The 143243-nt window shown below is 47.9% G+C and overlaps 5 protein-coding genes, 1 long non-coding RNA gene and 1 other non-coding gene across 9 annotated transcripts in view; 3 read left to right on the top strand and 4 right to left on the bottom strand.

Moving 5' to 3' along the window:
* The first annotated feature begins 3721 nt into the window (after positions 1–3721).
* LOC144132998 (protein-cysteine N-palmitoyltransferase HHAT-like) lies at positions 3722–43539 on the top strand. Of its 3 annotated transcripts, XM_077665780.1 has the most exons (12): positions 3722–3918; positions 8797–8879; positions 11937–12016; positions 20711–20821; positions 23264–23458; positions 24817–25056; positions 31489–31604; positions 34859–35065; positions 37539–37574; positions 38486–38687; positions 39833–39974; positions 42890–43538. In XM_077665780.1, the coding sequence occupies exons 1-12, from the start codon at positions 3860–3862 to the stop codon at positions 43069–43071; spliced, it is 1653 nt and encodes a 550-aa protein (XP_077521906.1). In that variant the 5' UTR covers positions 3722–3859; the 3' UTR covers positions 43072–43538. The 3 variants fall into 3 exon arrangements, with proteins under 3 accessions (XP_077521906.1, XP_077521908.1, XP_077521907.1); XM_077665782.1 differs by lacking the exon at positions 23264–23458 and having other exon boundaries at positions 42890–43539; XM_077665781.1 differs by lacking the exon at positions 11937–12016 and having other exon boundaries at positions 3723–3918; positions 8797–8875; positions 42890–43537.
* A 21278-nt stretch (positions 43540–64817) lies between these two features.
* On the top strand, positions 64818–67807 carry LOC144135241 (uncharacterized). Its single transcript, XM_077667975.1, has 2 exons — positions 64818–65204; positions 67523–67807. The coding sequence occupies exons 1-2, from the start codon at positions 64992–64994 to the stop codon at positions 67679–67681; spliced, it is 372 nt and encodes a 123-aa protein (XP_077524101.1). The 5' UTR covers positions 64818–64991; the 3' UTR covers positions 67682–67807.
* A 2384-nt stretch (positions 67808–70191) lies between these two features.
* On the bottom strand, positions 70192–84827 carry LOC144132997 (peptidoglycan-recognition protein SC2-like). The gene is made up of 4 exons (XM_077665779.1): positions 84720–84827; positions 82304–82501; positions 80081–80286; positions 70192–70368 (listed from the first exon to the last, which is right to left on the bottom strand). The coding sequence occupies exons 1-4, from the start codon at positions 84787–84789 to the stop codon at positions 70237–70239; spliced, it is 606 nt and encodes a 201-aa protein (XP_077521905.1). The 5' UTR covers positions 84790–84827; the 3' UTR covers positions 70192–70236.
* LOC144135623 (U2 spliceosomal RNA) lies at positions 78859–79045 on the top strand. Its single transcript, XR_013315549.1, has one exon. It is a non-coding gene; the product is annotated as a U2 spliceosomal RNA (small nuclear RNA).
* Positions 84828–99097: 14270 nt separating the features above from the next.
* Positions 99098–120632, bottom strand: LOC144134320 (neprilysin-2-like). The gene is made up of 9 exons (XM_077667258.1): positions 120525–120632; positions 118887–119066; positions 114776–114935; positions 112502–112600; positions 110858–111169; positions 107871–108068; positions 106768–106997; positions 105383–105526; positions 99098–99663 (listed from the first exon to the last, which is right to left on the bottom strand). The coding sequence occupies exons 1-9, from the start codon at positions 120630–120632 to the stop codon at positions 99310–99312; spliced, it is 1785 nt and encodes a 594-aa protein (XP_077523384.1). The 3' UTR covers positions 99098–99309.
* A 3135-nt stretch (positions 120633–123767) lies between these two features.
* LOC144135240 (uncharacterized) lies at positions 123768–129540 on the bottom strand. Its single transcript, XR_013315413.1, has 3 exons — positions 129476–129540; positions 127155–127337; positions 123768–124149 (listed from the first exon to the last, which is right to left on the bottom strand). It is a non-coding gene; the product is annotated as an uncharacterized LOC144135240 (long non-coding RNA).
* A 7055-nt stretch (positions 129541–136595) lies between these two features.
* The window catches only part of LOC144134319 (neprilysin-1-like), a 22119-nt gene continuing 15471 nt past the window's right edge, over positions 136596–143243 (bottom strand). Inside the window, exons 12-13 of the mRNA XM_077667257.1 lie at positions 142339–142482; positions 136596–136946 (exon numbers count right to left, since the gene is read on the bottom strand). Coding sequence (XP_077523383.1) covers positions 136596–136946; positions 142339–142482 — 495 coding nt within the window. The remainder of the gene's footprint in view (positions 136947–142338; positions 142483–143243) is intronic.

Genomic DNA, 143243 nt, shown 5'->3' with positions numbered 1-143243 from the left:
AGTGAAGAGATGGCTGGGATTTACTCTGCACCTGCGATATCTGTAGCTCAAACCAGCGTCGTTGCTTCGATCCCCAGGTGGTCAAAATTATTCCGGAGCCCTCCACTACGGCACCTCTCTCTTCCTTTCTTCTTTCACTCCCTCCTTTACCCTTCCCTTACGGCGCGGTTCAGGTGTCCAACGATATATGAGATAGATACTGCGCCATTTCCTTTCCCCCCCAAAACCAATTATTATATCGTTGCTTCGGCGTGCGCAGTTTTGCGCCGCGCGTCTCTTTCCATCATTAATTAGTGATGCGTCATCGTTTTTGGTTTCGTTATTTTATACTTTACTAAATAGCTCATTTTATACTAACCGAAGAGTCTGTAGCGATTGTAAGGCTATGACTTGCGCTGCAACACAAGCGCGGCGACTACGGCAGCTCGGCGCAGCTGGAGCGTACGTAGTGACGTCATGGTGGTCACGTGATGCGGTTCGGTGGCGGCGGCCCCGCTCTCACCCTCCTCTCCCGCTCCTCGGTTCAAGGCCGTATGAAACACGCTGAGGAAGCTACGGAAAGGAGTAGCAAAGCTTTCGCTGTAAAACTTTTTAAAGCCGTCCACAGTGTGCATGCAAGCACCTCAACGCAGCCAACAGCGCGCAGCGGACGACGCGGGGCAGGTATGTTATTGTGACGTCAGCGATAAGAGGTTGCCAGACCAGGCAGCATAAAAATATCTAGCGCACAATATAAACTGAACTTCGGTGAATTGCAATTTAACGTCTTGGGAATTAAAAGCAATGAGCAGGGTATGCGCGAAAATATGTCGTGGCTCCTTTAAGGCGGAACTTAGGAGTTCCCTCCATTTTTTTTTGTTCTGAGAACCGTGGTTTTTTATATCCGTACTGATAAAAAATATTGTTTCCATAAAGCGAGTTACTTCACGGGTTTCAGCGCGGGCTCTGAACTGGAGTCTCGGTTAACTAGCTATGCACATTATTTCGTTAGAGACCGTTTCGCAAGGCTGAGCCGCAGACATGCCGCGCAACCTCGCGCAGAAGCCGAAGTCACATACAGCGCACGCGCAGGTCTCGCGTGGATGGTCGGTTTTTGATTGATAAATTTTTTTTCATTAGCAATTAAAGTAGGGATGATGGTGAATCAGAAGGCCGGGGGCCCATGAGCTCCGGCTGCCTCCGTGACCCCGGGCTACAACCGCCGCTTGAACGGCAGGGCTAGAGCAGTGATAATAATAATAATAATAATTGTTTTTTTGGGGAAAGGAAATAGCGCAGTATCTGTCTCATATATATCGTTGGACACCTGAACCGCGCCCTAAGAGAAGGGACAAAGGAGGGAGTGAAAGAAGAAAGGAAGAAAGAGGTGCCGTAGTGGAGGGCTCCGGAATAATTTCGACCACCCTGGATCTGTGCCTCCCACTCCTCCATAGTGTGGATATACCAGCGTGCGGTTGATATTTGCGTACGTGTCCACGTAATGTGGGTTAGGGTTGCGGGTTCGTTGCGACGCTTGCACGCATTGGAGTAGCGGTGGAGATAGATATGGGCGGGCGGAGTGGTGTGTTGGCATGTGTTGGTCTGCAGGCGGCGCCATGGCATGCTCCTGGGTATTGGACAGCGCCTTGCGATCCCGCCGTGTACGTTCGGTGGACTAGTCGGTAGGCTTGTGTTATTCCGTGATAGTTGGTGAGCGTATCCTTGTGGGCACCTTCGGCATGCCCTTCTGCCCTGTTGGCCAGTTCTTTTCGCTTGTTCATATTGCGATGAAAATCAGGGGACATCATCCGGTTTCTGTTCTATGGCACCTTTTAGACGGTATATGTAGGTGGCACTTCTTCAGTCATACTTCGCAGCTTAGAAGTGTGTGCCGCAGCCATCGAAAGGAGCGTCTGCCTCGCGTGAACAGCTGAAGCTCAATGCGCTCGTCGCTCATTCCGAAACACTTGGCTAATAGAATATGAATTAGGATGCCTCGCTCTCTACCTATATAGTCTCCTTTACAGATCTATTCAACTTGGTTACACTATACCCGGAGAGAAAAGGAAGCTCCTAACCCATCCTTAGGAATCCGAACGCGATAGCGTTAAAGTAACTTCATTAGCTCTCCTTCGCTACACCACAAGCATCATTGCGCTAGGCACGCATCCGCCTTGGAGTTTATTTTACACATGAAAGACAGAGAGAAAACTGTATTGCCGGAAAATAAGGGTTCCTGGATTCTTAGCAGAAGGGCCAGGTGGACAAACTGACGGCCGACACGACTGAGAAACACCCATTCACCGCTCCTCTGCCCCGAAGACACGCAGCGCACCCTGTCACATGACGCGCCAACCACAAAGCAGTGGAAAATTTCCACACGCTTTGACTGTTGCACGACAGGCACCGCGCCAACCGCTTCATCCGTGAGCGGCGTCTCCCTCTCATTGGTTGATTGGGGCGTCACGTCATAACCTCTGTCGACCAATCCTTAATTGGTGTGACACGCGCACGGCTTTTCCTCCCAACGTCCGCTCTAACGCTGTCGCGTTAAAAAGTATAATACCTTTTCGACTCATCGGTGGTGGTGAAGCATCAAGGGGACCTAGTCACCAGTATATCACAGAGCGGCTGCAGAGTATCCGAGGGGGAAGAAGCTGCTGTTGCGCTAGCAGTAGCTGAAGGATACCGCAGAAATAAATCGCTCACAATAATCACTGACTCCAAAGAAGCATGCATGCACTACACTAATGGTAGGATTAGCAAGGGAGCGCTACGCATCATCCTCCAGGCGGGACCGCCGAACAAAGAAATTCAGCACAAAATTTTCTGGGTGCCGGGGCACACCGGGGTGACTGGGAATCAGAGGGCCGACGATCTAGCTCGCGAGCTTACCAACCGAGCAGATACATCAAGTGACCCTGAGCCCACCACAACGATGGAACCATCGTACGCGGAAATCCTAAATCACTACAGAGGATAGCGTATCCTCCACCACACCAGCTATTAACGCAATATGAGGCAGTCGGTTGGCGTAGACTGCAAACAGGAAGCTTTCATAACTTACACATACTTCACAAAATGTTTCCGAACCAGTACGCGGACACATGCAAGTGGTGTGGAGCCACCCCCACTTTATACCATATTACATGGGAGAGTAAAAACATTTACTCATTCCATAAACTTAAAGAGCCCAATGCGGAACAGTGGGAGAGCCTGCTCACCAGCAGCGTGCTGGCGGTCCAAAAAGGACTGGTCCAGCATGCGTATGAGGTAGCAAGACTCAGTGGGGCCCTGGAATAAGGGCACCACCTCTGGAAGACTCGGAACTTCAACATGAAGACACCCGGGTCCCGCTGAATCGACCAATTTTTGGCGCCAATGAAGTTTCTCTCTCCCTCTTTCGACTCATCGCGTGACGGTGCCCGGGAACGTGGTTGCCAAGCTCTCAACATCTGGCATTTGTCTCGGCATGTCTACGCCAGAGACGCCGAAGAAGCGCTACGTTTTCCGTAGTCCATCACGGATCCGACTGATTGTTTCTTTGCAGACACATGATCTCGCTTTCTGACCTTTACGACAGGGGAAGATCGCTGCCCGCGCTTTAAATGCCTTGGACGCTCTTTAAAGCGAAAAAAAAAAAAGAAATGAAATCAACTGCACGATCACACATTATACCGCTAATGTTCGCCTTCTTAAGATCACGGTCGTGTGAACAGCTGTGTTCATTCGCTCTTTTTGTGCTGCGAAACGATAAACTCTCTCGACGGCTAGAGCCTGCAGACGGCACAGCGGTGGGTTTCGCTAGACACAGCCTGGACATTTAGCCAGTCGCTGCGTGTGATTCCGGAGTGCTCACCCATATTCAAAGTTTTGCTCGATGGCTGCGGAACAAAGCTCTACGAGTATCGATAAAGAGGACCACTCTTCAAAACAAAGGTACTGAGTTATTTGAGTAGCACTGGTGTCGTCTGCTGCCTCGATTCTCCGCCAGCTGTATCCTTGTTAACATCCTTACTAAGGTAATGGAAACGGGTTTCGTGCCAGCCGGAATTCACTAGGTAACAGCTGCTACATGCTCTTTCTTGTATAACTGCCTTTGGAAAAACATGGTCGCGTTTCTTTTTCGTGCTCGTCGGCTTCGGTGCAGAAGTTTATCTGAATGAAACAACATAATTGAATGAGTTAGGAAACCTTGGAAGTGTCGCCAGGCCACTATGCAACGGTACTGTTTGCACATCATTATCAATTTTGCTGCTGTCATAAAGTCTCCATTGTTTTGCCTTTTAAGAGCGTTAGCTCTTACTCACCACGTTTCTCGATTTCTTGTGGTCTGCTAGCTACCACCTCCCTTCGGCGTGAAATTTTCTAAGTTCGAAGAATTCGAGATGGCGGCCCCCAAAGTAAATCGGTATAGCAACCCAGTTGGTGATTGATTGGTGGCATCATTAGAATATCAAATTGGTGATTGATTGATGACGTCACTGATATATCCAATTGGGGATTGATTGGTGACGCCACTTATAAATTCAAGATATCAAATTCGTATTTACGTTGGTGTACCTCACTTTAATCTCATTCATATCAATTCTAGTAAACCAAACCGATAACGCTCGCCGCCGCGGTGGCTGAGTGGTTATGGCGCTCGGCTGCTGGCCCCGAAAGACGCGGGTTCGATCCCGGCCGCGGCGGTCGAATTTCGATGGAGGCGAAATTCCAGAGGCCCGTGTACTGTGCGATGTCAGTGCACGTTAAAAGACCCCAGGTGGTCGAAATTTCTGGAGCCCTTCACTACGGCGTCCCTCATAGCCTGAGTTGCTTTGGGATGTTAAACCCCATAAACCAAACCGATAACGCTCGTTACTTCGACGTCTTCCAGACGGTGGCGGCAACTGTTTTTTCTCCTTATAGTTTATTCGCCTTTATTGTTTTGCGGTGTCAGAAACTTCTTTTTATTCTTGGTCATTCTTCAGCACACTGAAGTGTTACATCTCTGTTGTGTCTTGCTTGTTTGTAACCTTTGCTGCTATATATATATACGAAGAAAGCCAACAGTCATCGAAACCAAGGAACACAGGGGAATGTTTCCATTTTTTTTTCTTGTAGTGTTGACCAATGCTAATTTAATGGTGTAAATATATTGTCGCTGAAAGATAATTGGTTAGAATATATATACATACTTTTTGCACTTGTCTCCTTTAGTAATTGCATTATATTACACCAGCTACATGACCTCGATTCTCTCCAATATGTAGTGTCCATGTGCTTCTCAGGTTGAAATAAATTGGTATGAAAAAGAAAAAAAAACGCCTCCCTAGCATACCTGTCTCCGGGAGGAATGATATCTGGTTTGGGTGTTCCCACAAGCCAGACACGTAAAAATACTAACCTTAAAACAATTTGTCTGCTAACCTTATGAAAAGGTAAATATGGTGTAAATAATTAAGAAAAGGGAGCATGGAGGGGAGGCATGGAACTAATGAGGTATACATAGAAATGTTCTGCGTTGTTTAAGATGATTCTAAGAAGAGAAAATAAGGAGGAAATATTTTAAAGGCTGCCAAATGGTGAATAATAATAATAATTGGTTTTGAGGGGAAAGGAAATGGCACAGTATCTGTCTCATATATCGTTGGACACCTGAACCGCGCAGTAAGGGAAGAGATAAAGGAGGGAGTGAAAGAAGAAAGGAAGAAAGAAGTGCCGTAGTGGAGGGCTCCGGAATAATTTCGACCACCTGGGGATCTTAAACGTGCACTGACATCGCACAGCACACGGGCGCCTTAGCGTTTTGCCTCCATAAAAACGCAGCCGCCGCGGTCGGGTTCGAACCCGGGAACTCCGGATCAGTAGCCGAGCGCCCTAAGCACTGAACCACCGCGGCGGGTCCAAATGGTGTGTAAACGCCTTGTTGGAAAAAAATGAAAATTGGTTTTTGAGGAAAGGAAGTGACGCAGTAACTGTCTCACTTATCTCAGTGGACACCTGAACCGCGCCGTAAGCGAAGGGATAAAGGGGGAGTGAAAGACGAAAGGAAGGAAGAGGTGGCATAGTGGAGGTCTCCGGGGTAACTTCGACCACCTGGAAATCTTTAACGTGCACTGACATCGCACGCGTTTTGCGTTTCGCCTCCATCGAAACGGCCTCGCGGTCGGGTTCGAACCCGGTTACCCCGGCTCACTAGATGAGCGCCTTAACCACTGAGCCACCGCGGCGGGTGTCTTGTTGGAAGCATTTTCTACACAAAGATACAAGCCTTCCTGAGGTTCTTCTTGGGAGATATGCTTTAACTAAGGAAATCATCGTCGCCATCATGATAATTTGTTCCACCTTTAAAGGCCCATAGGCCGTCACATTAGGGGGACAACGTAAAGCATAGGAGTTTTCTCACGGACATCACCCGACGTTACACAGATTTGGGCACGCAAATATAACAATATTTTGAGAAAAACGACAACTAGAAACGCTCAAGAAGGTCGTTGACCGCAGACAGTGAAACAGTGACAAGCGAACGGATAAAATGCAAACAGGATAATCAAAAACATTAAAGGGGGAAGTGACCGCAGAACGAAAATTTTTGGAATTAGTTGTATGTTAAACTGAGTCAGGGAGTTTGTTACATAATGGAATAGTTAGAAGTGCTGGGGAAGAAAACAAAGGTGTACGCGCAAATGGAAGGAAAACTTTGAAAGAGTGGTCGGTTCTAGCAGAGATATGGCTACGACTGAAAACAAAGACGGGTTCCTTGAATGAGGCATATTGTAAAATACTTTGCGAAAAAAAAATTGCATTGGTATATTAAATCTCTCAAACAGGTCAGGAAGAGAGAAGCTTCTCTTGAGGCGAGACACTCTAAATGTCCGGCTAGGATTCGATAGAGTGTAACGGGCTGTTTTATTCTGTAGAGACTGGAGGCGGTTAGTCAGAGTTTGGAACGGTGGTTCCAAATTGAAGACGCATATTCTAATTTACACCTAACGAGGGCTTGTCACACGATGAGTTTAGCGTTTTTGCTATAGTCGGATACAGCTTAATTAAGTTGTATCCGACTATAGTCTGCAGACTTAAGTCTGCAGTGAAGCTCCGCCCACATTCAGGACCGCCACACAGAATTCCTCCACGACAAAAAGTTGTCCATTGTTAAAACTTTTATTCTTACCTAAACAAGAATCTAATCACAAGCAAAAAATGATAAGCTCCAGAATTTTCATACCTGGCTTGTTCGATAATGTCAAGCGTTAAAAAGCTGATTTCGTTTACTGTTGTGATTAAATAGCGGGGCAATATACAGGACGCCGCGGACCGCGGCGCGGTGTCAACGACTGCTGTTTTTTTAAAGTTGTATCCTACTATAGAAGACCACAAAGGCCATCAGCGAAGACACGAGGAGCGTCTGCAACCGACGATAATGCATTGTCGATATCCACGTATGGAACTTAGGTGCACACCGAGAAACTTATGATGAGACACTCTCTTTAGGTACTCACCGACGAGAGTATAGATGCATGCAGACGCTTTGCGAGTAGAAAAGATCGTGCGCATACTCTTATACGTATTAATGTCGATCAGCGAATCACAGCGCCATAACGATAACTTATCGAGGTTATCTTGAATAGCCTTGCAGTCCGATGCACTTTGCGCTGTATTGCATAAGACGCAATCGTTCACAAAAAGACATTGTTGAGGACAATCGGAAGGGTAAGTTATTCATGTAAACAAACAGTAGTAGGACATACGCTCAGGGTAGCGTTCCCAGAGTCCTGTTTGTAGCTAGGAACACTATAGCTACAAACAGGATTCCGGGAACGCTCCCCTGCGCGTATGTCCTACTACAGTTTGCTTGTTCCTATAGCTACAAACCGGACTCCGGGAACGCTCCCCTGCGCGTATGTCCTACTACTGCTTGCTTGTTCCTAGCTACAAACAGGACTCCGGGAACGCTCCCTTGCGCGTATGTCCTACTACTGTTTGTTTACATGAATGACTTACTCTTCCAATTGTCCTGAACAGTGTCTTTTCGTGAACGATTGCGTCTTATACAAGACAGTCTTATACAGTTGCGTCTTATATAAGGCAGGGGAGCGTTCCCGGAGTCCTGTTTGTAGCTAGGAACACACCCGCCGCGGTGGCTCAGTGGTTAGGGCGCTCGACTACTGATCCGGAGTTCCCGGGTTCGAACCCGACCGCGACGGCTGCGTTTTTATGGAGGCAGAACGCTAAGGCGCCCGTGTGCTGTGCGATGTCAGTGCACGTTAAAGATCCCCAGATGGTCGAAATTATTTCGGTGCCCTCCACTACGGCACCTCTCTCTTCCTTTCTTCTTTCACTCCCTCCTTTATCCCTTCCCCTATGGCGCGGTTCAGGTGCCCAACGATATATGAGACAGATACTGCGCCATTTCCTTTCCCCAGAAACCAATTATTATTATTATATTATTATTAGCTAGGAACGCGCCCCTTCGCGTATGCTAATGGCATTTGCCAAGGAGAAGGGAAGCCCGCTCCCTCGTTCCGCTTGCTCGCCTATCAGTCGCCCCTGAAGAAGGGACCGAGTTGGTCTCGAAACGTTGGGCTTAAAATAAATTATCGATTGGCGTGTGCATTTCTCAATTTTGTTATATAAAACCCAGCCAGCTGGACTTCCGCCGATGTTCTCGTTCAGATGAAAAGTTTAATACCAAAAATGCTGCATTAGTTTGGCGATGCACATAACATGCCACGAGCTCAGCTTCAAAGAAGCAGATGTGCTAGCCTATATCATATCTTAGCTTTTTTTCCTACGAAGTCCGGGTTGAACAAATGCTTTTTCTCCCTGCAGATGCTGCACCCGTGTATTTCACTGGCTCATGTGGATTGCTCTACTGTCATACGCGTTGGGCCGCTTCGTCACCGGCGAAGTTAGTAAGTCTGGCATATTTAAGCTGCTGCAAGAGAGCCTTCAGGTCTTCGAGCAGCTTTTGCCTGAACTGCAATGTCAGATGGTTATGAAGGGGAACCGCGTGCGGAACTTCCTGGCGCCAGAATAATAATAATAATAATAACAATTGTTTTTTTGGGGAAAGGAAATGGCGCAGTATCTGTCTCATATATCGTTGGACACCTGAACCGCGCCGTAAGGGAAGGGATAAAGGAGGGAGAGAAAGAAGAAAGGAAGAAGGAGGTGCCGTAGTGGAGGGCTCCGGAGTAATTTTGACCACCTGGGGATCTTTAATGTGCACTGACATCGCACAGCACACGGGCGCCTTAGCGTTTTTCCTCCATAAAAACGCAGCCGCCGCGGTCGGGTTCGAACCCGGGAACTCCGGATCAGTAGTCGAGCGCCCTAACCACTGAGCCACCGCGACGGGTCTCCTCGGGGTACAACTTCTCATTTAGATGTGGATGGGACCATAACCTTCAATGTCTCACAAGGTCAAACCGGACTGAGATGCTCTTTGGTATGGCCCAAACTATGGAAGTATGACCACGTGATAATCTATATGACCATTGGGCACCTGACCTTTGACCTTGACCTTGACATTTGATTTGAGACAGTGGGGACCATGCTTAACAGAGCTTTCGCTCGAATAACTAGGTTCAAGCCATGTTGAACCCCAGCCGTTTTTTCTTATCGGCGGAGTAATCAGTGATAAAAAATTGTACCTTAGCACGCCCGAGGAGCTTCCCTCTTCTCTCGTCATTACTACTAGTAGCTATGGAAGCCAGTGTCTGAGACTGAGCACTTAGAGGCAGTAGAGAGACTTAGCATAGGAAAGACGGAGCAACGTATGCCTGCTGTGCACGCGCAGTGCTCAGACCAGATCTTGCACCTGCCACTGCGCCTGCCACTGGCTTTTGATTAATCTAGTACACTATGCTAAATCTCTCCAATAACGATGCTCGTATGCCAGTGACTACGCTTGATGTTTTCAGTGCCGGGAGGAAAAGTCGGGCAGATAAGTGTGTCTATGGTCTATACTCCCCAGTAAGGAATGAAAAGAAGAAATTAAAGAAAGAGGGAAAGAGGTAGATTTAAGATGGCTGGTGATGATGGCACACGCTTGCACGCAAGTGCCGTAGGCAATTCTGAAGAGGTAAGGCAAGCAGCTACTCCCTATCCGACGATATGCGTCATGTGTGAATGACGCGTTATGCGTTATGTTATGCGTTACTTTATGCGTTATGTGTTAATTACGCGTAGCAAATTCGAGCCGCCATAGGAAGGAAGCTAACAGTCATCAAAACCAAAGAGCATAGGGGAATGTTTTATATAGTTTTTTATTAATTTGTAGTGTTGATCAGTGGGAAATTAGTAGTTTATTTTATCACTGAAACATAATTGGTAAGAAAGTAGAAGAAAAAACAACCATACGCCGCCGATGGGATTCGAACCAAGGAAGGGCCTCCGAGGATTGTAAATGACAATTACAAATGGCAGGCGTTAACACGCAGCGAGACTCCATATCTTCCGTTGCGCATAGAGTGCTGTTCGTCAGCACCATGTCCAACATTTTCGGCCAAAAAATTTGAAAATTGCAAAAACTAAGATATTATAGAAATATTGAAGAAAATGATCCATTTTTCTGATATGTAGCAAAATCTTTCTTTTATAAATTGTTTCCATCCATCGCATCGAACAGTTGAGACTGCCACAGAAAACCAATGGCGAACGCTTTTGCCGATAGCAAAAACGTTGATAGAAAAAAGAATGCAAGACTGCCATCGGGTGATCTGCGGATATATTGACTGTGATAGTGAAATCTTACGTGATATGAAAGAATTGCGTTCATAAACGGTTTCCCGCTCAAAAATGCTTTTGCCCAGAATTGTCTGGTATGATTAACGACTGGGCACTGGTTTATCATCCTCAACAAGTGCTTCACGCCTACTTAACGTCGCATGCCTCATAAGTGCAATTTCCGATATTAATGCTCTTTAACACTCTCGAACAGACTTTGTGACTTGCGATCTGCCAAATTTGATTCGCATTTAAAAAAAAACATACCAAATGACCATAAAAACCGAAAGGTTTCTCAGGGTAATTGGAAAGTGAATTGGTAATTAGGCTTGTGAATGTATATCAAATTTGACCATTTTTCGAAATTTTTGAATTCCAGCGGATTTCTACGTGCAACCAGAAAAAATAATTTGTCCATCCAGTAATACGAATTTTTTCTCATGTTGGTAGGTTGGGGCGATAAAAATTAAGGACAGGTTTCAGAGCCAAGTTCCTACTCCGTCTTGTCTCATAAATATCCTGACAGCTGCTCTTGTCGGAACACATTACTTTTTGAATGATGTTTGAGATTTTTTTGCCTAGAAAAAATTATAAAAAGATTCAGGTTCCTCAAAATGTAATGTTTCGTTCTGCGCTAATCCAAGCTTGCAATTCTGCAAAATGTGACGTTTTTCCTGATGCGATACCCGTTTTTTTTAATGAAGAAAAGTGTAGCGTTTCAGCAAAGTTAAGGTCTATTCCTTTGTGTCGACATATTTTCTCATCGCGTATAAAAATTTATTTGAAAACAAAAATTGTCATGGAATTTCGATTAATGTTTGGCCTCCAGTCTGATCGCACGCATCCCAAGCATTACAGCGCGTTATGGCAATTCCTATGGCAAGAAAGTTCTGGAAAAGGTTTTGCATGCATTAAAACACCAGGCATGCTTGCACCAAAAGCCATCGGGAATATGCTTTATTCGAACTCTTCAAAATATAGCAGATGACTTGTGTTGAAGGTTGGTATTGGCATGTGGGGTTTAACGTCCCGAGGGACACATGGGCTGTGAATGACGCAGTAGCTGAGGGCTCCGGAAAAGTTGACCGCCTAGAATGTGCGCTGATTTTCTCGAAGATTCGGAAGCACTGTTGTGAAGAACAATAAATAATTTTCTAGGTGCGTGACAGCGTACTTTGGTTAATTATTGTTTTTCCTTTGTACGGGAGCAAAGACATTGGAATCGCGCACGTCTCTTCCAGGTACAAGCCTTCCCAAACAGCTGCCTTACATGTTTAGCGTCGACGTGAGACGTAGTCCGTACGGCGTCGACAGGAAGTGGGTGAGATGCATTGTCTTGCTTTCGTTCCTGTTGGTACATTTTGCGTATTTCCAGTGATAAAGCTAATGGCACTTTCATGGCAAAGCTTGTATGGTTGGTGTTCTGCAATGGTGCCAGAGGTTAATAATTTTATATCATTATTTTACGATAGGCTGCGTAAAATTTTACATGCTTCACGCTCTGGCAAGAAGGACCACGGCTTCCCAACGAATCAATCAATCAATCAATCAATCAATCAATCAAGCAATCAATCAATCAATCAATCAATCAATCAATTTGTTTTATAATTTTAAGGACGCTTAAGCAGGACGCGACAGCGTGTTGCAGCATTGCCAAGGAATCCACGGAACGCCATCGTCCTTCGGTGCGACCCTTTACCCGGACAATTTAAGGAAAGGAAACATATTTTGGTGGACACCCGAACCGTGCTGTAAGGCAAGGAAAATGAAAATAAATTTTTTTAAGTAAAGGAAAGCACGCCTTTGTGACATACCTCGGTGGACACGCGAACCGGGCCGTAAGGAAATAATATTAAATAATAATATTTGGTTTTTGGGGAAAGGAAATGGTGCCGTATCTGTCTCATATATCGTTGGACACCTGAACCCGTTGGACACCGGAAAGTTAACCCGCCGCGGTGGCTCAGTGGTCAGGGCGCTCGGCTACTGATCCGGAGTTCCCGGGCTCGAACCCGACCGCGGCGGCTGCGTTTTTATGGAGGCAAAATGCTAAGGCGCCCGTGTGCTGTGCGATGTCAGTACACGTTAAAGATCCCCAGGTGGTCGAGTGAGTGAGTGAGTGAAAACATTTATTGATTTCCAAAGGGATTCGCGGATCGAAGGCTTCGTCGTCTTCGTGCTTGCGCCGGCGACTAGAGACTTCTTTCAGCAAGGGTGGGCCCCCATTCCAAGGCTCCACTGAGTCGTGCTGCACCGGTCGCGTGCTTTATAAAGGCCCTCTGGGCCGTGAGCTCGCTGCTGGTGAGACGGCTCTCCCATTGCTCCGCACTCGGGTGTTTGTGTTTGGGAAATGCCTCGTTACGTTCGCATTCCCATGTGATGTGGTAGAGTGTGGGTATGGCTCCGCACCACGGACAGGCGTCCCTGTATTGCGGTGGGTACATTTTGCTTAGTATATATAAATTGGGGAAGGAGTTCGTTTGCAATCTGCGCCAAGCAGTGGCCTCCTCCTTTGTCAGAGCTTTGTGTGGTGGCGGGTATCTAATCCTGACGCCTTTGCATAGGTTTAAAAGTTCTGTGTATCCCCCCTCGCAGGCGTGAAGATGAAGACCCGGGGCGTGTGACTGCCCGGCTCGGATTGCTTCCCCTCGAGCTAAGCTGTCTGCCCTTTCGTTCCCTTCTATTCCCGCGTGGCCTGGGATCCAAATTAAATTGTGTCTGAGTTTTTCCAACCCTGCAGGGGCTACCCCGCCGAGTATCCTAAGGGCCGTTTTGCTGACTCTGCCCTTTGTATAGTTTTTGCACGTTTCTTTCGAATCTCTTAGTATGTTGAGTGGGCGATTGGTTCTGTAGCCTTCTGCTGCCGCCAGCGCGACGGCAATTTCCTCGGCCTCCGCTGCGCCCGCGACTTTTGCTGCGGCGCTCGTTAGCATTCTTCCTTTGCTGTCTACGACTACCAGTGCGGCTGCGTGTTCTGACCCGCACGGGTAGACGGCAGCGTCCGTGTATACTGTCGAAATTATTTTGGAGCCCTCCACTACGGCACCTCTTCTTCCTTTCTTCTTTCACTCCCTTCTTTATCCCTTCCCTTACGGCGCGGTCCAGGTGTTCAACGATATATGAGACAGATACTGCGCCATTTCCTTTCCCATAAAACCAATTATTATTATTATTGCGAGAGCTATGTCAAGGGGGAGGTATGTCCTCTAGCCTACGAGATACTCTACAACGCCGTTACAGACTCCGAACCCACGCCTGGAAGCATCGTGTGGGCGCGGGCCCACCTGTGACTCTGTGGTAACGAAGCTGCGAATGCGGCTGCCCGAGCACTTATCCTCCGGGCACCTACGGGCCACGGCCTCCCCACGGCCTATAGCCGACCGCTTCTGCGGTTTCAAGAAATCGTCCACTATTACAAAGACAGACATCACCAGTTTCCTCCATCGGCAAAGGGGCTGCCGAAGGCAGACGAACGCATTCTGCGACAGCTATATATATACAGACGAACACATATCCTGGTGTCCCGCCATGGCTGCTGGCTATGACCCAAAAGTGAATCCTTTGTACCCACACTGTTACGAGCTCTGTTCTCTGCCCCACATGGTGTGGGCCTGTCAACACAGTCCCCACTTCTGTTCGCACCCTACCCCCACTGAAGAGGCTTGGGAGACCTTCCCCCTCGAGTGCTCGCCTGCGACGGCACAAGCTGCCATCGCGCGTCGGGATCTTGCGGCATCCCTCCCGGACTAGGGACGCGGACCAAGATGTCGGCATTCACCAACCGCGCCGGCTCATCCTCTCTGTTTCATTAGTAAAGGTTTGCTCTCTCTCTCTCTCAACCGCCGGGCACAGTAGAGTGTTAGTAAAGAGTCTAAGAAGTATTCTTAGGCAGATTTAGCGACTCGCCTTGCGAATCCAAACTCATCACCGCCTCGGCTCCTTCATTTGGACAACTTTACCCTTCTTTCATCAAGAAAGGAACTCCTCCGGCGCCGCACCAGTGCTGTCATTCCTCCGTGTGCGGTAACCCTCCCCCGCGGTTTTACCCGTGCAGAGGAGGTTGCGCTTAGGAGGATCCCGGTCGGGGTTGCCCTCACACCAGCCATCACTCGGAAGTGGCCTCAGTACCGAGAATTGTTTCCTCGGCCAGGGTGTCCAATATGTAAACACGAGGACATTGAGGCCGACATTCATCACTTACTGTGGGAATGCCCAGCTCTCAAGCCTACAAGGATCCGGCACCTGATGGTAGCAGGTCTTTCACCAAGCAACCCTTCTTCACACATTCCCTGGACGCAGGGACCGTACCATCGTTCTCTACTGGACTTCATCAAATGAGCTAACCTTTTTCCATTCATTTAATCTCTACTATATCATTCATCACACCTTCACCCATCACTGATGCCATGGGGAAATAAATTTCGCTTTAAAAAAAAGAATTTTTTCGCCCGCTTCCCCTAGCCCCTTAAGAAGAGGCGGGTACTGGCGGTGCGAATCCCGGTATTAAGCGGATATATCTTTGAATGTTAAAAGAGGACAGGTGTCCTGATCCAGATCGGTAGGGTCTGCGCTGGCGGCCGAGTTGGCGGCCTCGTTCCTTGGTAAGCCCGTGTCCTGGAGTCCAAATGAGAGCTCCTCTTCGAGGTATTCGTAAAACCGACAGGCCCCTCGCGAGGGCGATTGCTATCTCCTCCGCGTGGGTTGCGCGAGAGATCTTAAAAGTGAGGCCGTCCACCTGTCTCTCCTCCGCTACCGATAAGCCTCGTGTTCAACTGCCACTATTTCGCGCTTCGCATTTCATGTCGCATTTGGGCAAGAAATATTCGTGATTAGAACAAATTTTATTTACATATGTACACATGCCAAGGTTACCGGATACATTTGACATTCACAAGTTGACATGACGCTCAGCATGTAAGGCGAGCCAATTAGAGTGCCAAAACATCTTTGAATAACTAACAGGAATTTCTTGTGTGCGATTTAAAGCGGCGTGGCATGATTATTAACAGTGAGTGATACCGGAAAAATCTGACACGGAAAAAAAAAGGGGGGGGGGAATAAAGAAGAAGACCTTAGCGCCAGTTTGGTCTAAAGACCAGAACAAGACGTTCATTGTTAACAGAAATGAATGGGCATGACCACTGCCGGAGAAACTCTTCCTCTCCCAAGAAAAAGAGCTCCTCTGACAAGAAACTGATCAGCTGCCTTCTAAGACGGCCAAGTATTGGCCACACAGCTCGGCGTCGAAAGCCACCAGCGACCGCGGTGCATCGATTGCGCCATAAACTAAAAAGACCTGCAACAATTAACAGGCGAGCAAAACGGCCGCTGGGGAAGCGGCCGCGGGAGACAAAGCTCGAAATGCCCTGCCCACGGAATCCCGCATGAACGGCGCGCCAAAAGACACGTGCTACCATGCAGGTGACTGTAGCATGGCGATTAGATTCCGGAAGCGGGCAATTCGGACAGGTACTGGAGCGTAAAACGCCCCACCGCTCCAGCCGATCACAAGTAGGCAGCACTGCCCAACCAAGTTTCCACACAAAGTCACGTAGATGGTCTGGGAGAGGCGTCGATGTTATGCGCGCCCATTGAACGCGGCGCATCGGTGAGCGGCGAGCCGCCGGCACAACAGGCAACAACAGCGAGCCCATAATATTCACGACACGGTCTGTAAGGATGTTGACGTCAGGTGCTACAGCGCTTGCATGCCTGAAAAAGGCCACTGCCGTAGTATATATAGCGGTAGGCTTCTCTGATTGAGGACCATGATTAACTGGGGCCGAGGGATCCAAAAAGCGCAAGGAAGGGCCCAAAAAGTACCGCGCCAGGGTTCGCGCCGGAGACGCGTCCCCCAGCAGGATACGCAACATGCACTTCAATGCTAACAGTGAGGACGTGATGGTCAACGTTGGGAAGGCAAAACCACCTCTCTCACGTGGTTGTCCAAGAACAGCACGAGGCACAAGCTCGGTTCCGCCTGACCAAAAAAAAGAAAAAACTGTAGTCTGCACCCGCCTTATGACGCGCAGGGGTGGTTTAACAATGTGGCAAAGGTACCAAAAGGCACCCAGCACGACCGACTGAACCAGGTAGCGCCTCTCAAGCAGAGGAAGGTCAAAGGTCTGTGCCCTCTGCACGCGAGCTGTAATACCCTCTACGACCGAAGACCACATACCATCCCATACTCCAGCACAGTCGTAGGTCACTCCTAAAATGCGCATCTGCTCACACCACTGCAAAGGTATTGTACTCGTTATACGTCTCTGAGGTGACCCTACAAAAAAGTAATGACTCTTGGAATAATTAAGAGCAGCCCCCGACAAGGAGGCGTACTCTCGAAAAACGTTTAAAACTTCGAGCAGGCTGCGTTCATCAGCTAAGTATAGCGTGATGTCATCTGCATAAGCAGTGACGCGTACACTCTCACTGCCTGGCAATGCCAGACCGCTAATGAGAGAATGGTGATTGACTGCCAAAAGGAAAGGCTCTAATGCTAAGACAAACAAAAGAGGGGAGAGCGGACAACCTTGACGGACGCCGCGGCCAACATCAAATGCGGTACTTTCCCAGCCATCGAGGAACAGAGTGCTTGAAATATCTCTGTACATCTCTTCAATAAGTAGCACTAAAGAAGGTGGGAAACCGAAAGCATCCAGTGTACCGTAAATATACTCATGCTCTAGAAAGTCGAATGAAATATTCGTATGAGTTCGGGAGGGCTGACAACTGCCAATGGAGCCAATCTTTGCAGGCGGCATACAGGCCTTGCCACTTTTACGGGCGCTCAAAGAGGCACTGGCACTTTGAGCAAACGCATTCATATTTTTCTCACTTTCCTCAGTGCTTGAGCACAGCTGACTTGAAGTATGGGTGCATGTCAGATCCTGCGTTAGTCTTCAAGTTAGTCATTAAAAATAAAGAGATACGTAACGAAGTTTACAGGGTTACCGCATGCAATTTCATGCCTGTAAACTACGGAGAAGCAAGGGTTTAGTAAAATAGAAAAAGCGAGCGCATTGCGGGAAGAAGCTACTATCCTGACTCATTTCACTGAGTAGTAGTTTTAGTGAAAACTTTTATTATAATAATAATTAGTTTTTGGGGAAAGGAAATGACGCAGTATCTGTCTCATAAATCGTTGGACACCTGAACCGCACCGTAAGGGAATGGGTCAAGGAGGGAGTGAAAGATGAAAGGAAGAGCGAGGTGCCGTAGTGGAGGGCTCCCGAATAATTTCGACCACCTGTGGATCTTTAACGTGCACTGACATCGCACAGCACACGCGCGCCTTGGCGTTTTGCCTCCATAAAAACGCAGCCGCCGCGGTCGGGCTCGAACCCGGGAAGTCCTGATCAGTAGCCGAGCGCCCTGACCACTGAGCCACCGCGGCGGGTTAACTTTTATTAACGCGATAGCGTTAAGGAGCTCGTGTCGCAGAAAAGACGGTGTCGGCTATTTGGGCCATTGGCGTCGTACTACGAAATACGAAAATCTACAAATAAGTAAATGTTGTGGAGATACGGAGAATCGAACCAATATTTCAGAGTTCGAGGCGAGCACACATAGAACATGCTACGAAGGCTCTTTTTTCAATTACATAAAAATAGTGCCGAAAAGAAAAAAAAATTGGAGGACTCTTAAGCTTTGTCTTTAAGAGAGACGCGACAGAGTGTTGCAGCGCTGCCAAGGAGTCCACGGAATGCCAGCCAACGCCCGTTCGGCGCGACGCGTGGCCCGTTGGACAATTTAAGGAAAGGACGCCTGTCTCATATATCTCGGTGGACACCCGAACCGAGCCATAAGGGAAGGAAATGGAAATGAAAATTGGTTTTGAGGAAAGGAAATGACGCCAGTCTCACAATTCTCGTTGGACACCCGTACCGCGCCGTAAGGGAAGGAAAATCCCTTCGCTTACGATGCGGTTCAGGTGTCCACCGAGATGGACCATTTTTCGTTCACGGCCAAAGACGTGACGACACCGGCTTTTCTGCGACACGAGCTCCTTAACGCTGTAACGCGAGGAACCGCCAGGTATGAGTGACTACATTGAGGTAAGGTCAATAGGCACAATTTGAAATGCTGCTACTACTACTAATAGTATACTATTGCTACTGTGATATTGAAGATAAATATATCAGTTTCGCTGTTTCCTATCTCTCAACATTTAAGAACAATACTGAAATGTCGCCTCCAATTCGCAACCCAGTGTGAAACGCTCGAAGACATGAGTGAATTGACTTGTTTGAGCATGGTCGATTGGGAACTATACAGCACATCACGTATGTACAGGGCTGGTCAAAATTTCCCAAGCCACAGGGTCTGCTTTTCAGCGGCATATCCTGCCACTTACGATAACAATAACTTTATAAAGCTATCAAGGTTCTCAGCGGTGAGGACGATACTTTCCCTATTCTCTATAGAGATTTGGGGCTTCGGGGGTGTCGCACTGCCCGACTATAGCGCTCGAGAGCAGACCCTGTTGTCTGGGAACTTTTGACGGACCCTGTACGTACAGTCTTTGTAAAAAATATGCAGCCTAAGGAGTTTGCTTTCAAGCTTAGTAGTGGGACACTCAAGGACATCTGACAGTCCTACACACTAAACAATTTCTCACCCTTAAGAGTGTAAATCAGCTGTCCCCAGACGAACACCCATTTCCTATTGTTGGATGCTAAAAAAGGGGACAGAGATAAGCACCTTAAGGAAGGGTGCACTTAATGATAATTTAGAGGATGTAACGGTTGCACCCTCATTAAAGGGTACTATTTTTCCATAACACCTCTACGAATGCATGTTGGAAGAGTGCTCCACATTGATCCACCCCTGAAGCAAAAGCCTTGGACTGATGCGCGCCCTCTAAACTTTCATGCTGTGCACCCTTCCTGAAGGTTGCTGATCTCTGCACCCTTTTTAGAACCCAAAAGGGTGTTCGTCTGGGGACAGGGGATCTGCACCCTTAAGGGTGAGAATTTGTTTAGTGTGTAGGCTTGGGAGGGTTGAGGACCTAAGTTCCTCCCGCCTTCGTGAGATTAGGGTCCCGGAGTTTCCAACTCCGGGACCCCAACTCTCTCGTTGCCGAACACTTCTCCCCACGAAATTAAAGCTGCAAATATATTACGCTTTATTTTCATCTCATTTAAATTACTGTAGCCTTATTTGGCTTACCACAACAAAAACAAACATTGAAAAAATACTTGCACTACAAAAAAAGTCCATTCGCTATATTGCCAATGTTTCGTTCCTACACTGGACCCAAAAGCTATTTCCTTCATACAAAATGGTCAGAGCTAATAACATATATGATTTCCGTATTTTGCGTTCTTTCTTCTTCTCAACTACTGAGCAGAAGAATTTTTTGGTACAAACTGCAAGTCTTACGCCCAAAAAAAACAGTTATACCTACTCGTAGTACTGAATTATGGCATACTCCGCATTTCCGCACAATCTACAATTTCAGTCATTGCAGCACATCCTCCCACAAATACTAAATAAGCATCAATATGCCAAGATAATTTCATTTAAACAGCGTCAATAACCCTTTTCCAAACTATCAGTAGTCGCGTTTCTCATATATGTTTACTTCACTGACCTATTATTTCTCGTACCTGTATGCTATCTTGATTTCAGTTATGATTGTACAAATCAACATTTTTTTTCAAATATGTATGTATGATGTATTCTTGGGTTATTTCTGATAATATTTAGAAACTAAGCTTGTTTGTGTTTTGAATACTACTCAAAGTTAATATTGTATAGTATCTGCTATTCTAGATCTTTCCATTGTTTCTCTTAACTATTGTTAATAAGTATGTCGGCACTGTCTTGTAGAGGTTGTCTGGGCCATGTAAAGCTGTGATTTCACAGCTTTTAGCCCAGATACCCTTCCAAACTTCTGGCAAAATAAAATGAATTGAATTGAGTTTCCAAGAGCAGCCGCGCTGCAGAGCTCAGAAGCAGACCCCTTGTTATACATACTTTTGACAAAGACTGCGCGTCTATTACACGACCGCAGGACCTTTCGGACGAGGAGTGGAGAGAAGGCAGACTGTTCATGGTGAAGGCCTGGCCCTGGCTGCTTCTGCACTCCGTCATCGGCCGGCTACTCGGCCACGCTGCGCCTTCGGTGAGGCCTGTGCTCCCGTTGTGATGCCTGAACTGCGTCGCTATTGAAAAATGTGTACAGGTTTCAATAGGAGACAAATAGGATTATGGCACATTTCGTTTAACATTATAGGAAGAAGCTTTCAAAGCGATCCAGCCTTTCAGTGACTCCTTAGTGGAGGGCTCCGCATAACTACCATTACCCGTGGTTAATTACCGTGCACTTACATAACACAGTGCATGCAAGTCGTGGGTTCGAATCCGCCCACTACGGTAGCACTTCGATGGAGGAAAAATGTGAAAATTCCGTGTACTGTGCATTGTTAGTGCCCGTTAAGAACCCCAGGTGGTCGAAATTATCCGGAGCCCTCCACTACGGCGTCCCTCATAGACTGAGCCGCTTTGGGACGCCCATCCTATAAAGCCAAACCAAATGTGCCATAATCCTATTTGCTGACCCGTTCAAACCTATATACATTTTTCAGTAGGGGTTGCACCCTTCGCTTGAGCGGGCCCTCAGCCGCTGTCGTCAGATTTTCCCGTCCGTCGGACAACGTTCGGTATCGTTCGCGGCGTGCAGTGCAGTGTCATTCACAGCGTCATGAAATTGAAACGCTGCCATTGGCTGGCTTACGGGGTGATGGGGCACCCGGCAGAGATTGCGCAGTGTAGCTCAGAGCAAGTGTCGCTTAGGGGACTAGGAAAACGAGTTTGTTTTCGCCGGGATATACAGTTTCCAAGATGGCGGCCACTACTTCCGCAATGAAGCCGCGTCCCGGCCTCCTTCACCCCAAACTTCAAGAAGACACAGTGGCGCTGTTGTTGGCAGCGTCCTTACCAGAGCGTATCCGACAGCATGCCTACCAGCACATGTCGACATGCAGCCTTTCGCAGTAATAATAATTGTTTTTTTTTGGGGGAAGGAAATGGCGCAGTATCTCTCTCATACATCGTTGGACACCTGAACCGCGCCGTCTAGGAAGGGATAAAGGAGGGAGTGAAAGAAGAAAGGAAGAAGAGGTGCCGTAGTGGAAGGCTCCGGAATAATTTCGACCACCTGGGGATCTTTAACGTGCACTGACATCGCACAGCACACGGGCGCCTTAGCGTTTTTCCTACATAAAAACGCAGCCGCCGCGGTCGGGTTCGAACCCGGAAACTCCTGATCAGTAGTCGAGCGCCCTAACCACTGAGCCACCGCGGCGGGTGGATAATAATATAGTAATACCGATATAACGATACCGATCCTTTCGCAGTAGAATCTCGTTTTCATGACGCGGCTCGCAAGTGAAAGGTGAGGACGCGGAAAATTCAACAAGCCGAGGGTATTACGAATTCGGAAAATAACGCCGCAATACAATGCAGAAGCAAATCTGAAAGCACGAAACGCAAACAGCTAGCGCTGACCATCGGCATTAACGCCGCTGCAAGCGCAATTCGTTTGTCTCTGAGGTTTTTCTTCGTGTCCCCTCAACAACGTTAGCGAGCTCGATGGTGCAGGGGAAAGTCATGTTCAACACAGGAAATGTAGGTGTGGTCTCCCTAATGGACTGCCTGTGCTCTGTAATTGGACACGAGGGAAACGATTTAATAAGTTTAGCTCGTTCTCTTCCCCTTGTCACGCGCTTAGTCTGTTTCACCGTCTTTTCTTAAGCATGTGCTCTTTCACGTGCTCTGCAGCCCCTCGTGCGTTGAAACCAGCATGGGGATGCTTAATTTACTGGGACGCCACAGAAACCACGACATATGTGACTAACGATCACGAACGCACAGGAACGGGCGTCTTCATTGCGTCTTCAAACATCTCAAACGCTCCCACTACGTGTACCCATATAGACACCAACCCCCATGGCAAATACCATTCTCACGCACAGAGTACGGTCGGCAACGGGCAAGTTGTACTCTACCTAAACTAATAAACTACTTTGATCAGCTAGGTATTGATGTATTTACACAAAATAATCGGCGCCTTACAGAATTATTCTTGTAGGTAATATGCACCACATTTTACTAGACAAAAATGAATGAAATATTCAATTACAAGTGCAATCGTGTTTCTCTGTGTCTCTTGTGTACTGCATGCATCTGCCTTCCAAGATTTACATATTTGACAACCATGCGCTATTTCGTCACTGTTTTCTGTTCAACATATGTTATCACAAATGACAGATCTGAGTGGTATTTCTGTCTTTGTAACTCTTGATCAGCATCGATTACATGTTTTTTTTCTTTTGTTATCAGTGTGTGTGCATGCGCGTTTTTTTTACATGTAGTACTATAGCCTGTCGCTGCTCGAAGGGCGGACGGGGCTTTTGTCAAGCTGCGAAACTTGCAGCTTTTTCTCCACCGCCCTTTTTCACCACCTGTACACTTTTCTGGTGAAACAAATGTTCATTGATTGATTGATTGATTGATTGATTGATTGATTGTAATACCCTCCGAGACGTTTGCTACTAATTCGCAGCTGGTGCCCCACTACCACGCCGCCTACTCGTTACTGTTCGTGTCCCTCGAGTTGGGCTTGCCGAGCGCGGTATTTTTCGTCGTCGAACACGCCGTCTTCTTCGCACTGGCCTGGCTGAGACTGCCCGTGCTCAGTTACCTGGTCGCCTTCCTCATGGTGTCGCACTTCGACCTGTTCGGGTACGACTTATTCACAGTGAGTACATTGACCTCTGGTGCGCCATTTCCTACGGGGTGTGTATCAGTGACTTCCGGCGTACTAAGGAGTCGGTGTTTGCTTCTTACATGGGCATATATAAGCTCCGCAAGGAGTCGTTGAGCACAGCCCCTAAAATATACCCTCGCGCAGCAGGCACCGTAGCTGTACACGGGTACACGCGACAGTCACTTCCCTTACTAACACAACTGTAAAACAAGCTACCGTGGTTCAAGACGCTTGAGGGGACAGTATAAGAGGCCATTCATAGCATTTGTAACTAAGTACGACACTCATGTGCACAGGTTATGAAGTCGATTTAAGTGTAAAGCTTGCGCAGGCGGCGTTTTAGACAAGAAACACGCAAAACAGGGTGTCTCCTCTAGCTGTCTCTTTTACCGTCTGCAAGGTATATTGGACAAAACTTATAAATGGTTGCAGTTTTCGCCTTTTCATTAACTTGCACGTCTGTGCGAGGTTCGAAGCTGACCATTACGTGGCCTTCGGATGTAGTTCATGCAACAACTTCAAGTGGGCGGTCCCGGCGCGCAACTTCTTGCTCGTGTCGGTAGTGCGCTCCAGCTCAATCAATCAATCAATCAATCAATCAATCAATCAATCAATCAATCAATCAATCAATCAATCAATCAATCAATCAATCAATCAATCACTCAATCAGCCGCAAAAGCAGTTATAATGATCTGGCAAGAAGTGTGTACTCAGTGATGTGCTACTGTTGATTGATTGATCGATCGATCGATCAATCAATCAATCAACAAGTAAGTAAATAAATAAATAAACAAATGAACCAACGAATTGGTCAGTGTACCAATAAACCAACTACTCAATTTATATACCCACCAGTAAACCAATCAATCGATCGACCGATCGATCATTCAGTCAATAAATCAAGTAAATATACAAATCAACCAACCAATAGGTTAGTCTCAATCAATCAATCAATCAATCAATAAGTAAATAAACAAATCAACCAAGCAATTGGTCCATGTGCCAATAAACCAACTACTCAAACAATTTATATACCTACCAGTAAACCAAATAATCAATTGGTCGACCGATCGATCTCTCAGTCAATCAATCATTAAGCAAATAAACAAATCAATCAATCAATCAATCAATCAATCGATAGATCAATCAATCGATCAATCAATCAACAGTAGCACATCACTGAGTACACACTTCTTGCCAGATCATTATAACTGCTTTTGCGGCTGTTCGCAGCCCCAGCTCAGGTGCTTCAGTATTGATGGCAGATGCCGGGGCTAGCACAAATCTTTACCTTCCTTTTTACAATTAATTTAATAAAAAAAACCACTACCACCACCACCTGTTCACAGATCGTGTTGGAAAGGCACGGTCACAGCTCGTATTTCGTCACCGTGGTCGCCTTCTACTGGACGGTACTGCGCTGCCTCAGTTTCTGCATGGACTGCAACTCTCGGAGCGAGTACAAGATGGCCGCCAACAGGAGAGGGCGGCGACACCTGCCCAGCTACTGGAAGACGCTGTCCTACGCTGTCTACTTGCCTCCTCTGTTCCTGGGTCCGGTGCAGAACTACGACGACTTCCTCTCCTCGGTGCGACATTTTACCTCCTTGCGTAGCTGCACGATAACTGATCGCAAACTATATAAAAAATTACCGTCCTTGAAACTTGTCAGGATTCTTGAAAGTAAACGTCGTTCGATAAATGTTAAAGGCGGTTTTATAGTCTGGGGAATCTGCCAATGCAAATCGCTGAATAATTCTTTTAACCCTGAAAGGCAGGAGGGAACAGAAAGTCTAGAAACCTTGTCACCAGAAATGAAGCTGATATGTTATTTCAAAAGTCGCCCATGTCGACTGAAGCCTGCGCGTGGGAAGCACGGAACGACATCAGCGTATTCCAGGAGGGACTGGTATGCGATTTGGCGATTTGGCGCGGGGACACCCCCCTGCCAATCGAATGGAAAACGGCTTTGGTGACTTTTATTCCTAAAGCTGGCAAACCAATTGACACAGATAACCTCCGCCCCATCTCTCTCACCTCATGTGTGGGCAAACTAATGGAGACGATGGTGCGGGATCGGTTATCTACATATCTTGAACACAAACAAGTCTTTGCGAGCACCATGTTCGGATTCCGCCCACACAGATCCGCACAGGATGTCCTCCTGCAACTCAATCGGGAAGTCCTTGACCTCCTCGAATGCCCCCATAATGACCGGGTAGTACTCGCCCTGGATCTTAAAGGGGCATTTGACAATGTAACACATGAGATCATACTCACTAACCTAAGTCACACCGACTGTGGCCTCAACACATTCCAATACATAAGCCAATTTTTAATGGATCGTCAATCCTACATTCGAATTCAAGATAGAGACCATGGTCCTTACCTACTCGGCACGCGGGGAACCCCTCAAGGCGCGGTACTTTCCCCGCTGCTCTTTAATCTGGCCATGATGCACCTGCCGGCCCAGCTGGGTGGTGTCGCCGGCGTGCAGCACGCCCTGTACGCCGATGACATCACTCTGTGGGCCACACAGGGCAGCACAGGAGACATTGAAACCAGCCTGCAAACAGCGGCGACGATAGTAGACCGCTACGCCCGCCGCTGCGGTCTTCAATGTTCCCCTCAAAAATCGGAATTTGTGCACCTCCGCCCCTCACAGAAGTGCACAACTAAAATATCTCTCTCTCTTGAGAGCGGTCCCATACGCGAAAGTGATGAGATACGGGTACTCGGACTCTACATCCACAAACACAGGCGGCCAGACACTACATTGGCCAAACTCCGTAAGGTGGGGGACCAGGTGGGCCGCGTGGTCCGCCGGGTTTCCAACGAACGCGGAGGGTTACGAAGTAAGGATGCCTTGCGGCTGGCAAACGCCTTCGTAACTAGTCGAATTCTCTATTCGACTCCTTATCTCCACCTACGGAAACAAGAGGAGGACGCCCTTGAGGTCATCCTTCGCAAAATTGTTAAACGTGCCCTTGACCTCCCCATCACTACTTCAAACAGCCGGCTTATGGCTCTTGGGGTGGTGAACACTTTCCGGGAGCTCCGGGAGGCGCACCTTACAAACCAGTACACGCGCCTGTCGCTAACGGAGTCGGGTCGCCGCCTTCTTGCTCGACTCCATATCCAACACACCCCTCCAATGGAAGACAGGTTTCGCATCCCGGAACTGTGGAGACGTGCCCTCCACGTGCGGCCTCTTCCAGCAAACATGTCACACGAAGACCATAATGGTCGGCGCCTGGCACGAGCGGAAGCGCTAGCCCGATATTATGGCAACAAAACAGGTGTCTATACTACGTGGACGCCTCCGGCCCTCACCACGGGGGATGGTACACGGCCGCGGTAGTTCACAACAGCAACACAGTTAACGGCCTAACTTTCAGAGCCCGCAGTGTAACACAAGCAGAAGAGGTCGCGATTGCTCTCGCGGCCTCACATTCCAATTCAAAATACATAATCACCGACTCGCGAGGGGCCTGTCGGAACGTCGAACAAGGCTGCACTCCCTTCCTAGCCTATCGAATATACCAAAATTGCATACGGGATACGGACCCCGCACACCGTTACCTCATATGGGCCCCTGCTCATCAGGGGTTGGCAGGAAACGAGGCAGCAGACGCAGCCGCCCGCGCGCTCTCTCACCGGGCTGTTTTCTCCTCCCCATCCGATCAGGAACCCGATTTTAATCCGGTCTATACATTCAAAGATATTACAACATATTATCAAAATTGTCATCGCCTTTACCCTAGTCCATGTAAAGGCCTGAAGAAGGCGGATGAGCGGCTCCTTCTCCGCCTTCTCACCAATACATTGCTGTGCCCGGCAGCGCTAAAACATTTTGACCCCTCCTTTAGTGGCAGCTGCCCACATTGCAGTGCAGTGTCCTCTGACACCTATCACATGGTTTGGGCCTGCCCCTCCAACCCCGCTATTCCCCCCATCCCCAACCCAACCCGGGAGGACTGGGAGGCGACCCTGCTCGGCTGCCACGACTTACAGGCCCAACAAGCCTTAGTCGGGCGCGCCCGGGCGGCGGCAACCGCCACTAGGGTCTCATACTAGGGACCTCCACCTAGTGCTTGTACGGATCGGTCCCTTACGGGCTGATCCAAACATACCTCCTATTCATCCGCAATAAATGTTTTCACCACCCACGACATCAGCGGACAATGGCTGATGAAGTCTGGCTGTACTGCGTAACATGCTTCCTTCCTTTATGATGCCAAACAAAAGGAGTGACAGCCGCCTGTCCTTTTCAAAATCGCGCCATTGATTAAAAATGAAAATGAAAATTAGTTTTGGGGAAAGAAAATGGCGCAGTATCGGTCTCAGTTATCGGCGGACACCCCCACCGAGCCGTAAGGCAAGGGATAAAGGAGGGACTGAGGGAAGAAAGGAAGAAAGAGGAGCCGTAGTGGTGGTGGAAAACATTTATTTATGGCTATTTACAGGAGAGTTGGGACTGGCCTTAAGGGCCAGCCCCTTGAAAATTCTATAGGAGAGGTCCCTAGTCGGGGACCCCTGTGGCTTCTACGGCAGCTGGGGCGTATCGACGAGGGCTCTTTGGCTCTCTAACGTAGAGCAGCCGAGCAGGGCAGCATCCCAGCTCTCTCGGGTAGGCGAGGGGAATGGGGGTAAGCAGGGTTAGAGGGGCATGCCCACACCATGTGGTACACGTCCGAGAACGCGCATCTACAATGCGGGCATTCCTCGTTAAAATCCAGATTAAAATATTGCAGCATTGCCATGCACAGTATACCGTCTTGGTATATAAGCCAAGAAGCCAACGCTCCACGCGTGGAGGGCTCCGGAATAATATAGACCACCTGGGGATCTTTAACGTGCACTGACATCGCACAGCACACAGGCGCCCAAGCGTTTCGCCTCCATCGAAACGCAGCCGCCGCGGCCGGGTTCGAACCCGGGTGCTCCGGCTCAGAAGCCGAGCGCCCTAACCACTGAGCCACCACGGCGGGTCCATTGATTCCTGCGGTTTTCATTTTTGGTGTTTATTTAGAAAGCGTAAGATGAGATACATACAGGGGAATCATTGAAGGAAAGCACACCGGCCAGCAGCATGCTGGTTTGTTTTATGCACGTTTACTGGTCGAGCAGCCCCACCTGTCTCTAATAATAATAATTGTTTTTTGGGGAAAGGAAATGGCGCAGTATCTGTCTCATACATCGTTGGACACCTGGACCGCGTCGTAAGGAAAGGGATAAAGGAAGGATGGAACAGTACAGTTCCCCCGGGGGTCTTTAACGTGCAGTGACATCGCACAGCACACGGGCGCCTTTGCGTTTCGCCTCCTCCATAAAAACGCAACCGCCGCAGTCGAGCTCGAACCCGGGTACTCCGGATCATTAGTAGAGCGCCCTAACCACTGAGCCACCCCGGCGGGTCCACCTGTCTCTATGAAATTTCAACTACCCTCGCTTGCGGTGAATTGAAAATTGGTTTTTGAGGAAAGGAAATGGCGCAATAATTGTCTCACGTTTCGGTGGACACCCGAACCGCGCCGTAAGGAAAGAGAGGAAGGTGGGAATGAAAGAAGAAATAGAGAATAAAGCCCCGCCGCGGTGGTTCAGTGGTTAGAGCGCTCGACTACTGATCCGGTGTTCATAAAACGCAGCCGCCGCGGTCGGGTTCGAATCCGGAGTTCCCGGGTTCGAACCCGACCGCGACGGCTGCGTTTTTATGGAGGAAAAACGCTAAGGCGACCGTGTGCTGTGCGATGTCAGTGCACGTTAAACATCCCCAGGTGGTCGAAATTATTCCGGAGCCCTCAACTACGGCACCTCTTCTTCCTTTCTTCTTTCACTCCCTCCTTTATCCCTTCCCTTACGGCGCGGTTCAGGTGTCCAACGATATATGAGACAGATACTGAGCCATTTCCTTTCCCCCCAAAACCAATTATTATTATTATTAGATCCGGTGTTCCCGGGTTCGAACCCGATCGCGGCGGCTGCGTTTTTATGGAGGAAAAACGCTAAAGCGCCCGTGTGCTGTGCGATGTCAGTGCACGTTAAAGATCCACAGGTGGTCGAAATTATTCCGGAGCCCTCCACTACGGCACCTCTTCTTCCTGTCTTCTTTCACTCCCTCCTTTATCTCTTGCCTTACGGCGCGGTTCAGGTGTCCAACGATATAGAGACAGATACTGAGCCATTTCCTTTTCCCAAAAAACCAATTATTATTATTATTAATAGAGAATAAATGCCTTATAGTGGAGGCCTCTGGAATGATTTCGACCATATGGGGATCTTTTGGGTGGGGTGTTCGCCTCCATCGAAACGCGGCCGTTGCGGCTGGCTTCGAACCCAGGTACTCCGGATCAGTAGCCGAGCGCTCTAACCACTGGGCCACCACGGCGGATTGCTTACGGTGAACAGCTTCGTTTTCGGTGAGAGTGTTCCCTGCGATTGGAAGGCGGTACCCTATCGATATGGATAGAGTCCAGCTTCTGTTGATCCTCAGTGTCCGCTAGATCGGCTTAATGTTCGTTGCTTACAAGGTACTTACTAAGGTAATCGCTAATAGAGTTAGTGGACCCTTAGACTTCAATCAACCAAATGATCAGGCAGGCTTTCGTAAAGGATATTTAACAATAGTTCATATTCAAACTATCAGTCAAGTGGTAGAGAAATGCGCAGAATGTAACCAACCCCTATATATAGCCTTCATTGTATACGAGAAAGCATTTGACTCAGTGGAAACCTCGGCTGCAGTCATACAGGCATTGCAGAATCCGGGTGTAGAAGAGCCTTATGTCAAAATACTGGAAGATAGGAACTGCACAGCTACCATAGTCCTCCATAAAGTCAGCAATAAAATTCCAATAAGGAAGGCCGTCAGGCAAGGAGACACGATCTCGCCAATGCCATTAACCGCATGTTTACAGGAGGTATTCCAAGGCCTGAATTGGGATCAGTTGGGGATAAGAGTTAATGGAGAATACCTGAATAACCTGCGATTCGCTGATGACATTTTCTTGCTGAGTCACTCATGAGATGAACTGCAAATCATGATCAATGAGTTAGACAGGCAGAGCAGAACGGTGGGTTTGGTTTATTGGGGTTTTACGTCCGAAAGCGACTCAGGCTATGAGGGATGCCGTAGTGAAGGGCTCCGGAAATTTCGACCACCTGGGGTTCTTTAACGTGCACTGACATCGCACAGTACGCAGGCCTCTAGAATTTTGCCAGAAAACCAATGCAATGTTCAACAGACTAGCAAGGGAACTGCAGTTCGCAATTGGTAGCGAGGTGCTGGAAGTGGTAAAGAAGTACGTCTACTTAGGGCAGGTAGTGACAGCTGATCCGGATCATGAGAGGGAAATAACTAGAAGGACAAGAATGGGGTGGAGCGCATATGTCAAGTTCTCTCAGATCATGAATGGCAGTTTACCAGTACCCCTCAAAAGAAAAGTACACAACAGCTGTATCTTACCGTTACTCTCCTACGAGGCAGAAACTTGGAGACTAACGAAAAGGGTTCAGCTCAAGTTAAGGACAACGCAGCGAGCTATGGGAAGAAATATGATAGGTGTAACGTTAAGAGACCGGAAGCGGGAAGAGTGGGTGAATGAACAAACGCGGGTTAATGACATCTTAGTCAAAATCAAGATGAAGGAATGGGCTTGGGCAGGGCATGTACTGCGAAGGCAAGATAACCGATGATCCTTAAGGCTAACGGAGTGGATGCCAAGAGAAGACAAGGGTAGCGCGGTGGGCGGCAGGAAGTTAGGTGGGCGGATGAGATTAGGAAGTTTCCAGGGATAGGGTGGGCGCAGCTGGCAAAGGACAAGGTTAATTGGAGAGACATGTGAGAGGCCTTTGCCCTGCAGTGGGGGTAGTCAGGCCGATGAAGATGATGATGACATTTTTCTCTTTATATTCGTTGTTTAGCATTACACTATTTTTAGGGCTGCGAAGAGGTTAATGTAACTGTACTTTTCCATCAAGTTCGATGGCTACGCGCACCTTCCTGGCGTACCGATTCGCAGGCGGAGAAACCGAGGCCAGCGGTTACGTTGCGAGAGTTCGTGACGTGCGTCGCTGGACTTTTGCGGACCGCGGTTCACTTCCTTCTCATGGACCTGATGTGCCACTACTTCTACAGGTAAATCGCAGACAAGAAATGCGACGGATTTTCTTTTAGCTAGACAGACAGTCACCAAGTATTTTGGAACTGCAGTCTTTTGTAAAGACTGCATTTTATAGGCAAGGTCTAGCGCGAGTTCTGTTGGTATCACGCATGTTTTGGGGTCGCGAATGAGCCAGTTCTCTTGCGTGCAGGGCAGATGCCCAAGAAAACGCTGTTGGTGTATGGCAAGAATTTCGATGGTTATGAGAGGACAGACGTTTTTAAAGCGAAAGCTTTACTGGCCTAGCAGGAGCGGGCAAACTTGGCTCCGAGAAACCGGCCTTGCAACAGCCGGAGCTTGGCGTCCCAACCACGGGGACATGCCGCACCGCCGAGCCGCCGAACAACCGATCCTCCGCCGTGCGTCGAACCATATGACGTCATGCGCCACGTGACGCGCCACAACTGCGCCGGCGGAAGCAATGAAAAGCGCGGAGCCGGCGGCTCCCCGCTAGTGTTGCGACTGTGTATCGGGGGCGCCGGGCCGAGTCTGACGATCCCAAAGACATGGCTGGCCATGCTAGGTATATGGAAAAGGACAGGGAACGCCTGACCAAATAAAACCACAGCCAAACTAAGCTTTCGATTTGCAATTTGGTATGGCGCAGCTAAACCACAAACAATTTTTGTCGCCATTCAGGACACGCACTGCCGACAATTTCGAGTTGTATTGGCCAAGTTGCACCAACAACAATAATAATAATTGGTTTTTGGGGGAAAGGAAATGGCGCAGTATCTGTCTCATATATCGTTGGACAACTGAACCGCGCCGTGTATATATATATATATATATATATATATATATATATATATATATATATATATATATATATATATATATATATATATATATATATATAAAATCACCAAAAATTAAAGAAACATAACAGGATTTAATTCACGACGTTTCGGCTGGAGGACCAGCCTTTTTCGAAAAAGGTATATATATATATATATATATATATATATATATATATATATATATATATATATATATATATATATATAATTGGTTTTTTGGGAAGGAAATGGCGCAGTATCTGTCTCATATATCGTTGGACACCTGAACCGCGCCGTGAGGGAAGAGATAAAGGCGGGAGTGAAAGAAGAAAGGAAGAAGAGGTGCCGTAGTGGAGGGCTCCGGAATAATTTCGACCACCTGGGGATCTTTAACGTGCACTGACATCGCACAGCACACGGGCGCCTTAGCGTTTTTCCTCCATAAAAACGCAGCCGCCGCGGACGGGTTCGAACCCGGGAACTCCGGATCAGTAGTCGAGCGCCCTAACCACTGAGCCACCGCGGCGGGTAAACCGCGCCGTAAGGGAAGGGATAAAGGATGCAGTGGAAGAAGAAAGGAAGAAAGAGGTGCCGTAGTGGAGGGCTCCCGAATAATTTCGACCACCTGGGGATCTTTAACGTGCGCTGACATCGCACAGCACACGGGAGCCAACAAAGGAAGGAAAATTACGCTCCTGTTATTATGGCATTAAGTATAGCCGCTCATGGAGAGCTGCGCGGTGCTTTGTACAGCATAAACAGAAGCTGATGATGACCGTGTTATGAAGCAGCTGCAAGTGTGGGGCGCTTGAGCCCAGCCTGTTAAAGGCTTATGTGCAGCACATATTCAATACTCCGTGCGCGCAATGTTCCCATTTTTCGTTGGCCGGTGCCATAACGCCGTAGCCGAAGGCATCATTCTGGATTAGTTCGAGTTATCACACATCGCTTTTTTTTTTGATCGGAATGAAGAAAATGGGAACGAACTGTCGCTAACGCTTGCGTGAGCCAGTGGTGCTGTAAACTTGACACGGTCGCTGAATGCAGACACGATAAGCATCAATCGCTCTCAAAGCGCAATTAAAGAGCTGGAATAAGCTCTAGGCGTAAAGGACTGGATTTTTTTTGGCAAACAGACACTCACATCGCCTGAACTGTCGTTGGATCGCCACTTTCCAACGCGTCTGGCCGACCACAACGCAATCAGTTCAGATCACGAGAATGCAAGGTTTTAAAAGGGCTTTTGCACTTAGAAGTATAGTATATAGCATGGTACCTTCGCGGGGATTTATTTCTACGGATGAGTGCATTAGGGTAATAGATGTCAGAAGCACATAAGTGGCGCTGTGTGCCTCCGACGAATAATTTATTTGCAAAATAATTTTACGACACTTAAGCTCCGCCTTGATGCATGACTCGATAGCGTAGTGGGTTAAACGTTACAATGTGAGCAGTTTGACACCTTTGAACACAATTTTAATTTTTGTCCACTGTTTCAATTCATTATTTGAACAATTACACACTTTAAATGTTCCTAATTAGCATCATAAAGCATTCGGTTTTCATTTTGAGCATTTTGAGACCTTTGTACCTCGATTTTTCAACTTTTTAATTTTTTTGCTAGTTAAGTAATTACAATGATTTCATTAACTCGTCATAGCCTATCACACATCAATCAATCATCAATCATTAGAACCACAAATTACCATGATACGATTTTTTTACCCAGCCCCCGATTATTTCCGACAGGCGGTGCCGACTAGTTCTACGCCGACGGCTTTTCGACACTCGAAAGAGCTGTATACGTCACCGCGCAATACATTGTCGGTGCAGCTTGTGCATGTACTGCTATATATTTTCTGACTCAGTCAAGACAACCCTACTGAAAAACGTATATAGGTTTGAACGGGTCAGCAAATTGGATTATGGCACATTTGGTTTGGCTTTATAGGATGGACGTCCCAAAGCGGCTCAGTCTATGAGGGACGCCGTAGTGGAGGGCTCCGGATAATTTCGACCACCTGGGGTTCTTAACGGGCACTTACAATGCACAGTACATGGAATTTTGACATTTTTCCTCCATCGAAGTGCTACCATAGTGGGCGGGTTCGAACCCACGACTTGCATGCACTGTGTGATGTAAGTGCACGGTGATTAACCATGGGTAATGGTAGTTATACGGAGCCCTCCACTAAGGAGTCACTCAAAGGCTGAATCGCTTTGGAAGCTTCATCCTATAATGTTAAACGAAATGTGCCATAATCCTATTTGTTTCCTATTCAAACCTGTACATAGTTTTCAATAGGGAAACGCTAAGAATATGACAGGGCATCACGAGCATACGTTTGGAAATACCTTCGGAAAGAAGACTGGGGTGCCGCCGAGCCGTGCCTTCCACTGAACATTTCGGTCCGACGTTTTCATCCAGCTGGTTATTTTCTGCCACGCAGTTCAGCACTGAAGAAGGCGCCTTACTTGATCGCGAGACTCGACCTCACCAGCCTCGTGGGCTACGGGTTGGCGCTCAACATGCTGTTCTTCATGAAGTACCGCATCCAGTACGGCTTGTCTGGTGGCGTTGCCAGGATCGAGGGGCACCAGCTCCCGGCTCCTCCAAAATGCATCTTTAGGAGCCACCTCTGTTCACATTTCTGGAGGTCTGTTCTATCTATCTATCTATCTATCTATCTATCTATCTATCTATCTATCTATCTATCTATCTATCTATCTATCTATCTATCTATCTATCTATCTATCTACCTATCTATCTATCTATCTATCTATCTATCTATCTATCTATCTATCTATCTATCTATCTATCTATCTATCTATCTATCTATCTATCTATCTATCTATCTATCTATCTATCTATCTATCTATCTATCTATCTATCTATCTATCTATCTATCTATCTATCTATCTATCTATCTATCTATCTATCTATCTATCTATCTATCTATCTATCTATCTATCTATCTATCTATCTATCTATCTATCTATCTATCTATCTATCTATCTATCTATCTATCTATCTATCTATCTATCTATCTATCTATCTATCTGTCTGTCTATCTATCTATCTATCTATCTATCTATCTATCTATCTATCTATCTATCTATCTATCTATCTATCTATCTATCTATCTATCTATCTATATATATATATATATATATATATATATATATATATATATATATATATATATATATATATATATATATATATATATATATATATATATATATATATATATATATATATATATATATATATATATTTCTTGCTTGGTGTAGTGGTTCCAGTGCTACAAGGAAGTAGCCTGTTTAATAATAATTGGTTTTTTGGGAAAGGAAATGAATGGCGTCTCATATAGCGTTGGACACCTGAACCGCGCCGTAAGGGAAGGGATCAAGGAGGGAGTGAAAGAAAAAAGGAATAAAGAGGTGCCGCAGTGGAGGGCTCCGGAATAATTTCGACCACCTGGAGATCTTTAACGTGCACTGACATCGCACAGCACACGGGCGCCTTAGCGTTTTGCTTCCATAAAAACGCAGCCTCCGCGGTCGGGTTCGAACCCGGGAACTACGGATCAGTAGCCAAGTGCCCTAACCACTGAGCCACCGCGGCGGGTAAGTAGCCTGTTGTTCAACATTCTCTTGTCATCACAAGAAAAGGAAAATGGTGGTCGAAATTATTCCGGAGCCCTCCACTACGGCACCTCTTTCTTCCTGTCTTCTCTCAGTCCCTACTTTATCCGTTCCCTTACGGCGCAGTTCAGGTGTCCGCCGAGATGTGAGATAGATACTGCGCCATTTCCTTTCCCCAACAACCAATTTTCAATTTCTGGGGCTCGACGTGGCTTGAACCAAGTTATACGAGCGAAAGCTCATTTAAGCATGGCCTCTACTGTCTCAAATAAAATGTCAAGGTCAATGGTCAAGGTCAAAGGTCAAGGACAGACACTTAATGATCATGGTCATACGATCATGTGGTCATACTACCATAGCTTGGACCATACCACAACGCAGTTTAGTTCTGTTTGACCTTGTGAGGCATAGAAGGTCATTGTCGATGTGGTGCCCGCTGTCGCAAATCAAATGCCAAGGTCAAGGGTCTAGGTCAGGCACCCAGTAATCATAGTCATATGATCACGTGGTTATACTACCATGACTTGGGCCATACCACCGCGCAGTTAAGTTCGGTTTGACTTCGTGAGCCATTGAAGGTCATTGTCTCATCCAGTTATGAACTCAATGATTTTAAAGCATCGAAACTTGTTTAGTAGAATGAAACATGTTGACTTCGTTTACCGGTGTGATTGGTTAGCGGACTAAACGCTCCTGCACGCAGGATCTACGGGCCATGGGTTGTTGCTAACGGCTGTTTTGTTGAGATAGCATTAGGATCCTGATCGGAAAAAAATGTGTCGTCAGAAGCTAAATTCGCTGATTGGCTGGAGGGAAGTGATGTCGCCAGACCGGAGCATTCCTATTGGCTGGAGGTAATTGACGTTACCAGACAGGATGTGACGTCACTTCCGGTAAGGGCAATAGCAGCCACGAATGCTATCGCAGTGCCAACGTATAATAAAATTAGGTGGCCCAGTTAATTTTAAAAATCATCTATCTTATTATAGGAGTTGTTAACTTTGATGAGTGAGAGTAAGAAATGCTACGATGGCTGGAATATTTAATCTTGATTTCCGTAGTCAAATGTGTGGAGCTGAACTTCCAAGGCTGGGTAGATTTTGAAGCAATCAGAGCACTTGTTTAAAATAATAATTTAAGCAGATGCGCTGTGAATTTGGTATACTTTGCGTTTCTGTTTTTGAAACGCTTGAAGACTGCAACGCAATTCAGACAAAATCAACTTCAAAAAGGAAAATCTGTCCTTGTCTTGAGTTCTAATGCATCCACATTTGTTGACACCTCATGTGTTGTTGGTAATATTCTATTTTTATCCACCGTGCTTCAGTGCCATCAGAAATTTCCTTTCAAATAGTTTGCAAGAACAGAACAACTTAGATTGTAATCGGTTCTGCTTTTTCGGTTCTGCTAGTTTTCGGCAATTCTCGCCGCGATTGAAAACGAATTTTCGCAGCAATAACGCTGTTTCGTGCTCTTTTCCAGGTACTTCGACCACGGCCTTCATCTGTGGATTAAAAAGTATGGCTCCTCTTACTACGGATTTCAGGATAGTGCGAGCCAGGAAACACAACGTCAGTTATGATATCCAAACGGGCATAGGTGGGGCGTGTAAGGCGAAGGGAAGATAACCAATGGTCCTTTAAGCTAACGCAATAGATTCCAAGGCTAGACAAACATAGCAAGGCGTAGCAGTGAATCAGATGGACAGATGGGATTAGGAGGTTTGTGGGGATAAGGTGGCTGCAGTTGGCGCAAGACATGGTTAAATGGAGTTAAGTGGGAAATCTCTTTGTCCTGAAGTGGACTCAGTTAGGCTGTTTTTGGTTATCACGACTACTGACGTCACACTGCAGAGAACCTCGCAACCAATCCGTTTATCAGTTTTAAGGATGGCGTTACAAGTTAATAATAGATAGATAGATAAAGAGGAGAAGAGAAAGGCAGGGATGTTAACGAAGGTAATAATAATAAAAATAACAATAATAATTGGTTTTTGGGAAAAGAAATGGCGCAGTACCTGTCTCACATATCGGCAAACACCTGAACCGCGCCGTAAGGTAAGGGATAAAGTAGGGAGTGAAAGAAGAAAGGAAGAAAGAGGTGCCGTAGTGGTGGGCTCCGGAATAATTTCGACCGCCTGGGGATCTTTAACGTGCACTGACATCGCACAGCACACGGGCGCCTTAGCGTTTTGCCTCCATAAAAACGCAGCCGCCGCGGTCGGGTTCGAACGCGGGAACTCCGGATCAGTAGTCGAGCGCCCTAACCACTGAGCCATCGCGGCGGGTCTACAAGTTATTCGAGTCGCAATGTTTCGTGTAAAGATATTGTTGTTGAAGACAGCAAAATCTGTACTAGCTTTCAGTTCGTATTGTTTTCCATCGTTTTGCTACGGCATGAAACAGAACACGATCGTCTCTTGTCGGCAGGTACATCTACCTGCCCATAGCGGGGTCCAAGAGGAAGACCCACAGGAAGTTGCTGGCCGTCGCCGTGGCCTTCGCGAGCGTCTGGGTGTGGCACGGCATGACCCCCGCCGTCACCTTCTGGGCCTCGCTCAGCTTCTTGGGCATCGCTGTCGAGCTGGTGTTAGCGCAGATCAGGACGCTGGACTGCTGCAAGACATTCGAAGTACGCAAGTCACCGTTCGCCGTTGGGGAAGGAATTATCGTAACCCGATGGAACCCTTTGTAGTCGCTATGTTAAGTGTAGTATTATGACTGTAGTGGACTTAGGATGAAACGAAAAACCGGAGGTTAGTTAGGGTTACAGAGTGAATTCCAAGGAAAGGGAGACGTAGGACCGAGCGTGGCAAATAATCAGGTGATGAGACGAAATTAAGAGGTCTGCAGCCATAAGGTAGCCGCAACTTGACCAGGACAGCCCTACATGGGAGAGGCCTTTGTTTTGCAGTGGACGAACCTGGCTCGTGATAATGATGGTCATTATGCCCCATCGGAACCGTGTTCCTGTTCGTAAGCTTGAGCCGGTGGTGTCCCCCAATGAGACGTGACGTCCTTGATGGCGTTTCCATGCAAGGAATGCTCGTGCTTGTTGGGGAATTCGTTCGAGACGTCGGTCAACGCTTCCCGTACTGAGTATTTCTCTATCGTGATTGGCGGGCGGGTGCAAAATCGCCAGCCAATGACTAACCTTTTTTGCATGGAGTATCCTTCAAACTCTAGCTGTCACAAAGTCTGCTGGTTTTACTGGGGCGGAATAGTTATAACGTATTGCACAGTGCGTCGTAGCTATTGGAGTAACGAACTCGGGCCTCGATGTAGAAGCCGCGTTCTATTTGTTGCAGTTACTCGAAACGCCGCCAGTCGCGCGTCCTTGCTCTTGCTGAAAGAAGCACTGCTTTTACGCTGGCTTTGCTGCCACGTTTAAGTAGGAAGTACTTGGACCCTTCCGTTTCTGGCTTAGTTACTGTGATGCGGCAGTGACAAGGGAGAAATCGAATCGCGATACAGCGTTTCCCCTTTTGAACAGAGTAACAATCGCACTGTCTTTTTCTTTTTTTTTTCAGTGGCCAAGCCGTCCGCAGTCACGAAACGAAAACCACACCATATGTTATAGCGAGTGCTCTTGAAGAGTTGACCTGGATCCAGGTCAGCCTTGCAGGGCGGACGGAAAAGTTTTGCCGCGAAGAGCCGACGCGAAATTAGGTCCACGGAAATAGGCGCGATGCCTAAAATTGTTTCTACTTGTACATAAAAAAAAATAGTCGTCATAGGGATTAGGGATGAATCGAAGCCATTTGCTCCTCTTTGCAGTCAAAGCACATTGATCCTGGACAAAGACGGTTCATCAAGGCCGTCCTGGGATCTCCCCACTACCTGCTCACCATATTCGCCTGCATGTTCTACCTAGCCGACATGGAGATAACCACTATGTTCTTCAATAGGGTCATTCTCGGTAAGCTTTCATGCGCTTTAGTAAGTTTTGCAACCAGGTGTAGTGACTCGAAGGTACCAGGCACAGGAGCAGACAGGACGAATACAGAAGGAACACGGGCAAGGCGCTTACTGCAACTGTAGTTTATTGCATGAGCTCGACCAAGGGAAAAAAACAGCGAAACGAAACACACGCATGACAGTGCCGACAGCTGTGTCGATATCAAATCGCACTCCCAGCCAAATACGCAAGCTCTTTTTTTGTTAAAGATACCGAGGGGGTGCTCACACATACCTCACCTGCTGTTTTGATTAGAAAGGCTTCAACTATTTCTAATAATTGGTTTTTTGGGGAAAGGAAATGGCGCAGAATCTGTCTCATATATCGTTGGACACCTGAACCGCGCCGTAAGGGAAGGGGTAAAGGAGGGAGTGAAAGACGAAAGGAAGACAGAGGTGCCGTAGAGGAAAGCTCCGGAATAATTTCGTCCACCTGGGGATCTTTAACGTGCCCTGACATCGCACAGCACACGGGCGCCTTAGCGTTTTTCCTCCATAAAAACGCAGCCGCCGCGGTCGGGTTCGAACCCGGGAGCTCCGGATCAGTAGTCGATCGCCCTAACCACTGAGCCACCGCGGCGGGTCAACTATTTCTCTGATGTCCTTTTCTAGAGAAATAGTTGAAGCCTTCCTAATCAAAACAGCAGGTGAGGTATGTGTGAGCGCCCCCTTTGTATCTTTGACAAAAAAAGAGCTTGTGTATTTGGCCGAGAGTGCGATTTGATGTCGACACAGCTATCGTCACAGTCATGCGTGCGTTTCGCTTGGTCGTTTTTTTCCCCTTGCACCTTGTTATAAAAGTCGAGCTCGTGCAATAAACTACAGTTGCACTAAGCGCCTTGTCCATGTTCCTTCTTTGTTCGTACTGTCTACTCCTGCGCCTTGTATCTTCGAGTCATGCACCAACTCGCCCAGCAGTCGATTCTTCTGTAATGACTTGTGCAGCAGCATTACAAGTGCCCCCCCCCCCCCCCCCCTCCTTGTTATTGCTTGCCTTTTTGTTCATTGTTGCCGGGCCCTGTCAAGCTGTCAAAAGCCAGAAAACGCATGTGCGTTTTTATGAAAAATAAGGATAATTAACTTGAAATGAACATCCTTTGTAGTTTCACGAACAGTGGCTTGTCTCAGAATGGTAACAAAATTGAGCTCCAGTTCGGCAGGACACTTAAATGCATCTTCTTGCACCGAAGCTTACGTTTGTAGTCGACAGTGCATGACCAGGAGTTTCTCGTAAGAATGCCTACCTGCATTAACCTGAATTGAAAGAAAATAGTCCTTTGCAGAATGCCCTTTGAAGTGATGCTTTGCTTGTGGCGTTCGTATCCGAAGATAAAACGTATGGTGCGTGTGATCTTTATTCTGACAGTATTTACTCTCTCTCTCTCCGAGCAGGCTGCACAATACTACCGTTGCGTTGGTGAGGTCGAACCGTTTTTTAATGTAGCTAGTTGGCTATGCAGGCAAATCTATGTTGTTCTTAAAACAACGCAGGAAACACGCAACTCAGGAAAAATAAGTATAGCAAGAATTAAGCAGCGAGGCAGGAACGACAAAAGACGACTCCAAGTCCTTACCATACAGGGTGCTTCACCTAAGACTTTGTAAGATTTTTAAAAATAGGCTTTTTGAGTTAGAAGAGCGCTTTTTTCGGCGTAGCACTATCAGCGGCGTAATACATCAGAATACAGCTAACACGTGCTAATTAGCAGGCTGGTTAACTAAAACTGAACAGCCAGCTTTTCAATTAGTGCTGTTAGGTTCCTTAATTACCGAGAGGCGTGTAGCCCACCGTAAGTCATATCCCTATCTGTCTTCAAAATTTCGAAAACGCAGTTACCCTCTGCGCTGTGGCCCAACAAAGTTTGGTTACATTGCGCAAAAATACATGCGCTTTCGAGAAGCTTTCAGGCAAAGCAACCTCTCCAGTGCACGTAACTCGTCGAAATAGCCAACATTTGTTGGGCCACAGCACAGAGGGTAACCGCGTTTTCGAAATTCTATAAAATGATAGGGATATGACTTACGGTTAGCTACACGCCTTTCAATAGTTATGCAGCCTAACAGCAGTAGTTAAAAATTTAACTATTCATTATTATTTAAACAGCCTGCTAGTTCGCAAGTCTTAGCTGTATTCTGATGTACTACGCCGAGCTGACAGTGGTATACGAAAAAAAAAAATGCTCTTCTAACTAAAAAAGCCTATTTTTAAAAGCTGTGTGAAGTCTTAGGTGAAACACCCTGCATAGAAGAAGAAAGCCTTATTACTTGTATGCTGAAGAAGTTGGCGCGGAAAAACGAGGAAAAGTGTGGACAGACGAAAACGAGCGCTACTCATAAACTGAATGTTTATTCCAGACATATGCTCGAATAAATAAGGAAACCAACAAGAACAAATCAATAACGTCGTGGACATAACATGCTACACAGTGAATCCCAATGATTTGGTCAAGAACAAATACTCCCTATCAGGGTAACAGAATGGATTCCAAGGGAAGGGAGACGTGGGGCCCAGCATGGCAAAGAATCAGGTGCAGAGACGAAATGAGAAGTCTGCAGACATCCGTTATCCACAGCTTGATCAGGACAGGCGTATATTGGGGAGGCCTTTGTTATCGCACTTATCTCCACTGATGCGCTTATGGAAGGCTTACTTGTAGACGGTTGCTTTATGAGCGGCCCTGATATCCAAGACCTTTTCCCCGCATACTTTAGTCCTAATGCAGTTACGCGGGCTAGGAATATGGAGAGTTTGCGGCGTGTTCTTCAGTGGTAGGAATTGTGCGTTCGCCTTGATGCCATAGCGGGTGTGGTACTTGTTGAATTCCTTGCCCTTTCTCTCGCCAAAGTCGCCCTTGATTTCCTTCCTTGTCCGTATAGGGTTCCCTCTGCCGCTGGTACCCGTGCTGGTGGCCCTTTACTTCGGCGCCCACGTTTCGCAGGATGCCATGGACTGCGAGGCCTCAGGGGCTGCAAAAGAAGCAACTCCAGGCCGCACACTGCCGTTGTTTACTGAAGAAGCGGCCGAGCATTCCACGTTCCAGCCTTTGGAAGTGCTGTGATCTACTCGCCCTGTGCCTTTAAGGAACTGATGTCAGACGAACGTTGCACTCTGGTTTAAAAAGCAAGAGCCAGCATAAAAATGACTCGAAACAACACAGAAAAGTGCCAGCCACTATCCTGTGCCCCTCTTCGGTCTTGTGTCGCGCCTGCTTATGCTGGTTCTTTCTTCAAAAACATGTTCACTAACTGTATTCTCAAAAAAGTTCTCCAGCGCTACATTTTAACACGAGGACACAGTAAGAACTTAATCTTCTAGGTTTTCGTTTTTTTCCTGCAGTCATGAACGCACATTCGCTCAGTACCTTCATTATTCATAAATGTAACTTGCGTGTGCTGGTCGGAGTTCCCGGGTTCGAACCCGACCGCGGCTGCTGCGTTTTTATGGAGGCAAAACGCTAAGGCGCCCGTGTGCTGTGCGATGTCAGTGCACGTTAAAAATCCCCAGGTGGTCGAAATTATTCCGGAGCCCTCCACTACGGAACCCCTTTCTTCCTTTATTCTTTCTCTCCCTCCTTTATCCCTTCCCTTACTGTGCGGTTCAGGTGTCCAACTATATATGAGACAGATACTGCGCCATTTCCTTTCCCCCAAACCCAATTATTATTATTGAATAAAAATAGTTGGAGCCAGCACCCGTCCTGTCAAGTGCTTTCTGTGTCGTCGTCTTAAAATGTAGCGCTGGATTAATTTTTCAAGAATACAATGCATCACCGACTAGCCTCGCAAGGTGTTTTCTTATGTTTAATAACTAGCCTGTCATTTAGTCTCGTTGCGCTTTGGGGCCTTTGACCCTACGTAATAACGTCTTTGGGTGCTTTGTGTTTTGTTTCATCTTTGCCTTGAGCGCGCTTTAAACAAATGAAGTTGAAGGAAATTCAAAAATAACACAGGTTAGTACGGCGTCCGAAGTGTAGTAACGTGGTACCGGGCATCGGTAGAGTGCGGCTGTACGACTTACCTGGAATAGATGCCAGTGAAGTGTTCTCGAGGTGCTCTGCCCATAATGAACACTTTCAAATTTAAAGGCACACCTGCTAGCCTACTTTGATTTCTTGAATGCAGCTAACAAAACGACAGATATTACGCGGTGACTTCCAATTTGCTAGACGGCGCAGCATATCTGAAATAACCCGAATGGCGAAGAAAATACACAAACAAAAATATTCCTAGGGACATCTAATTTCATTATATGTGGTGGCAATGGGAAATTTAAACAGCAGCTGTTGATTCTTTTACCGGAAGCCGACGTCACTTCCAGTCTGGTGACGTCACTTACCTGCAGCCAATGAGAATGCTCCGGCCAGGTGACGTCACTTCCTTTCAACCAATGAGAATGCTCCAGTCTGGTGACGTCACTTCCCTCAAGCCAATGGAAATGCACCTGTCTGGTGACGTCACTTCCTTCAAGTCAATTGGAATGCACCTATCTGGCACGTCACTTCCCTTCAACCAATGGGGGAATTTTGTGTATGGAATTTTGTGTATGGAATGTATCGAATTTTGTCGCCACGGGGCTTCTAGTGTTATCGCATTACTATCAGGAATATTAAAAAATGACAAATAAGAACCTCCTTATCACATTACGCGGTTGTTTGGCTCGAGCGCGAAACTTTAGCCCCGGCAACGGTCTTAGACAATGCAGTGGAAGCGAAATGGAACAATGGATGCGCAATTAGATTTTGGTGCACGTTAAAGTACGATGGGTTATACATAAATCTGGAGCCCTTCCCTGTGGACTGGCTCGCAGGCCTTGCTTTGGCACGTACAAGTTAAATTATTTAGCACAAAATGTTGATTTCGGAAACGGTAAAAAAAAAACGCATGCACAGAGAGAAAAGCACAGACTCAGAACGGACGCCGGTAACCTATTATCGCTGTTGGTTAGAGCGTTTTCTCACTATTTTCCAAGATGAATACATACAAACTAGCCTCGCTTGCAACTTTATGCTCCACTTAGTTTGTCATTCTTTTTTGTCTTTTCTCTGCTGTTCTGCTCGTCCATGGAGCAAATATTTTGCGCTAACTGGCGCATAAATGATCGTAAAAATAAGGTAGATTTGCCATGACATCTTGCATCATTTAGTACTTGATTTTTTGGTGTCGTCGTTGATGTTCTAGCCATTTGTACAGCCTGTATAGATTGCTTAGTTACCTGTTTTTAGATGTGAGCACTCTATGACATCTAATCGCTTAGCTTTTGGCTGCAGTCAAGTCTAGGCATTAATGTGTTACAAATGAGCTAATCTGTTCATATTAAACCTTTATTATTTTCTTGCAAAATGCCATGATAATGTGCTAAAGAGTTAAAACTGTGTACACCCTTTGTCATACTAAAGACCCTAGCGGTTTGCTTCTAAGCTGTTTAGAGGGCTTGTCGTAGCCTCTGTGGAAATGGTTGGAAGTCCTACCTTTTGGAGTGGTCATCATCATCAGCCTGACTACGCCCACTGCAGGGCAAAGGCATCTCCCATGTCTCTCCAATTAATCCGGTCCTTTGCCAGCTGCGCCCACCGTATCCCCTCAAACTTCTTAATATCATCCACCCACCTAACCTTCTGCCGCCCCCTGCTACGCTTGCCATCTCTTGGAATCCACTCCGTTACCCTTCAGCACCAGCGGTCCGTAAGACGAACGAAAGGAGGCAAACTAGAGAGAGGGAAATCCCTATAATTACTTTCAGGGTGGATGCGGGAGAGGGAAGAGGGAGAAAGGGTAGGAGGCGACGAGTGCTGAAGGAGAAACCACGGCTGCCAATCAGAGTCGAGGGGTCACACAGAATCACACAGTGATTGATGGACTGGATCACGCCTACCGCTTGCATGGTCTGTACACGCAAGCGGCATTGGTTGCTCCGTCTGGGCGGGAGCACTAATGCTAACGCAGCCTCCACCGCATGAATAGCAGTGATCGCAGAGTAATTTTTTTTCTGCTTGCGTGCTCAACATGCCATTCTGTAAACATTCGTGTCTCTTTTGTAGCGATAGCTGTATTGCGGTAGCATTTCGAGCCTTCAGCGTGGCGGTGGCACGTGACCGGGGTGGGGCAGCCACGGCGTGGCTGCACGTCCACGTGGTTGATCACGGGACCAGCCACGTGGTGCGGAGCAGCTGCAGCTGCCGGCTGTGGGGCGCGCCGGCGAAACCGAGCTGCAACAGCTGTACGCATGCGCCGTGTCAAGTGGGACGAAGATGAAGAAGGAACGCCCAGAGAAACGGAGCGGCGAAAGACTGACTTTGCATTTCGACTGAGCAAGTTCCACTCGGCCAGCTGTAGCTGTCGCGTCACTCCAGGTTTAACCAGAGCTAAACCACCGCCATTTTTTTTATTATGGTTTTGTATTCACCTTAGAGCTCTGTCAGTCCGGCGCCGTAAAAGACGAAGAGTGTTGCTACCTGGACAAGATGCCGGCAGCAGCCTCTTTTTCTGCTCCCAAGCTAAAGTAACAGATCAAAATAAAGTATCTGATTTGACTAGAACACCATTTCTTTCGAAATTTTGTTTCTCGTTGCTTAAGCGCTTGGGAAAGTTAGTGCAGAAGACTGCGCATGAGTTTATCAAGGGCAATGTCTGTTATGCGGTGAGGTATAAAAAAATGTGGAGGTTAAGCCAGGCGCGTCACACCTTCGACGTACTGCGCTTTCATACTGATTGTTGCACCGTTGCATTGATTGAAGATAGTGTTGTACCCTGCCAAAGATTACCATGTGTGTTATCACTTTTTTACCCTGCGCCGCGTATCTTATGTAAACGGTTAGTGTGCACGTGTGCTATTGTATCTCTAGCCAATGGCATGCCTCGGTTGCACCCAGGATTCCTTTATAAGGCGAGGCCCCTGAATCGTTTTGCTGTTATGTTTGTGTTGCTGTCCGAATAAATACTTGATTTCACGGCGTCTTTGGCCAACATGGCGTCGAGGATGGGATCATTCGGGCCGAGGCAATGACCGAGCCTGCAGAAACGATGACCAACACCCTGGGATCTCTGGCCAGAGTTCTGCCCATACTCTGGCAATATCGACGTCTACGTGGAAAGGCTCGACCTGTATGCAACCGCCAACGGAATAGATGCAAGTAAGAAGTTGCAAGTCTTCTTAACAACCCTGGGTGAAAAGGCTTACGTGACTCTGCGTAGCCTGCTGCTACCGAAGAAGCTCACAGAAGTCAACTACGCAGAAGCTACAGAAGCTCTCCGAAAGCACTATGCTCCAAAACGGTCAGTGGTTACTGAGCGTTATCACTTCTAGAAGCGAAAGAAAACGAGAGCCTGCAATAGTTCATCGTCGAGCTGAAAACGACTGGCTGCAACGTGTTCGTTTGGAAGTTTTTTGGAAGAAGCGCTCCGGGATCGACTGATTGCTGGAATTGGAACGGATTCGATTAGATGCCGTCTTCTTGCCCTGTCGGACGACGAAGTCACCTGGGGGCGAGTCTGTTAAATCGCCAGCGTCTTGGAAACTGTCCAGAATGGCACCCGAGAAATGGTACCGGAGGGGTCAAACGCCCGTGCTACCGAAGTTTACTGGCATCGGGAACACACCACGCCAGGCAAGCGGCACGCAACTAAGGAGACCGCTAGCAACGAGCAGCGGGCCCCCCAAAACAGCCCAAGGAGCAACGTGGGAAAGGCAGTGCTCGCACCTGCCACAGATGCGGCGGACTGCACGCGCCAGTGAGTTTTACTTTTCTCAAAAGTGTACGTGCTTCAAATGCTCAAAGCCAGGCCATGTAGCGAAGATGTGCAAAACAAAGGTCGTGCACAAAGTTGCGGAACCCGTGTCTGCAACCGATTTGCTTGTACTTTGTACAATGAACAAGGTTCATAGCTCTCGCCTATTGTGCTTAAAGTAAACGTAAACGGTAAGCTGATTCCGATGGACATGAACACAGGAGCCGCTGTGACCACAATGTCTGAAAGAGACAGATGAAAATTCTTCAAACTACCCATGTTCCAAAGATGACGTGCGTCTAGGACTGTATAATGGCACTACACTCAAAGTGAAAGGCGTTGCAAACGTCAGTGTTTCTTATCAGAACCGAAGCTGCAATCTGCCTCTGATAGTTGCAAAGCAAAAAATTGAAGCTCTCATGCCGACGCTTTTAGGTCTCGATTGGATAACAGTGCTTAAATTTGACCTGCACAGTGCTGTGCAGTAGTCGCAACATGATGTGGATAACTTACAGAGTGCAGGCAGATGGTAGCAGCGGAAGCCGAGCAGAGGTTGAAATAGCTGCACGGTGATGTGTTTGAGCCAGGCTATGGTTCTATCCAAGGATTCACTGGTAGCATCCAAATGAATAACGATGCGCAACCAACCTTTTGTAAGGCGAGACCACTTCCATATGCTTTGCGCGAACAAGTGGAGAATGAATTACGTGACCTTGAGAAAGCTGGTGTGGTGTACAGAGTCCGGCACAGTGCTTAGGCTGCACCACTAGTGATAGTATCAAAGAAAGCAGGAAAAGAGATCAGGATATGTGGACTGTAAGGGATATGTGGATGCACGCGGCTTCGTTGGAGACATTCGTGCTTCTGTTGCTCGCCCGGCGCCGTGAAGCGGCGGTTTCTCCTCGCTAATCCCCGTCGGTGTGTCGGCAAGAAGCGGGCAAGGCGAGGTAGACGGACGGTGACTATAGCCGGGGCCACGACAGAGGTAGGGGGAAGAAAGCGGCGCGTTTTTCAAGAACTCCTCGAGGTCTCCGTTTTGTGACGACGATGCGGCTGCGCGCGGATACACGAGCAGTGACACTGTTGAAGCCACCATACGACGCCCCCCCACCCCCCTGCTTTAGCAAAGGCCGTCTAGGTTAGAAGGTCGGCAGAGTTTCTTTCTCGAAGGGCCAACACCGCCGGGCGAGACGAGTTCTTCCATTCGCGCTTGACTGGGAGGAGCAATTAAGCATGACGTACGGTCAGCGCGGACGCGACTAGCAGGCTATATATATATATATATATATATATATATATATATATATATATATATATATATATATATATATATATATATATATATATATATATATATATATATATATATATATATATATATATCCAACGGGGAACGGAGTGGAGTGACATGGTTGGCGCCACTTACAGATTTTTGGGGGACTCCTGTCAGCGGTCGTCACGAAGGCGAGTATTTAGTAGCACGGTTCAACGCTCCCGTTTGTTACACGCGGCGATGGCGCCTCGGTTGAGACCGATAATTTAACGAGAACAGAAAACCGGGCAAGTTGGAATGGATTCATCTTTAGGCAGCGCGAAACACAGGACGTAGTGGAAGGAACACGAAACGACACGAGCTCTATCTAACGACTGAACTTTTATTTCTAGAAGGCTTAGTTATATAGGCACCAAAAGCAACAACCGAAAAACCACACAAAAACCCATGTCGTAAAATCGCGATAGTCCGTAAAAACCATACGTGCACGCAGCGGGAGGTTAAACGCTTCATTTTAACAAAGCACACCAGCAATCTTAACACATGACATGCACTTGCTATCAACCTGTCGCCACACATTCCCCGAGAGCGTGAATCATTTTCCACGAGATTGATAGAAGGCGAAGCGACACATGTATCTGACTCCTGCCTTATCAGAAACGCCTCAGTTAACTCCCTGCAGGTCCGATCTGGGTGACTGAACAAAATACTTGTCCTGTGCAAATGGGGGAAACAATATTTACATTTCCGGCAGTGCACAGCAACGTTCGACGAAACTGTCCCTTTTACTGATCTTCGATGTTCAAACAGCCGCTCGTTTATACAGCGGCCTGTCTGGCCGATGTACGTCTTGCCGCAGGAAAGCGGGATAGAATAAACCACTCCAGTGTCGTCGTCGACCAGCGTTTTTTTTATGTGAAGCTGCGCATCTGTTCCTCCCTCGGTCATCCCGGCCCTCGAACTTCTTCTTCCTTACTGCACTGCAAACTCTGCTCAGCTTATTCTTAGCTGTGAAAACTACTTTTACCCCGTATTTTGCCCCTACCTTCTTCAACCGGTGTGACATTCCATGTACGTACGGAATCCCGACTCTTCTTCTTCTTCTTCTTGTTCTTTTTCTTTTTTTCTTGTTCTTGTTCTCTTTCTTTTCTTTTCTTTGTTCTTTTCTTTTCTTCTTTTCGTCCTTTTCTTTTTCTCTTTTTTTCATTTTCTTTTTCTCTTTTTTATTTTTCTTTTTCTTGTCCTTCTTTTTTCTTTTTCTTTTTCCCTTTTCTTTTTTTCTTTTTCTTTCTTTTCCTTTTCCTTTTTTTCTTTTTTTCTTTTTCCTTTTTTCTCTTTCTTCTTTTTCTTCTTCTTTTTCTTTTTCTTGTTGTTGTTGTTGTACTTCTTGTTCTTCTTCTTCTTCACCCGTTAGCGCGCCGTCTTTTTCTTTTCCGTGCCTATCGCCCCTAGTCAATATTCTTTCCGACATTTGAGCCGGAGCCACATCTGGAAAACCAGCGTCCCCAAGCCTCTGAACCTGCCTCTGGAAGGTAGTCTCAACCCTGTGGGAGCACGATTTACGCAATGAAGCCTTGAGACACGAAGTCGCTGCCCCCGCCTTGACTATTTTTGAGTGCTCTGAATTGTAACTTAGGAGCGGCTTAGCTGTTTAGGGATATATTCCCAACACGTTCCTGTTTCATGGCAAATGACTTATAAGTCAAGGAAACGAATAGAACCCGAGTCTGGTAGTTCAAACATGGAACCCAGACCCTGGCTCTTTTCTTTGAACATCTTAATGACATTGGTAACACTCCTGGGGGACCCATGGTTCAGAAACACTAAAAATCATCTATATAGCGATACACTTTCACAGCTAAGTCCTTAAGATCTTCTTCCAGTCTCATGTACATCCTGTCGAGGAAAATGTCACTCAACACCGGGGCGACCCGAGACCCAATACACACAACAGACCGTTGGACGAAAACTTTTCCACCCCATCCTACGAAGGTCGAACGTAAGTAAAAGGACAAAAGTTCAAGAAAACTTCCACGGAAATGCCACAATTGGCAATGAAGCTCATTTCGTCGTTATCATTGACAATGCAGTCCTTGACGTTCTTCAACAGCTGAGCATGGGGTAGGGAGTAAAACAGACCCTCCACATCCAGCTAAAAGCATAATGTTTCTTGTCCTCCATCCGCGACAGGAAATAGACTACCTCAGTAGAGTTCTTCACTATAAAGGGGTCGGACAGCTTAAGGGAGCCTAAATGCCGCTGCGAATAGCCCGAAACAGCATGTTGCCAAGTGTCAAGCTCCGATACCACTGCCCGAAAAGGGACATCGTGTTTGTGGGTCTTGACCGTAAAAAAGAAGTCCAACACCATACCTTTTGTGTTGTTGACGGTGGCACATAGTCCATCCAGGCTCATTCCTTGTAACATACTGAAGGCTTGCCTCTTGACGGCAGCAGGCCTCGTCTCGTGTTTCTTCCACTACGTCCTGTGTTTCGAGCTCCTTAAAGATGAACCGATATTTTCCCTAATGCGGGTGCCGCCAGGTGACATGTGAGTGTTTTTGATGTATTTTCGTGTGTTCCTCTTTTTACTTTGTAAGGGAGAGAGCTTGAGTAATACTGTGGAAGTATGGGACGTGGCACGTAAACCTAGTGGGCCAATCATTTTGAGGGTCCATTCCCGCAATGCCATTTTCTTAAAGCAAATTTGATGTTCTTCTCGTGTTGCGTATTTTAGGGAGAGGGTTCTGAACGTTGCAGAACAACCAGAAGGCGTGCCATGCAGTTTGTAAACCAACTATGTGTTAGTATGTTTTGATTGGGTGGTGCAAAATGTGGGCTAGGCTCTGAGGTCTTTAAAACCGGGGCCTGGAAAATTGTTTTGGGCTACGGTCGGATGTAATGCATCTTCGGCTAAGCCGAGTCGGGGCCTCGCCAAGTGTTAGCCAGTTTGACCTTTTGTTGTTCAACCTTTTTCCCGCTTAAATTGTCTCTTGTGCATCAACTTGTATGTAATGTAAATATTTGTATATAAAACTTCAAGTCGTACTCCCTTAATACCTACACCTTAATTCCTCGCAAGACCGTCTTTGGCGGAGCACCCCTGGTGCGAAGAAAACCTTCAGTCAGTCCAATCAACCAACTGTCACTTACTTGGCACATCTGGTGCAAGCAAGGTAAACAACTCAAGCGGACCACCAACTTTATTTGTGGATTAGAGTCATTGTAAATCGTGGAATCGAACGCGACTACCATCCACTGCTTCTACCGGAGGACATATTCGCATCACTGGTTGGCGGAACCGTGTTCCCTTCACTGGATTTGTCAAAGGCTTACCTGCAGCTTGAGCTTGATGAGCAGGCACAGGAACTGCTCACGGTGAATAAGCACATGGGACTTTTCAGGTTTCGGCGATTGCCGTACGGTGTGGCAAGCGCACCCGCTATGTTTCAGGCCGTGATGGACCAGGTATTGCAAATCATCTCTGGGACTGCCTGCTACCTGGATGATGTGTTAATAGCCGGCAAAAACCTGACAGACTGCTATCAGTGTTCCGAGCAAGTGCTACAAGCTCTCAGTAAGCACGGCATTCGTGTAAACCCAGGCAAATGTAAATTTTTCCAAGAAAGTGTTTGTTACTTGGGGCACGAGCTAGACAAGAACGGCGTACACCCAGCAGCGGAAAAATTGAAGGCGATTCAAGAAGCTCCCAAGAAACCAAATAATGTGACTCGGCTAAAGGCATTTTCTGCCTAGTAAACTACTGCGCCAAAATTTTGCCTGATCTAGCAAACGTTATAGATCTTCTCCACCAACTGTTGCGTAAGGGCAGCACATGGAAATGGTAGAGCTAGTGTGACGCCTGTTTCAATCGCTGTAAAAACTTGATCAGTGAAGAAATCGTCTTGGAACTGTATGATGAAACTGAGGAAATGCATCTGACATGTGACGCTTCTGCTTATGGCTTAGGCGCAGGGCTATCGCACGTGGTTGAGGGCAGAGCGACCGACTGCATTCGCGTAGCGAACAATTATCCCGACCCCGCCGCGGTGGCTCAGTGGTTAGGGCGATCGGCTACTGATCCGGAGTACCCGGGTTCGAACCCGACCGCGGCGGCTGCGTTTTTATGGAGGAAAAACGCTAAGGCGCCCGTGCGCTGTGCGATGTCAGTGCACGTTAAAGATCCCCAGGGGGTCGAAATTATTCCGGAGCCCTCCACTACGGCACCTCTTCCTTCCTTTCTTCTTTCACTCCCTCCTTTATCCCTTTCCTTACGGCGCGGTTCAGGTGTCCGCCGATATGTGACACATTTCCTTTCCCCCAAAGCCAATTATTAACAATTATCCCGGCCGAGCGTAACTGCGCGCAGGTGGAAAAAGAAGCCCTTGTTTTTAGAGTTTAAAAAATTTCATAAATATCTGTACGGACGTAGTTTCAATGCGATCACTGATCTCCAATCCCTCGCCCTCATTTTTTAGCAAAGCACCACACAAATGCTGTAGCCGCAGCTAGTGTGCACCGCTCGGGAATTTTTCTTGCAAACTACAACTTCCGCATTGTGCACAGCGCAGGAACAAAGGTAGCTAATGCAGATGGTTTATAACGCCTCCCTCTGGCTGAGACCTGTGATGAAGCAGAAGAATTTTATTTTTCTGTTCCCTTTCGGAACTGGCTCACTTCTCCGCGGTTCGCCGCGTGAAGTCAGGCTGGCTGTTTCACGCTGAGCAGCGAGAAACAAATATTGAAATTAAAGCCACAGTTGAAAAGCCCAACGAGGACGTGACTAGCATCGTCTGTAATCTTGGTGTACTCTGAGCTGTCATCTTGGCAGTCCACGTGGAACATTGAACTAAATAACAAACAGCACATGGTGAAACCAGTTTAGGTGAATGGAAGTCTTGCACCCACCAGGAACGTTCATGGAAGTGATTCAATCTGCCGTTTTCGTATATGACACACACACACACCTCACACATAATTTCCTACTGACGAAACAAGGTCAACCTGTTTGCTAAGAATGCGGAGGTGAACTTATGGTTAACCATATTTTATTATCTTGTGCGAAACTATATAAACAAAGGAAAAAGTACTTTACTTATTTTATAACGAATACATTCCTTTTCATCCTACACTGCTTTCACGAGCTAATGCTGTTGATATGTCGTGCGTTTTAGCTTTTTCAGAGAAATAAGATTCCTCTACAAACTCTAAATTTTACCCACTGGTCTGTTTGAGTTTAAAGACCGCTTCAGCCACTTTCTCACCCCTGAGAAGAAGGCTGAGGTCGTTGGGAGCCTCGAGATCCTTGCCCAGCCAAGGATAGCTGCTGAGGTTACCCAACCCTCCTTAAAGCTTTTACTAGCAGCCATTTCTAAAAATTTTTAAATGTATTCACTAGGCAGTACTAACTTTTGAGGCCCTCTACACCACGGATGATTTCTCACATTTCTATAAAATTCAGGAAAAAACATTTCCTATACCTCGTGCTTGGCCCACGATGGCTTTACTTGCCTATGTGCTATAAAACACAACTCGCCGGCATGACCGTAGCTGCTGGCGACATTGAGGCATCATCGCGTCACGTCCAAGAGCAAGCCAAGCTGTACTGTTTGGTTTTGTCAGCGCCAAAAGAGGCATTCCTTGCGAGAAGAAGCTAGAAAACTGCGCCTTAAGAAGTGTGGCTGTGCGCCTTAAGACAGCGACAGCAAGAAATAAGACACAAGCAGCGTTGCTACAACAAAACGACACGCAGTCTATCCGACATTCGCAGTGAAAACCGGGTGTCCGCGTACTACGCACGCCGATCAACGCGATCATACGTGGTGGCCACAGGTAGTGAGCAGCATGTTACGCTCACGAGAGAACATCTGACGGCCACGGAAGCCATGGCGCATGTCCCTGCATGCGAAGCACAACCCCCCAGGGCATGCTTCGTCAAGTAGACCGCCTACGGACACAATTCAAAGCGCTCTTCGAAGAAGTTAACGCATACGCCGAGAGCCGCAGTGTTATACACTAACGGAAATGTAAAACACGGCAAAGCTAGCGTGGTTTGAAGAAGTTCATATATTTGGCTCCTGTTATTTGTTTTCTTTATTTTTCTTTCAAAACAAGGGAATATGTGACAGAGCGCAATTCAATGCTTGTGAAGCCGACAACATCGTATGTCTCCTGCACCCGCTGCTTATCGCAAGCATCCTTAATTACGGCTGCGTTGCTTAATTAATAAAGCACCTTTTCTCCACTGCTGCTCGCCTTTTTACAGGAAAGACCAGGTACAAAATCGCCGTTCCAAGCCTGCCAATCTTAGCCTTCCTGACCTCACTCGCTCGATTTCACTTGATTTGCAGCCTCACTGCAGGCAAAGGCGAACGCCAGGGTGCGATCAGAGAGGCCTGAGGTCGCTCGGCGTTCATACCCGGAACTGACTAGCCACCCCGAAGAGAGCGCTGACATAGAGGTGGCTGAGCCGGGCTATTGGGGAACCGGCAGATATGAACCCGGAGCTGGTTTTGAGTGAATTGGAGGAGTGGGAAGAAGATGAGGAGGTGGAGGAAGAGGACTGGCACCAGGACGATCCGGCGTCATCCGTTGCTGCTGTTAGAAAGGCGCGCAGTGCACCTCTGCCTAGGTCTCCCTCAATCAGTTTCCACCGCAGTTCTGTACCTGGAGGCTCGTATTCCCAACCTTAACTCCCGTTTTCACCTTTTAACTGTCAGGATAATTTTGCGGGCATTTGAGTCGGCTCCCGGTGTGGCTCCACCTATTTTCGTCTCCCACCCAGCCCTCTTTCTCACTCCTCATTGGCCAAGGTTCCGCCTCCCTCGGGTTGTATTTACTCAGAACCTTTTATCCAACATTGGTGTGGATCTTAATATTGTATGCAGAGTTGGCTGGGCAGCGTCCCCTGTGGATATTGCTTTTGATTATATTTCCCCACCTAATGCGAAGCGTCTGCCTGCAAGGACATTAACTGGACTCCTCTTTGATCACCTTACCAATTTCCCGCACCATACTGTGATTGCTACAGATGCGTCTGGGACCGGTCAGAAGGCAGCGGATGGTATTTTTTCCGAGCCTCTCTCGTGGAGCTTTTCGGTTACAGTCCCGGATTATACAACCATATTTCTAGCAGAGTTTATGGCTCTTGGGTTGGCCGCTTTGAAAATTCCCAGAACTGTTTCTCAGGTGATATTCCTCTCATATTGTCTCTCTGTTTTGTTGGCGCTGGAGTCCACACGAAACACTTTTTTGAGACGCTCACTAAAGTTTTGTATTCCTTGATCGGTGAAAGAGGTGCGCTTCGTTCAGATACCAGGCCACTGCGGTATTTTACAAAATGAAGCAGCAGACTTTTTGGCAAAATCAGCTCTAAATGCACCTGTTGCCTGTAGCGTCGCTGATCTTGTTCATTTCGAAATGACTCGATTTCAGCGTTTTCAGTTTATAACCGCCACGTGCAACGATCTCTTGATCTCTACTGTTGACTACCAACATCTCATGTACCCATGGAAGGCTCGTGCGTGTAAAACCCGGCAGTGTGAGGTAGCGATAACACTCATGCGGTGCAGGATTCCCCGTTCAAATCTTTACTTATATGTAGATGCGGGTTCAGTGCCACAAAGCTTTGAGCGGCTTGTGGGGAAGTCGAGACATTGGAGCGTTTCCTACTCTCTTGCCGGAGGTTTGCACATCAGAGGAGAGCACACCTAGAAATTCCCATTACAAAGTTGGGTCTCGCTTTGTCTGTTCCCCTCCTCCTCTCTTTCGGCGCGAGCACCAGGCGTTTTGCATTGCATCAAGTTTGCGAATGCCTCCACAATTATATAACAGCTACCGGCAGATTCCCTTGCTAATTGTTCCAAAATTTCCGCATTTAATAGAGCGTCTGGGTATTTTCATATATTTAATTCTCAGATATTCTCTCCCGATATTTTATTTTGTTTTTCCTTTTCTTTGTAATTACTCTGAAATTTCACCCAAGGCACAATCATTAGCTTGGCACCAGTTTACCCTATTCTATAGGGTCTCCCCACTGAACCCTGGCCAATCCCCTGTCGTGGGTATGTGCCATGTCACGAAGGCAACAACAACCAGGGCGATGACGAAAATGAGGTGCATGGTCAACATCATAGTTTTCATCAACTTCAACTTCATAGTTTTTATGCCCTAAGGCAATAAACATCGCTTCAATAAAAAAAAAGGTGCATGGCCAGGCGCTCAAGCCTCTCTTCGTTACCAGACCTTCCACGTAGTCGGGATTTTGGCTAGTATCTCCTGCACAATTGCCATATACGGCGTGGTGAGTGTTTTGTAACTGCTTTTGTAGCGGGAGCTACACTAGACTACCAGCCGAGTATTTCGCGGTACATGCGAGAGGCCAGTTGTGCGCATGCGCCGTTACCATGGCGACCGGTGAGGAGCAGTGGGGGCGCCGCGCGCTTTCCGGTACATGGGAGGGGACAGTTGTGCGCATGCGCCGTTACCATGGCAACCGGAGAGGAGCAATGGGGCGACGGCGAGGATGGCAGCGTCTTACGTTAGCAGCACACACCGTCCTCGAAAGGTCCGTCGGAACGTACGCCCTGTCTGACCTGCTCGACGATAACCCGCGACGCCAAGTCCTCACAACGACACCGCCATACAGGAGCTCATAAGCGTCTGTGGGCATAAACTGGTTGAGTAGGCGGCGCAACTCGCGCGCATTTCAGCCTGGCCTACCCCTTCCGGGGCCCTGCACATCAGCGACCGTATCGAGCGCGCATTTCAAATCGCTCAATGTCACAACGTTACGTCCTCCAAGAAAAATACACTACATCTTTGAAGAATGAGTTTACCAAATTAAAATGCGCAGGTGCATAGATGCAACGAATTCTCAGGCGAAGTGCGTTAAACGTGCAGTCGAACGCCAGCACGCGTCCAAGCGCATCGTAGGTAACATGATGGTCTCGCAGGAGGGTGCGGTTCAAAACAATAACGCCAACGCCGCTAGAACGCGTGCTGGCGTACAAAAAGAAAGCACCGATGCCAAACTTGCGCTTAAATTCTGACACGTCACTGAGACGAAAAAAATTGGTCTCTTGCAGGCTGAGGATATCGCAGTCCGGTATGGTACAGTGAGGTGAAATATGGTATGAAATGTGAGATTTAACGACCCAAAGGAAGGCATGATAGCAGGGTCACCATAGCGGAGTGCTCCGGAATAGTTTGCGGTTAGTCCGGAAGCAGTAATGCCTGTGCCAGATTTAGTTCTTTCTGAATAGATTCGGCGCAATTTGCATTACTCCAAGCACAGATTTTTATCTAGGCCAGATGTTAAAGCGCATTTGTCGAAGGTCATTGTTCTTTACGTCTTTTTAAATAGAAACACCGTGAGAGAGAAAAAAAAATTCAGTTATAGGTCAATTACCCGGCCAGGCGAGTTCCACGTTGTGGCTCATGTACCCTAATATATTACGCGCCCTTCCAAATAAGAAAACATGCCATTGAAAATACGTATTTCATACTCCTCCGAGGCACTGACCGTATGCCACGCCTGAAGGCTCTCAGCTAACATGTCACAACGGGCGTGAAGAACGGTGCCGTTGATGCCCACCGGCTTTCTCGTGCTGCCCGGAGCGCAGGAGGTGCGGTGACGGCAGAACCGGCAGAAGGACGAATGGCGCCGCGAGGAGCGCGCAGACGATAAGCAGGAACGCGATCAAGAACGTCACGCAGCCAATGATCTTAGGAAAGGCGAGGAACAGGACGGCCAAGAACCACCGCGAACACCTGAAATTCGTCCGCACTAACTGAGCCAGCGCAAAACTGCCCCCCAACCGCCGGCCCCACCCGTAGGCTGCCCGACTGAAGAACGCCTAGCTCGCCTCCCATTCCTCGATGACTTTTCCCGCCTTGTGCTTCCGTCATCCTCATCTTTTGGCTCCCCTCGCCCTTTGCGAGGCAGCCAGGCTCGACCGCCAGAGCTCTTTTCTTCCGCCCGACAGCCTTACCCAGCTCTGACCCGGCCTTCACGAAGCTAACTGTGTCCTGGACTTGAGAACCTGTATACACTTTTACATACCGTTTTTTCTCTTTTATCGCGCATCGCGCTAGGGGGGGGGGGGGGGGGCATCTGTAGCGGCGCTGGCATCGCCAGCGGCACTGATGAAGATCTTCCTCGCGCATCAGAGAACGCTTTGGGCAACCGGCCTGGTCAGCAACATCAACAGCCCGCTCCGCCGGCTCAACAGCCGCGGCTACCGGGACTCCAATACACGTGGTTCACCCACCACACATTACTCTCAAATAAACTACATTTGGATATGCCACTTGAAAATGTATACGCTCTGTATTCGGATTCCTGGAACGCTGAACATGTGATAAATTGTAGAGTAAGGCAAAGAAGAAGACTAGCGTCAGTGGATGCAATGTAGTAAAATATGAGCCAGAATTTCGGCTACAATGAAGCCAATCAGAGCTCCTGCTGCTACCAACAGCCTTTTCTTTCGGAACTCACTGCCAATCGCGGTTCCCCCTGTAGTAAAACTGGTTGCATTACCATCGTTTGTCAAGCAAGGGCACATAATGCAGCGTGGCCTGGTTGCAACGCGTTGGAGTCGGGTAACGATGACTGTCCACCAGTCTACTGGTGCCCACTAAACGGGAAACAGCCCTCACGTTCCACACCTGAACGGATCACTTTAGAGGAAACTGCGCCGCTGTATTATGTCCTGTGCTTTCAACGGGCTACATAGTTAGTCACAAGACTATCGACTTTGTGCTATCCAGTCGACAAGAAGATCACTGTGGGGCGGCCGCGGTGGTTCAGTGGTTATGGCGCTCTGCTGCTGAGCCGAAAGACGCGGGTTCGATCCCGGCCACAGCGGTCTAATCTCGATGGAGGCGCAATCCAAGGGCCCTGTGTACTGTGCGATGACAGTGCACGTTAAAGAAGCCCAGGTGGTCGAAACTTCCGGAGCACTTCACTACGGCGTCTCATAGCCTGAGTCGCTTTGGGACGTTAAATCCCCAGAAACTCATATACCAGATCATATCCCAGTACCATTTCCAGAAAAAAAGCTTGCATAGTCAATATCGTTAATGCAGCGGTCGATCGATGCTGCGGCTGGCTGATGTGGGCGGGTGTGGCTGGTGAAGACCATAAGAGTGCCTGCGCAGCGATCAGTACCAACGGGGCCCCGGAATGAGGGACTCCGCCTTCTATTGCAAGATGCGAGACCCACTAGGGCCTCTCCCCGAGCACCTCTCTGTACAGGTAGATGAATAAATGCTTGTCACCACCATATCTCTCTGTATGCTCGATGAAATCCTCGAGTGAACTCGGGGTATACCCGCCGCGGTGGCTCAGTGGTTAGGGTCCTCAGCTACTGAGTCGGTGGTCGTGGTAGTGGTTTTTGTTAAAATAATAGTAAAAAGGAAGGAAAAGATTTTTGCTAGCCCCGGCATCTGCCATCGATAATGAAGCACCTGAGCTGGGGCAGCGGAAATAAAGGACAGCAGGCAGAATGGAGAGATGAAATGAAAGAGGTGAGGGGACAGGAATAGATAGGGGGAGAAGTAATATGTACAAACTATTTACACAATAAGTAATGTGTCCAGGTTGTGCGCGTGATTAGTTCATTTTTGGAGGAATTATCCGTCGGAGTACCCGGATTCGAACGTGACCGTGGCGCCGCGTTTCGATGGAGGCGAAACGCAAAGGCGCCCGCGTGCTGTGCGATGTCAGTGCACGGTCGAAATTATTTCGGAGCCCTCCACTACGGCACCTCTTTCTTCCTTTCTTCTTTCACTCCCTCCTTTATCCCTTCCCTTACGGCGCGGTTCAGGTGTCCGCCGATATGAGACAGATACTCCGCCATTTCCTTTCCGCACAAAAACCAATTACTATTACGCTAGTCAACACCGCGCTTCGTGCGAGCCGCGTATGTCGGGGCACGGGTGACGTCACGCACGGCGCAGGTGGCCGCCGCCGACTCCGTCGCCGGACCTTGCGCCGCTCTCTCCCGCTCCCTAGTCACTACTGCGCATGCGCCACTATTACCACCGAGCCACAGTTGTTCCGCCGCTACGCAGCCCTGCGCCTTTCCTCAAAATCCAACTTTCAATTTCCAGTTTCCTCTTTTCCTCCCTCCATTATCCCTTCCTTTACGGCGCGGTTCGGGTGTCCACCGATACATGTGAGACGGTTACTTTGCAATTTCTTTTCCTCAAAAACCAAATAAAATAAGTGAGCCGACGGCGTTCATAGAGTTCATTGGCGTTGACAGCTTTGCAAACTCCGTTCATTTTCACGAAATGAAAGGCGCACAACCGGCTCCGCAGGTCAGTGGAGACCTCCATCTCGCTTTTCGCTTTGTATATTCTGGATTAGCTGGGCTAATCCATATCAATTTTTTTCATTTTACTCGGGGTGTTCTCCTCTAGTAGGAATTACCCCGTTGTGCAGTCAGTTCTAGCTGCAGCCGTTTGGCAACTAATGCAGAACAAAACTACGTCTGACGTGAAAGTTCCTTTGAAAAATCATATTTATTTACCTAAAGATTCGATGCCACGGGCCGACCACAAGGTGGATAACGATATTAATGAGTTTGATTTACAGAGATTGGAAATGCGAAGCTTATATATGCTGATTACATCGTTACGGGTACGGGCGTCAATTATGGTAAGAAGTACCCAGCAGCTAGGATAAAGTTAGTTGCATATCAGTGTTTCGTCGATGGTCGTGTTAGGCGGCCTGATTACAGCCATCTTTCTTTTGAAGACATTACTGTGCACTCACAGACGGTTATGAGCTCCTGTATGGCGGCGTCTTCTTCACGACGCCAGCACGAGAGAAGGACTAACGGGGTCCTTGCATTTTTCGGTTGTTGGGGCCATGCCTGGTGACTGGGACCGTCCGAAGGAGCAGTGGCGCCACCATTGCGCCGCTTCTGGTCGAGCCCTTAGGATTCGCGTCTCAGCTGAGGTGCGTGTGGTGACGGCGAAGCTGCGTATATAGCTCAGAGCACCCCGTCGCCATCGTTGCTTATGTGCGCATGGAAGCAGGAGCTTTCGGAGCGTCTCCAGCGTCTTTTGCGATCATCCTATTTGACAGCGGCTGCATGGCGTTGTCGACGCAGTCCAACTGTTCATCCTGAGGTGCTTCGGTTTGCACGCCAGGAGCTGTTGTGCCCTCAAGGTTCCCCTGCTTTTACATCTTCCGCCAGGGCTGTGGCCCAGCCAGTTGGCAGGAATTTCAGTGCGCTTTTCGTCCATTTCCGGGATATATATCAGTCGCTCCTTCTGGTTGAACGCGATGACGTTTCCGCACACCCATTTTTTGCAGGCTTACCGCAGGTTGCCGCTGAACTTCATGATGGTCTTATGGCTCCAACAACAACAGGTGAAATCGAGGAGGCGTTAGATTCTATGAAACGAGGCTCAGCACCTGGGTCAGATGGTCTTCCTGTGGGGAGCTGTTTAAAATTCTGGCATATTGTAGACCCCATTTTCTCTGATGTGTTAAAAATCTGTTTCAGTCGGCATGTCTTTCCCGATTCATTTAAAAGAGGCCACATTGTCCTGATTCCTAAAAAGTCTCCATTCTCGAGACCCGCCGTGGTGGCTCAGTGGTTAGGGCGCTCGGCTACTGATCCAGAGTTCCCGGGTTCGAACCCGACCGCGGTGGCTGCGTTTTTATGGAGGCAAAACGCTAAGGCACCCGTGTGCTGTGCAATGTCAGTGCAGGTTAAAGATCCCCAGGCGGTCGAAATTATGCCGGAGCCTTCCACTACGGCACCTCTTTCTTCCTTTCTTCTTTCACTCCCACCTTTATCCCTTCCCTTACGGCGCGGTTCTGGTGTCCGCCGATATGTGAGACCACTGATTTCCACTAGGTGGCTGGATGCCGCATTCCCGCTTTCCGAAGTGGGCGCAAATGAAGCCACCGGAAGTTTAGTGGCATGTCCCAGAAGTTCCGTGTCTGCTGTGTATTTCAATGCAAAAAGTCGCGTCTTTCGCCCTTCCGTCCTCAGTTTTTCGCGTTGTTTTCGTGTAACGTCTACTGAAATATCAAAGGAGTAAGCAACCTCAACGCGAGAAATGTGTGCGTTGTATGGGGAACCCTGTAATTTCAGAGGAACCGAAGAAAACAGGCATGCTGGTCTCACCATGCCGCGACGAAGGGGTACGTGCATTAAACACTATTTTCTGATCTCGTTCTTGTCTTCCGAGCGTATTTAGGGGAAGCAGTGCAATTACGATGAGTCTAGGTCACCTTAAAAACAAATTTTCGTGTAGCAAAGGAAAGACAATGGCGCGGAAATCCTGAAGCAGCTGCCGGTGTTCCAGTTTCGGGTTGGTGGCGGACGATGTTTATTCTAATCGACGGCCGGTGAAGTTTATCGCTTTAGTGTGTCATTTACCTTGCAGACACGCTTTTAATCTAACTCAATATCACAGCCACGTTGCACCTACAGAGCACGAGAGAAACGACTGACGAGAAAGACGAATGCAGCAGCGCATGTGACAAGCGCTGTTAGAAGTCAACTGCACCAAGCATCACGAATAACAGCCCATTCAGGCATAATATGCGACAGTACGAAACAGTACTTGATACACTCCGTCGAAAAAGTAGTACCATATACCTTTTGGACACGCTAATGTGAACTAGCAGAACAGCGGCGCCACCTAACCAGATTGTGGCTTCGCCCTCGCACCGGTTCGGACTAAACATAACTCGGTAAAATGGTCACACCAAAGTCGGCTGCCTAATGGAGGTTTCCACCTACCCTTTCTTAAATTTATCCCCCATTGATGGTGTAACTTGGGCTTAGAGCGCGACAACGTGCATCACAACAAATAGCAGAGTGGCGACTGCAGCGCAACGGGACGACACAGAGCTGAGCAGACGAGGCTCCGTACGTACTGTGTGTAGCGACGTTCTGTCGTCTGCTAGTGTTGCCCCATAGCGATGCAATGGACCCTTATTTTTGACACGTCTTTCCCGAGGACTTTGCGGCTCTCCTCATGCACTTGACGGCGCAACAGGTAGGCATTGTCACGAAGAAAGACGAGAACGTCGAAAAGACAAGATGGTAAGTGGAAAACGAAATCAAAAACTGAAAAACCCTGCTGAGGTCCGATTTCATGCACTACCAAACTCCGTCTTCCGGGACATGCCGCCCAACTTCCGATGGCTTCACACCATAATGATTATTGGTTTTTGGGGAAAGGAAATGACGCAGTATTTGTCTCATATATCGTTGGACACCTGAACCGCACCGTAAAGGAAGGGATAAGGGAGGGAGTGAAAGAAGAAAGGAAGAAAGAGGAGCCGTAGTGGAGGGCTCCGGAATAATTTCGACCACCTGGGGATGTTTAACGTGCACTGACATCGCACAGAACACGGGCGCCTTAGCGTTTTGCCTCCATAGAAACGCAGCCGCCGCGGTTGGGTTCAAACCCGGGAACTCCGGATCAGTAGCGGAGCGCCCAAACCACTGAGCCACAGCGGCGGGTCATCTAGAATTTCGCGTCCGTCGAAATTCGGCCACCGCGGCCGGGATCGAATCCGCGTCTTTCGGGCCAGCAACCGAGCGCCATAACTGAGCCACCGCGACGGCCCAATCGAGTAAATGAGCATGTTTTAGGCGTCATTCTATCAATTTCGCATTTAATGTTTGCATTTTGCACTCATTGATATATTTTCTTGCTATTTTTTCTAAATTATCTCCATAATGTTAAGATACCTGTTTTTCACATCGTTGTCAATCGCTGTCGTGGATATATGCTTGAATTTTTCCGAAAACCACGACGACGAAGAAGACGCCACTGCTTGCAGCCAGGGATGGCGAGGATTCTTGACGTTCACACGCCTGACTTCATTTGAGCGCTGTGGCCTTCGTGGCAAACTAGAAGGCCTGGGCGGGGCCTCGGAGATTCAAAAGTGTCATCGAGAGCTGCAGGTCACTACGCGGACAGGAGGAGGGGGAACATAGACATGGCCGTGCCTAATTTTGTTGCGGACGCGGAGCAGCAAGGTCAGAAGGAAGAGGAGTGCCATAATGAGCATGAGTCCGAGGAGAACGACAAAGAGCAAGTGGATGCCCAGGAACAACAACAACGAAGGGCCAAGCCTCTCCGGGACCGTATCTTTCAGGTTTTCGCAACTGTGGCCTTCAGCGCCTGCTGCGTATTGGCAGCCTACGCAGGGGTAAGTCCTGTCTGAGCTGTGATAGTTGCCTCGCCATCCTTTAAGAGCTGTGATCAGTATGTCAGCTGACCCTCGTCATATTACCTAAAGTGAACCTGTTTCTTTCGTGGTCGAGAAGAGTCAAACAAAGAACAGCGAGCAGCAGAGCACGTATAAACAGTTTGTCCCCTCCATGCCTTCTGGGTCTTGTTTTTTTGGCGCTTATTGACTGTCAATTCGTATAAACTATTCCAACTATCCTTCTTAGCTTTGTCCTTCGTACCCCCCCCCCCCCCTCGCTTTGACATTCGTTTTCCACCGGCCTTGTAATGAGCGAAGGGCGGTGGGAGCTCGGGTGGCACATGGTTATTGGGCAGTGGGTGCACCACCGGTTCTCTTGGTAAGATATATATTTTAGAGCAGCGCAGCTGTTAGGCGCCCGTTCCTGGGTTCTGCGTCGTCGTCGGCGTAGTTGGCGTAGCCGGTTGTCCAACAAGCAGAGCGAAGCGCCACCTGGAAGGCGGCTGCCACAGGAAGATTCTTCAGGACGGCTAGTAGCGTAACACGCCGCCTACCTCTACGCGTCGGCGCAGTCGACGTAGTCTTCGTAACACCACCTGACGGGTCACCGTGTCACCTGTCGCCTGCCACCTGACAGCCGTGGCGTATAGTGGCAGAGCAAAATGCCGCCTGCCACGGTGAGAGCGGAGAAACGTACAACCGGAAGGATGGCTGCATGCCATGGGAAGATCGCGGAAGATGGCTAGCAGCGTAACATGACACCTGTCTGTGGTGGCAGGTGGCATGTTTCTACACGTTCGCATTGCCGACTATCGTAATCGTCGGTAAATTTTTGGCATTACCTTCGATACAGCTCAAAGTTTATCTTTAAGATATAAACCCTTGATGACCGGCATCGACAACAGATCTCTGTTAACAGCTCGAGGCTGCTGTCTCTTGGCTGCACAAAGTACCCGGGTTCGAACCCGACCGAGGCGGCCGCGTTTCGATGGAGACGAAACGCAGAAGGCGCCCGTGTGCTGTGCGATGTCAGTGCACGTTAAAGATCCCCAGGTGGTCGAAATCATTCCGGAGACCTCCACTAGGACACTTATTTCTTCCTTTTTTTCTTTCACTCCCGCCTTTGTCCCTTCCCTTACGGCACGGTTCGGGCGTCTACCGAGATATGCGAGACAGTTACTGCGCCATTTCGTTTCCTAGAAACCAATTTTAATTTTTAATTTTTTTTTTTCACTGTTGTGCATAGCCGGCAACCGCAACATGCGATGAAATAGATACGAAAACGAAAATCAGAGGAGGCAAGCTGCTTTAAGCTCTTTGTTGCTGAGAAAATCGCGAATGAAACCGCCCATTTCTTCTCCCACCAGACCCCTAAAAAGCGCTATTTTTGGGGCGTAATTTTTTTCTCGCATTTCCTGGCTCTACGGGGCTGGGATCTAGGGGCTCTCACACATGTGGTGAGGGCGCCTTGTCACCGTGGGCATCGGTTGCTAAACCATTGTCGTCGCTTCAGATGACGCGGTTGTTGCGACTCACGTCCATTCTTATAATCTTTCCGCTCATATCTCTCAACTCTCCTACTGTCTGCACGTGGCTGCGATTGTGGCTCTCCTTCAGCCAGTGGGCAGGCCTGTGCACTTTCCTTTTTATTCTTTCTTCAGTCGCAACAAAAACAACAAATAACAGCAACACTCCGATGGTGAGCCCGACGAAACGGTGAATATCTTGACCAGACAGTGAAAAAGATCTAAAGAACAACCGCTTTTCCCACCAATACCACGGATTTGACCAATATTTTTCGCTTTTACGCAACTTCCTGGCTTACTGAAGCTCTTATCTCGGTAAAAAGGAGTGAATTTCAAATTTTGGGAGCGTAGCTTCTCAACCATGCTTGACTTCGTATTCCCTTTTAGTGCCCCTTTGAGAAAACTGCTAGAAATCCGTTACCTTTCTCTCAGTGCGTCCAATACCCGCAGGGCTTATCGTAACTGCTTATTTCCTTCAAGGCTACTACTGGTATATCACTGCTGCAAGTCACAACGACATCGCTTATCACAAAACTGCGTGCACATCGAGCAGATAATTTTTTTTCTTACTTTAAGTTGTACAAATTCCCCAAACACTTGTTACGTGTCTGTTGTTGTCTTGCCACCTGCTCGCAGAGCAAGCGAGGTTCGCCTCCTCTTTCAAGGCATGCGTGCAAGTGTGCAGGTACAAAGGCGCGCGCCTTGAGTTGGGGTAAATATTTCCTTTTTAAATCGTGCAAATTTTTGAACGCCTCTCTACAAGGTGTCTGGCTTGTTTCTGATTGCTCGCAGGAGCGCGCGAGGCTAGCTTTTGACGACCTGAGCCCACTACTGCTCTGGACTTGGCTGTGCTCTCCGATGGTCCTGGCGGCCGCCATCGGCGCCTTAAAGCTGTACAGAAGTGCAAATATAGCAGCCCAGCTTCAGCATCAAGTAGCAGCTGCAGGCTAAGCATCTGGACTATGGCTGGACCATGCCAGATGCTGAATGCCAAGGGCGCTGCGGCTATGTCCTTGCATTCCTGCTGCCACATGACTCGGAGACGTTGGTGGTGGTGGGACAGACACACATTTCGACAAGACATTTGGTTAATAAAGTCTGTGTTGTACAAAATGGACGTAGGTCTGGATTCTGCATTGGGGATTCTTGTTCTGTGAGATGCAGGTGTGATGGAAGTAACAAGCGCTTTTCTCTCATGTGGTCGTTGTGTGAGGCTAATTGCTGCTTGTACAGCTCTGCATGCGTCATCCGTCATAGCCGGGCTTGTTCAATGGTATATGGTTATTTGGTAATTTATGTCGCGAGAGTGCTGATGAACCACCTCATTTTCTTCAGACCTCTCGACGCCAGGTACTCAGCTTATGGTGGCTGTGTCCAGCATGATTTCAATGCCACGTGTATAGCTGTAGCTGTTCTCAGCATTACTGGATGCTGCTTAGTGCATTCTGTGGCATGCGAAGAGACTTTTTCTGCCTTCGGTCTCATTCTGCTATCTGCCCTTGCTTTATGATGCTCTGAATCAGTAAACATTGTGCACAGTGTGCAGATAGCTACAACCTAAAATAAGTAGACATCTCACTCATCGATCTAATACAGGTCGAAACCAGCCCCTCACATCATCTCAGTATTAAATTCGTCAACTTCCTCGAGAACATGAACTCTGAAATCAAAGAGAGCAGTCGTCAAGCGCAAGCCGTGCACCACAGATCATGGCGAGACAGTCGAACCCGGATATCGAACTCGAAGGAGATAACTAAATAGTTTGATACATCAGTAATTCGATATATTATAAAAATGGCAATAGATAAGCTTATATTTAACATAGAGAGAGGAATACATTGCACCCACGTTAGTGACGCTTTTCTAACAGCCGCCTGCCGGCGTGCTGGAAGCGCACTGCTCGCCAGGCGTTGCTAGGCCTAACCTAACCTGCTTCGCATCGAAGATGCAGCAAGCGGTGCTTTGGAACTGACCGCTGCCTTCCATAAGATGTCTAATCTTATCAGTGCGTTCTAAGTTGAACAGTCTAAAATTAAGATGTGGTTAGCTTCCGCAGTGCCTTCGGCAGTAAAAAAACGGAGCAGCTGGCCGCCGCTAGGTTTTAGCTAGTTGGTTGGCTGCACCGCTTGACAGCGATGTGGCCTATAAAATAAGTACAAGAGACCCGATGTGGCCTAGAAAATAGGTGCAAGAGACCGAAGGCCAGCGTCAAGCAAACCGCACATTCACAACCGTCACGCATTATCACAGCGCTATCGCTGTCAGCAGGTACCCAAGGCTGCGCAGACGACTCAACTTCACGCGCGAAATGTGTCACTATAGTCGGATACAAGTCAAGAAAAAAAGCGACTTTTCGCCATCAAAGCACCCCCTTCCAGCCAATGGTGTCGGCCGATTATCATAAGCCTGCGCTATCGAGTGACAACGCAGGGAGTAGCACATGAAAGGGTGTAGTACCCTCCCTCCATGGTCGGGGATAGTCCCTTCCCCGCATTGTCAGGCTAGCAGGTTCATGAGAATCGGCTGACACCATTAAGTGGCTGGACTGGGGCCCTTCCACTTGGAAACGCCGCTTTTTTCTTGACTTGTATCCGACCATCAGGAGCGCGGCGTGCCGTTCGATATTTAGAGTGAATAAGAACTTGTGTTCTATTTTGCCTGATTAGTCCCCTGTTTGAGTCAGTGTATGCCGTGCCAAGAAGTCCGTTTGGAAGTAGAGGTGGAGAGGGCCAGAGTGGTCTTGCATATAGTCTGATGAATGTTGACTCAAGTTTCTTGAGTTAGTTTTGGGTGAGACGCTCGTAGAACCTGCTCTAATGCCGCGGTGTTGGCGAGTCTCTCGCCGACCAATCCTTCGTAATATACGCTTGACACTTGGACCGCATAATCATTGCTCACCCCTCGACTTCATTAGATCGGCCATCTTTTTTAATTAATTTAATCATCTTCTTCTTTCAACCATTATTATAAACCCTTTTTATGCCCTGAGACAATAAATATCGCTTAAAAAGCAAGCGTGCCGTAAGCAAGGGTGTGCTGGAGCAGAAAGCATATGTACTCGAAAGGCGCCGTGAGGGATATGGGGATGGCAGAGACGGAAACGTAGTTTTGCCAGCAGAGATGCAGATGCCTTGCTTCCCCCGACCACGCCTTACAGGAGCGATCAATGAATCTGCTTCTGAGGCTGCCGACTCCCCGAGGAAGTCCACGCGCCACTCGACGTCAAGCTCGGGACAGGAGAGCGGCAGATCTAGACGCACTCACAGCGCATCAGAATGTGCCGGCCTGCGCCCCGGTAACGTGACGGCCATTGAGTAGGAGTCACCATCAGAGCCATCGGAGCTGGCAAAGTGTAGGGATGATTCGTGGGTGCTGTGTCATAGAGAATGACACAGCGTTCATGCGCTTAAAACAACGTTTCTTTTCGTCTCAGCGCAGCCTTGCTGACTATAGGCTTTAAATCTTCGCATAGGTCAGGATTTATTTTTGGCACAGGACTGTCACTACTAGCAGTACTTCTTGAGCTGGCCACCGTAACGGGCCCACTTCTTGATGATGGCGTAGAGGCGATTGCCCGGGCAGGCGGTGCAGTTGGCGTCGCGGTGGCCGTGAAGGGAATACGTCGACCTTATCTTGCCCTGCAAAAGCCGGAGGGACGCGAATGAAAGGGTGTTGATCACAAGAGCTATAGCACTCGCAGCTGCACCTAATAAAACACAGCCTCTGATATCAATACAAAGAAAATTTCCGCTGAAGCAAAGACTATGTTGATGTCGATACATAGGCGACGAAAGTTATTCGTGTCCGGCTATGCCAGATGCCGACTAACTAGGCTTAGCTTAAAGCCGTTTCGGTTTACACATGAAACGCGGTTTTCGTACGGAAGCCACAGAGTCTCCACCCTAAGCCTTCTTGGTTGGCGCCTTCTTTCCTTACTACTGTAACCGAAGCCACGGCCTTGCGATTCGTATGCTACCTCGTAACCGTTGGGTTAGCGCTAAAAAGCGCTTCTGTGATGTGTCTAGATGGCGAGCAGCTGCTGAACGTGGACAGGTTATTGGTGCACAGGTTTACTGTTATGAATTCTATTACTACTGTTACAGGTGACTACAATTGTATGCGACAGCACATAATTGACTAAGCCTTAGCTACCGGCTCTTGTGAATGAGCCACGGATGCCGGTCCATGTAATTTAAAGGCCATACCGGCGCCACATTAAGCTCTCAGCTAATGTTCATACATAAGTACGAAGACAAAGACCAGGCTTGTGATGTGCTGCGTAAGTCAGGAAACTTAGAGAGTAAGCGTTAATAATAATAATAATAATAATAATAATAATAATAATAATAATAATAATAATAATAATAATAATAATAATAATAATAATAATAATAATAATTGGTTTTTGGGGAACGGAAATGGCGCAGTATCTGTCTTATATATCGTTGGACACCTGAACCGCGCCGTAAGGGAAGGGATAAGGAAGGGAGTGAAAGAAGAAAGGAAGAAATAGGTGCCGTAGTGGAGGGCTCCGGAATAATTTCGACCACCTGGGGATCTTTAACGTGCACTGACATCGCACAGCACACGGGCGCCTTAGCGTTTTTCCTCCATAAAAACGCAGCCGCCGCGGTCGGGTTCGAACCCGGGAACTAAGCGTTAGCGCTGTGTGTTCTTTTTTTTTAAATCTCTACCCCTTTCACTGTTTTTTTTAACCCTTTCCTTCACGGTGCAGTCCACGTGCCCACCTACTGTAAGACAGCTGCTGTGCCTTAACTGCACCTGGAAGACCTGTACAAACGCTTTCGAAGTGTTTCTAAGAGTTTCGAAGTGTTCAGCGGCGTCTCACGGCCACGGGTCCCAATCGGTGGCAATGCAGGGTGCATGAGCTCAGGGCACGCTGATCTTTCATGGTTTGGTCACCTGATATCATAGGGATTAGGTATGCATGGTCGGCGGTGAAGGGTGACTGCATATCCCACCCGAATACGGCAAAGGTTAGGCGAGACACATGCATGGAGTGGTGACGTGATCGCGAATAAACTTTCGCGTCTATTTCGGAAGACGTCCCAGGTCCAGATCTTGCTGTAAAACGTCAGACTTGGGTCAGTAGGACGATGTATCTGACCGCCATCAAAACATACTGAGCCCCAGCTGTCGTGACGAACGCGCGAGTTGTGTTTCATTTAATAGACACCTGCTTTCCACTGAAAACAAGATGTCGCTTGTAGCACAGGCAGACACACATTGCCTTTCTCTGTAATAACCGTCTGTACCTTTGATGGCTTGTTGGATGATTTTGTACATATATACCCATATTTATGTTACTTTCTTGTTGGAATTAATATCTGTTTTATCCGTGTTGATATTAGTTTGGTTTGGTTTATAGGGGTACAACGTTCCAAAGAGATTCAGGCTATGAGGGACGCCGTAGTGAAGGACTCCGGAAATTTTAACCACCTGGGGTTCTTTGACGTGCACTGACATCGCACAGTACACGGGCCTCTGGAATTTCGTCTCCATCGAAATTTGACCGCGGCGGCTGGGATCGAACCCGTGTCTTTTGGGTTAGCAGCAGAGCGCCATAATCACTGAGCCACCGCGGCGGCTTCTTGATATAAGTAAACCTTAGGTAATGGCTTAAGGAAACTGCAACTTTGACTGCTCCACACCTGACGACAAAGCACATGGCTAAGATTTTGGTTCTGTATTTTTCTTTGGCTTTCAAATGGACCGAAAGGGCCCTTTCGAGAGCACTTATTTCTGTCCATCTTATATCTCTTGTGTTCACGCCGACAGACAAGCCACGCAAACATGGGGTGCCTTATGTTAGACGCAGCAGAGTTGAACTGAAAATACGAAATGACCAATCGAAATACCCGCCGCGGTGGCTCAGTTGTTAGGGCGCTCGACTACTGAGCCGGAGTTCCCGGGTTCGAACCCGACCGCGGTGGCTGCGTTTTTATGGAGGAAAAACGCTAAGGCGCCCGTGTGCTGTGCGATGTCAGTGCACGTTAAAGATGGCCAGGTGGTCGAAATTAATCCGGAGCCCTCCACTACGGCACCTATTTCTTCCTTTCTTCTTTCACTCCCTCCCTTATCCCTTCCCATACGGCGCGGTTCAGGTGTCCAACGATATATGAGACAGATACTGCGCCATTTCCTTTCCCCCAAAAAACCAATTATTAATATATTATTATTCAATCGAAATAGAAAGTACTACCAAGTGTGCAAATGTGACAAAAATCTATTCCAAAAGTCCTAGTTGTGATGGTAAATAAAAAAGCCATTGGGCTGCATTGTCCACAGTCAAATAGAAGTTGAGAAAGGCACCAAGTAATCACCACGGAGCTTCAAAGCCATTATTTTTAGTTGATCGGCTGGAAATTCGCGGAATTAAAAAATATAAAGACAGAGGCACGCTTGTTCAAAGAAATTGTATCTACATTTTAAAGTGAGTCCAACAACTGGGACCATCACAAAAGCTGAATTTATAATCGGTCTATAAATTTTGTTGCGAAAGCAGCACTATGCCAGCCAGCTCGGTTCGTTGCATGGTCGCACTTCAGCCGTATGTCGTGGCCCACGAACGACCTTGAGCCACCGTTGCCTAGCAACGCTGCAGCCGCGCTCCAACAGATGGCGCGACCGTCGACGCCGCTGCCGTCGCCGCTCGCTCCACCAGATGTGCTGCGCTGGGGTAGAGGGAGAGGAGGTGTCGCCTCGCGGGGTATATATATATATATATATATATATATATATATATATATATATATATATATATATATTGTAGTGTGGTAATCTTCATCGATATAACCACTGACATGCGTCGCGTGCTGCCGCTCTCAAGGACGAAGAAGTTGTTCGCTGCCTTGCTCTTTCGCCACGCCTGACGCTTCGCTGCGAGTCTCCCCTGAGCGGCTGGAATCATCTGGGTTCACCGAATAAACACACCCCTACAATTGGTGGAGGTGCTGGGTACGTTCCCGTCCACCCTGGAACTAAGAAGCCGCACGTTACCCTCTGCTTCCAGCATGCCGGATGACACTGCCACGACATCGTCGCCCCTCCCAACCACCGTGCTGTGTTCTGGAGCTCTACGGCAGCGTGATCCGTGCTTCTTCAGTGGCACAGCCGACCAGGACGTCGACGATTGGTTGGCGGCATATGAGCGCGTCAGTAGCTACAACAGATGGGACGACGCTATCAAGCTAAGCAATGTAATCTTTTATCTGACTGACGTGGCGAACCTCTGGTTTCGCAACCATGAGGCAGACCTGCCATCTTGGTCTGCATTTAAAAAGAATTTTGCAGAAGTGTTCGGCCGCCCTGCAGTTCGCAAGCTCCGGGCAGAACAACGCTTGCGTGAGCGCACTCAGCAAGTCGATGAGTCGTTCACTAGTTATATAGAGGACATCGTGGACCTATGCAAGCGTGTCGATCCGCTAATGACTGAAGCGGATAAGATCGAGAACATCATGAAAGGCATCTCTGACGACGCGTGCCAAATGCTCTGGGTAAAAAAATCCTGCCACGGTGAGTGACGTGATCAAGCTTTGCCAGAGCTACGACGTGCTTCGTAAGAAGCGCGCTTCTACCCGGCGGTCCGGTGTTAGAGACGACGCCATCTCTACACTTGCGCTGGGCGGTTCTACCCCATCAGAGGACAGCCCTTTACTTCAGCAAATCAAAGCCTTCGTTCGAGAAGAGGTCGCCCGCCAGCTATCGCTGGTCCCTCAGTTACAGGATAGTGGCCGCCTTGTTCCTGACATGGCTCCGTCTTTGGCCCCCACCATACGGCGTGCCGTTCAAGATCACATCGCTGACGTTCTTCCTCCCAGCTCCATGCTCCCGCCCAGCCCTGTGCTGCCGCCCAGCCCCGTGCCAGCGCAAGTAACGGCACCACTGACTTACGCCCAAGTTGCGGCCAGGCCGCTCATGCCATCAGCATCTCTTTCCTACCAGGCCGCTCCTTCCAACCTTCCTTCGCCTTTGCCTGGGTCTGCATTCCATGTCCCTATTCCAAGGGTACGCCAACGCCCTACGAACCCTTGGCGTACCGCGGACAACCGACCAATCTGCTACTCTTGCGGGCTGCCGGGCCATGTCGCACGCCTTTGCCGCCAACGCCTTCCACCTTCTCGACCTGAACTATGGAACTACTCCTACAATACAGACCAGCCCTCGCCGAGAAATCCGCCCAGTTCCGAATTTGTATCTCGTGACAATCAAACGTACACAGCTCGCCGATCACCTTCCCCTCGTCGCCGTTCCCCGTCCCCACTCCGACGTTCTACCGGCACAGTTGAGGGAAACTAACAGTCGCAGTTCCCGGGGCAAGAACTGCGCTTGGTTCGAACTCTTCAAGTCCCCGGTGTTCTCCCACTAACGTAATTCAAGTGTTTGTCGACGGCGTCGCAGTACTCGCTCTAGTCGACACGGGCGCTGCCGTATCAGTCATCAGTGAAGCTCTTTGCCGTCGTCTTCGTAAGGTGACCACCGCACTTTCCGACTTTTCGCTTCGCACCGCCTCATCACAGCGCATTCATCCCTCAGCGGCGTGCACGGCCCGTGTTCTCATCGAAGACGTCTTATACACCATCGAGTTTATTGTACTGTCTCGCTGCTCACACGACATCATCCTGGGCTACGATTTCCTTTCCACTCATCATGCCGTTATTGACTGCGCCCGCGCGGAAGTTTCCTTTTTACCTCTTTGTGATACCGTCTTGTGTGACGTCCCTACCCGGCCTGCAAAACTCCTCGTCGCCAGTGACACAGACATTCCTCCATTTTCTGCTGCCCTCGTTCCACTCTCCTGTGAAAGCGTTATTAGTTCGACTGTCTTCTTCACACCTTCCGACGCCGCTTCACGCCATCCCTGCCTCCTGCTTCCATTTGCGGTCCTCAAGATCGAAGATGGCCTTAGTGCAATGTACGTCTCAAATCCATTTTCGTGCCCGTCCGTCCTGCTACGCGGCGAGTGTCTCGGTCGTATTGAAGAACTTGATCCCGCGCTTGTAAATACTCTTCCTGCAACGCCTACTTCATTAGACGTTAATGTGCTCAGCTCTTGCGATACAGCGACCGCTTCGACACCACCCGATGTTCTTCAACAAGCTATTGACGCAGATCTCCCACCCGCACAACGCGATCAACTCGCTGCTCTTCTACAGAACTTCACTTCTGCCTTCGACCTTCCTCACACTGCTCTGGGTCGCACGTCTGTCGTTACGCACGCAATCGACACTGGTACAAACGCACCTTTACGACAGCGTCCTTATCGCGTGTCGGCCTCTGAGCGCCAAGTCATTGCTGACAACGTGGACGACATGCTTCGCCGGGGCGTCATACAGCCATCTAACAGTCCATGGGCTTCTCCGGTTGTTTTGGTCACCAAGAAAGATGGTTCCATCCGGTTTTGCGTCGATTACCGTAGGCTTAACAAAATCACGCGCAAAGATGTCTATCCTTTGCCGCGAATCGACGACGCCTTGGACTGTTTACAGGGAGCCGAGTATTTCTCCTCTTTGGATTTGCGCTCCGGCTACTGGCAGGTACCGATGGCTGATAATGACCGCTCGAAAACTGCCTTTATAACACCGGATGGATTATACGAGTTCAACGTTATGCCCTTTGGCCTCTGCAATGCCCCGGCTACTTTCGAGCGCCTGATGGACACTGTTCTTCGTGGACTCAAGTGGCAGACCTGTCTTTGTTATCTGGACGACATCGTAGTTTTTTCTGCCGACTTTTCTTCTCACCTTCTCCGCCTAAAGGATGTCCTCACGTGTCTCGCCGGCGCTGGGCTTCAGTTGAATTTGAAGAAGTGCCACTTTGCCGCTCGAAAACTCACAATTTTAGGCCACGTAGTTTCTAAGGACGGCATTCTTCCCGACCCCACCAAACTTCGCGCAGTTGCAGAGTTCCCGAAGCCAACCTCCCTGAAGCAGCTTCGGAGCTTTATCGGCCTCTGCTCCTACTTTCGACGTTTCATCTTGAACTTCGCCTCTATCATCGCTCCTCTGACCCAGCTCCTTGCCGGCAGCTCCGACCTTTCCGCCTGGACTCCAGCCTGCGATAAAGCCTTTGACACTTTACGCCGCCTTTTGGTTTCGCCGCCCATTCTACGCCACTTTGATCCGGCTGCGCCTACGGAGATCCACACTGATGCCAGCGGTATTGGGCTTGGTGCCGTCCTTACCCAACGTAAGCCTGGTTACAGCGAGTATGTTGTGGCGTACGCCAGCCGAACATTGACAAAGGCAGAATCTAATTATTCAGTCACAGAAAGGGAATGTTTGGCCATTATTTGGGCTATCGGAAAATTTCGTCCTTATGTGTATGGTCGACCGTTTTACGTTGTGACCGATCACCACGCTTTGTGCTGGCTTGCCTCTCTGAAAGACCCATCCGGTCGCCTTGCTCGCTGGGCTCTTCGTCTCCAGGAGTTTGACATTCATGTCATTTATCGATCAGGGCTGAAGCATACGGACGCGGATGCTCTTTCCCGCTCGCCATTGCCTAGAGATAATTCGTCTGACCACGTCTGTGCCTACGATATGTCGACTCTTACAACTATCGACATGGCTACCGAGCAGCGGAATGACCCCTGGATCAATGCACTTTTGAATTTTCTCTCAAGTCCTACTCCCGGTCATTCCTCCAAAGCGCTCGTCCGCCAAGCACACCACTTCTCCATTCGTGACGGTCTTCTCTATCGCCGCAATTATTTGCTTGATGGACGGAAGTGGCTTCTAGTCATCCCGCGTCATCTCCGCGCCGACATTTGTGCTGCGTACCATGGTGACCCACAATGTGCTCACGGTGGCGTATTGAAAACCTACACACGCCTACGTCTGCGATTTTACTGGCGTGGAATGTACCGCTTCGTAAGACATTTCGTGCGCGCTTGCGAATCTTGTCAACGCCGAAAAACTCCTCAGAAGTCCTCTGTTTCGTTGCAGCCGTTACCCTGCCCTGCTCGTCCGTTTGACCGCGTTGGCATAGATCTCTATGGCCCTCTTCCGACTACTCCTGCTGGAAACCGGTGGATTATTGTGGCAGTAGACCATCTGACTCGCTACACTGAAACATCACCGTTACCCTCTGCCTCTGCAAGAGACGTTGCTTTGTTCATTCTCAACAACTTGATTCTTCGCCACGGGACTCCGAAGGAACTGCTCAGTGACCGCGGACGCGTTTTCTTGAGCGACGCTCTCGAGGCCCTACTGAAAGAATGTCGCATCATTCATCGCACCGCTACTTCTTACCACCCTCAGACGAATGGCCTGACAGAACGCTTCAACCGTACTCTGAGTGACATGCTGGCCATGTACGTCAACGACGCTCATTCCAACTGGGACCACGTTCTTCCCTTCGTAACCTACGCGTACAACACTGCGATACAGACCACCACTGCATTCTCTCCCTTTTTTCTTCTTTACGGGCGCGAGCCAACCTGCACAATGGACGCGCTTTTTCCCTACCGCCCTGATGTTTCTGAATCGACGCCACTCTCGGACGCCGCCCAGTATGCAGAAGAATGCCGTCAGCTCGCTCGTTCGCTAACAAAGGAAAATCAATGGCAACAAAAACACCATCGTGACACTGGTGAGGCGCCTTCATATGCGCCCAACTCCCTGGTGTGGCTCTGGGTTCCTGCCACAACCGCCGGCCTGTCAAAGAAGCTTCTTGCTCGGTATCACGGTCCATACCGAGTGCTTCAAAAAACATCTCCTGTGAACTACGTAGTTGAGCCCGTTACGCCATCTGCGGACTTGCGTCGCCGTGGACGCGAAATAGTTCATGTGGACCGAATCAAGCCCTACTACGATCCGTCTGTCCTTTCGGCACCATGAGTCGCCAGGATGGCTCCTTCTCTGCCCGGGGGGGAAACTGTAGTGTGGTAATCTTCATCGATATAACCACTGACATGCGTCGCGTGCTGCCGCTCTCAAGGACGAAGAAGTTGTTCGCTGCCTTGCTCTTTCGCCACGCCTGACGCTTCGCTGCGAGTCTCCCCTGAGCGGCTGGAATCATCTGGGTTCACCGAATAAACACACCCCTACAATATATATATATATATATATATATATATATATATATATATATATATATATATATATATATATATATATGCTCTTCGCCTCAGCGTATCCACCATCTTATCTGATACCTGATTTAATATCTGCTGCGGGTCCTTGGACCCAAGATATTAAACTTATTTTTGGAATATGGTGGAGTGCTTAGCTTGAAGCACTCTGGCACGGGTCGGCCCGGTATTGCACTGCCTCCGGGATCGGCCCGGGGCATATTAGCGCGCGCCTTTTCTTTCTATCTTTACTCTCCTATCCTTTAACTCCCCTATTTTCAGCCCATGGCAGCAAGCGTGGCTCGGCTTGAGCCAGTAGGCAGGCCCGTGCACTCTCCTTTCCTTTTTATCAGCAGCAACAGCAGCAGCAGTCAGTGTATTGTAGTCGTTATGAAGAGCGCCAAAGAGACGCAACATCGACAGAACGGAGCAAGGAAGAGACAACGCGCTCAAGAGACGCCAGAAGAACGCGCCGCACGATTCAAGAAGCGTCGTAACGAAGATGCGCCCCGCCGCGGTGGCTCAGTGGTTAGGGCGCTCGACTACTGATCCGGAGTTCCCGGGTTCGAACCCGACCACGGCGGCTGCGTTTTTATGGAGGAAAAACGCTAAGGCGCCCGTGTGCTGTGCGATGTCAGTGCACGTTAAATATCCCCAGGTGGTCGAAATTATTCCGGAGCCCTCCACTACGGCACCTATTCTTCCTTTCTTCTTTCACTCCCTCCTTTATCCCTTCCCTTACGGCGCGGTTCAGGTGTCCAAAGATATATGAGACAGATACTGCGCCATTTCCTTTCCTCAAAAACCAATTATTATTAATTATTATTAACGAAGATGAGGTTAGAAGTCGTGCCACGTCCCGGAGTGACTCTTAAACTGCGGAAAAGACCGGTTTGAGTTCTCGAGAGCTTCGGAATGAGACGCTGCGTAGACGACGTGCGGAGGAAACGAAGCTTTCGCAATTCAACTAGGGTTAACCAGAGCTAAACCACAGCCATTTTCTTTTCAGATTATGCATCAGAAGTCATTGACTAGGCAAATATCGGCACCACGAGGATGTAGTAGATGATTGTGTGAAGGGGATAGTTGCCAACACTATGCTGTTCAGAAGTTTTAACGGGCGCATACTTTCCATTCAGTAGGAAACAAAGACATTTCCTTCACGAAAGACGCTTCGAGTTGTAACTTGCAAATATTCAGGCAGACGATGAAAGGTTATTCTTACTTAAGATGTCAGTGCTCACAGCTCAGCATACCATTTCGACGCCGCAGGCAATGAGGTTCTTGGCCGCGTTAAGCATGCTGTTGCTGGGCGTCGCGCTGGTGAAGTCTCCGACGAAGGAGATGGCGATGCCGTTGCTGTTGTAGCCTTTAGTGTGGGCACCCACTCGGCCCCAGCCACGGCCCTCGTACACGCGACCGTCACCACCCACAAGGAAGCTGTAGCCGATGTCCGCCCAGCCTGTAGAAAAGACCAGTTGCGAGTTGACAAAATACATTGCAGTGTATCACTGAACGAACAAATAAGCAAGCAAACAAAAAACTACGGAGGGCATTTAAGATCACTTAACTGCTGTGAAGGCGAAAGCATTGAATTCTTTTTAATGCACATACAAATCCTCTGTAATCTACCAGTAATGACCCTACTTCCCAAAATCTATCTTAATCTCACGTAATCCGCTCTTAATACGCCGCAATCCAACAGAACCTACTATTTATCTGCCGCAGTTCACCATAATACTATGTAATCCACTCTTAATTCACCACAATTCAATTTAATACACCATACTGCGACTTACTATGATGTAATCCACTATCAATCCACCATAATCCCTATTAATCCACCGTACTGCAAAGTAATTCAACGTAATCAACTTTTATCCACCCCAGTCCACCCTAGTCTAACTTAATCCAACTTCATCCACTCTTAATCCACCACAATACACTTTACTGCAGCTCAATCCTACGTAATTCACTCTTAACCTACCGTAATCCAACCTCATCCTACGCAATCCACTCGGACCGTATGTTATGAAGACCCTCTTTTTTGTAGCATTTCAGCACACACACACAGACGACGCCGGATTTTCACGCGTAATGAGGTTAGTAAAGATTTCGCTTCGAAAATAAAAAAAAATCACAGCTTGCTTGCGATAAATGATTTCGCACAGAAAGATACTGCTGCAATGGAATGAATCTGCGATCATCCAGCGAAGATCATTTTCTGGTTAATTAATGCGGAACTTGTACAATTATGTGAAAATTATAATAACAGTTTATTACATGCCAGCCAGCGCTGCATTTTCTCCATGTCACTTTGTGTGATCGCCCATCTGAATTCTGGGAGCGCTGGCGCGTGGGAACTGAGCTATGTTCTGAAGAGGAGGTCTTGCTCGGCTTAGAAAGCTCGCTATGTATAGGAAATCTCGCTATATATGTATACCGGGTGGTACACACTATATACCGGGTGGTACAGCTCTGGTCCCGTCTTCTTTTTTCTTGTTCCTGTTCTTGTGCTGTTTTTGTTCAAGTATGTACCAACTCGCTCAACTCACCGTGTTACTGGTACAGTGAAGTAATTTTCAAAAGTAGACTTTTTGGGTTAAAGATTATGGCTTTTGCGGCATAACTACACTCTAGCAAGAGTGTAGTTATGGCATAACTACACTCTAGCAAGAGTGTAGTTATGCCGCAAAAGCCATAATCTACACTCTACAATCTACACTCTAGCAAGAGTGTAGTAACTACCTGCTGAGCCGCTGCTGGTTAAGAGAGTCATGGCTTTCGCAAACTTCCGGAGCGTGCCGCTGTGGACAGATTGGTCCCAAGCCTTTCGCCCTTTCCCGCGGAAGCGTGCCCAGTCTTCCGTTGCATTAATCGCATTTAGCGCGAAAGGACAAGCGCCGCTGCGTATTGAGGGTTGCAGCACAACCTTTCCTTTTGGCGCACGCTCCGTTACCCCGGTGTCCGCCGTGGACGCTTTTCTACTGCGATAACTACTACGGCTTTAGCCGGAACCTTCGATGTAAGATATATAGAGAGTCTACAAAGGTATAGACTCAGAGCGATTGAATCTGGATAAAGCTCTGGTGGAATATCGCGTTTTGATTCCAGAGAAGGAATGTTCCCGGGTTGAAAAATTCATTGAAGCGATTACTGCCGAACTCACGTGATCGCCACCCGATCAATGAGATTAAAGCATTGCCTATGACCATGCGCACAGTCTATGACCATGCGATCCACGCGGTTTAGAGAGTGGGCGAACCAGGTGCGGTAGGAAGGCTGGTTGCGGGGCTGCGCCTTTACTGTCCCACCATCTCTCCGGTACGGACGCAAAGTATGGACGTCTATTATAATGGCAGGTGAATTGCAAGAAAGTAAAGAGAAACATGACACCAGTGAGGCCCTTCTAATTTCAAATTCCCTGGTGGGGAGTCTGCTCTAAATCCTGTAGCTTTCCAGCGGGCACCAACCCTTACCGTTGTGGTCCATGTGGTAGTTCTGGTGTCCGCGAATGGATCGGCTGCAGCTGGCCTTGTCCCTGCACTGGGGTCCCGTGGTGTGGTGGATGAAGACGTACTGAGCCCTCGGGTCCTTCATGGTGACCCGGCTGCGAGGGGCCCGCGCTCCCCAGCCGCTGCGTGGAACGATCTCCACGCCCGGGCATTGTTGGGCCTCTGCGCACCAGTGAGCAGTGCATTCATAATATGAGTTCATTGTTAACAAAATGGTTTCGGATTCTTCTTCGATAGGACCGTTGTGTTTTGATCGATTTGGGCAAAGTCTAGAAGAAAGACAAAATTCTATGCAGGCACGGCAGAGTGATGTATGAAGCTTCGTACGTTTCGTTGAATGCGCTGACTGTGGTGAACGCCGAGTCATTCTACAGCAAGCACTGCTGCACACGAGCTGATCGATCGATCGATCAACCGGTTGGTTGACTGATTAATTGATTGATTTTTACGGGCCTGAGCAATCCTTTAGGTTTCGAGGAATGCTATAGTGGTGTGGGCTTCGAATTAATTTCCGCTCCCTGGGGTTCTTTAACGCGCCCCGAGGTATGAGTAAACGCATCTTTACTGTCAGTACTCAGTGATTTGAAACTACGGCTTGCGAATTTGAAGCTCGACTGGATAAACAGAGTGACGCTTTAAAGAGCTCCTATTCTCGATGCTTTGAAGGAAGTTATAATGACGAGTGTACACACACTGGCTAAGTGCATGCCACTTCACCAGAGGCCAACAACAACAACGACCGGGCTCTGCACCGAATAAAATATCTGAAAACATCGCGTGCTATAAAACGATTGAAGTGCATTCAAGTTTTACCGTGCAAGGTGACTGTGAGGTTGAGGTTGTTGCAAGCTAAGGTGGGGTTAGACTTGCGGATTCGGCCGGAAATTGCTCCACCGTAGCGATACTTAAATGCTAAAGAATGTCCGCAAGCCAGGCAGATACCTGAGACCTGACTGATCTGCATAGCTCTAAACTTAATCACCTATAACAGTCAATGATCAACTCCTGCTCCAGGACACCTGGAGTCCAAGTGAGTGTGGGTATTTCTTAAAATTGAGCCTCCGCAAACGGGTTGTGCTCGATGTCGGCGGTCACCTTAAATGCCATCCCTTTACAATGAATGTTAGATTTTCCAACCACAATTCATATCTCACACATTTTGGGACCTGCGGTTTTACATCAGCGAAGATGAAAACACCTAAAAATTACGCGACTGAAGCACTAATCAAGGTACTTCGGCTCCATAGATCATGTACGTGCCCGACTGGCTGCCTAGCCTTCGAAACGACCTCTGTGATGCAATTGGCGGCTAATGAGATGTTTCAGGGCCCTCGTAATGAGATATGGGCCGTGAAAAATCTCATTAGCCGCCCATTGCCCTAGTAATGGGATACCCTGCAGCTCGGAGCAGTAATCCCCGCAGAGGGAAGCAGAATTTAGAGCCACATCCCACCCAAAGGAAGCGACCTAAGAGTAATGAGATACTCTGAATACAGGCGTGAAGAAAATAGTTTACAATTTGCGAAGCGGAGCACCACAGATAATTTGAATTTCCGGCCTGATGAGTTAACGCTAACAAAGCTGGCGAGTTAGCAACGCTAACCATTGGAAAGTATATAAATTGCTCTTTCAAATTAGCTGTAACCTGTCTCTACAGCGCAAGAAATAGGGCCCCAATGATCGCGCAGACATCACAGGGGCAGACAGCGCGGGACCCCCATCTTAATGTTGATTGTCAGACTTGTTCCTTCCTTGATGCCTAGGTTTCGAATGCTGACTGACGTAACAAAATATAGACGGCCAATTCTTTATACAGCGGGCTGCGAGAGAGCTAGCGTGTTCAGTCAGGCAAAAATTAGCTGCGGTTTAACTGCTGCTGAACCTGGTTAGAGAGCGAAAGCTGTGGTCTATGGGGCAAGTAGACGCGGCTTGGCGTCTCTAACGTTGAATGCGTTCCCCACACAGGATAGACAGCGTGTCCACCCTGCCACCTGGCAGGTGGCAGTTAATGGGATCGCGAGGGGTTGGTCACCCAATGAACTCTGCGGCCTATTCTCCCGCCCTCTACCGGCGAATCGAAAGAGCAAAGTTCAAGGTCAAAGGTCAAGTGGTGCGACATCGTGGTGGACCACATATGGTAAGGCCTATAGCCACGCTTTATCTCTGGCTTACTTGAAGGTTAACCGGCAACGCACGGCGAAATGGACTTTACTTAGCGCAGTGAAGCTTTCGGTTCAAAAGTAAGACGACGTAGGCAGAGGATGGCGAATGATCTGTCCAATCAGTGGCCGCTCTTGACTACTGAATCTTCGCCTGCGATGGCATCCGTAGTCACCGTGAAGTGTAGCTTGCTCATTCGAAAGTAAATCATCGTACTCACCGACAACCGTGGCCATTAGCACCGCTCCCAACGATGCAAACGCGAGAAGGTTGCTGCTGGCTTTCCGCATGCTTTCGACGAAGCGCGAGGCTTGTTCACGGCAGTCAGCTGAACCGGTCGGGCGTCTGTCTCCCGGAGCCTCCGGTCCAGCGACTACTCTTAAATAGCGGTGCACATCCCCTCCCCCCCCCCCCTTTCCTGTTTTGCACACGAGGCATTCGATACCGGTAGAGTTCTTTCCCACCGACCCAATCAAGCACGAGGCCATTGTCACTACCACAGTTGACGGCATGTTGTGAAATGTGCCTCGTTTTCGCTGTGTCATACAGTACAGAGAGCGATACCGTCTATTCTTCACGTCACTGTCCCATGGCTCAACACGTAGATCCTTGTTCCTTGTTCATACACCCTTGTTCCTTGTTCACACATTCCAAATCTCGTATGTGACGAGATGTGTCATCACAATTGCCGGCATGTTGTGAAATGTGCCTCGTTTTTGCTGTGTCATGCAGTACAGAGAGCGATACCGTCTATTCTTCACGTCACTGTCCCATGGCTCAACACGTAGATCCTTGTTCCTTGTTCACACACCCCAAATCTCGGATGTGACGAGATGTGTCACCACATACGAATAGCAGAATGCCATGAATGAGCGTAACGCCACGGCACACACGATCTGGTATTGAAAATGTCGGTATGCCTTCGTATAACGTGGCGTGGCGTATATCTTCGTGTAAAGATGGGTACGCCTGATCTTTACAGAGGCGTGAGGCAGCAACCACTCCCAGTTGTTTTTTATGCCGTAACACTTTCCTCTTACGGGCGTGTCACCGGGGATTTCCCACCGGTGAAACAAATGAGTAGGAGTTGGGCGGACGGTCGCGACAAACGCATGAAAGGATGCGTCCCCCCTCCCCCCTTCCTTCTCACTGCCGCGTTCCGGTCGATCGCCTGGCAGATGCCGATGCCGCCCAGACCTCTGCTTCCGGCAGCAATTGAACAGTCGGTTGACAAAGGTCATGTGCACGCGGGTGCTCAGTGTGACATAGTTCACGCAAAAAAACGTACTGGCGCTATAAGACGGAAACAACACACACAAGACTGGACTGGCGCCAACTTCCAAATAAGTTTATTCATGGAAAAACGAATTAATAACCACACGTGCAGGCAAAATATAAAAGCAAAACCGATACAAGGGGTGACTTAACAAAGGCAAACGTGCGAAAAGGACCAAAGCAATGATTATAACGGTGACAAAGACCCACTAAGAAAACTAATCTCTTCATCTGACAGAGACACAGATGACTTGCTTATGCAGATATGGCCCCTCTTCTTGATGTAATATGCTTCTATTATTTCACGCTCTAATCTGTCTTTACACCTTGCAATGAATTTAGTGCTTTCAAAACCAGAACGGCATTCGCAGCTTTTGCAGTGAGTGGCCATGTGGCTGCCGTAACCACTTTTTATAGCAAACTTTTGCGGCCTCAGCCTGAAGCGTGGCGTCAAAACAGGCTGTTCAATGACTGGTTGCGCATCCTGTTGGACCATGGGACGCAGCCGCAGCGGTGTACCCAGGACTACTTGCGGCTGGCGGCAGACAACGGAATTTCTATGGCACAGGATTAGAGCAGGCTTCCCCAATGTGAAGGAGGTGCGAGTCTTCGGCAGATGTCAGGGTGCTCGGTGATCTGATTCTCGAACCCCATGTGAAGTCAACGCTCAAGAAATTCCCGAAATTCAGCTTTGAGCCTCGGTTGAAGAAACCCGAGCTTCTTGCCCTGGCTAGGAAGGTCGAAAAAAGAGCTAGAGACAAGGATGAGGGCTGAGCGGCTTCGGATGGCCTAGATTGACAGATGCACCATGCATGTGAGTCGCAGCCGCCCTTCTTATCCTCCATTTAAGAAGATCAAGGACTACCTGATGGAAAAAAAAACCTTGAGATACTTGAAAGCGACAAGGAAGGTGGCTTTATTGTCCTTCCCGAGAAGCTATTGAAAGAGAAAGCAGCTGAAGCTCGGCAGAAGCACTTCGTCGCAGTGAAATTCAATCCCGCCAAGGTCAAAAACACTGCACTAAAGTTGCTAACTGACATGAATTCGGAACCGCTCAAGAAATTGATGAAGGATGCTGACAGAGATTTTCTGAATGTTTCTTTACGGGCAAGTTTCACAAGCCTGAATGCCCCCTGCGCAAGATAGTTTCAGAAAAAGGGTCCTGGCAGCTGTTCGTAGGCCGTTTACTTCAGCGCCATTTAAAGTCCCTACCGCTAGACGACCCCTTTCTTATCCGTAGCTCTAATGAGGTAGTTCAAGAACTTAGAAATGGGTTGTCCGGAGCACAGTCGGCTTTTTCGATTGATGTTACTGGCCTCTACTATTCCATCCCGCATACCGAAATGTTAATTTCTACCAAAGAGAAGATCGCACGCATAGGTGAACTGTCATTTCAGGATGAAACAGGTATCAGCTGTGATGATTTCTTAGCACTTTTAGAATTTGCCTTTCATCCACTGCCATTTTTTTCAACCATCAGATTTATGTTCAGCATCATGGCGTATGTATTGGGTCGTCCCTTGCACCTACATTGAGTGACATTTATTTATCGCGTGTTGATAAACGTGTTAGCGACCGGCATTTATTGACCTCTAGCGTTGTTGGGATATTCAGATATGTTGATGACTACCTAATTGTGCTAACCGTTCACGAAGGTTCAAAACCAAGCAGCATACTTGAAGACATTGTCATCATTTTCAGAAATGAATCTAAAGGGCTTCTTTTTACGCAAGAAGTTCTCGCGACAATAGCCTGCAGTTTCTTGACCTGAGACTTGCGTTTAGGCAAAACACACATGTTTGTTGGTCCTACAACCCCAGATCGTGCAAAGAGCTACTCCCGTTTGGTAGTGCACATTCCAAGCTAATCAAGCGGGGAATCGTTGCGACATGCCTGAATGCATCGTTGGAAAAATCTTGTGAGCATGAGATGGCACAGAGCTTTGATGCGGAAACTGAACGTATTCATCAAGCCGGGTACCCAAAACACCTCATCACTAGTATCAGTGAGAACACTGTCAAGAAGCGCAAGCGGACGTCAAAGGGTGTACAGGGAAAAAAACAAGGATAAAGAAAAACAACCGACGGTGGGGATTCCTTGTATTCATCGGCTTTCGCACAACCTGAGGATAGTGGCCAGCAGGTGTTTTCTGCTCCTTGCAAGTTGTCGCGCGTTTTCACCCTGAACAAAGTAAGAATGGTCAGACTGCAAAAAGAATCGCCAAATCCACGCCACTGAATGCACGGCTTAAGTTGTGTACGTTGTGCCTCTAAGCTGCGGCCAGGAATATGTTGGCGAGATTGGTCAGTACTTTGAAAGAGTGAGGCAGCACAAGATTGCTATAAAAAATGGTTATGGCAGCCACATGGCCATTCACTGCAAAAGCTGCAAACGCTGTCCCGGTTTTGAGAACACTAAATTCATTGCAAAGTCTAAAGACAGATTAGAGCGTTAAATAATAGATGTTTATTACGTCGAGCAGAGGGGCCATATCTGCATAAGCAAGCCGTGTCGCTGTGAGATAAAGAGATTAGTTTTCTTAATGGGTCTTTGTCAGCGTTATAATCATTGGTCCTTTTGTCACGTGTGCCTTTGTTAAGTCACCCCTTGTATCGGTTTTGATTTTATCTTTTAGCCTGCTCGTGTGGTTATTAGGTGGTTTTTCTGCCTTGTGTGTGTGCGATCTCCGTCGTTTAGCGCCAGTACGCATTCTGCGTAAACCATGTCATGCTACAACCAACTAGCTCAAATCAAAGTCTTGCTGAGTGTGCTCCTCTGTCTGCTTGAAGTGCTCGGAATATGAACGAGACGACAAAATCAAATGATCGCGAAAGCGTGAGCATGTGCACCGCTTCAACTCACCAGGATGTTGAAAAAAAAACACGAACAGACGAACAGAAAAGTACCACAAAGCACCGACTTCAACTACAGTCGGATACAATTTAAGTACGCAGCGGCTTTTCCCCATCGGCTAGCCCCTTCCAGCGTCGGGCGGTTCTCATGACACTGCTAGTGTGACAAAGCAGGGAGTGTTAGATTAAATGGGACAATTCCATACCTGTATGGTTGGAGATAGACCCCTCTCGCCATTGTAGTAGGGGAACGACAGCGCTGGCGCTGGCATCGAGGCACCCTACATTCTGGTGCCGCACCCCGCATTGTCACGCTAGCAGGGTCATGAGAATCGCCCGACGCCATTGGCCGGAAGCGGGTCCTTTGACGGGGAAAAACTGCTGCGTTCTTGAGTTGTATCCGACTATAGTTTGTTTTCGCGCGCTGCGTCTACAATTTGCGAATCAGCGCGTAAGCGCACGCGAAAGAAAAAAGCGCAAACATAGGGGCGATATGTGGCGCAGCCCATCTCCTTGTCTTGAGCATGGCCACCGGCTCCGGACCGGCCAAAAGAGGTTGGCTGTGCGTTGGACCGAGGTCGGCTGGCAGACCGTTTACTCTTGCCGGCTTGCGCCATATTTGCTGCTCACTCGCACCACTTCGGCGCCAGTGGCTTGCGAGCCAATATTTGGCCCATGCGCAATCAGTGCAGCCGTCTAAAATTCCGTCCCCGTTACGCTGCCGTTATCTTGCCTTATAACCACTGCAGAGGCTTGTTTTCGTATGCCTTTCCTGTTGATGGATTCTTCTCGTGGGAGCTCTTTGTGCGTTGAATCCTGTCTGGTTGAGCTGTCGAGTGTGTGACACAATGCCTACAGTATGAATTCCCATGATGCTAGGCAAGTTAATACATTTGAATGTTGTTTTTAGCATTGCAGTCGCATATTTCAAAGCGTGTGCCTTTTCCGCGCGTTGCGGGGACTCTTAAAAAGCCAGGCATAGGCAGCATCGCTTGCTTTAAACTGCACTTCTTGGTTTTCGGTTACCGTACGGATTATTTCTTATCATGGTGCATCGCTCAGGTGTGACACAGTTGTTAAGAAGCATGCATGGACAATATAATGGGTTCCGCTATCTTGCATGGCAATCTGTTTCATGCCACGCCTTGCGTAGTAAAACATGCATCAACGTTGCGGACGTTGCAGTTGAAACGCGAGCGGGGTTTCGGTGAGTTAATTTTAGGTGAGCGTTGGGAACCCTAAAGAACCGTACTTGTCAAGTATCGACAGACCTGAGCGGTGTCCCATCGTATTCTTCGTCAGAGCTGTCAGCGCTCCGTCTCTTTACTTGCCTGGGTGCCAAGTTGGGAGGGGGAGGTCTGGCAGGAAGTAAACATGTGCATGCTTAGCAAGCAGGTATACGTGTGCGGCGAAAGTTATCGGGCATTAACGAAAGCTGCTAGAGCGACAGGTGCCACCGTACAGCTTGCGATCAATGGGTCATGATAGACGGGGATTATAACGTGTTACCTTTGTTTGTGTGCTTGTTAAAAAGCATTCCTTCCAGATGGCCTGGTGCCGTACCTCTCAGATCTGTAATAATCGGCAGGGGACAGCCCATTCACCTGGACAACGCTACGGAACGCGCGTATGTTCTCAAGCGCAGGGGTTGAACATCGGGGCCGTACTATCAACGATATAGGAGCCTGTATATACTCTATACCAGGACGTCTTGCACAAGGCGGGCACGCTCTTTGGGCCCTATATGGTAACAAAAGTAAGCTCTCCTTTAGCGCACTCCCTTCACTCCCTTTTATAAAAGGAAGTGCGGTAGAGGAGAGCTTACTCCTTTTTTAGTCCTTTCTGTTGAGAGTGTACGCTTGAAGTGAATTCTTTGTCGCACAGATACCGATTCAAATAGAATATAAAAGAATCGGTGCACATGAACGGGAGTTTTGTAGCGAGAGCTACACTTGGCTACCAAGTCGAGCATTTCGCTATGGTCCGGAGAGGCCAGTTGTGCGCATGCGCGGCGGCCGGAGAGGAGCAGCAGGTGCACCGCGCGTGACGTCAGAGCTTCGCCGCGGCCGCGCGCCGACTCCACCGCCGGCGCCACGCGTGGCGTCACGTGAAAAAGCTGTTTTGCGCATGCGCGGCAACCGGAGAGGAGCAGTTGTCCGGCCTTCGCCGCTGGGGCAGCGCATGACGCACGTGGATGACACACGCTAGCTATGCGCATAACTGCGCGTATAAAACTCGTGTATAAAACGAGGAGGTGACACGGCGGCCGTACCACAGTCGTTTCGCTTGGGTGACAAGAAGGAGAGTCCGGCCGCTGTTCGGCGGCGGTATCGACAGGAGATCAATTCCTCGCTACGTATAATGTGGCCCAGCCGAGCTAAGCCACTGCCAATTTTTTCAACCTTAGCCTCCTACGCGAATACCCATGTATTTTTATGCCGATTCACCTGGGAATGCCACGCTCTGGCAGTCCCCTCCCATCCCCAATTCCGTTCAGTGGGAAGCCGTGCTTATCATCTCGGACCCTTATGGCATGCTTCGGCTGGTGGACCGGGCCCGAAGGCGCCACAGGCTACAACCATGGTGCTGGCGCGAGAATGCAGGGGCAGGAAGGCCGGTTGATCCTGAGAAAATTTAGCAAATGTCGTTCATGATTCGATCTATGGTCAGCCTGACTGCGCCCACTGCAGGGCAAAGGCCTCTCCTATGTTTCTCCAATCAGCCCTGTTCGGTTTCAGTTACCTTATCCCCGCAAGCTTCTTAATCTCATCCGGATCAAGGAATGAGATCCTGGACCTAGGAACACCAGCTGAAAGCCCCTACACGAATACACGCTTTTCACGCTGTTCTGAGAGATTAAGTTTTGACGCGTATCACACGAATAATAAAATAATAATAATTGGTTTTTGGGGAAAGGAAATGGCGCAGTATCTGTCTCATATATCATTGGACACCTGAACCGCGCCGTAAGGGAAGGGATAAAGGAGGGAGTGAAAGCAGAAAGGAAGGAAGAGGTGCCGTAGTAGAGGGCTCCGGAATAATTTCGACCACCTGGGGATCTTTAACGTGCGCTGACATCGCACAGCACACGGGCGCCTTGTCGTTTTTCCTCCATAAAAACGCAGCCGCCGCGGTCGGAACACTTCTAAAACCGATGTGTTTAGATCTGGCTCGTTTCGCTCTAAGACAGCTTCTACCGTTGTTTTAAGCCCTTTCCCATTTTGCGGAATAAAGTTTTATGCTATTACTATGCTACTGGGCTCATATTAATAGTTCTTTCTTTGTCTTCGTGTTCTTCACGGGTTTCGGATGATGTTTGGAAGAGTTTGGAGAGGTTGTGAACTAAACGTATTTCGTGTCTACTACAATCATAGATGAAGTTCTTTCCGCCAGGGTTTAGGAAATTATGATCAAATTCCACCCAGACATATTCACACTCATGCTTAGTTTTACAACTTGACTGCGTCTGTACGAGACGTTAGAGCTTACAGTTTGGTGGCCCAACATGTTTAGTTGACTGCCGATTCGAATATTCCGATACGTAACAAAGGGAACAATATAAATATTGATCATTAAGGCGTAGCGAAGTTACTGAAAGAGCAGATATTTAAGAAGCGGTTAGCCAAAGCTTGAAGAAGGCGGTGAAACACGTCGAAACGTTTGCGAACATTGATGATATTAAAATGAATTAAACAGTGGCAGTGATTAGCTCATTGTCGTGATGTAGACTGGATCTCTGTTCAGCCGGCGATTCCGGCGCTCCAATGGCATGACGTTCAAACGTTAGTGACAAATCTGACTCCTCGGCAGTGCGTTGGACACGCCTGTAAATTTTCTCTTGTGCTTTTTTTTTAAATTTTGTCCATAGAGTGTTTTTGCTTAACGAGGGCCAGCGGTTCTGTAAAATTTGCTTTGTTTTGTAGGGTCGGCGAACAGTTTACGACGACGGGACTGCTATTTGTGCGTGACACAGTGATGTCATTTGGACAATCTAGGTCTTCGCACTAAGAAAGTCTTTCTGAGGGCGAAAAAGGGCATCGTTCTGAGCTGACGTTTACACGGTGGTCCCGTAGTCTTCGCCCTTCTGTGCGGCCTTCCTTCTATATTGCCCTTCTTCATCCGAGTGTGGTGGTGCACCTCTGAAACCTTTCGAGACAACGTAGCTTTCAGTTTTCAGTTATCTGTAACCCACTCCGTTACCCTTAAGGACCAGCGGTTATCTTGCCTTCGCAGTACATTCCGTTCCCAAGCCCATTTCTTCCACTAGATTTCGACTAGGATGTCATTAACCCGTGTTTGTTCCCTCACCCACTCTGCCCGCCTCCGGTCTCTTAACGTTACACCTATCAATTTCCTTTCCATGGCTCGCTGCGTTGTCCTCAACTTAAGTTCAACCCTTTTCGCTAGCCTCCACGTTTCTGCCCCCTAGGTGAGCACCGGTAAGATACGGCTGTTGTACACATTTCTCTTGAGGGATATTGGCAACCTGCTATTCAAGATCTGAGAGAACCTGCCATATGCGCAGCTGTGGCGTAGAGGTACAGCGTCCGCCTCGCGTGCAAGAGGACTGGGGTTCGAATCCCGGTGCCACGCAATTCTCCACCGGATGGTTTAAACCACCGGGTTAAAAAAAAATTAACTCCGCGTGTCGGTGGAACTGCATAAGCAGGCCTGGGGTGCGGCCTGATCCCGGTGACCAGAACCGACAACGCACTCTCTCAACAGAGCAGGATTTGGCCACCCTGGTGTAGTACTTGGCCACAACCTTCCATGAACAAACCAATTAACGTCATCATCATCATCATCATCAGCCCTACTACACCCACTGCAGGGCAAAGGCCTCACCCATGTCTCTCCAATTAACCCTATCCTTTGCCAGCTGCATCCACCCTTTGCCTGCAAGCTTCTTAATCTCATCCGCCCACCTAACCTTCTGCCACCCCCTGCTGCACTTACTTTCTCTTGGAATCCACTCCGTTACCCTTAAGGACCAGCGGTTACCTTGCCTTCGCATTACATGCCCTGCCCAAGTTCATTTCTTTCTCTTGATTTCGACTAGGATGTCATTAACCCGTGTTTGTTCCCTCACCCACTCTGCCCGCTTCCGGTCTCTTAACGTTACACCTATCATTTTTCTTTCCATGGCTCGCTGCGTTGTCCTTAACTTAAGCTTAACTCTTTTCGTTAGCCTCCACGTTTCTGCCCCGTAGGTGAGTACCGGTAAGATTAAGCTGTTGTACACTTTCCTCTTGAGGGAAATTGGTAATCTGCCACTCATGAGCTGCGAGAATTTGCCATATGCGCTCCACCCCATTCTTATCCTTCTAGTTATTTCCCCCTCATGATCCGGATCAGCTGTCACTACCTGCCCTAAGTAGACGTATTCCGTCACAACTTCTAGGCTCTCGCCGCCAATTGTGAACTGTTGATTTCTTGCTAGGCTGTTGAACATTACCTTGGTTTTCTGCATGTTATTTTTTAGACCCATCGATCTGCTCTGCCTGTCTAGCTCATTGATCATGATTTGCAGTTCCTGAGCTCCTCCTGAGTGACTCAGCAAGGCAATGTCATCAGGAAATCGCAGATTATTTAGGTATTCTCCATTTATTCTTATTCCCAACTGTTACCAATTCAGGCCTCGAAATTCCTCCTGTAAACATGCGGTGAACAGCATTGGCGAGATCGTGTCTCCTTGCCTGACGCCCTTCCTTATTGGAATTTTATTGCTGACTTTATGGAGGATTATAGTAGCTGTGCAGTTGCTATATATATATCTTCCAGTATTTTGACATAAGGCTCTTCTACCCCCTGATTACGCAATGCCTGTATGACTGCTGAGGTTTCCACTGAGTCGAATGCTTTCTCGTAATCAATGAAAGCTATATATAGAGGTTGGTTATATTCTGCGCATTTCTCTATCACCTGATTGATAGTGTGAATATGATCTATTGTGGAATATTCTTTACGAAAGCCTGCCTGATCATTTGGTTGATTAAAGTCTAACGTTGCCCTGACTATATTAGCGATTACCTTAGCAAATATTTTGTAGGCAACGGATAGTAAACTGATCGGCCTGTAATTTTTCAAGTCCTTGGCGTCTCCCCTCTTATGAATTAAGATAATGTTTGCATTCTTCCAAGCTTCTGGTACAGTCGAGGTCATAAGGCATTGCGTATACAGGGTGGCTAGTTTTTCTAGCACGATGTCCAATCCATCCTTCAACAGATCTGCTGTTACCTGATCCTCCCCAGCTGCTTTTGCCCTTTTCATTGCTTCTAAGGCTTTTTTTACTTCATCTTTCGTTACTGGCGGGATGACGCATTGCTGTGCACTGCTTTCTAATTAACGCTCTGATTACATTGGCTACTGTACAGGTCTGTGTAGAACTCTTCGGCTACGTTAACTATCTTATCCATATTGCTAATGACATTGCCCTGCTTGTCTCTTAATGCATACATCTGGTTTTTACCTATGCCTAGTTTCCTCTTCACTGCTTTTAGGCTACCTCCGTTCTTTAGAGCTTGCTCGATTCTCTCCATATTAAACTTCCTTATGTCGGCTACCTTGCGCTTATTTATTAACTTTGACAGCTCTGTTAGTTCTATTCTATCGGTAGGGTTAGACGCCCTCATGCTTTGGCGCTTCTTAATCAGATCTTTCGTCACCTGAGATAGCTTGCCGGTATCCTTTCGAACTGTCCTACCGCCTACTTCTACTGCACACTCCGTAATTATTGATGTCAGATTGTCATGCATTGAATGAACATCAAGATCGTCTTCCTCAGTTAAAGCCGATTATCTGTTTTGCAGCGCTATCCTAAACTCCTGTGCTTTCTCTTTTATGGCTAACTCGTTAATGGTCTTCTTCACTAGCTTCTTCCGTTTCCTCTTCAAGTTTAAGCTAATTCTAGACCTTACCATTCTGTGGTCGCTACAACGCACTTTTCCGAGGACGGCCACATCCTGAATGATGCCAGGTTTAGCGCATAGTATTAGGTCGATTTCATTTTTAGTTTCATCATTGGGGCTCTTCTAGGTCCACTTCCTGTTTTCTCGTTTGCGGAAGAAGGTATTCATGATCCGTAAATTATTTCTATCCGCGAATTCGACTAATAGCTCTCCCCTGCTATTTTTAGAGCCTATCCCATAGTCACCTACCGCGTGGTCGTCAGCCTGCTTCTTGCCCACCTTCGCATTGAAGTCGCCCATCAGTACAGTGTACTGCGATTTTACTTTATTCATTGCCGATTCTACGTCCTCATAGAAACTTTCAACGGTCTGGTCATCATGGCTGGATGTGGGTGCGTAGGCCTGCACCACTTTCAGCTTGTGCCTCCTATTCAGCCTAATTACTATAGCTGCTACCCTCTCGTTAATACTGTAGAACTCCTCTACGTTGCCAGCTATATCCTTCTTAATGAGGAATCCCACACCTAGTTCTCGTCTATCCTGTAATCCGCGATAGCACAGTATGTGTCCGTCCTTTAGTACTGTATACGCCTCATCTGTCCTCCTAACTTCGCTAAGCCCTATCACATCCCATTTAATTCCCGCTAGTTCCTCGAACAGCACTACTAGGCTAGCCTCACTAGATAAAGTTCTAGCGTTAAACGTTGCCAGGTTCAGATTCCAATGGCGGCCTGTCCGGAGCCAGAGATTCTTAGCACCCTCCGCTGCGTCCCAGGTCTGACCGCCGCCGTGATCAGTTGCTCCGCAGCCGCTGAGGACTGAGGGCCGAGGGTTAATTGGTTTGCTCATAGAATGTTGTGGCCAAGTACTACACCAGGGTGGCCAAATACTGCTCTGGTGAGAGAGTGCGTTGTCGGTTCTGGTCACCGAGATCAGGCCGCACTCCAGGCCTGGTTATGCAATTCCATCGACACGCGGATTTTTTTTTTTTGGTAACCCGGTGGAGAATTGCGCGGCACCAGGATTTGAACCCCGGTCCTCTTGCACGTGAGGCGGATGTTCTACCCCTACGCCATCGCTGCATTCCGTCATCATATAACTCTAATTAAAGACCCCTCCGAATCAAGTACTCCTCCTCTGTCGCCTAGGATGCGCCTACATGCCCACATATGCGGATTTAGTTGTTCTCAGCTTTCCATTCATAGATTGCGACTAGACCTCATACAACTTCCGGCGCAGTGGCGCAGCGGTTAAGCGATGCGTCTGTGCCCCAGCTTATTGAAACGCAGCCACCGGTTGGGCTTATTGTGAGACCCAGGTTGATCTCCCGGACCTACCTCTCGCGTCGTATCATTAATTTACGTGCCACCTGCCACGGCAGGCAGTTTTTCGCAATCCGGAGGGCAGGTTGTTAAACAACGATAACCGGGCTTTATGTATGCGAAGTTGTTGTCCTGTTAGTAGAATGCCAGGAAGATTTGCAAATTCTGGTTGATTGCTGTGGATACGAAGGAGACAGTCTAGCTTTCAGCTTTAGCGCAACTAAGTCAGGTGTGATGATTTCCAACGATGCAACTTATCAGGTGCTTACAATACAAGACCATGAAATACCCCGAGTGGCCGAATAGAAATATCTCGATGGGTAAACGAAGGTCATATTTACACGGAAAAGCACGAACAGTCTCTTATAGCAAAAGGGCGAAGAGATGCCAGGATAATGAAAAATAGGGCATTGTGGGGGTACAGCAGGTATGAAGTCCTCAGAGGTATTTGGAAAGGAATAATGGTGCGGGGCTTACTTTCGGAAATGCGGCTCCGTGCTAAGTTCAGTCGAGATTAGAAGTAAATCAGAGAACTGTTGGAAGAATAGCACTAGGTGCCCACGGGAAAACCACGAACGAGGCAGCACAGGAGGATATGGGCTGGGCAACGTTCGAAGCACGGGAAGCTCAGAGTAAATCACTATACGAAGAACTCCTGAGGAAATTGGACGATAACAGGTGGGAAGCTAAGGTATTTAAATACCTGTACAGAAAGAGCGTTGACACACAGTGGCGGAAACGAACTAGAAAGCTGGCGATTAGTTTGCCAGAGACGAGGAAGGAGAAAGAAAGAGCATTAAACGACAGGTTAAAAACATCGAAGGTAAAAATTGGATAGATTCAATGGAAAAGAAGCTTAGTGTAGAACTATATCGATGCTGGAAAAGGCAGATCAGGAAGGAAACGCTTTATGATAACTCAAGAGACAGTGCCCTCCTCTTTGAAGCTAGGTCAGGGTGTCTTAGAACGCGAAGCTACAGAAAAAAATTTAATGAAGAAGATGACACATGTGCTGTGTGAGGTAAATCTGTAGAAACAATAGAACACCTCATTATAAAATGTGATGGCATCCACCCGATGTCAATACAGGCAGAGTCACTCTTCCTGAGGCCTCAGGGTTTAGAGATAACAATAGTCATGTAAAAAAATCTGCGGTGGAAATTAGCAAAAAGCGATTGGAGGATTGGTGGTACAAAACCAGAGAGGTGACATAAGTTTTAAAGTGTAGGAAGACGTATTTAAAAGAAAATGGCGAATTTTATTAACAACTTACAGCAGAGTTAAACAAAAAATAAAGGAAAAAAAAACTGAGCATGGTGGCAACTACCACTGCCCCGTTTCAAAGGGGACGCTCCTACCTCCCATCCATCCATCCATCCATCCATCCATCCATCCATCCATCCATCCATCCATCCATCCATCCATCCATCCATCCATCCATCCATCCATCCATCCATCCATCCATCCATCCATCCATCCATCCATCCATCCATCCATCCATCCATCCATCCATCCATCCATCCATCCATCCATCCATCCATCCATCCATCCATCCATCCATCCATCCATCCATCCATCCATCCATCCATCCATCCATCCATCCATCCATCCATCCATCCATCCATCCATCCATCCATCCATCCATCCATCCATCCATCCATCCATCCATCCATCCATCCATCCATCCATCCATCCATCCATCCATCCATCCATCCATCCATCCATCCATCCATCCATCCATCCATTTATCCGTCCGTCCGTCCGTCCGTCCGTCCGTCCGTCCATCCATCCATCCATCCATCCATCCATCCATCCATCCATCCATCCATCCATCCATCCATCCATCCATCCATCCATCCATCCATCCATCCATCCATCCATCCATCCACCCGCTCAGCGCCGACGGAGACACCGACGATGCTGGACTTCGTGGCTTGACTAGATACTATCGCGTTAGAAGATTTGACTAGTTACTATCGCGTTAAAAGAAAACACCAAGAAAAAAAATCAAATTGCACGAAAAAAAGGTGGACAATCGAAGTTATGTTTTAATCAATAAAATGAGATCAGAGCTTTTATATTATTCAGTAGGCAGCACCATAGCACAGATGATGCGAAAATAAGAGACTGGGTACCGTAACCAGTTCCGATTTTGGGTAACAGCAGGTTGGGGCGATGTGTAAATCGTTATCTTTTAACTATATGACAATGATTACTGTGCGGAAGGTTATTGCGCGCGTGAATAAAATGTTAAGGAATTGCGAATACCGATTGAGGAACATCGAATGAGATATTTAGAGGAGTGAGTTCTATGCGTCGCGGTCTCACTCGGAGATAAACTAAACGAAGAAAAGTGTTCGCCAACCCGTTGCCATAACCATCAACGGTCCTTTTACGTCCTCTGTGGGGACCCCTCCACTCAGCAGCCAGGTTATTTCTGTGCCCGGAAGATTCTACCAGAAGGAGCACCTGTCCCTCGGGTTCATGTAGTCGCCGGGCCTGCACTGGAAGTCGTCGGCGAACTGGGGCATGTTTTGTAAGGGCACAATGCAGCGAGAGCGGGCTGCCCAGTACGAACTCTTCGGGTCTCGACGGTGGGGACCAGAGGGTGGGGCGCACCACTTGCGGCAGTGTGCCACGTAGAACAGCTGCTTGGCGGTGAGCCTAACGCCCGGCAAGGCCGCCTCCCGGTCCCAGCGAGACAGGCTCTGGAGCGCCGAGTGAGCCAGCAGCAAGCCCGTGAAGTCGGCGAATCCTTCCGAGTCCGTCTTGGCATCGGTGGTCCGCGCGCGTGAAGCGTTTTCAGCCTGCAAGGGGACAGGAGAATCGCGGATCACAGGTACCTATGTATATAGTAGGCCTAAAGGAACTCTGAACCAGTGTATGCGGTAACGCGTTACGTGTGACGACGTTACCGGTAACGCGTTACTTTTTTCGGTAACTTAGTAGCGTACTCGTTACCATTTCGGAACTGTAACGGGTAACGGACTTAAGTTAACATTTTTAGGTAACGTGGGGTGTCACGTTACTAGTTACTTTCTGTTTCAATTGCCACCCTGTCCGCCCCCTTTATAGAAAAAAAACGCGGAGCACCTAAAGTGATGTAAATAAACAAAATGTACAGGTGCCGTCGACGATCCTTGTTGCGGCTCACATGCATGCCAGCAAATACCTGCAGTAAACGTTGGCCGGTGGTGTTGGTCCGGTGATTTCCATAAACTGGATGCACTGCTTGAAGGCTTCTCGATGATATGACTTGCAGGCGAAGCCATTTAGTGAGAAACGAACTTTTATACAGGCTATTTACAGATTACAGATGGGTACAAACAAAAGTCAGTATACGGCCACAACTATCCGCGGCCGGCCGAGCCGACCGCCTGCACAGAGGCGAGGGACACCGCGTCCCAACAGTCAAACTGGCGCGCCTCGCACCAGCTCTCAACGGTCACTCCCTCCGCACTCGGCCAGACCGAGCGCCTGCCAGCTAGGAGTAGCTAGAGACCAGAGCACACGGACGCGGCTCCCTTCGCGGGTACACCCCCAAGATGCCCGCGCCCCTTTCCACACGTAAAAATAAACTGCTAACTGCGGCTCATCAGTTTTGACGAATAGGGAAGCTCAGAACTGATGTCAGCGTTTTCTCTTACCCCCGAGTTCCTGCCTAGGTTCCTGCCTGCAATCCTTCGCCAAGGGGACAGGGGTCCAAGGTCGAGGCCGGCAGATGGCCCCGCCGTCCGGAGCGGCGAAGGAAACCGCAAGGACGAATGGGGAGACTAACCAAAAAGCCACGAGTCAACTTCTAACGGCGTGCACCAAAGCAAAACAAAATAAAACAAAACCGGACGCGCAGCCTAGGTCACTGCCCTCTCGCGGAATATTCGCAACACAGGTACAAAAAGATGCGACAGCGCGCCGAACCCTACACCTGCCCTTGACAACGCACCCTACTAAAAAAAAAACACAGAAAAGCCTAAAACGAAACAAGTGCACGAACAGGCATTCACACTTGCCTTCACCTACCTCCCCTTTCCAAACCACTCACACACACAACTCTCTTTAGAGAGTTGGAATTGGAAGCATGCGGAGTATTTGGAACATCAGAATTTGCAGAATTACCTTAAATTTGTTGAGAGTTCAGCGATGTTTTCTTTATGAAGTTAGAATTGATGAAGTGCCATTTTGTGTTTAATGCCCCATTCAGAAGATGGCTTCATCATGTGCCACACAGTTAGAAGCCATCACATGTAATTCTAAAGGCAACTTTAGGCCACAATAACATTGCTAAGCTCCGGCACATTTGTGCAAAGCATTCTCGTTAAATCAGGATTTCGGGTAAAATCGTTGTTTGGGCTAGAAGTTTTATGCGAAATGTGAGCTTTATAAAATGGTTATCGTAAGTTCTTATGGTGAAGCCTAATTAAAAGTAATGGCCATTAATTAACGGCAAAGTAACGTGCGGTATTTTTTTCCGGTAACGGTAACGCGTTATATTTTTTGTAGGTAACGTAGGGCGGTAATGCGTTCCTTTTTTAGCGTAACGAGTAACGTATTTAGTTCCTTTTTTTTTCCGGTAACGCCTACAATACTGCTCTGAACCACCCTTCGAGCTTCGCGAGCATCCACTGTGTGACTACACAGAAAAAGGAACCAGTGAATTATTATTATTAAACGGACGCAGAACAAAAAAAGGAGGCTCACACTGAAATAATAATAATAATTAGTTTTTGTGGAAAGGAAATGACGCAGTATCTGTCTCATATGTCGGCGGACACCTGAACCGCGTCGTAAGGGAAGGGATAAAGGAGGGACTGAGAAAAGAGAGGAAGAAAGAGGTGCTGCAGTACAGGGCTCCGGAATAATTTCGACCACCTGGGGATCTTTAACGTGCACTGACATCGCACAGCACACGGGTGCCTTGGCGTTTTGCCTCCATAAAAACGCAGCCGCCGCGGTCGGGCACGAACCCGGAAGGCTCACACGCAACACCTATTTCTTTGTCCTGCGTCCGTATCACTGGTTTCACCTTCAGTACATTGTGAACAAACTAGCCCACCAGTTTACGCTCTTGAACTGTGTGACTACTACGGAACTCTGAATAGATTTTTACTGAAGGCGATGGCTATACTTCTCCATGAATGGAATGAGAGCTTAATAGGGTATTATAGCACGAATTCGTGAATACATCTTTGCAGCTCCACAACCTTAAACGTAGCGCTCTGAATTGGAAAGAAGAGAAAGACGCCCCTTGTTTCTTGCACCCTTGAGTTTAATACTTCAGATATAATTCCGGTGCTGTCATGGTCCGGGGTCTAGGACGACTTTTTAACTACAAAGTTTCTGAGAAAGCTGTATAGCTTTCCTTTGTAGCCGTATGGCAGCGCTTGGGTGGATGGCAATGAGTAATTACTCCCTTATTATAGCTTGCATAATAATACCATAGCAGCGTTAATGCAAATGTGCGTGTACAGAGAGGTTTAGCATAGTGCTTGTATTCACGCGAAAAGAAACGAATACAAATACAAGATCGAAGGAGACTATGATAGTCACATGTGCCTTATGGTAGAGTGAGCAGATTTTTCTTGATGTTTCAGTAGCCACAGGTTTATTTGTTTTATCTTCTATCCCAGTGTGCGCAAATTCAATGTACCGCGCTGTTCAAAACTAAGTTATCGGGATTTTTAAAGAAAAAAACAATCTATGGGTCTTGCACCAAGGCATATCCCACGCCGGTTTTATGACAAGGCGCACGTGAGTTTAGACAGCAATTGCCGCCGTTATTATAAAAACTAACGCAAAAATTACTTAGAAAACGTACAGCCACCCTAGTTAGCCTGCAAGTTTACAATAAAAATTATTTGGAGGACGCTTAAGCTTATTTATTTGGACGACAGTGTGCTGCAGCATTGCCAAGGAGTGCACAGAACGCCATCGCCCATTCGGAGCGACGCGTGGCCCGTTGAACAATTTAAGGAAAGGACGCCTATATTTAAGGAAAGAACGCTCATAGCTTTTAGCTCAGGGGACCTGTCCAATTTCTGGAAAAATAAAATATGTATGTATGCATATCTCGGTGGACACCCGAACCGGGCCGTAAGGGGAAATCAAAAGTGGTTTTAAGGAAAGGAAATACGCCTGTCTCACGATTTTCGCTGGACACCCGTACCGCGCCCTAAGAGAAGGAAAATCCCTTCCCTTACGGCGCGGTTCTGGTGTCCACCGAGATACGCCACTTTAAAGCGAAAGCTTTACTGGCCGCGAACTTGCGATTTCGCCGTGGCGGTGCTCCGAGGAGGCACATGACGAGAAAACGCGCGCCTCGCCGCGGATATTTCTCTCTTTCTCTCACTCCCTAGTCACTACTTCGCATGCGCCACTAGTAGCACCGAGCCACAGGTGTTGCGCCGCTGCGCAGCGCCGCGCCTTTCCTCAAATTCCAACTCAATTTTCAGTTTTTTCCTTCCTTTCCCTCCATCCTTTACACCTTCCTTTACGGTGCGGTTCGGGAGTCCACAGAGATATGTGAGTCGGTTACTGTGCCATTTCCTTTACTCAAAATCCAAACAAAACAAGTGAGCCGAACCCGCCGCGGTGGCTCAGTGGTTAGCCCCGCCGCGGTGGTTCAGTGGTTAGGGCGCTCGACTACTGATCCGGAGTTCCCGGGTTCGAACCCGACCGCGGCGGCTGCGTTTTTATGGAGGCAAAACGCTCAGGCGCCCGTGTGCTGTGCGATGTCAGTGCACGTTAAAGATCCCCAGGTGGTCGAAATTATTCCGGAGCCCTCCACTACGGCACCTCTTTCTTCCTTTCTTCTTTCACTCTCTAGTTTATGCCTTCTCTTATGGCGCGGTTCAGGTGTCCAACGATATGTGCGACAGATACTGCGCCATTTCGTTTCCCCAAAAACCAATTAATATTATTAAACTAGTGAGCCGACGGCGTTCATAGAGTTCATTGCGTTGACAACTTTGAAAAGGCCCTTATTTTCAAGAAAGGAAAGGCGCAAAACCGGCTACGTGGTTCAGTGGAGACCTCAATTACGCTTTCGTGTGCGTGGCGTTGTTGTCCAACTGCAAAAGCCTGTATGCTTTGATTGCGTTCCGCGCACTGGATAGCCAGCGTGCCATCCCTGCCACCCTGGGAAGTGGCATTCAGTTAATGGGTGACCGCGAGAGATTGATCACCAAACGAACGCTGTGGCCTAACTATTGCTGCAGTGCCGCATGTCAGCCACAACGCTGTCAGCGCTAATGCATTCATGCCACATCTCCCTCTCACCACCGCCACATGTATCATAGCACGAATGAGGCGTCCGCATATCTAGGGAGTCAGTTATGCGCCCTTCCTTTCCTCAAAGCCATCGCTGTCTAGAACATTGTCAACGCCAGCGACAATGAACACAGTGAACGCCGACATCTTTCACTTTGTATATCCCGGATTAGCTGTGCTAATCCACATTAATTTTTTTCGCTCACGGCCAACGCCGTCGACGACACCGGCTTTTCTGCAACACCAGCTCCTTAACGCTGTCGCGTTAAAAATTGGCGGCCGTATTATTTCTAGACAATTCCCTTTGGTGGAATTCTCAGAGCACGCATATGTTGCGAGATATTTCCCTTCAAATTTTCTAAGCCACCCCGGTGGCTCAGTGGTTATGGCGCTCGGCTGCTGACTAGAAAGACGCGGGTTCGATCCCGGTCGCGGCGGTCGAATTTCGATGGAGGCGAAATTCTAGAGGCCCGTGTACTGTGCGATGTCAGTGCACGTTAAAGAACCCCAGGAGGACGAAATTTCCGGAGCCATTCATTACGGTGTTCCTCATGACCTGAGTCGCTTTGGGACGTTAAACCCACATAAACCAAACCATCCAACTTTTTAACTAACGGCAATGGCGCATGCAGCGACACATTCAAGATGGTGAGGATCACCGCGCGAAACTTGTCCCAATTCGATGCAGCTGTCGCGTGCGGCGTTTTGTCAGGCAGAAATCACGCGCTTGCCACGCTTCTAGCGTTCGCCAATTGTGGTTCTTTCCTTGTCTTGACCCGCCGCGTAGGGCGCTCGGCTACTGATCCGGAGTACCGGGGTTCGAACCTGACCGCGTCGGCCGCGTTTCGATGGAGGCGAAACGCTAATGCGCCGTGTGCTGTGCGATGTCAGTGCACGCTATAGAACCCCAGGTGGTCGAAATTATTCCGGAGCCCTCCACTAAGGCACCTCTTTCTTCCTTTCTTCTTTCACTCCCTCCTTTATCCCTTCCCTTACGGCGCGGTTCAGGTGTCCAACGATATATGAGACAGATACTGCGCCATTTCCTTTCCCCCAAAACCAATTTTCATTTTTTCCCTTCTCTGGAACACTAACTTGACAGTTTCATCTTTGTGCACTCTGATGAAACTCTGAACAGAAAGGAATAAAAAGGGAGTAAGCTGTCCTATAATGCACTCCCTTTTACTTCTATATAGGTGCGTTCGTGTTTAGAGTGCACTGAGCCAAGTTTTCAGGATGCAACGCCAAGCGATTACGTACCTCTTGGTATGAGGCACGAAGGCACAGCACCTTCTCTTCGTAACGCTTCATGGTGTTCGTCATCTTGAAGTTGACCGGCCGTAGCCTCTCGTCATGTGCGATACCCCAGATGTCGAAAGCGTGCATCATTTCGTGGGCGGCAATCTGGGGAACCGGGTTGAGAGACAGTATAGTTAATGATGGAGGAGGAGAAAAAGGCTTCTCACCTACACAATAATTCTATTGTGCTTACCAAGCCAAACATTTAGACTCATAATAAGAAATAACTTGGATCCTAAAAGAGCATCAATACATCTCCTGCTTTATATCAGTGCACTTATCTCTATTACTGATGTGTCCCTCATTTGAACAGCAGCATCAACATTTGTAGATGGACTAATTATGAAGTGCGAGTGGCCGAAAAGAGCTCCTTATTCAACTGGCCTGATTATTACAGTTTTACAGGTCAGTCGGTGTTAATGCTCTTTATAGCCACCCTGCCTGGACAACATATTTTCAAGTAAAGTTCGCGTTCCTTATCTCACGTTCGCTATTCACGTCAAGGTAAAAAACCACTGGGTACCTTATGTGAGCCAGTGGAGTCCATGCTTAACAGAACTTTCTCTCGTATAACTAGGTTCAAGCCACGTTGAACCCCAGTCATTTTTTTGCACTTCGCCGCCGTGGCTAAAGGATTCGATCTCGTGACCCTATATTCAGCAGTTGTGCGCCATATCTACTCGGGCTCAATGTCCGGCGATGCCAATAATCGAATGGCGTCTCAAAAATGCTGGAACACTCTCCCCATGGAACCGCGTGCACTTTCCGTTTGGCTGTAGTTTGTGAAGCTCTTTCGACTTTCCAGTCCCACAGAATAGCTTAAAGTGTATAGGCTTCCGTTTATCTTATTCAAGCCGCCCATTTATTAAAGCGAAATCATTATATGACTCATGAGATGGAAAATCCGCCGTTGCTGTCCACGTCAGACAGTCCAAAAATCAACGTGACCTCATGACTTCACGTACAGTGCTTATATCATCGGGAAGGAAAAAGAAAGAGGTTATAAAATAAAATTTCCTCCGAAGTAGGTTTCGAACCCGGGCTGCTGGCGCGAACAACTCAGCTTCTCCGACTACTTCATTACAGCATTACACCATCACTGCAGCCCCACACTCCGCGCGCTAAACTGCCAGTTTCTCGCGCTGGATTTGGGTATTGTCGTCTTCATCAACTTCCATTCGGGCGGCGCGAACACTGCGTTAAAGGTGGCCACTGCGTTAGAGGTGTAGCGATCGCCGCAGGCGAACACCGCGCGTGTACGCTTTTGAATTCACAGCACCTAAGAAGTCTTAAGTTCCCTCCGTAATTTTTGCAATACTGAAAACACGGTGGTCAAGCGTACATACCTGTCCGAGATCTCCGTAGTTGAGTGCTGCCGGAGCCTCCTGGAAGTACACTGGCGGCTGCACTATGCCGGCGTGGATTCTGACCTCGTTTACTTCGTAAAAGTAGAACGCGTTGGCCTGTGCTGGGGTGAACCGCGCGTCGACGTGCCCTCTAAAGATACGAATCGTCACTTGTCGGAGCGACGTAATGTACGGCGTAAAGAATTCATCGCCAATGTCGGGAAAGGGTGCTGTGCGCATCGAGGGAAGAAAAAAATAGGAAGAATATGGTATTCTTTGGCTACATTTAACATTGTAAAATGCATGGACAATACCAATCAACCGATCAATCAACCAACCAATCAATCAATCAATCAATCAATCAATCAATCAATCAATCGGACGCCTTTCTTTATTTCTTCCACAAGAAAGTCCCCGAAAATTGGGGAATTTTAAATTTTCCCATCAAATTTGCGACGAAAACACCGAGAAGGACTCTGTGATCACTGTTTAGAATTGGCAGAGATGCCTAGCCTCAGAGAACCGCGATGAAAATGGCTGGATGCACCGCAGTTTGCGTTCTAAAACAGCAGATGATAGCGACATATGTGCTTATGCTTTTTAACTCCTTTGTTGTGTTTGTTTATTCATACTGTCAACCCAAGGAAGGGTCTTTACGGGAGTGGGAAAAATACAACAAAGAAAAGGTGTGTTTTCACTGAAAGTAGTGTCTTTGTGATTAGAACGGGGAAGTATATCGACACAGTTCGACTTCCATTTGTACCCATGCAGTGCCCATTTCACATCTGAATGCACCCACTTGTTTGGTACACTTGTACAAGGGGAGAAACTGATTAAGCTGTGCGGCTCCGCATGCTGCCGTCTTCCGTCAAACCAGTACATCAAACATTGCTGTCGGTCATCGTGGTACTGGTTCACACTACCACGAATTCCAAAAAGCGACATAAATCACTTGTGTCGCTGCGTGAAGCATCGCCTGGTGGACTCCGAATCCGCATGCCTGCACAAGATACTCTATAGCGTGGGAATAGTCATTCGACATGGACTCAAGTCGACCATAGACGCTCTCACTCGTCAGGTGAATCAAATCTCTCGATGCTCACCGTAGAAGGCTTCCACGTAGGTCTCGTTGGCGTACACGTTTGGGTAGGCCATGTGAATCAGCATGTCTTTGGCCTTCCGCAAGACCATGAGCCGAACCGGGTTCTCTATCCAGGGCGTGTTGCTAAACTTGTCCAGCAGGGTCTCCTTCAAGTCTTCGACCATTCTCCGGGCGGAGGCGACCACACGCCGCGGGATGACTTGAGGAAGGCACATGCGTGGGAGAGCGACCATGGAACGTGCGCCACCACGCGGCAAGCAATAAGAAGTGTAGAGCTCTACACACACAGCCAGTTAATTGACTGAACTTTAATACTTAAATGTACTAAACAGAAATGTGGCTGGAGCCAATGTTGTGTTTGTAGCAACGGACGACACGAGGCTATATAGGGAGATTAACCTAAGACTTTACGCAATTATTAAAGAGGGCCGCCGTGGTGACTGAGTGGTTATGGCGCTTGGCTGCTGGCCCGAAAGATGCGGGTTCGATCCCGGCCGCGGCGGTCGAATTTTGATGGAGGCAAAATTCCAGAAGCCCGTGTACTGTTCGATGTCAGTGCACGTTAAAGAACCAACCCCAGGTGGGCGAAATTTCCGGAGCCCTTCACTACGGCGTCCATCATAGCCTGAGTTGCTTTGGGATGTTAAACCCCCATAAATCAAATCATATCAAGCAATTATTAAAGATAGGCTTTTTAAGTTCGAATAGCGCTTTTTTCGGCATAGCATTGTCAGCGGTGTCGTACATCAGAATATAGCTAAGACGTGCTAACTAGCAGGCTGGTTAACCAATATTGAATGGGCAACTTTTTAACTATTACTGTTAGGCTCCCTAATTAGTGAGGGTCGTGAAGCCCACCGTAAGTAATATCAATGCCAGTTTTTAGAATTTAGAAAACACGGTAGCCATCGAAGCCTCGGGCCAATAAATTTTGGCTATTTCGACGAGTTCCGCACACTGGAGAGGTTGCTTTTCTTGCAAGCTTATCGAAAGTGCATGCATTTAGGTTTGATGTAGCAAAAGTCCTTTGGGCCACAGCGCCGAGGATAACCGGGTTTCAGAAATTCTAAACACTGATATGGATAGTAATTACGGTGGGCTACACGCTCTAAACAGTTAATGAGACTAACAGCAATAGTTGAAAAGGAAACTATACAATATTAGTTAACCTGCCTGCTATTAAGCTGTATACTGATGTACCAATGACAACAGCGTTATGCGAAACAAGCGCTCCTCTAACTCAAGAAGCTTATTTTTGAAAATCGTGTAAGGTCTTAGGTGAAACACCCTGCATAAGCTTTTGAAACGATAAGAAAATCATTTTCTAAGAGCCTCGAACTCGAGAAAATTCGTACTTTTTCAGCACAAAACCGAAAGAGCGGGTATGAGGCACGCAGGAAGCTCAAAAGAACGCAACGCCCGCTGGTGACGTGTTTCTGTACCGGCGGCGCCGAAATCGAATTGATTGCACTGCTGTAACGCAGCATGCGGTCGGTTTCTCTGAGGAAAAGGACAGTCATTGCTCTTTCTAGAGAGCGAAGAACAAAGGCAAGTTCAAGAAAGCGCAAAGATCGAAAGGGACCCCGGGGCGGTGGCGGAACACTGTGAGACGGACAATCCTTAAACCGATACCGATGCTAAAACTGCACTGGGAAATGAACCAAACCTTCGAATGGCAGATACGATACTGGCATGATAATTTAACGTGACGGCATTAAGAAGAACGTGTCGTAGAAAAGCCGTTGTCGTCGGCGTCGGCGGCGTTGGCTGTGAGCGAAAAATGGCGCATCTCGGTGGACACCTGAACCGCGCCGTAAGGGAAGGGATTTTCCTTCCCTTACGGCACGATACGGGTGTCCAGCGAGAATTGTGAGACAGGCGTCATTTCCTTTTCTTGAAACCGATTTCCATTTCATTTTCCTTCCCTTACGGCGCGGTTCGGGTGTCCACAGAGATATGTGAGACAGGCGTCCTTTCCTTAAATTATCCAACGGGCCACGCGTCGCGCGGTACAGGCGATGTCGTTCCGTGCACACCTTGGCAACGCGACAACGTGTGTCTCACTTTAAAGACGAAGCTTAAGCTTCCTCCAATTTTTTAACCTTTCCCTTGAAAAGCAACTTCCGACCATTGCACATAGAGCTTTAGAACTGATCCGGCAGTGCAAGAAATCATTCTTCTTTCTTTTATGCACTTTCGCACTAGCCGCATGTCGACCGCAGTTATACCACTGCTGAAAAAGCCGATTTTACTTTGAAAACTCAGCTGCCTTTCGAAATCGTTGGCCTTATTTGGGACTTTTGTACTTCTGGTCTGTCGAATCGCGCTAATTCAGCTTCATGACAATGAACGGCTGTTTCGTGTGGTAGCCCACTTGCAGTCTCGTACCTTTCTTTTAAGGCGAAAGACTAAGGGCTTATGCTCCGACCGTCCGTACCTGTTGCGCCTATGGTCTCCGAGATGTTCTTTAACGCTTGCGATTACGGCAATCTCGGATGCCATGTTGCGCCATGGGTAGTTCACTACGCATGCGCGAGGTGACGCCACAGGCGCTCGCCGCGCCTGTGCCAGACGTCTCGCAGCTGTCGACCGAGTCTGGTGGCGCGCAACCTCCCTCTTTGTGCTCTCTTCAATGGAGCCTCAGAATACGGACAACGTAAGTACTTAATTACCACCTTAACCATGCATCAGTGACACAAGAAGCAACACCGCGCTAAAGGCTTTCGCCTCACCGCACGTCAACGAAGTGCCCCCATGAATTTTCTTCTTCCAGACCATTCTCAAGATCAACACTAGAAAATGTATAGCTCAAGATTTAATTTTTTATTTATTAAAACACAAGGTATAAAAAAAACAGTGCTTGGACGCCTGAAGATATGTTCTTTTACCAGTTGTAACTTCCCCTCCCTACGCGTCTTTGAGCAGCGCGGTGTATCTGAATAAAGAACTGAAGAAATAAAAGCTGAAGAGTAAGCGAACAATACGCACATGTACTGATGTACCGTTGAGTGGCAGCCATCGCCATTACGCTGGAGATGGTTTTGTAGCAGTAATCATCTATCTGTCTTGGGCTGGCAAGAAATCCGTTCCCGGCTGCGATTGTCATCCACTTGCCGTAGGTTAGAGGCAGAAGCCTCCGAAACAAGCTCCAGGCCATAAGGATCCGTGAGTCGTGCCGCATCAGGCGGGAGCTGTCCATTAGCAACCCGGCGAGTGCCGGCGCCTGATCATAAACCAGCACCACGTCCACAGCTGTGAAGATCTTGCTCGTGTAGTGCATGACCATCCACACCCAGTGATCTGGAAGGGATGCGCATTGTGTCCATAAGGTATATGTCACCACCTTCGAGAAATACCTTCGCAATCCTAGTCCAAAAGTTAAAATTCTTTTTTAAATTATGAAGCTGGGATAGTTGGAACCTTTAACACGATTAAACTATTGAAACTGCAAAAATATTTAAATAAATAAATAAATAAAAATTTGTCACAATATGGGCGTTGCGCCAGCAGTAGTAACTACGAAATCGTAGACGCGATTCAGAAGCGACTTGGCAGGTACATAATGAGCACAATAAGGCCCTGTGCATCTAACTACCATAATCGCCGTATCTCTAAGCTAAGGTGTCTTATCATGAAAAAGCTGATAACGTTCACGGTCGGAAAATTTTTAAACAATTTCCCACAGTATAAACAGTGACATCCCGTTTTCAGTCATTCTGCTTGCACAGAATAATTTATAAAGAAATAGCACGGAAAATTTCACGCAAAAAAATTTAATAAATGGAGGCAAAACGCTAAGGCGCCCGTGTGCAGTGTGATGTCATTGCACGTTAAAGATCCCCAGGTGGTCGAAATTATTCCGGAGTCCTCCACTACGGCACCTCTTTTTTCCTTTGTTCTTTCACTCCCTCCTTTATCCCTTCCCTTAAGGCGCGGTTCAGGTGTCCAACGATATATGAGACAGATATAGCGCCATTTACTTTCCTCAAAGACCAATTTATTATTATTATTATTATTATTATTATTATTATTATTATTATTATTATTATTATTATTATTATTATTATTATTATTATTATTATTATTATTATAAGACTATCACTGCTTGCGCGACTATAGGATGCAAAAATCATTTTTTCAGAAAAATAGGTTTAATGATTTGACGCAAATGTTCAGGTAATAAAAAAACATTCAATTAGTCTAAAATCCACCAGGCTGGTAGCTTGGGCCCGATTTAGAAGCAGCACTATCTCCTTTTGTGCGAGATGAAGCGCGCCTTTTTTTTTCTTCCCTGTTTTACATCTCCGGCTGACTGACGTACTGCCTTCCTCACACGGCTGCAGTCACTGGTCAACTCTATCCGTGGAATAAGCATAACTCGGAGGCTCTAAACGCGACCAGTAGAGCTAACGGTCTTTAAATGTTTATGTGCCAATTCATGATTAATGCAACCACTAGGGCCAGGCATACTCATATGAGGACCGGTTGTCATTGTTCAGTGTCCCCGGAATCACTATATATAGTTATATTATGGCTTTTGAGGCTGGTAAAGGAGCTGCACTGGAGCACACACCAAAAAAATTGTGGAAAGTGCAGGAACTGCAGGGCTGAAATCATAGGGACGAAACAAACCTTTGGAAATTATCTTTCGCGTGAAGGTCCCGAGTTGCTCCACAGTTGTCTTGACGGCAGTGGACGAGTTCCGGCGAAGGCTGTCCATGAATTTCAGCACTGCACAAAAGTGAGAATATCCAACGCACATGTATAATTCACACTTTTTCCAAAAGCGCTGAAGTTTTCCCGCCGCATGCAGCTTCTAGACCGGTAGTTCCGTTACACAGTAATATTTGCCAAACCAAGCGTAGTGCGAAAGCGATTGAAAATTTGCCGCGAATAAGCGGAGCAAGTAAACGAGTTAATATTATACCATGTGGCAAATATCATGACGTTACGCGCAGTGAAAGATTGCGGAGAATAAAACCGAAGACCACTAAAGTTATTCAAGGTTTAGCAACCCCGTTGGCGACCTGGGCCCGTGAAGAAAGCGGTCGGAGAATTTCCTTGGGTTCGAACCCGACCACGGCGGCTGCGTTTTTATGGAGGAATAACGCTAAGGCGCCCGTGTGCTGTGCGATGTCAGTGCACGTTAAAGATCCCCAGGTGGTCGAAATTATTCCGGAGCCCTCCACTACGGCACCTATCTCTTCCTTTCTTCTTTCATTCCCTCCTTTATCCCTTCCCTTACGGCGCGGTTCAGGTGTCCAACGATATATGAGACAGATACTGCGCCATTTTCCTTTCCCCCAAAACCAATTATTATTATTATTATTAATTTCCTTGGTCGATCATACATACCCAGAAATTCTGGACAAAAGCATTTTTTCAAAGGGGAAAAGGTAATGAACGCAATTTTTTTCATATATTGTAAAGTTTACTACCACAATCAACACATCTGCTGGTCCTCTGTCAGCAGGCTTGAATTTTTCTACTATTAACGTTTTTTCCATCGTCAAAAACGCCCCCCTTTAGTTTTATATGGCAGTAATCAAAAACTTCAAAAGTAAGATATTGCTGTGCATCGTAATAATGCACCATTACCTTCAATAATTCCATAACAATACCTTACAATTCTCCAATATATAAAATTTTTCTCCAAGAATGCTGGACATGTCTTTCGGCGAAAAGCTCACTCTACTTGAGTCTGGTCACCCGCAGTCTGTGCTAGAGTTCTTTTGCCGCGCCACGGTTCTCCCAATCACCGTAGATAAACTCTTTAACTGAGCTTCTAAGGGAAAAAAAGCTACCGGCGCGATATTTATCGCTATTTTCTTTTTTTCGTTTTTTACGGGAGCACAAAGTTGATGGATCCTAATCCTTCCAAGATATAATACTATGATCTTACAACTATCTCTTGAAATACGTTTTAAACTGCATCATTTCCGCGCAATGTCCTAATTACATTGCACATTTGTTGAAGAAGATGTTCAGAGGTGGATATCCTGGGAAAGACTATAAAGAATTCTTGAAACGTTACTAACGTTGCATGAATTATTAAGGGTGTACAAGCAGAGGCACGTAGCATCGGTTTCGCAACTATTGACAGTTAGTAATTTTTCAAAAATAATAGCGATTATTTTCCGAACCCACATCGTACAATGTACGTCATCATCATCATCCAGCCTGACTACTCCCATTGCAGGACAAAGGCATCTTTCATATCTCTCCAATCAACGTTGTCCTACGAGGTTGTGGCCAAGTATACTGTGCCAGGGGGGCCAAATTCTTGTTCTGGTCATTGATATCAGGCTGCACCCCAGGCCTGATTATGAAATTCCATCGACACGTGGATTTTTTTATCCAGTGTAGAATCGGCGCGGCGCCGGGATTTCAACCCCTCTTGCACGCAAGGTGGATGCTCTACGTCTAAGCCATCGCTTCCTTACTTGAATAATAAATAATAATAATTCCGACCGCGGCGGCTGCGTTTTTATGGAGGAAAAACGCTAAGGCGCCCGTGTGCTGTGCTATGTCAGTGCACGTTAAAGATCCCCAGGTGGTCGAAATCATTCCGGAGCCCTCCACTACGGCACCTCTTCTTCCTTTCTTCTTTCACTCCTTCTTTTATCCCTTCCCTTACGGCGCGGTTCAGGTGTCCAACGATATATGAGACAGACAATAAGCGCCGTAATTATTCTCAAACCAGTTTTCCTCTACCCGTACATTCTATTGTGCATTATTAATTTTTCTGAACCTTCACGGCTTCCATAAACCTTGTGACTGTTAATAATTTGCAATGGTTTTGGGACATGCTAGAGACAGACAGTTTTTCTCTGTCGCCGCAATGGACCAACTGGCTCAAATGTAATTACAACCTATTCTGTAACTGCGCACTAAGGGCATACGCACCGATGTCTTCGGCGGCAATGATCCGGTCGGCGATCCGTTCCAAGGCAAGGTTGCTGTCATAATCACGCAGGCAGTCCATGTAGAATGACTTCAGCTGCGTCGCGTTCATTTTACTCATCCGATGGCGTAGCCAGCCCTCGTCATCTTCGTTGAAACTCATCTGGAGCAGCAAGATGACACCTGTTTGATTAGCACATTTACTACATTAACAGTGTGGGCCCCGTCTCCTGAAAATTCATTGTGGGCTTTGTTACAGGTCACCCGCCACTGTGGCTCAGTGGTTAGCGCTCTCGGGTACTGACACGGAGTACTCAGGTTCGAACCCGACCGTGGCGGCCGCGTTTCGATGGGGGCGAAACGCTAAGGCAGCCGAGTGCTGTGCAATGTCAGTGCACATTAAATATCCCCAGATGGTCGAAATTATTCCGGAGCCCTCCACTACGGCACCTCTTTCTTCCTATCTTCTTTCACTCCCTCTTGTATCATTTCCCTTACGGTGCGGTACCCGCCGCGATGGCTCAGTGGTTAGGGCGCTCGACTACTGATCCGGAGTTCCCGGGTTCGAACCCGACCGCGGCGGCTACGTTTTTATGGAGGAAAAACGCTAAGGCGCCCGTGTGCTGTGCGATGTCAGCGCACGTTAAAGATCCCCAGGTAGTCGAAATTATACCGGAGCCCTCCACTACGGCACCTCTCTCTTCCTTTCTTCTTTCACTCCCTCCTTTATCCCTTCCCTTACGGCGCGGCTCAGGTGTCCAACGATATATGAGACAGATACTGCGCCATTTCCTTTCCCCAAAAACCAATTATTATTATTATTACTACGGCGCGGTCGAGGTGTCCACCGAGATGTGAGATATACTGCACCGTTTCCTTTCCTTAAAAACCAATTTTCCAATTTATTTGTACCCGCCGCGGTGGCTCAGTGGTTAGGGCGCTCGACTACTGATCCGGAGTTCCCGGGTTCGAACCCGACCGCGGCGACAGGGTCTTTATGGAGGCAAAGCGCTAAGGCGCCCGTGTGCTGTGCGATGTCAGTGCACGTTAAAGATCCCCAGGTGGTCGATATTATTCCGGAGCCCTTCACTTCGGCACCTATTTCTTACTCTCTTCTTTCACTCCCTCCTTTATCCCTTCCCTTACGGCACGGCACGATATATGACACAAATATTGCGCCATTTCCTTCCCCGAAAACCAATTATTATTATCATTATCAATTTATTTGTTACCGGAGGGTTGCGTGGGCGGAGCGAAGGAGTGCGAAAGGATGAGAATGAGGCGCGCAGCTGCGAAAACGCTCCCGCCAGGAGCGCCTCCGCCACGCGCCTCCTCCGAAGCATCCTCTGGAGGGAGCACACACCGGTAAGAATGCACCTTCCACATGCGAGCCCAGCACCTTTCGAACATGAAATGGAGGCGCGAATACGAAGTCCAGCTGCCGTTAGTGCCAAATAGCGGAATAGTTTGTAAACTGACGGTCAGAATTAGTGCCTTTCGAACTAATTCACGTTGCATCCGAAGTGTTGACAAAGGGAGTGAATGAATTGGCGGTTGGGGAAATGAAATCGCGCAGTACCTGTCTCACATATCGGAGGACACCTGAACCGCGCCGTAAGTGAAGGGATAAAGGAGGGAGAGAAAGAAGAAAGAAAGAAAGAGGTGCCGTAGTGGAGGGCACCGGAATAATTTCGACCACCTGGGGATCTTTAACATGCACTGACATCGCAGAGCGAAACGCGACATCGAAACGCGGCCACCGCGTTCAGGTTCGAACCCGGGTACTCCGGATCAGTAGCCGAGCGCGCTAACCACTGAGCCACCAGGGCAATCCGCGTTTTTCACAAAATGTAGCGCCCTCTGGGCAGTAGCAATAATTCGTCTTCTACTGACCGAAAATAAACACACGTAGGACACACCGACGCGATCTGCATGGTTTCACGAGCAGCCAGCTGCGCCGGCGAAGTGGAAAGTTTGTGTGTGTGTATGTGTGCTTGAGAGCTGCCGCCATCTGTCGCACGCGCCTGTAACTAACATGAACTGAGCATGCGCATTAGGAGTATGCGGCTTCATTTTCAATAAGTTTAGAGAAAAGGCGCCCATGCGCAGAGCGGCCTTGTGAAAAAAAGGCGGATTGCGGCGTTTATGGCACAGAGGGGCGACTAAAAGAAAAAAAAAAGGTGCCGAATGTGGATTTTTTTATTCTTACGGCTAGTGAGAATTAATGGTGTCTTCGAATGGTCGCTCCCTCGATCCGGTTAGGATCTGGCAGAGTGGAAGCCGCTCTCGCTCTGAGCGCACAGCGAGACTAGTCAAGCCGAATGGTCAGCGAGTTTTTAGAGAGGAAGCGCAGGGGGCAGAAGGGGGACGTAACTTCCGGAACCACTACGCGGCACCGCTGCTGCTTATGTGAACAGTAGCCGCACGTGAGGTCCCTTGATTACCTTAAGCCGCACATGGCCGCACACAGTTTGCATCGCGGTCGCCGCTTAGCCTGTATCGATCGCTACCCCGGCTTTCCGTCCCACGGGACGCTCATTTTTCGAACATCGCCTTGTGGATAGCACTGTCGTCTGAGCTGCAGCTGGAATCGCTGTTGTCATGCGGCAGCAACACAGACCGCGTTCCTAGCGTAGTTATCGGGCGTTTCTTGGACATTTTGCCTCACACAGCGCGGCACCCGCAAAACGCAACACAGCAAGGACGCTACCACTGCGTCAAAAGCCTACACTTGCTTCTGCCTACGCGCAGGGGACGCAGAGGTCTCACACCGCTTTCGCGAAATGGCGGAAGTGGCTCTGTCACGTGGACTCATCCAAAGCCACCTAGTAGACTCATCTCGGAGCCGCTCCGACTTTTTTCTCGGAGCGCGTCAGAGCGCTCTGAGCTGGAGGCGAGCGCTCAAAAAGAACCAGCCGAATGTAGTCAGAGCGGCCGGTTTCGACCAGCCGAATGTGCGGTCGCCCCTCAGAGCGCTCTAGAGCGATCTAAAGCGACCAGTCGAAGACACCATAAGAAACAAGGCCGGTGGAAAGTGAGAAATAATTGTAGTAAAGGGGAGATGCGCACAGTGAATGTTACAGGAAAAAAACAGAGTATCTTGGAAATCGTCATGTGCACATCAGGGAAATCCACAGACACTCCGATGTAGTTGAAACATTGTAGCTAAAGGGGGAATTGCCGTGAACAGCTTGAGTGAGGCGCTATTGTGGTGTTTGCAGCCTCTGAAAATTTGGTGCATTGGGCCCGAAGGTAAACTGCCAAAATATTACGGGTGCACGAAGAGACTGGAGACATGCTTCGATTCATGCAGGACAAGTGTGACTACAAATTGTCTCAAACTGCCTTAAAGACAATCTGCAAAAGCTCTTCGCGGCAGTGGTGGTGCAAGCACCGTGTGGCCCTTTGGCCGGTCTCTGCCGCCGCTGCTCTTACATTTCGGTATGCATTTTCGCATTCTGCGACCCTCGTGGTTTGTTAAACTTTAAAGCGCTAACCATGGTATATACCAGTTGCGGTTCTTCGTTCTTGAAGAGCACGAAACGATGAAAAGCTTTTTTTTTACTGACGTGCTAACTCATTGTTCCTTTAGATGCCCCTGATATGGTTTTACAGGACCGTGGAATACGTGAATTTAAAAGCATGAATAGGAACAGGGGCCGTATTGTATAAGTTGTCCATTTTTCGTTGTCTATTTCACGTCCATTCTGTCCTCTTGTCAGTGGTCACTCAATTATAGGCACGGCTTTCAAGCGTCTGTGGCAAGCGACCCGGCCATTGGGTGGTTGGCTACCGAACCTTACCATTGGCTAAAATGGGACGCAATATGCAGCCAATCGTGAGGCTCATCGCAGCGCTCTGTCAACAGCAGGTGACCGGACTTTACCATTGGTGAGGTCCAACCATCCAACCATCCAATGGCCGGGTCGCTTTCCACAGACGCTTGAAAGCCGCGGGTTTATCTGAGTGACCACTGACAAAGGACCGAATGGAGGCGAAATGGACAACGGAAAATGGACAGCTTATAAAATACGGCCCCAGGTGTTCGCTCTAAAGTATAGGGGAAAGAGAAGCGTTGCATCTTCGCCTCGTACAAAAGTAGAAGCTTACTCACCTCTAACGTGTAGTCGAAAAATTTGGGGGGACTCCGGAACAAGCGAATCTTCATGAAGGCTGGTATGCCAAATTCGAAGGACAGGCTCGCAATGCGATCCAGGATGTCGAAGTTGGGATCGTAGGACATGTCGGAGAAGTCGAAGCCCAAGCGGGATAAGAACCGCTTTAACTGGTGCCCCTACAGGGAAGAAAATATTTCGCGCTCAGGCCACAAGTTACGGAGAGAGCGTCAAATAGGTAATGATATGAAGCGGAAGGAAATTAGCCTAGTAGGAAAGATGGCAAGCGTAGCGTCATCGTACAAAAGCTCATGGAAATCTACCCTCAAGATTCAGCCACCATAGCTTTTTTATATAAGTGCTCGTCCCAGTTGCGAAACTTCCCTTAAGGTACATGTATCAAAAAACGGCGGTGTGACGTGTCCGAAATTCGGGTCGTTACGGATTGCCGCACCGCTCGCGGGGAATAACGTAAGCTATGTTCAAGTTTCAAACTTCAGGATTTTTTGATAAAGGCACTACCGCCTGTCAACAAAATCACTGAAACAGACGCATTAACAAAATTCCACAGACATGACAGTCTTTCAGGTAGATTAAGAGATAGAAGAAGCAAAAAAAGAAAAACTTTTCAGAAGACAATGACAATGTATTGAATCAACTTTTTTTTAAAGCTTGTAGATGGCGCCACCATACGTAAGCACCCGGAATGTGGTTACTGGGACTGGTCACTTTTTAAAGCAGTTTCGCAACTGGTGTGACACAAGAGCTACGTTAACGTGCAGAGCATGACATTTACTTTTTGTGGCGTAGGTGGTCAATCAGGAAACCAGCAATTGAGAAAATGTTTTAAGAGAAAATTTGCTGCTCTGCTAGCGAGACGTCAAGAGGAGCTTAAAGTTGCACTAAAGATGATTTTGAGTTCGCCTTTTTACGAGACAACTTGTTCGAAACGCTCCGAGCATTCCTATGAACTTCGAATTATTATCCTGTGCGCCGATTTTCTGACCAAATCGGACTAAACGTCCTGGCTCCAGCATTATTAAAACTCAGTGCGGAGAGTATAGGAGGGGTCAACTAACATGGTTGCCATGGCGAAACATCGCGTGGGCACTTGCCGCGCTCTGCTGTTGGCAAAGTAATGCGCAGAGCGATTTTCGAAAATTTTTGGTTGCTGTTCGGACTATGCTCAGCCGAAGATGGTCGGACCCATCACCCACCGCGGCAGCAGACAAGGAGAAAACATAGTGCGCTTGCTTCTGGATTGTTATTTCTGTGATATGTTCTCTGAAACATAAATACATAGCAGTGTTATCTAACTGTTGCTCACCTCGAGCCAAAAAAGAGTAATAAAAATTACTTTGGGTATCATCCCGAAGTAGTATCCTTATTGGTCAACGCAGTGTGATGAGGTTGAGTCTCGCGAAAGCAAATAGTCCACTCGTATTTTTATTTCTGCGGTCTCAATTTGCAGATATGCTGTCTGCCACTGAAACGTTTTTTTTTTTCACGGAAACGCAACAAAGCAAAATAAAAGCGAAAACAATTTTTTACAGAGTGCTGTTCAGTGCACCTCTAAGTTAAACGGACATCTGTCGCCACAAATCGTCTACAGCACTTCGAAACACAGAGGTTCCCACCTCGGAATGCGAGCTGTCGGATCCCAGGCGGACGCACGCCCGGAACAGGGCGGCAGCCTTCTCCGTGGCTCTCTGACGTGTCGGGGGCACGTCGATGTTCTTCAGCATGTCCTTGACTGCTCGCTTCGTATGCTCCTCTAACTGAAAAATAATAGGAGTACCAGAAAGCACAGTCAGTAATCACCAAGCTCTTGTTCGAATAAATGAAAGTAGGCAATCAGCTCAGAGGCTAGCACTGACCTGTCTGTTGAGTGAGTGAACAAACTTTATTGCTCTAATAAAGGAGTCTTGCTGCTTGCCCGAAGATTGCCGATATCTTCCAGGCTGAGCGTGGTTGGCGCCCTTAGTACAAGGCACCACTGTCCCTCCCTGGCCATCCGGCATGCGTGGCTCACTCGGTCTCTTTGGACATTGAGCTGGCTGCTGGTTATAGTCGGTCCTCCCACTGCTCCGCATTTGGCTCTTTGTTACCTTAGAAAGGTATACATTGTGTATGCATTCCCATGTGATATGATACAGCGTGGGGGTTGCCCCGCACCACGGACATGTATCCCTATACTGCTCCGGACACATCTTATGTAGAATGTGAAGGTTGTGGAAGGCTCCTGTTTGGAGTCTTCTCCAACATGTCGCTTCATATTGTGTTAGCAGAGGATGTGGCCGGGGATATTTGCGTCTTCTGCCTTTGATGAGGTTGAGGATAGCTGCTGTTGAACGACGGCCATTTCCAAATAAAAGAGGCTTCTGAGGGCTTAGGTCACTTGTGTGCGTTGTTTTAAAATTGTGGTTCTGTTGGGGACTTTCTTTGAGGTAAAAGGTGGAGCCGAATGCGTCGTTTAATACAATCGTCTAAGATCTCGGGGATTTCTCTTTTTCCCCAAAAAAAGATATTTCCTGTGACATGGCATGGTATGGTCTGGGGTGGCATGGCGTGTAATGCTATGGCATGGTATGGTATGGGTAGGCAGTTCATTTCGCGGTGTACTCTAGTATGGCATGATATACTAGTATAGTATAGAGGGATTTGGTCTGGTGTGGTGGGATGTGGTAGGCTATGGCATGGCATGGCATGTTATCACATTGCATGGTGTGGTAGGGCGTCGTTTTTTTGTGGCCCGATGTTTTAATGGTATACTATGCTGCGGTATGATATGCCGAGTTTCTGGTGCCAAAGCCGCACGTGGGGTTGTGGGAAGCCTTGGCGGTGTGCTCCGGAACCATTTTCGCCGCACGGCGTTTTCGCATCGAAAAGCATCGCATAGCCCTATGTCAATGTCGCGTTTTGCCTCTGTCGAAGTGCATGCCGCCGCTGGACGGATTTTTGCTTATGCGTATTAAGAACATGCAGGTCCTAAAAATGTCGCTCTCTAAGGCGTTCCCCGTACAGCCATTAATCCGAGCTCAGCCTGGCAGTGCTTACACCTGGGGGAGCCTAAACTTTAATGGCTGATAGTAAGCAGTCTAACGGGGAGCAATGTACAACTTTTGTGGACTTGCGGTTTTTATTCTGGTGTGGTATATTCACGTAATTTACGTTGCTACGAACTTCAGCCTCTTTTGAGCTGTTTGCACAGAAAAGTTCAGAGCGCGTCGTAACGTTAGGTAGACCCTATGCCTCCGCCCCGTACAACGGTGTAATTCTTTACACCACCTCGTTATTAATACGAAAACATTAGAAGCCCCATGGGGCCAGAATACGTTGTAGGGCATAATATTCGCCCACTGTTCGGAGGGAAGTGACGACAACAGACCGGATCCTTCTTGTTGGCAAGAAGGAATTGACGTCAGGTCCGGTGAAGGGATCACGAGCTGCTATATGTATTGCCAACACATAATAGAATTAGGTTTCCTGTTTTTTTTTCTTTTCTGCGAGACATCAGAAAGCTGCTGGCCGCAATGTGAATATACCTTTTATCGTCGTGACAGTTATGTAAAATCGAGAAAGATCGTTTTATATTCAGGCTGTCCTGCACAATGTCCCATTCTTTCTCGCTTTTCGCAGTTATTTGGAATGACCCAAGAACACTTTCGCTTCAAAGCGATTTTAGAATTCAAGTGGCTGTGTAATATGTACCACTTAGAAGACACTTAAAGGGCAACTTCAGAGTTCTTACTACCTCCACCAAATTTACTGAATATCGTGGCCTCAATTGCGGAGGTTTCTACGGGCAACCGTGCGTGTGCGACGTCACTGAAGACGCACGGCCGTCGATATTCGCTCTTCGTTTGCTAAGGGACAAAATTTTGAGCTGGATATTGGTCGGTTCAGACAAATAATGACCCAAGCTCTCACTTACAGTCGCCAATTCGGACAATCTAAGCGCACAGTTAGGTTTGGTGACAGTAGCCGTGATGTCATTGTTTGGCCGAAACAGAATTTCCGTTTCGGTTTTTGCTCTTTTCGAATACGTCTGTTTGGTAGACTGAAAAGCGGTTTTCTATACTGGAGCGAGAGGATTCTAAGGAACGTGACGTTATTATCAACTCAAAGAGTTCAAAAAGCCAAGGGAGTTGGTCTTTAACGAGAGTATCAGCAATAGCCACTTTCGAATTCTCCTCCCTGCGTAGTTCGACGCTCTCACAAAGCATATAGAGACGCCTAGGAAGCGTCGCTGATGCCAGTGACTAGTGTTTCCAGACTTCTCTCACCCGTAACACGTTAGAGTCCTTTCGTTATCCTTGTTGTGTGAATAATCGATCAGGCGTGCCTCGCCGGCACCTGCAATCCTACAGTGCGTTAATCCTCGTGTTCAGTTCTCTAATGTTGCACCTTCTTTGAGAAACCTTGACTTCTTTACCCATTTATATGAGTGTCTATAGACGTCTGTATCCCGGGATATTTAAGCCAAATATATCATAGTAACAAGCTCCTCAAAAAGGTTGACTTCGATGGGATCCTGAAAGTACAATTTATTCATAAGCAATAAAAAACAGGTTTCGCATAGGTATGTTTACTTATTCCATCACGTGTTAGAAATATACCGAGATATGTTATCGTGTGTCACACCTAATGCGTTTCATTCCTGTTGCACATTAGGGTATCTACATTCAGCATGGTTAGGCCTGCCAAGCATTTCTTGGCAAGGGTATTCGGTCAACTTAAGTTAGGAAAAGAGCGCCTATGCTAGGACATCATCCTCCGTGCACCTGACGGGCAGCTAAGTACTATTCAGGCTGCACAGGTGTTCCAGAAGGCAGAGCGCCGAGAACGAACTCACCTGAAGTAGGACGGAAGCGCCTCCTTCGAATTTACTGCACACGAAATTGAAGAAATCTTTGCACGGTGCGTAGTTCCAGTTGAGCGAAGAATTTATAAATTCGATGGCAAGGTCAATGCCACCAGGACTGAAGGGAGTCGTCCGACTCCACGTAGTTCGTCGAGGCGTTGGGGTCCAGGTGCGCCTGCTAGTTATTCGCTCCTCAGGAGTAGTCATTGGCTCCCAGGTAGTCCTGCGGGTACTACGGCTTCTCGTGGTGCGTGTTCGCGTGGTCCGTGTACGAGTAGTTCGCGTGCGGATAGTTCGCCTGACTGTAGTCCTAGTTCCTGGTGCAGCACTCGTACCTGGGGACTCCGAAAAAGGCACCAGGTCGGTCTCACACAGCGGCGTAGGTCTCGGCGTGGTCCCTGAGTACACCAAAGAAACGAAAAACAGTGGGTTGACGGCCCAAACAACCACAAGTGTGCGTCGTTAATTTGCCATCTCACCCATAACCAAAATTTCTGGACAAAAACATTTTTCAACGGGACTATCTCGGTCTACTAATAACTGATGACCTCCGGCGGAACGCCCACGTGGACATGATTACATCAACAGCTCTAAAACGACTCTTTTTTTATTAGACGACGTCTGCGACTAGCCCCTGCCAAAACTAAACTATTAGCGTACAACACTGTGGTTAGATCTGTCTTAGAATATGGTAACGTCGTTTGGTTCCCTCATACTAGTCAAAATATTGCCAAACTCGAAGCAGTTCATAGAAAAGCTGTCAGATTTATATTTAACAAATACCAAACAACTGACTCACCAACAGAAATAATGAAACGTGAGGGGATACAAACACTCCAAATACGTAGTAAACTCGCGCGACACGAGATGATGTATCAACTAATTCACCAGCAATTAAGACTTGACGTTAGTAAATATATTTCCTTTTCTAAAGCAAGATCGACGCGTCACAAACATTCTAATACACTTAGCGAGTGCCCTTTCCATACTGACTGCTTCAAATACTCGTTTTTTACGTTTGTCACTCGTGAATGGAACAGTCTAAACCCTTCAATAACTAGCAGCTCATCGTTAGGAAAGTTCAGCGCTGCTATCGAGAGCTCGGTACTTAATTAGCAAATATTTTTGTGTGTGTGTTTTCTGTGTTGCTAATATTGCTCCTGTTCTGAGTGCCTTTTTAACGTTAACTTTGTTCAGGTATACACAGACTACCAGTATTGTTTTCGGAACTATTGCGATGTAACTTCTGTCATGACGCCTATTGTGAGGTTGATTTGCCTTGTTTCGATGTGGTTATGATAAGTTCGTTGTATTGTTATTCTGCGTTGTATTTTTGGTTGTATTTCCATAGTTAATTCCGGTGCCTTTGCTTTACCCTTAGAATTAGTTGTCTTTTTTACGATCTTCACCAAAATGATGTATTTTTTGAACTGTTATTACTAACCCTATTTTGCCCTCCTGCAACAATCCCAAATGGGATTAGCAGTAAGTATAAATAAATAAATAAATAAATAAATAAATAAATAAATAAATAAATAAATAAATAAATAAATAAATAAACGCAGTTCTTTCGTGTATTCCACAATAACAGGAGCACGGACTGTTCGCCGAATTTGTGCATTGCAAACATGTACAAGCACACAAAAAACACAAACACGAAGAAAGAGACTGAGACACCTCGAGCGCTTACTTCCAACTGAAAACCTTATTGGCAGATGGTCGAAATTATTCCGGAGCCCTCCACTACGGCACCTACTTCCTTTCTTCCTTCACTCCCTCTCTTATTCCTTCCCTTACGGCGTGGTTCAGGTGTGCAACAATATATGAGACAGATACTGCGCCATTTCCTTTCCTCAAAAAACCAATTATTTATTTAAACACACATTAAGTCCACCTTGCGGGCCGCCGCGGTGGCTGAGTGGTTACGGCGCTCGGCTGATGGCCCGAAAGACGGGTGTTCGATCCCGGCCGCGGCGGTCGAATTTCGATGGAGGCAAAATTCTAGAGGCCCGTGTACTGTGCGATGTCAGTGCACGTTAAGGAACCCCAGGTGGTCGAAATTTCTGGAACCCTTCACTACGGCGTCCCTCATAGCCTGAGTCGCTTTGGGTCGTTAAAGCCCTATAAACCAAACCAAACCAAACCAAACCAAATCTACCTTGCGCAGGACGTCATCTGACCGCGCAGCCGACCTCAAATGGCCACACTCAGAAAATTAATTTCTTAGGCTGTCAGTGCAACGGATGGTGCACTGACGCATGACACACGCGCTTCCCTAATCAGATCTGCTTCTATTATTTCTCTTACATCCTGGAATTAATGCTTGGCTACTATCTTGCACACGCTGAAGAACGGTTTACATGGCTTTTTGTTCTTTTCAGCGCAGTCATAGCAACGTGCAGACACAGGGACGGAAATCTGTACAGACACAGGGACGGAAGCAACACTTCAGATCTCCTTTATAACCTGAGCAGACCAGCGGAAATGACTGGAAGCCATCGCAAATTTTATATGTGCGACTGCAGTGACAGTCAATGACTGTACGACGATTTCCCATAGCAGCGGATGCGACGGGCACCGCGAGCGCCTTCTCGGCGGCGTACAATTGCGCTGGAAAGAAACAGGAAAAGGGAAGGGTAATAAGCCCTCCTAGATGCAGTCGAATACAAGTCAATAAAAAAGCGGCTTTTCCTTGTCAAGGGCCCCCTTCCAGCCATTGAAGTAGCCCGATTCTCGTGAACCTGCAAGCGTGAGAACGTGAAGTGGGGAAGTACACTGCTTTCATTCTCCAGGATAGTTCCCCCCACCCCCCCTTGAATTGTGACGCCACACCCTGCATTGTTACGCTGGCTGGTTCACGAGAGTCGGCTGACGCCATGGGCTGGAAGGGAGCCTATGATGGGGAAAAGCCGCTTTTTTTTAGTCCTAATAAAAAAGAACAACCCGATTAGAACAGAAAATTTCTGCTGTTTTGTCTGTCTCCTGTCCTGTCATGTTTTTGACATGTCGTATGTCTTGTGTCCTGTTGTCTGTCTCCCGTATTGTTGTCTGTCTCCTGTCCTGTTGTCTCTCTTGTGCCCTGTCGCCTGTCTTCTGCACTGTAGTCGGTGTTCTGCCCTGTTGTCTGTCTTGTGTCTTGTCGACTTTATGCTCCATTGTTGTTCTTGTATCCAACTATAGTCTGTCTCCAGCCAGAATTGTGTACTGTCGGTTTAGGGGGCGCCTCTTCCCGCGACCTCCTCAGTGCACGTCGGCGACCCGTTTCAGTGTTAGATTCAAGGCTCGCCCACTTACGATACCATAACAGGCTGCTTTTGCTGAGCGTTCATGAAACCCTCCCCGACTCGAGCACAAAACGAAAACGCTTGACTCAGGGAAGAAAATAAAAGGAATAATCGCGCACCAAACGGTCCCGGTCTGGAATGTTCTGGAACGTTGGGTCCGACTCGTCGTGTGATCACGTTCCATACGTTGGGTGGGGGATACCCACTGCCTCCGGCCCCTGCGTACCGGCCTTCGTCTGGATCCTTCCTCCTCTCGGTGAGGTCGGAGTCGGCAGCGCGATCCCAGCTGTCATCAACTGCGTCTGGTCAGGGCCATAGCCGAAAGTATTAAAAGCAGCGTTAATGAAGTCTAGGGTTCGACGGAATCCCGTCTGGCGGGGAAAATTCATACTGATGAAGAAAACATACACTCGCCAAGGTTCAAAGAAAATAAGAAGGAATTGACGTTTCGGCGCCCGTACGGGTGCCTTGATCACAAAGAAGCGAAGGACGGGCAGGTGAGCTATATATAGCTCTATATAGCTATATATAGCCCATATATAGCTCACCTGCCCGTCCTTCGCTTCTTTGTGATCAAGGCACCCGTACGGGCGCCGAAACGTCAATTCCTTCTTATTTTCTTTGAACCTTGGCGAGTGTATGTTTTCTTCATCAGTATAAAAGCAGGGTTGTGTTGCTGGGCGAGTTGGTTTGACATTGTGAACACTGAAGCGCTTGCAGACGACGGACGAAAGGAGTGTCTCGTGTGTCTCGTCGTCCTTTCGTCCGTCGTCTGCCAGCGCTTCCATGTTCACAGTATTAAAAGCGCTGAAAGCCCGTTAAACGCTTCTGTACATAAAATACTTCACCTTCTACCGTTACAATCGTTACCATAGTCGAGTACAACTCAAGAAAGCAGCGGAATTTCTCTCAAAGGAGGTCCTCCAGCCTATAGCGTCGACTGGCTCTCATGGCGCCGAGGTTGAAATGCAGCAGGGGCTAGACAGGAGAACGAAGGAGACGGGCCTCTATACATGTGCCGTGGGGAGTATACTATAGGTTGCTCGTTGTATAGGCTGAGGTGCAAAGGGAAAAAGGGGGGAAGTTAGAAAGGAGTCCAGGGTCGCTGGTGCTAAGAAGCCCACTCCCCATGGCACGGCGAGAAAGGACCGCCCATTTCCCTTTCCTGCCTAGCCTTTGCTGCACTGCTGTGCAAAGTCGTTGATGAGTATACAGGGTGAAATCGCAGGTGACTGACAAGTGCCTCCGTGAAATGGGATTGACTGCGGCATCGTGACAACCGGTCGACGCTATTGGCTGGAGGGCCTCCCTTGAGTGGTACTTGCACACTAAACCCGAATACACCTATACAGGAGCAAAAAGGGAGTAAGCTGGCCTCTACATTGAAAACAAAAGGAGTAAATATGGAGTAAAGCTGTCCTCTAACGCACACCCCTTTATCGCTATAGGACAGTTTACTCTCTTTTTACTCCCTTATAGGTGTATTTGTGTTTAGAGTGTAGAGCACTCCCTTCTATAAGAGTGTGCGCGCCACAGAACAGCTTACTCCCTTTTTATTGTTTTCTGTTTCGAGTTTGCCGCGCCCTTCATGACTTGTATACTAGTAAGAGCGCACATTTTAAGCTGAAGACACCTCATCACCTTGCAACTACTGTCGTTACTAAACAGTGAAGGGCATCCTTTTGTGTACAGTCGGGGACAAAAGTGACTTCACCACGTCATTTGTAAAAGAAGCCGCGAGTTCTATTATTAGCTGACGGCTGGACACCACACCTGAAGGTGCTTTTGAAGGTGCACCTACAGTACGCTCATCTGACCACTCACGCTCCACCACTCTAGAAGGCCGTGGTAGCTGCCGCCGAATGAACTTTGACTTTATCTGTGCTAATAAATAGTTAGGGATAAGTGCATACGCTCAGTAGTGAAATAGACAAGGCAGCTTGGTAAGCATACCGAGATGTACCTTCACAAATAGTGGCACCCTTGGGTGCGTCACCTATATTTGCGGGCATAACCCTCCTTTTACATAATATGGCGCGAAAGAAATTGTTATCGTTTAGTGCACCTTTCGAACTGCGCAGACGTTGCACGAGAAGCGTGTTTGGCTATAGTTGGGTACAACTCAAGCACGCAGCGGCTTTTAGCCGTCAAAGACCCTCTTCCAGCCAATGGCGTCAGCCGATTCTCATGACCCTGCTAGCGTGGTAATACAGGGAGCGGCTCCATATTGTAGAGAGGGGTCTATCACCGACCGTAGATGAAAGGGATGATCCCCTTTCATCTACCCTCCCTGCTTTGTCACATTAGGAGGATCATTGGAACCGGCTGACACCATTGGCTGGATGGGGGTTCTTGACGGGGAAAAGCCGCTGCGTTCTTGAGTTGGATCCGACCATAGCGTCCTTGCATTGATTTTATACGCTTGTAAAATTGCTCTTACCATTGCTTATTGCGAAAACAACTATGAATGTGGCCAGTGCGACAAATCCCAAGAGGAGTAGAGAGTAGACGACGCCCGTGATCACCGCGTTGGAACTGCCGTACCTGGGAGGTTCATTGAAAGTTCACCTGTGTACCACGACATTAAGTAGAGTGGCGGGCTCACGAAAACGGGAAACGCAATGCGTAAGAATTGGACAGGTTGTGACTGCGCGACTTCAAGTGCGGTGCTTTTATAACAAATTTCTTTCACGCACGCCCGTAGTGGCACACCAGCTGAGTAATGTAAATCGGTGTTCAGTAAAGGAAATGGCGCAGTAACTACATGTTTCACGTATCTCGGCGAACACCCGTACCGCGCCCTAAGGGAAGGGATAAAGGAGGGACTGAGAGAAGGAAGAAAGAGGTGCCTAGTGGAGGGCTCCGGAATAATTTCGGACCCCCCTGGGTATCTTTAACGTGCACTGACATCGCACAGCACACGGGCGCCTTTTGCGTTTCTCCTCCATCGAAACGCGGCCGCCGCGGTCGGGGTCGAATTTAGGTACTCCGGCTCGGCAGACGATCGCCCTAGCCACTGAGCCACCGCAGCAGGCACCAGCTGATTTCCTGCCTTACGTTTCTGCTGATAGACACTTACAATTGCGGGTTCTATAATTAGGCGATTCGCTAACGCTTAGGGTTGTACAATAGTGATGCGTCTAGATGTGGCATTAGGTCATCAAGGGTTCGAATAGCAAAAACAGTGAGCCCAATAGGACAATATTGATGTTGCTGTGCTGTCAGGCTCTGTAAGAATAAGGAAGCACTTTTAGATGCTAAGAATATACGAAGAAGTCGCGAAGCCTAAAACATGCAGTTTACATGTTGTTTCCCGGGAGTTAATTGCATTGTATACGACACTTACAAAAATCTTGCATTGCCTGTAGAGATCGGCTGGAATGCCCTTATCCAGGATCGAGCTCAAGCCTGTTCAAGGCGCCAAGCCGCCAACAAGGAAGGCGAGCCTGAGTTTTCAGGCTTCTCAGCTCACTACCCCGGACTATTTCTCGCAGAAAAGCAACAAAATTCTTGAGCGTGCACTGGTGGCGTCCATGCGCCTTCGCGGAGACCATGGCAGTTTTTTTTTCGTTTTTTTTGCGGTCAGCTAATCGGTACTGTACCACTGCCCAGTGGAAAAAGATTACAGAATCACATTCGAAATGCGATAAAATGCTTTTTCATCCTCCCGTGACGACAGATTTTTCGGTAGCATTGTAGTAATTTCCAGTAGCATTTTTCTGCGGTTTCATGGCTACAACCAGAGGCAGTGCAATAGTCAAGAAAATTATGTTATTACTGGGCATATTTATGTTGTTACTGCACATTCTTGTCCTAAAATAGTACAGCAAGAATCTTGTGACGACAGAAACTTTTCTGTTGCGTTTTTCAACAGGGAACAAAGCCTATCTTTCAAGTTCGGCTACAGGGCGTCCCACAGCCGAATCTGGGGAGAAGCCTGTATCTAAGCGTTTCTACGTGAACCATAAGAAAAGCGAGGAATAAAGCGTCGCTGTCACAAAAACACCACCAGGATTTCCAGGACAGCAGCTAAGAACTGGTTCATTTACGAGAGAAAAAATGCTCCCCTTGATATGCCCCGCCGAAAACTTTTCTGGCAATGGAGCGGAAGCTACTGAGCCGAAACACGCCCTCTATTCCTACGCAGCGGAGTGTAGCCCCCGCATCCGTTTACTGGAGAGTTTTAGTGCAGCGGAGACGTATTTTACCGGACGCCTCCTGCGCCCTGTAATCTTCTCTTCATTGACAAGAAAAGCTGTTGTCAAATTTAGTCTGAAGCTTGAGGCGCCATCTTTCGAGTCTCCAAGCAAAAGGAGCTCGATTTGTGCAATACTTGCATTTAGCTGACCACGCGCAATCTACAGGCATTGAAAGATGGGATAAGCAACCTGAATGTCATGAGGGGACGCCTGTGGCATTTGCTGGCTTTCAGATTAATAAAGTTAGTACATCGTGACGTGCCATGTATAGAGGGAAGGCTTACTCTGGTTTGGGCGCTGAAATGAGAGAAAAAGTGAGAGAGCTTTCAAAGAGTAACACGAGAAGAGGCATATTATAATTCGCGAACGCTTGAGACAGATCGAGTCTTATGGTTAAAGGTTTAGGTTTCAGGAGGTTTACGTCCAAAAGTGACTCAAATTATAAAGGACGCCGTAGTAGCGGGATCCGGATAATTTCGACCACCTGAGGTTCTTTTATAACATGCACTTACATCGTACAGTACACGGGCCTCTAGCATTTCAACTGCATCGAAATGCGACCACCGTGGCTGGGATCGAACCCGCGTCTTCCTGGTCACCATCCGAGCGCCATAACCATTGAGTCACCACGGCGAATTCTATGTGGTGAAAAATAGGTGGCATCGAAAGCGACTTCATTTTACTAACTATGCTGGCTGCCTTAGAAACAGTTTTTCTCCTATGAGATATTTATATAGATGTTTGCTGCTAAGAGATCTGACAAGCAGTATTGCAATTTAATTGGTTACTCTACTCAATCAAGTCTGGTTTACTTCCGATGTGTGGTGAAGATACAACGGTGGTACTTACACGAGTCACCTGATGACCGAAGGTATTCAACATCTGATAATAGAGAACACCAGAGTCAGTGCGTTGACACTGTCTACGCGCTAAGTTCTGATTCATTTTGCGTTGCAGTGTTCTCAACCGCAACTTTCTCATGAGTGCGCATAAAATCTGCATTTGGTCTGCCGATGGACACCAGGTTCACGTCGATCTGAGCTATTGATTTTAGGCGATTACCTTCTAGCAAATCTGGCGAGGAAACAACGATGATTGACATAGTGTTGTCCACTTGCTGCCTGTGAACAGGAACCAGAAATAAACACCAGACTTTAGACACGTTGCCTACTTTTTCTTCTGACTTATCTATGCGTGTAAAAAGAGCGTGGCTATTAAATGCGACAGCAGTGATGAATACCCGTGATAATTAACCTGGGCAATTTGTCGGTGTATATATAGCAAATACGTTCTTTGAAATTTAAATTGTCGCAGCTGCAGCTGGGATGTCGACAGCTTTTTTGTGCCTACAGCTTTTTCTCCAAGCACTTCCTTTAAAAGAAAAATAAATCTCTAATTAAAGATCGGAAGCTATCTGTATGACACTTGTTTGTATGAGAGTTTAAGCGTTTACTTTTAAACAACGCTTTGTTTAAACAACTGGGAAAAAAATTATGCTGTTGTAGAAAATAAACTTATCATGTTTTTCTTTCTCTGTGCAAAAAAAATTGTTGCACATGATTTTTTAGATCGTAAAAATGCAAAGTGAATTAAGCTATTGAGTCTAATTCCAGCCACGTTGAAGGCAGTGATTTAAATGAGTGGAAAAAGTTTTTGCTTACACCTTATATTTCCTGAGGAAAAGGTGCATAAACCTCCAAAAATGCAGTTTTGAGAAAACTGCAAATAAATCCTTTTAAAACTCTCGCATTTCCGCCCGATATGTCAAAGGAAAAGGGTAAAAAAATGGCTGTGGTTTAGCTCTGGTTAAACCGGGAGTGATGCGATAGCTACAGCTGGCCGAGGGGAACTTGCTCAGTTGAATTGCAAAGTCAGTCTTTCGCCGCCCCGTTTCGCTGGGCGTTCCTTCTTCACCTTCGCCCCTACTTGACACGGCGCATGCGCACAACTGTGGCAGCTCGGTTCCCCCGGCGCGCCGCGCCACGGGCAGCAGCAATTGCTCCGCACCACGTGACCAACCACATGACCAGGGTCGGCCACGGTGGCAACGCTGAAGGCTTGAAGAGGTGGCGTATAGTGTAGCTATCGCTACAAAAGGTATTTTTGAGGTCGGCGGTATCTAAGTATGATGTTTTATGAAAGCTGAAGAAATGCTCTGTAAGAAGGTTGCAAACTACAAAACTCGCTTATTTAGACAAGGAATAGAAAGCTTCATCTCGCCTAAAATTCATCTGGTGCTAATGGCAGAAAAAAAAAGTCATGGGGATCATAGCTTAACATTCGGCAGTCGAAGGTACGGTGTGCGGGAGCATTCAGCAATTCGCTGACGGAGCGTTATTGGTAGTGGTTGTCGCCCAAACTAAAGTAAGAAAAGAAATACGGCCTGTACCTTGCTCTTTGCCAATGCCTTTGAACGCGTCAACGCCTTTGAAAGGCATTAATCTTTCAGAAAGATTAAAGTGGCCTGCATAGAAAGCGAAAGCTCACGCAGTCGCCATACTGCTTTTTGAACCGGGTGCCAAACGCCAGAATCCCGAGAGATGGTGTCAGGTATTGTGCTTACCTGCACCGGAAACGGAGAGAGTTTGCAGAGGGCAGGACCTTGGAAGGGTCAGCGCCTTCAGGTCAAAAAGCCTAGGGCAAAGGCTGTACTACGTATTCACGGGGCTGCGCGGAAGATCTAATAATGAGGCGTTGGAGTCGCCTGGACTCATATCTTCGCTGAAATGGGCTTGGCGTGCCGTGGCTAGATATTTCTTCTTCACTGACCGCGCGCGCATAGAAAACACGTTTCGTGCCCAAGAACGGCTTGGAAATAAAGAAGAAAAAAAAGTGGTAGGGTTTTAACGTATCTAAACCGAGTAGACGTGAGAAAGCATGTGTTTAGCTTGGTTGGCTCATGGGTTAGCTTTTCTGGGTCGTCGGCACGTCTGGCGATGATATTAGACTCAAGTTAAGCTCTGATCGAAGTTAAGCAGATCTGATCTGCTTGCGCCGCGGATGGAAGTTGATGAAGACGACGATGTGCAATGTACAGTTCGCACTTCAGAGAAAGATTTACCCGGAGGTCCCTCTTTCCAGGTTAGGGCTCCCTTTATCTTTGCCAGTATTATTATCTTTTGGTGGGAACGCCAAGGGATTTGCATTGGGTTCTATTTGTGGATTTCTCCACGATTACATAATTGCAACTGGTAGGTTGATGTGCTAATTCTTTTAAAGTTCTACGAGCTCTTCTTTTTTTCACCAAAATGCTGTCTGTTATTTAACTGTCAATATATTTCTGTTGTTTTTATTCATTGATTTTTCAAAATTCACGATTGGTGCTACAATTTTGTCGTCATCTTCCATGGAAACTTCTTTGTTTATTCAACTACACCTTGGCCAATCCCCCCCGCGTGGGTATGTGCCATATACCTGGGGTGATGATGATGAAGCGCCAGTGTGTGTTGCCTTTTAACACGAGGCGTGATTGGCGGCGGCGATAAATTAATGCCTTCGTGCAATGGCGATGCAAACACTGGCGCTGACTATACGTTCCCTTCTTCTATTGTCAGTGTTGTTACTGCGCTGTAGTCCTAACCATCACAGCCAAATAGCCTGCTGTCGAGTATTGAACGAGTTTAAAACGGTGGAATGCGCGAAACTTGCAGGTAAAGCATTCTAAATCTCTTTTTGCTAGCATTTGAAATGGTGACGTAATCGCCAAATTAGGCCGCGTCGGCGATCGGGCTTCCCTGCAGTGCGCAGCGACCGGCAGAGGCCGTAGTGATGACGTCACGTACGGCAGGGCTACGTTTTCGGCTAAGAAAACCGTTGCTTCATGGGAGAAAACCAACGCCTTCAAAGGCGAAGCCCACGAAGCATTGCTTGGCGGCATCAGACCTCGCAGGGCTGTACGTAGGGGAAAACAGCGGACATATGAAATTTCAACAACAATGACGTCATCAGCAGTTCCCTGCCCTTCTCCAACGCTATGAGGAGAAGCCTGACCATCGTCGCTGTTTTATTGGGTAATTATGCCAGCATTTTAAATACTAGCGCCAAACTTTACTTGGCATAGTTTACCTGGAAACTTCATACCGTAAGTAATGATTCATATCAATTTTTAGCATTTCGAAAATGCAGTTACCCTCGGCGCTGTGGCTCAACAAATCTTGACTATTTCGACTAGTTACGTACACTGGAGACGTTGCTTTGCCTGCGAGCTTGTCGAAAGCGCGTGTATCTTGGCGCGATGCAGCCACAATTTGCAGGGCCAGAGCGCTGATGGTAATCGCGTTTTCTAAATTATAAAAACTGATATGGATATTAGTTAGGGTGAGCTACACGCCTCTCAATGATTAGGGACCATAACAGGAATAGTTAAAAGTTAACTATTCAGTAGTAATTAACGAGCTTGTTAGTTAGCACGGCTTAGCTGTATTATATTGTACTACACCGCTAATAAAATGCTAAAAAAGCGCTCTTATAACTCAAAAAGCCTATTTTTTAAATATTGTGTAACGTCTTAGGTGAAACATCATGTATATCAGCCCTCTAAAATCAATTGTGATAATGTGGTGCGAACCTTGTTTACGCAGTTACACAGAAAAAAAATCCTGTGGTCTGCCTATGCCGTAGCGAAGGGTTCCCCACTTATTTCGGCCACCTGGGATTCTTTAACGTGCTCTGAAAACATGAACTACAAGTGCATTTTTATATTTCCCTTCCATCCAAATGCGACCGCCGGGCCCGCGATTATTTCCCATGTCTTTGGGCTGGGCAGTAGACCATCACAGCCACAACGTTACCGCGTCGGATGAGTAGTATTTTATTAATCGTATACACAATATAGAATAAATAAAAAATAATCGGCGGCTACAAACTAGAATAATGGTAGAGTTGGCATCTTGACAAAGTAACGGAAAAACAAAGAAGCTTTCGGCGTCACGTGAAGGTATTCAGGGCGCAGTTCGATTCACAGAAGTTCACTACTTTGAAGAACCACGTTGCGCATTGAAAAGAGACAAACACAGGAAAAGGCCAAGGAGACTGTAGTAAACTTTAGAAGAACTTCTTGTCGGGCTAGTTGGTGCATTCCTTTGAAGAACCACGTTTGCGCATTCAAAAGATACAAACACAAGAAAAGGCCAAGGAGACGAAAATTGCGCGCTTTCCGTCTCCTTAGCCTTTTCCTGTGTTTGTATCTTTTGAATGCGCAAACGTGGTTCTTCAAAGCAATGCACAAACTAGCCCAACAAGAAGTTCTTGTACCGTTCACTACAGTTGTGGCACATGCGGAATAAAACATTTTCCGGTAAAAAGAACTTCTTAATTCTTGAAGGTGCACCGCCATTGTTGAGTCTGCTCTTTGCCTGGGCTCTACCAGAAGCGGCACCTGCTCTGTGGGTTCATGAAGTCACCCCGTCTGCAGGAGAACGCCTCGGCGAACTGCGGCATGTTTTGCAGGGGCACGATGCATCGGGAACGGCTGTGCCAGTAGCGATCGCGCGCTGAACGCCGGGTCCCTCTAACTGTGCTGCACCACTTGAGACAGTGCGAGACGAAGAAAGTCTGGTCGGCGGTGAGGCCGATGTCCGGCAGGCCCGACTGGCGTTCTCTGTACGGCAGGCTCCGGTAGGCGGCGTACGCGAGCTGGATGCCCGCGAAGTCTGCGAAGCCCTCCGAATCAGTAATGTCGTCGGTCGTCCTCGCCCGTGAGTGCGATTCCGCCTGCCACCACAGAGTATGCCTTAGCTGAAGCACTGCTTCTATGCCCTTCACGCGCATGTAATGACACAGGACACTCCCTAGCCCCATAACAAGTAGTACTCCATAAACGCATGCACCGAATACCCCTGACACCAGACAATAAGAGGGGGTCTGATGTTGCTGAAACGCGAACATAGTCACATGTTGCCAATTGTGGTAGGTACAGAGGAGGCTTGGCTGGTTTTCGTGATAGCGTTAAAGGCCACGTTACGCAGCAAATCCAGTGTCGTCGTTGGGAGCGAAAAATTAGGGGCATGGCTCTGGCAGGTGGTCCTCAGAGAGCAACCTAGGAGGCAGAGGGGCCAAGATCATGTGACCTTGCGGCGTCCTCACGACCTGCCCACCAGACATATAGTAAGTCGAAGCAACTAAATGAATATGAACAATGGCCTCTCCCGCACCACTACTGCATCGCGGGTTGCCCACCGTGGCAGGTGGCAGTTAAATTAATTATTGGTCGCTTGGGAAGAGAAACCCAAAAAGCGCACATGGCCAGCCGCTGGGAGCACCTGCCATCGCAGTGCCAGAAGTGAAGAAATCCCGCGCCTTATATGAAGTATAAAAAACACCGAGTAAAACGTGCGGCCATTCAATAAAACATACCACGTGTCTTTTTCGTTTGCCTTCCCACCAGTAAAAATCAGCTGACCTTAAAAAAATTATGCGTTTTCTTTCTAACATCATTTTTATACATAGCTTGCACGTGACGTCACTTCCGCCCCCGTAAAGCTCTGGCGGCCATGCTGCCGAAACATTCGTCCGTCCCCGCCCCATCCGCTCAGCAGCCTCACCGCTCCTGGGATGCTTTCGATTACTTTCTTATCATTTAGGGCGCGACGCCTACTTCACAGAGGAATGAGACATTCCCATTGCAGGCTACTACTCTGATATTATTCTATTGGCGCTCGTACGCTACGAAGACAAATTGAAAATTTGCGACGATATGGGTCGGTCCGTACGCACTGCGTCCCGGAGTCGACACGATGATGGGCGTTGATGTATTCTCTGAAGTGACCCACGGGGATATCGTGTATGTACTCTTCCAGCTTTGTGACGTTAGAAGAAACGAAAGCCTGCAAATCATTGGAGGCACACAAAGATTTCTCCAGCAGGTGGGTGAGAAGGCCGTCTGCGATGCGCCTACGAGACGAAAAGCTCGGCCTCTGCACCGTCGTTGTCCGCTGCGGTGGTAGCGATCCGAACCGGCGTGCCTAGTGCTGTAGCCAAGATGCAGCCATGCGGATCTATAGTCTGTGTTTGTGTTGTCAAACAAATAGGATTTGACGTCAATCAAAACCGGAACATTCACTTCAGGATGTAGTCCTTGATTCCCACGTTTTCGCAAACATTTAGTTCACGGCACAGGCCCCTTACCTGGCACACATTGCTCTCAGCACACAAATAAATTGGTGTTTGTCGGGGTCCAAATCGTCGCGCTTCATGCGAGCCAGCCAAAGCTCGCGCAGATTCGTATCGAGAGTCTTGGAGCGCTAACACTTGCATGCCTATACGATTATCTTACGAATGCGGAAGATGTTGGTGTTAATCGGCTTCTTCTTTCGCTTGGAGCTGTCGTTACGGTTGGAGCACCGAAGGGTGGCACACAAAATCATATTGAATCTACGGATGGACGAGAACCAACGCAATGCGAGCTAACAGAGGCGGCGGTAGGCTAGAGGCGGTCTGGCGGTGGTTCGGCAGCATGGCCGGCTGGCATCCCACGGCCACCGGATGTGACGTCGACGCAAGCTATGCATAGCAGAGATGTGAGTGAAGAGAAACTCGAAATAATTCACGGGTGGACGTTCTCCCCTTAGTTTTGAAAACGTGATAGTCCTGGCTGTCAGTGGCCTAATGGTTTGAGCATCCGCCTCGCATGTGGGAGCTTCGGGGTTCAATCCCCACTGCCGTCGGCTACTCACCGGTGATTCACAAGTTGGGCTTCTACCGCACGATGTGGATTTAGGGTTGTTTGACGGCAGAACTTTTCTCTGATCCGTCAAGGCAACGGTTTTGTCCAAAACCCTTTTCCCAAGCATCTCACTCTAGAAGAGCCGAGCACCAGGCCGAGGGAAAACTTGTACCCATTAAAAAACCGGTGGGTACCCGGCGGCAATCCTGGTTCTCATTGCTGGAGGCTCGGCTTATCTGGGGCGAACTACTTGAGATATTGGCATTGGGCACCACTTTGTGTAGACGAAAAATACCTTGTGCCATGGCGCTCATTGGCCAAAGCTGCTATTGCGCTATAAAAATAACCATCACCACCAGCGAAGGAAGGGCTACAGCTCAATAATTTCAGGTAGGTTTAGGATTCGAGGTCACAGGAAAACCAAAAACCGAAACTGTTTTATATTTTAGTCTACCCCATGCCCCAGGTCGTTTAGAAGGAAGGCCAAGATTGAATCGACGAGCTTTTAGTCGATTACCGCTAGATATACTAAATTTTATACGAGTACATGAATACACGCAGTCGTTCTCAAGTTGATGCAGAGTGTAGCGACTTCCTCGTCCGAATTGAACTTCATGCTTAGGATTGCCGTGAAACGATTCAGAGCTTTACCATAGAAGAGATGTACAGACGTTCAAATCCTGACGTGCGCGAGCGGTGACTTTCCATGCGTCGGCGCTGTATGACGGGGCGAGGCTGGAAACAGCTTGAAGCTAAGCGCATATCGACAAAGCTGGACCCATCGTCTGCTAGGCCTTCTTAAGAACGTCACCCCACATTATCATACTTGAGAGGAATAGGCAGCGTCAGTAGGCGAATGGTATTGCTCGCATTTTATGTTTCGAAGATCAGTGCCGTAGGAACCAAGCCAGGAAATAAAATATAAATATAGGCCCAACACACTCAATAACGCGAAAAACCAAAGAAAATGGGTCGTTCGTTTGTTACTTCCTGACATAAACTCTTTTTCCATCTCTAGAAAAAAAAAAGGGGGGGGGGGCAGTTATCAACACACTGCGTTCTTTATGCTTCAGCGCGGCGGCGAAGCTGAAAGACAGCTGTGAGCCTTCAGTGAAGCTACTCTACAGGCCGTGCTCGCGGGAGCTTCTTACTGCTACCAAAATGCCACCTCGTATACCTCAAATGAAGAGAGTTTGAATTGTAGGAATGTCAATAGGCAGCTCATCGCAGAAGGAAATTGCTAAATCAAGGGGAGTGGCTCCTGCTTCAGTGGGCAGAATCATACGTGCCTACCGGGACGAAGAACGGATTGGGGATGCTCCTCGCTGTCTCACCAGAAAAAAAAAGTGAATAAGACTTGCAGATTGTTGCCTGTGCTAGTGACAACCCGTTCGTGACAGCTGGTGAAATAAGGGCTGCCCTCGGCCAGATGAATTAATCAGGCAACGGCTAAGGGAAGCAGGGATAAGGAACAGGACAGCTGAGCAGTAGCCCCTACTTTCCGACAGTGCCCGAGCAAAAAGGCTAGCCTTTGCTCAAGAGCATCTCCAATAGACCGTCGACGATTGGCGAAACGTTGCGTTTACAGATGAGAGCACCTTCTGCACACATTGAGACCAGAAACAAAAAGTATACCGACCAGTCGCTTAAAAAGTAAATCAATAACTTTCGTCTTTTGTCTCGTGGCTTGTTTTATTATACACGATATTATTATTTTGTTACCAACTGTCATTAATGCGCATTAAATAGTGCTTTCTTTAAGGCATTATCCCCGTTACGTGCACGACGTCAAGGCAAGTGGCCGAACATCTGTGAACGTGGGGGGGGGGGGGGGGGTCATCACGAAGGATGGCCTCGGGCGTCTTCATCGCATTGATGGCCGGCTGTGCTCCACAACATATATTGCCATTAGTGACCACCAGCTGCTGCCTCACGTGCTGGATGGACCCTATTATTATTATTGGCTTTTGGGGAAAGGAAATGGCGCAGTATCTGTCTCATATATCGTTGGACACCTGAACCGCGCTGTAAGGGAAGGAATAAGGGAGGGAGTGAAAGAATAAAGGAAGAGAGAGAGGTGCCGTAGTGGAGGGCTCCGGAATAATTTCGACCACCTGGGGATCTTTAACGTGCACTGACATCGCACAGCACACGGGCGCCTTAGCGTTTTTCCTCCAACAAAACGCAGCCGCCGCGGTCGGGTTCGAACCCGGGAACTCCGGATCAGTAGCCGAGCGCCCTAACCACTGAGCCACCGCGGCGTAATGGACCCTACAGAGATGGAGATTTCCTGCTGCAGCATGATCTTTCACCGATCCACACGGCGCACGCAGTGACCGCACACCTCGAAAACCTTGGAGTGATGACCCTAGATTGGCCGCCAAAGGGCGCAGATATGAACATTATTGAAAATGTTTGGGGCATTTTAAAAGCCAACATGCCAAAAATGGGCCTCCACACCGCTACTCCAGGTGAGTTCTGGGAGGCCACCAGCAGACAGTGGGAAGAGCTGCAGGCCGACAGCGACCTCGTGCCGGCGCTATACGACTCTCTGCCGCGACGCATGTCTGCCGTGGTCGGGAATGACGGTGACTTCAACCGCTACTGGACGGCCTGTGTGCGCCCATTATTGGTCACACCATTTTTTTGCTTACCATTTCACCAAGAAGGAAGTGCATAGTACAATGATTTGCGACCTCAGTTTTCGTTGTTTCACTCAGATGCAAGATAAGTGCTGCAATATTTTTGAGATTAACACAGAATATTTCTTACGACCCTCACAATTAATGCGATGACACCCTTTGCGATGACACCCCATTTTGTTTGTCTTTACCCTTGAGGTATACTAGGAACATTTTGATAACTGTCGCAAACTGCCGTGAGCACGTCGTGCAGAGCAGCATCACTGAAGTTTCAAAGCGGTCTTATACCTTTACAGTTTCTTTCTCAATGACTTCACCTCCGCTCGTAAGTGTAAAGAACGCAGTGTGTTGATAACTGCCCTTTTTTCTAAGAGATGAAGAAAGAGTTTGCGTCAGGAAGTAACAAACGAGCTATCCATGCTCTTTGGTCTTTCGCCTGATTGAGCGTGTTCGGTCTATGTTCATATTTTATTTCCTTGCTTGGTTGCAACGACGCTGATCTTCTAAACATAAAACACGGAAAAACCATTCGCCTACTCACGCTGCATATTCGTCTCAAGTGCGATAATGGGGGGGACGTCCTTAAGAAGGACTAGTGTAGACGTGCACCGGGTCAGCCGTTGTCCAGCTGCGCATGCGTATTGGGCAGGTAGCGACGCACACCTGCCGCTGGACATGCGCACCTGCCATCGACTTATCCGCTACACATCTGAGCTAATAAGCCTCTGCTGTGTTAGAACCATCTATTGTGTCATATACCTCTGCAAGTGTGGTGTCGAAGTGCCTTAAGCTTTCGTACCTTTAAGTAGGCAAAGCGAAGGCAGAGAACCTTCGCTGTGAGCAGTTGCATTGTCCGTGAGTTGTTGAAGCGGACCCTGCGAACCTTGTAGTCGAATTCCATACCCTGAACGTCGTAGGCGTGCATTAATTCGTGGCCGGCGATCTGCGATGAGCACAGAAACGGTCAACGTTTATGCCGCAGGAGAAAAATGGTGCTTCTCCTGGTGCGTAAAGGTGCATTATTTTTGTTTTTTACACTGGCCACCAAGAAAGAAAAATACAAGAAGATGCAGCTGTTTTTAATGAAACTGTACGTAGGTAGTAGTGCTCTGTTAGTGTAACGAGTGGAAATGTTCGGAAGAGAATCTTTTCAAGATAAAATTTACCGATTACAAAAGCTTTGTCTTCATCATCTACTGTGTATCCCTCTTGCGAAAGGTGTTAGGAATTGTGCGTGTTGCAAACTGCGAACAGAAAGCGCTGTGTGATCGGAATGCAGCCACATCATTGCTAACATTTCTTGGGCGAATCTAAAGACGTGCATTTTGTAAGTGTAAAGGTGCGGAGATCAGAAAACGAAACACGCTGCTTTCTGGAAAAGTATCATCCCGTGTGCACGAACAGGAAAGGAGCAACATTGTGTGCATAAGAAAACCCTTACCAGCGGTTAGTATCCGCATGCCCACGCATCCAGATTTATATTCAGAAGATTTCATTCAAGGATTCCCATCAAAGTAATTCGGAGAGAACGGAAGAACAGTGTGCGAATAATTGGAAATGAATGAATGAATGTCGCTTTCTTTACAAATATGATTGTAGCGTCCTATAGTTTATAGGACATCACTTTTTTGCGCAGTAACTCTAAAAGTTAATTGCATAAAAGCATGCGCTCTCTAGCATAGGTTAAAGAGGCTCTAAAGATTT

Source organism: Amblyomma americanum, chromosome 5 (genome assembly GCF_052857255.1).
Source record: "Amblyomma americanum isolate KBUSLIRL-KWMA chromosome 5, ASM5285725v1, whole genome shotgun sequence".
Classification (NCBI taxonomy): Eukaryota; Metazoa; Arthropoda; class Arachnida; order Ixodida; family Ixodidae; genus Amblyomma; species Amblyomma americanum.
Note: the sequence above shows the minus strand (reverse complement) of the source record. Positions and strands in the feature narration are given on the sequence as shown.

Coding starts and splice junctions, on each gene's coding strand:
- LOC144132998 (XM_077665780.1), top strand. CDS start 3,860: ATGGCTGCGGAACAAAGCTCTACGAGTATCGATAAAGAGGACCACTCT. Junction 8,880..11,936: donor CTTCGTCACCGGCGAAGTTA/GTAAGTCTGGCA, acceptor CGTCTCTTCCAG/GTACAAGCCTTCCCAAACAG. Junction 38,688..39,832: donor ACTGCTGCAAGACATTCGAA/GTACGCAAGTCA, acceptor TCCTCTTTGCAG/TCAAAGCACATTGATCCTGG.
- LOC144135241 (XM_077667975.1), top strand. CDS start 64,992: ATGGCCGTGCCTAATTTTGTTGCGGACGCGGAGCAGCAAGGTCAGAAG. Junction 65,205..67,522: donor TATTGGCAGCCTACGCAGGG/GTAAGTCCTGTC, acceptor GATTGCTCGCAG/GAGCGCGCGAGGCTAGCTTT.
- LOC144132997 (XM_077665779.1), bottom strand. CDS start 84,789: ATGCGGAAAGCCAGCAGCAACCTTCTCGCGTTTGCATCGTTGGGAGCG. Junction 82,502..84,719: donor GCTAATGGCCACGGTTGTCG/GTGAGTACGATG, acceptor ACTGGTGCGCAG/AGGCCCAACAATGCCCGGGC. Junction 70,369..80,080: donor TTGCCTGCGGCGTCGAAATG/GTATGCTGAGCT, acceptor CGGCTTTTGCAG/GGCAAGATAAGGTCGACGTA.
- LOC144134320 (XM_077667258.1), bottom strand. CDS start 120,632: ATGCTGAAGAACATCGACGTGCCCCCGACACGTCAGAGAGCCACGGAG. Junction 119,067..120,524: donor CCGACAGCTCGCATTCCGAG/GTGGGAACCTCT, acceptor TCTTCCCTGTAG/GGGCACCAGTTAAAGCGGTT. Junction 114,936..118,886: donor TTTTCGACTACACGTTAGAG/GTGAGTAAGCTT, acceptor TTGCTGCTCCAG/ATGAGTTTCAACGAAGATGA.